This window comes from Balaenoptera musculus, chromosome 6, assembly GCF_009873245.2.
Source record: "Balaenoptera musculus isolate JJ_BM4_2016_0621 chromosome 6, mBalMus1.pri.v3, whole genome shotgun sequence".
NCBI lineage: Eukaryota > Metazoa > Chordata > Mammalia > Artiodactyla > Balaenopteridae > Balaenoptera > Balaenoptera musculus.
Window position 1 is genome coordinate 14,212,163 of NC_045790.1, and position 144,179 is coordinate 14,356,341.

Below are 144,179 nucleotides of genomic sequence, written 5' to 3' on the forward strand. Positions count from 1 at the left end.
TTGTTGCAATGGTAAATGGGAGTGTTTCCATAATTTCTCTTTCAGATTTTTCATCATTAGTGTATAGGAATGCAAGAGATTTCTGTGCATTAATTTTGTATCCTGCAACTTTACCATATTCATTAATTAGCTCTAGCAGTTTTCTGGTGGCAGTTTTAGGATTCTCTATGTATAGTATCATGTCATCTGCAAACAGTGACAGTTTTACTTCTTCTTTTCCAATTTGTATTCCTTTTATTTCTTTTTCTTCTCTGATTGCCATGGCTAGGACTTCCAGAACTATGTTGAATAATACTGGTGAGAGTGGACATCCTTGTCTTGTTCCTGATCTTAGAGGAAATGCTTTCAATTTTTCACCATTGAGAATGATGTTTGCTGTGGGTTTGTCATATATGGCCTTTATTATGTTGAGGCAGGTTCCCTCTATGCCCACTTTCTGGAGAGTTTTTATCATAAACGGGTGTTGAATTTTGTCAAAAGCTTTTTCTGCATCTATTGAGATGATCATATGTTAATGATCTTCAATTTGTTAATATGGTGTATCACATTGATTGATTTGCATATATTGAAGAATCCTTGCATCCCTGGGATAAATCCCACTTGATCATGGTGTATGATCCTTTTAATGTGTTGTTGGATTCTGTTTGCTAGTATTTTGTTGAGGATTTTTGCATCTATATTCATCAGTGATATTAGTCTGTAATTTTCTTTTTTTGTAGTATCTTTGTCTGGTTTTGATATCAGGGTGATGGTGGTCTCATAGAATGAGTTTGGGAGTTTTCCTTCCTCTGCAATTTTTTTGAAGAGTTTGAGAAGGATGGGTGCTAGCTCTTCTCTAAATGTTTGATAGAATTCAACTGTGAAGCCATCTGGTCCCGGATTTTTGTTTGTTGGAAGATTTTTAATCACAGTTTCAATTTCATTACTTGTGATTGGTCTGTTCTTATTTTCTATTTCCTCCTGGTTCAGTCTTGGAAGGTTATACCTTTCTAAGAATTTGTCCATTTCTTCCAGGTTGTCCATTTTATTGGCATAGAGTTGCGTGTAGTAGTCTCTTAGGATGCTTTGTATTTCTGCGGTGTCTGTTGTAACTTCTCCTTTTTCATTTCTAATTTTATTGATTTGAGTCCTTTCCCTCTTTTTCTTGATGAGTTTGGCTAATGGTTTATCAATTTTGTTTATCTTCTCAAAGAAGCAGCTTTTAGTTTTATTGATCTTTGCATTGTTTTCTTTGTTTCTATTTTATTTAGTTCTGCTCTGATCTTTATGATTTCTTTCCTTCTGCTAACTTTGGGATTTGTTTGTTCTTCTTTCTCTAGTTCCTTTAGGTGTAACGTTAGATTGTTTATTTGAGATTTTTCTTGTTTCTTTAGGTAGGCTTGTATAGCTATAAACTTCCCTCTTAGAACTGCTTTTGCTACATCCCATAGGTTTTGGATCATCGTGTTTTCATTGTCATTTGTCCCTAGGTATTTTTTGATTTCCTCTTTGATTTCTTCAGTGATCTCTTGGTTATTTAGTAACGTAGTGTTTAGCCTCCATGTGTTTGTGTTTTTTACCTTTGTTTCCCTGTAATTCATTTCTAATCTCATAGGGTTGTGATCAGAAAAGATGCTTCATATGATTTCAACTTTCTTAAATTTACTGTGGCTTGATATCTGACCCATGGTGTGATCTATCCTGGAGAATGTTTCATGAGCACTTGAGAAGAAAGTGTAATCTGCTTTTTTTGGATGGAATGTCCTATAAATATCAATTAAATCTCTCTGGTCTATTGTGTCATTTAAAGCTTCTGTTTCCTTATTTATTTTCATTTTGGATGATCTGTCCATTGGTGTAAGTGAGGTGTTAAAGTCCCCCACTATTATTGTATTGCTGTCGACTTCCTCTTTTATAGTTGTTATCAGTTGCCTTATGTATTGTGGTGCTCCCATGTTGGGTGCATATATATTTATAATTGTTATATCTTCTTCTTGGATTGATCCCTTGATCATTATGTAGTGTCCTTCCTTGTCTCTTGTAACATTCTTTATTTTAAAGTCTATTTTATCTGATATGAGTATTGCTACTCCAGCTTTCTTTTGATTTCCCTTTGCATGGAATATCTTTTTCCATCCCCTCACTTTCAGTCTGTATGTGTCCTTAGGTGTGAAGTGTGTCTCTTGTAGACAGCATATATATGGGTCTTGTTTTGGTATCCATTCAGCAAGCCTGTGTCTTTTGGTTGGAGCATTTAATCCATTCACGTTTAAGGTAATTATCGATATGTATGTTCCTATGACCATTTTCTTAATTGTTTTGGGTTTGTTTTTGTAGGTCCTTTTCTTCTCTTGTGTTTCCCACTTAGAGAATTTCCTTTAGCATTTGTTGTAGAGCTGGTTTGGTGGTGCTGAATTCTCTTAGCTGTTGCTTGTCTGTAAAGCTTTTGATTTCTCCATCAAATCTGAATGAGATCCTTGCCGGGTAGTGTAATCTTGGTTGTAAGTTCTTCCCTTTCATCACTTTAAGTATACCATGTCACTCCCTTCTGGCTTGTAGAGTTTCTGCTGAGGAATCAGCTGTTAACCTTATGGGAGTTCCCTTGAATGTTATTTGTCGTTTTTCCCTTGTTGCTTTCAATAAATTTTCTTTGTCTTTAATTTTTGCCTGTTTGATTACTATGTGTCTTGGTGTGTTTATCTTTGGGTTTATCCTGTATGGGACTCTCTGCCCTTCCTGGACTTGGGTGACTCTTTCCTTTCCCATGTTAGGGAAGTTTTCGACTATAATCTCTTCAAATATTTTCTCAGGTCCTTTCTCTCTCTCTTCTCCTTCTGGGTCCCCTATAATACGAATGTTGTTGCGTTTTATGTTGTCCCAGAGGTCTCTTAGGCTGTCTTCATTTCCTTTCATTCTTTTTTCTTTATTCTGTTCCACACAGGGAATTCCACCATTCTGTCTTGCAGGTGACTTATCCGTTCTTCTGCCTCAGTTATTCTGCCATTGATTCCTTCTAGTGTGTTTTTCATTTCAGTTATTGTATTGTTCATCTCTGTTTGTTTGTTCTTTAATTCTTCTAGATCTTTGTTAAACATTTCTTGCATCTTCTCAATCTTTGCCTCCATTCTTTTTTCGAGGCCCTGGATCATCTTCACTATCATTATTCGGAAGTCTTTTTCTAGAACGTTTTCTATCTCCACTTCATTTAGTTGTTTTTCTGGGGTTTTATCTTGTTCTTTCATCTGGTACATAGCCCTCTGCCTTTTCATTTTGTCTATCTTTCTGTGAATGTGGTTTTTGTTCCACAGGCTGCAGGATTATAGTTCTTCTTGCTTCTGCTGTCTGCCCTCTGTTGGATGAGGCTCTCTAAGAGTCATAGAGTTGTTTATAATATTCCTTTATTATCCTTTTAATGTCCATGTGATATGTAGTGATGTCCCCTCTTTCATTTCTACTTTATAATTTGTATCCTCTCCTTTTTTTTCTTAATCTGGCTAAAGTTACATCAATTTTATTGATCTTTTCAAATAACCAGCTTTTGGCTTCATTGATTTTTCTCTATTGACTTCCTGTTCTTAATTTCATTGATTTACACTCTAATAGCATATTTCTTTTGTCCTGCTTACTTTGAATTTAATTTGTTCTTTTTTTCTAATTTCCAAAGATGGAAGCTTAAATTATTGATTTTAATCTTTCTTCTTTAATAATATATGCATTCAGTGCTACAAAATGTCTTCTAAGCACTGCCTCACTGTATCCCACAATTTTTGATAAGTTGTATTTCCATTTAAAAAAAATATTTATTTATTTATTTGGCTGCACCAGGTCTTAGTTGCGGCACACAGGATCTTCGTTGCTGTGTGTGGGATCTTTAATTGCAGCATGTGGGCTCTTAGTTGTGGCAAGCAGGATCTAGTTTTCTGGCCAGGGATCAAACCTCGGCCCCCTGCATTGGGAGTGCAGAGTCTTAACCACTGGACCACCAGAGAAGTCCCTGTATTTCCATTTTATTTTAGTTCAAAGCCTCTTTTAATTTCTAGACTCTCTCAAAATTTCATGGGCTATACTTAAAGCAATTGGATGAGTGGTCCCACTCTCAAAAGCCTGATGTGAAGAATTAAACATTGGACCAATATATAGAGGTAATTTTTGGCTCATTTGTATTACAATATATCCCTTGACCCATGTTGCTATACGATCTAAGGGTAAGTTATTTCATAAAGCCTGAGTTTGGAGTCAGTGATAAAGCATTCTAAAGACCCAAAATCCTATATTGCCACAAACTAGGATTTCATAGTCCATTTGCAGCCAGTCTGTCCAGTTTGTTGGGGAAATTCAGGAGGATAGATGAAAAGAAGACTTTGATTTGTTTAATTATTTATAATAGAGTAACATTATGGCCCTTTGGTACATGTCTCTGATTATCAGTAAAACTTGATGAGTGTTATCTACAGGAAGATGTCTCAGCAAGGGCACAGACCACCCCCCTCCCCTCATCAGCCAATAAGTAATGAATCATGTGGTCATTTAACACCATGGGCCCTAAAGTATGATGAGATTCAGCCATGAGTTCCAGTTCTTAGGCCATTTGTTTAATGTGTGTGGATAACTCCTGGGACATGATTATCAGAACTTCTTATAAATCCAGGATATCTCTGGTCTCTTAAATTATGTATTGGCCATCGTTGCCAGTAAAGAGAACTTATATTTTTTAGAAGCCACTCTGAGAAACATCTAGATGGATTCAATACTCATCAGCGTCCTCTGGACCTGCCAAGTCATCATGCTACAACACCATCTGTTGCCTGATAAACTTACTACAAAATCCCTAACTGGTGGAAGATATCTTTGGCCTCAGCTAACATTTTCCATTGACAGTCTGCCCAGGCCATTATGAGACCTAATGTAGGCTGAATTGCTTTCCAGGACTTGAAAATCCACATCAGCAAAGTATATGTGTACCAGGGTCCAAAGCTTCCTCTGTGGATTTTTCCCACCTTCTGAGCTAATTGTGCAAGATCCTTTAGTAGGATCCAAATCCAATTTTTGCATCCAAAACTATAGTAGCCAATTGTTTAAATTCAGCCCCTGTTAGCTGGAGCTCACTCCCCACCAGATACATTCTACATAACAAAGTAGCCCCTTTTTAATTTGTTTCCTGGGTTAGCTCCTTGAGGAGAGATTTGTCCCCACAGTAAGAAAGAAGCTGTGTTTCCCCTCCAATTGAGGCCCTTCTCCTCCTTCTTGGCCCATTACTTTTTTAAAAAATTTTTATTTTATATTAGAACATAGTTGATTAACAATGCTCTGTTAGTTTCAAGTGTACAGCAAAGTGATTCAGTTATACATACATTTATCTGACATGTTTAACTACTGTATCTGACACACTACTATATTTAAAATAGATAATCAGGAGAGGGTGTGGAGAAAAGGGAACCCTCTTGCACCGTTGTTGGGAATGTAAATTGATACAGCCCCTATGAAGAACAGTATGGAGTTTCCTTAAAAAACTAAAAATAGGGCTTCCCTGGTGGCGCAGTGGTTGGGAATCTGCCTGCTAATGCAGGGGACACGGGTTCGAGCCCTGGTCTGGGAGGATCCCACATGCCGTGGAGCAACTGGGCCTGTGAACCACAACTACTGAGCCTGCATGTCTGGAGCCTGTGCTCCGCAACAAGAGAGGCCATGATAGTGAGAGGCCCGCGCACCGCGATGAAGAGTGGCCCCCACTTGCCGCAACTAGAGAAAGCCCTCGTACAGAAACAAAGACCCAATATAGCCAAAAATAAGATAAATAAAAATAAATTAAAAACTAATTTCTTTAAAAAAAAAAATAAACTAAAAATAGAATTACCATATGACCCAGTATTTCCACTACTGGGCTGTACCCTGAGAAAGTCATAATTCAAAAAGACACATGCACAACAATGTTCATTGTAGCACTATTTACAATAGCCAGGTCATGAAAGCAACCTAAATGTGCATTGACAGAAAAATGGATAAAGATGTGATACATATATACAACGGAATATTACTCAGCCATAAAAAGGAATGAGATTGGGTCATTTGTAGAGACATGGATGGACCTAGAGAATGTCATACAGAGTGAAGTAAGTCAGAAAGAGAAAAACAAATACTGTATACTACCGCATATATGTGGAATCTAGAAAAATGGTACAGATGAACTGGTTTGCAAGGCAGAAATAGAGACACAGAGGTAGAGAACAAATGTATGGACACCACAGGGGGGAAGTGATGGGGGTGTGGTAGTGGTGGTGGGATGAATTGGGAGGTTGGGATTGACATACATACACTAATATGTATAAAATAGATAACTAATAAGAACCTGCTGTATAAAAAAATAAATAAAATACACTTCAAAAAATAAATAAATTAAATAAAATAGACAATCAACAAGGACCTACTGTAGAACATAGAACTCTGCTCAATATCCTGTAATAACCTAAATGGGAAAAGAATTTGTCCCTTTACTTTTGTATTTCTTATTACTTTGTGGATGGTTACTGTCAAAGCAGAGGGCAAATTATCCCAGTCACAGTAATGGAGACACTGTGCTGCCTTTTCATCTAGAGAGCACCAATCCACCTTCCTAGGGTCTTTCCAATCTGTATCATCTCCCTCAAGACCTTGGACTTCTCCTCCTCTCTGTGTGACCTCCTGGTGAGAAGCTGCCACGAGCAAGGCCCAGCACGTAACTTATGGTTTGGAACATCTGTTCAGCAGCACAGTTATCTCTTTGGAGTCCTGGGATGGACAAGGATTTAAATCCCCTTGCCTTTATTCACTTAAAATTACAATCTACCTAGCTCAGGCCAAGGGATGGGGTCTGAATATTCCTCTGAGGGGAAACTGCAATGATGACATCACAGCAGCATAACTAAGTACCACAGAGGCATGCTAGCTGCTTGCAAAGGCTATTCTTCCAACTGTACTTTGGAGACTGGCCGCAGCCTCATGTTTGTGCCTTATTGGCTTGTTTACCAACTACACAAATCCCCAGAGGTGAGGAAATCCTCTAGTCTCAGAGTACCCCAAATCACTGGCCCAGCTATGGGGAATTCCTGCCACTTTAGCCAGTTATGGGGTTATCAGTGGCCCATCCTTAGTCTAGAGGCATGCAATTCTCCCCTTTTTCTACTTATGTCCCCAGGTATTACAAAATTCAACACCTGCCTAGTGGGGAACCCAGGCAGGTGGGCTGACCACTTTCCCTGGGCAGCTCGGTGTTTCTGACCCCCAAAGTCAGTTCTAATGGTATGGGTTTGCTCAAATACTGGTGGTACTGCCAGGCTAATGAAGCACATGAGGAGACCATGAAAAATATAGAGCCTAATACAGCACCAAGCAATGCCATGCCAAACTAACACATAGGCATTCCAAATTTTGGCGTCTCAACCACTCAAGGATGTCCAGGATGGATTTGCCAATAGATTGTTTTACGGACTGGTTAGGCACCATAGAATTCCTTGATCATCACCAAAAATCACCTGGTCCTCATAGCCACTTGTGGTGATTTCATGTACTTGGAGCTGATTAAGGAAAAATATATGACCACAAGGTGACTAACAAACAATAAGCTTTATTTGGGTGGCGTTTTGATAGATTTGCATGTGGGATGGTGGAGGGAGTACCTCATAGCATGAGAGCTTCCAGAGACAATGGTACAGGCTTACCCTCTAGGAGGGGAAAAGGACTAGGGAACTCCTGAGAGAGGGAGAAATTTGTGAGGGAGCCTTTGTGTCTGGATAATGTCACTGAGCAGTTCAATGAGGAGTCTCTGGGGAAAAGAATTCCAAAAGGCACCAGCGGTTTTGGGTCTTTTCTAATCCCAGTGTTGGTCTTATCTATGGCTAACAGATTTTGGGTGCAATGTTGCGGAAGATGCAAAGCAGGCATGCTCTAAGTCACTAAAAATATGCTGATTTGGACTATATTTTTGAGCAAATGCATATGTAAAAATTTTAGTTTGGCCCCAGCAGGCTTTTGAGCTAAAGGTGCCAGCCTGCTGTAAAGAAATAAATAACATAGAACCAATATACAGAGGGCGTCTTTGGATAGTTTGTATAACGCTCTTGTCAGAAGAACACCCATGGACTTCTGTAAGAGAATAGCAAACCTCCTGACTTGGCACAAATAAAGACTGATTGCTTCTAGGGAATTGAAGAGAAGCACAGTCTGTCTACCTCTTGGGGAGAAATCGGAGACCTTTCCAACTGTAGGACACATTGGTCTCCTTGGAGAGGGATGCTTAGAAAAAGCACTGAGGCTTGAAAAAAGATGAGATAAATTATCTCTCTCTGGAGGAAGGGCAAGAAATCATCAGCAGACTAAGCAGAGGTCCACTACCACTGGGGGAGTAAAAAAATCTCTCCCTCTCAAAATCAACTGTGAAGACAGGGATTTCCTTCCAAGGAGAGGACAGGCAAGAACACTGAGAAATCTTAAACTTGAGATTCAAGCACAGCAAGACTGAGGTTGTTAAGACTGAGATTGGACGAAGACCCACCTGCCCTAGCCATGAACCTGGCCCTGAGTAACAAACAAGATATGTCAGCTGCTGGGAGAAGGGAAGGAACGTGGGAAGAGCCCCATATGTGGTTCAGGCATGAAGGGATGGTTGAAAATTGAGGCCAGAGAAGAAATACTGACAAAAACCCTCTGATATTTCAGTCCCCACCCTAACCACAAGACAACAGAAGACCACTGTTAGAGAACTTTGAATTCAGTGGAGCATTAGAGGTAATGATAGCAGCAACAAAACCCAAAGATAGTTCAACCCCTGGCTAAAATAAGTGAAACCTCCACACAAACAGCAAGGCAGATAAAGATGCATGTCCATTTCCAGCCATGGATATAATTTACCTCAATATCCACTATATCATGTTCAGGATTCAACACAAAGTTATAAGACATGAACAGAGCATGGAGAAAACAACCCTCTGTCAAGAACTAAAGCAATGACTATAACTAGACTCAGAGATGAATCAGATCTGGGATTATCAATCAGAGAATTTAAAAATTACTATGGGGCTTCCCTGGTGGCGCAGTGGTTGAGAATCTGCCTGCTAATGCAGGGGACACGGGTTCGAGCCCTGGTCTGGGAAGATCCCACATGCCGCGGAGCAACTAGGCCCGTGAGCCACAACTACTGAGCCTGCGCGTCTGGAGCCTGTGCTCCGCAACAAGAGAGGCCGCGACAGTGAGAGGCCCGCGCACCGCGATGAAGAGTGGCCCCTGCTTGCCGCAACTAGAGAAAGCCCTCGCACAGAAATGAAGACCCAACACAGCCATAAAAAAAAAAAAAAAAAAAAAAATTACTGTGATTAATATGCCAGAGGCTTAGTGGAAAAGATGGAAAACATGGATAAACATATGGGAAATTTAAGCTGATAACTGATAAAGAGTTAAATGGAAATGTTATAAATAAATACACACACAATAGCAGAGATAAAGAATTCTTTAGGTGAGCTCATCAGTAGATTTACTGCAGGTGATAAAAGAATCAGTGACCTAGAAAATAAGCTGATACACATTATTTTTTAAATATTCAAATTGAAACACAAAGGGAAAAGGAGTGAAAACAAAACAGAACATTCAAGAGCTGTTGGATAGTATTTAACAATCTAATTACAGATAATTGAAACCCTAAGAGGAAAAGGTCGAATGGATAGAGAAATACTTAAAGAGAAAATGACCAAGAATTTTCCCCAAATAATGAGATACATGAAACCCTAAATCCAAGAAGCTCAAAGAAACCCAAGCAGGATAAATATCAAACAGACAGACAAATAGTAAAATGCTAATACTCAAAGATAAATACAAGATCCACAAAGCAGTCAGAGGTGGAAAAAAAAAACCAAATTATATTCAAAGCAACAAGAGATAGAACAATAGCAGAAATTAGGCAATTCAAAAGACAATGGAGTGATATTTTTACAGTACTGAAAAAATGGCAATCGAGAATTCTGTAACATATCAATACCCTTCAAAAGTGAAGATAAAATATAAAACCTCTTCAGAACATCTGAGATATACAAGATGTTAAAGGAAAATTTTCAGGCTGAAGGAGTATGATACCAGAGAGAAATGTGGAAGAGGGTTGGAAAACAACAGAAATGAAGTAAATATAAAACACATTTTTTCTTATTTTTAATCACTAAAATTGGTAATTGTCCTAAGTTTCATTTTGATTATGCAATTTTGAATTCTGCTAGATATCCAAATGGAGGAATCAAAAAGTTAGTTGGAAAAAAACAAAAGTCTGGATTTCACTGGATAAACCAAGACTGGAAACATTTGAATATTGTGAGATAATAGAAAATATTGATATTGGTCTCTGTCCCTGATTCCCAGCACAGGGCCCCCCAAACTCTTATAATTTCCTAAGTATAATGTCCTTGAAGCACTAGGAGCCTCTTTTGTTCTAATATTTGTTCCTTACCCCAGTTCCTGACACAGTTCTTAAATCCCTTGGAATTTGTTGATAGCAGTGTCTTTTGTACTAATGAGGTGAATCTCGGTGGGCTCCTGAATGGGGACCAATCACCAGAGAGACCAAGCCATGATTAGAAGCTTGGAATTGGCAGCCTCATCCTTGACTCTCCAGAGAGGGATGAGGGCTGAAAATAGAATTAATATGGGGTTTGGAGAGCTTCTGAGTTGGTGAGCAGGTGGAGGTGGGGAGAGTGGAGAAGGCATGGGATTTCCATGTCCATTCTTACATATTTTTCCCTATGCATCTCTTCCTTCTGGATCTTCATCTGTATCCTTTTACAATAAACTGATAAACAGTAATTAAGTAAACTTTTTTCCTGAGTTCTGTCAGTTGCTCTAACAAATTAATCAAAACTGAAGAGGGAGGGCCATCGGAACCTCCAATTCATAGCCAATTGGTCAGCACAGGTAAAAAACTGGATATGCAACTGGCATTTGAATTGGAGGAGGGGAAGCAGTCTTGTAAACTGAGCCCTTAATGGCATTTGATGTTGGGAAGGGGGCCCTGTAACGTGTAGGTCCTGACACTATCTCTAGGTAGATAGTTTCAGAATTGAGTTAAATTGTAGGACACACAGCTGGTGTTGCAGAATTACTTGGTGTGGAAAAAACCCCATACATCTGGTGTCAGAAATGTGAGTGTGGTAGTAGTATGAGAATAAAGGAGAAACAGGAAGAGAACTGGGTTTTTCCTACACAAATATCATTAGCATATAGATGACATTTAAAGCCACAAGACTGACTAAGATCATCTAGAGAGAGAGAGTGTAATTTGAGAAAATAAGAGTCCAAGCACTAAGTCTTAGAAAAATTTAACATTTGGAGCTGGGGAAGAGGAAAATGACCGAGAAAAGGCAATTGAAAGAGGAAAACTGAAGGAGAAAGAAAATCTGGCAGTGATTCGTTTCAGAAGCTAAGTGACGAAAGAATTTCAAGATAGTGGGATGGGTTTGCTGTCTCAAAGTTTGCTGAAGATAGTGAATAAGGACAGAGAATTGACCATTAAATTTGACAGATAGCATGGAAGTGACAAATTCAGTTGAATTTGAATAATGTGGTAGAAATGTGAGATTGGAGTGTGGCCAGAGAAATGAAAATAGAGAAATTGAGATCATAAGTATGATATACTTTAATTCTTGTTTCTAAATTGAACAAAACAAAAACAAGTGCAGAGAAGCATGTATGTATATAATTTAATATATCATAAATAAGTGTTACCTACTTGAATCCAACACTACACGATAAGTAACTGGCGTGGCCAATTGTAGAAATTGAAAGAAAAAATTTAAAGAAAAATTAGTTACTTTAATTCATTATAATAAGTCAAAGAAGACAAAGAATATAATTGTGTTTATAAAACCCTAAAAAAAAGAGCATAGGATATTATTTAAGATCACGAATTTGAAACTCAGGAACCACTTTCAAATATAATACTTGAAAAGTTTTTTTAACATTCCAAAATATGATTTCCTAATCTGTATAACTGAGATTATAATACCTGATTTATAGAGTTGTGGGGATTCAATGCAATCGGACATGTGATATACTTAATACTGTGCTCATAGGAAGTATTGACTAATAATTTTTCAATTATAATTTGATGAGTGAACTCCTATTCCTGATTTTTAGAAAATACTTTTTTCTTTAACAAAACAAAGAAATTTTTAGGTTTACTGAGGTATAATTGACAAATGAAATTGTGTACATTTAAAGTGTACAAATAGATGATTTGTCATACTATGTGAAATGACTACCACAATCAGGTTAATTAACACATCCATTGCTTCGCCTCGTGACCTTTCTCTGTGTGTGTATGGTGAGAACACTTATGGTCTACTCTCAGAAAATTTCAAGTACATATACAAATATCCTTTTAAAAAAAGGATATTTCTAAAAATGCTACTTGCTTGCTACATTTGAGAAAGGTGTTATATCAGTGAATGAATGTAACTGTTAATACACATAGAGAAGTGTTAAAGAATACTTATAAAAAATATGTTTTTAAGAATATACTATTACCCATAGTCACTAGACAGCACATTAGATCCCCAGAACTTATTCATCTTATAACTGAAGGCTTGGACTCTTTGACTGACCAGGATCTCCCCATCTCCTCCATCCCCCAGCCCTTGGTATCCACCATTCTACTCTCTGTTTATATGAGTTCAACTTTAATTTTTCATTTTTAGATTTTACATATAAGTGAGATCATACAGTATTTGTCTTGCTCTCTCTGACTAATTTCTCTTGTCTTCTTGCCTAACATGTGATCTATCCTAGAGAATGTTATGCGTGCACTCAAGAAGAACGTGTATTCTGTTGGATGGAATGTTCTGCATATGTGTTAGGTTTATATGGTATTAAGTGTAGTTCAAGCCCAATGGTTTCTTATCAATTTTCTGTTTGAAAGATCTATCCTCGTTGAAAGTGAGGTATTGAAATCCCCCATTATTACTGTATTGCTATTTCTTTGTTTCAGATTTGTTAATATTTACTCAACATATTTAGGTGCCCCAATGTTAGGTACATATAATTTACAATTTTTATATCCTCTTGATGAATTGGTTCCTTTATCGTTAAATAAGGATCTTCTTTGTCTCTTGTTACAGCTTTTGAGTTAAAGTCTATTTTGTCTAATATAAGTATAGCTACCCCTGCTCTCTTTTGGTTTCCATTTGCATGAAATACCTTTTTCTAGCCCATCGTTTTGCACCTATATGTGTCCTTAAAGCTGTTAAACTTGTTTTGTTCATGTATTGTTTTCCAGAGGCTCACTGGGCGTCCTTAAAATAACCATTTTGAATTCTTTATTGGGCAAATCACAGATCTCTTTTCCTTTGGGGTCAGCTACTGGAAAATTTTAGTTTTCCTGTGGTGGTGTCATGTTTCCTTGATCTTTCATGTTCCTTGAAGTCTTGCATTGCTATCTTCAAATCTGAAGAAGCAATCACCACCTCCAGATTCCTCCAACTGACTGCTGAGAGAATCTTCAGTCAAAGCACCCCCAGTGACTCATGGGAAGACTTCCTGATGGACCCTACAGTAGTTAGCAAAACCCGAGTCCCTTTGGTCCTTTCTGAAAACCCTGCGTGATGTTCCCCCAGCTTCTCCCTGCCCTCTAGTTATGCAGAACTCCTCTATTCTTGATGGGGCAAGACCAAACTGAGCCCTTTGGCAGTGGCGTGCACTTCTGGGAACACCAGCTTTTCACTCACATACCCTCACTTTTCCCTGTGGGAGAAATTCTGGCTGAGAACATCTCTCTTGGAACTTCCTGTTCTGCCACGAGTGAGGGGTGATGTAGGTAAAGTGAAACTTTTTTTTACCCTCGTCGATGCATCAATTTTATACTTTTTCACTCAAGTGATATGCAGGAACTTCTCTGCTGGATTCCTGGACTTCCACAAAGGCACTCTTGCCTGTGGGTGATTGTCAAAACTGGTGTTCTTTGGAGACTAGATAGTAGAAAACGTCTATTCGACCATTTCTTTGAGAAATGTTTGAAAGTAAAGAGAACAGCAAAACTTAAGGTGAAATAATTTTTACTACAGTTATTTACACTATCCTATAAGTGCCTGATAAGTGAGTGAAACTGGAAAAAAAAGTAATTTCTACTGGGAAATAAAAGAATAGCATCTCATATCTGTAGATGACATGATTACCTATCTAGAAATCTAAAGAGAATGATGCACTACTTAAACAAAAATAATTTACTAAGATATCCAGATGAAAATAAATGTCTGACAACTAGTAGTATTGCTGTTTATCAGCAATTCTCTGAAAGAATATATGAGTAAAATCTTGCATTGGCAATTCAAATTTTAAAATATTAAATATGCAAGAGTACATAACCATTTTATACTTATAAATTGTCTAAATATGCACAAAGTGTGTATATATATATGTATATCTAGATAGATAGATAGATACATACATACATACATACATAGATACATAGGTAGAGTATACAGTATGACTACTTTTAGGGACATAGAATAAAATATTAATTACACATATATAACGTCCCCAGATGGGAAGATGCTATAAACATAGCAATACTCACCAAATGTATACATAAATTTTCAAAAATTGGGAAAAAATCCTTCTGGAATAGTTTTAATTATTTTTCTCTTAAGAAATCCTATACTTTTTTGGGAAAAATAAAGAGGAGAGTTCAGCCAGAAAATGTTAAAGAACAAGAGTCAGAAAGGATTTAATATCCTCTCAGAGAGTAAAACATACTATAAACCCATGATAATAAAAACAGTATTAGTCAAACAAAATTAGTCATAACATGTATACAAATTAAAAGGCAAACAACTGACAGGAAATAATTGTAGTATTTAAGGTATAAGAGTTAATATCAATGCATTTAAAAAATCTTATTAATAAATAAGAAACAAGCATCTCAATACAAATTTTGGAAAATGTTTAAGCAAGTAATTCAGAAATATATATATACATATATCAGCTACAAATATATGAATTAAAAAGTTTAGTCTTGCTAGAAAGCTAAATAGATGCAAATTAAAATATAAAACTAATTATAAGATAAGATTTTTAAATAAAATAACAACCTGTAGGAGTGGGAATTTTTAATGTAATGGTAAAATTGTAAATAGTCACAATATTTACAAGAACAATTTGGCTGTACACAACCATAAAAAGCATTTATTGATTGCTTACTATGTACCAAACACTCTTGCTAGTATATATATTCGCTCACATAATCTCATACCAATTCTGAGGTAGATACTACTACAGATGATATACAAATGAGAAAAATGACACAGAGAATTTGTGACATGGTTAGTGAGGGGCAAAACCAGCATTCTAACTGAAGCAGCCTGACCTCATAGTCCCACTTCAAAATTAGTAGTCTGTTGCCCTGATGCGAGACTTTAAAGTAGACATACCCATGACATACTAACTTGTGTTAGAAACAGATCTTAAGGAAATAATCATGAATGTCCACAAGGATTTAATTACCATGGTATCCCAGCAACATTTTTTTTTACAATAGCAGAAGATTGAAAATGTTCAAGAAAAAAAGATTTTCTTAATAAAGAAATACAAATCATAGAGTTATAAAAATAATTTTATAGAATATGAAATGATAAAAAATGTACTACATATTATTTAGTGAAAACAGCAAGTTAAAAAACAATGTATATTTTAATGTTAAAAAGAATCTGGAATCATAAATACCAAAATAATGACAGCTATTGCCTTTGATTAATCATGATGTATTTACTTTTTATCTGTATGTACAACATGTCCATAATATCATAAAAAACCAAATAAACCATTTATGATAGAAGAATGTATGTGTAAGTATACTTAATCTCCTTTATGTGATAGTTACTGTTTCTAAGAAAAAATTGAAACGAGTTCAAAATGATATACTTATATATGACTCTGAAAATTTAAAATATCTGAATACTAAAATCACTGTTAAGAAAATTAAAGTGAATGATAAAAAGTGAAAAAAAAATCATTCTCATCACACATCACCCAAATGTTTAATATCCTTAATATATTAAAAGTTTTTATGAATCACTAAGAAAAGGAAAAAAACTAAAGTAGAGCATATGATCTGGCAAGAGATTAATTAAAAACAAGAGACACAGAAATGACCAAACAACATTTAAGAATTGTCAGACTCAGTAGTAATCGATGTAATTCATGCCAGTTAGATTTGGGGTATTTGTTACTTGTGGCTGAAAGAACTTTAATTGATAAATCTATACTGGTGTGACTATATGTGGTGTGACTATGTGTGTTTATGAGGTGGCAGGAAGAGAGTGGGATAACAAGAGTTTCCATCACCCTTTTCTCCAAAATATATTCTCCATATCTACACTTCTCTCCATTTCCAAGGTTAGCATCTAGTCCAAGTCACCTTGCTCCTTAACTAATGCAACAGTTTCTTATCTGGTCCCTATGATTCTGCCATTATTCTTTCATCCCCCAATTCTCCTATCCCCCAAAAAGCCAGAGTGATTTTTAAGCGACAAAATCAGAATATGTCAATCTCCTTCTCAGAACTATCATATTGTACATCAAATAAAATTCAAGCTACCGTATTGCCCTGATTTGTTTCCTTTGTAGCACTTACCCATAATTGAAAAAAATACTTTAGGGGGAGGTGAATTATTTGTTTATTGTTTGTATTTAATGTAAGTAGTGTGTAATTTAGGACATTTTTTGTGTTATTCATAGCTATGGGCCCATCACTTAGAAAAGTGCCTGAAACAGTAGAGATTCTATAAAGATTCATGGACTGTATAACTAAATTAGGGAATGGATAGTGCATGGGGGGAAAAGTGTTGTTAAATCATTAAGATGAAATTTAAAAGGAGAAAGCAGAACACATCCCCATTTTGTTTTACTTCACTGGAAATTGATATATGATCTATTTAAAGATCATTCCAATGTACCATGATTCTGAAAAGTAGAATCAAGCATAGGTTTTGATTTAATTTTAAGAATCAGAGATCTAAGGTGATTTCATTTAATTTAATTCATAACTTTTCTTGTTCATTAATTAAATGCTAGTGAAAGGTCAACGTCAGGCCAATATACATTATGCGAGTCACACAGGAATTCTTAACAAAGTATTAGAGGATTTAACATTGATAATTCAAGGAATAGCTCCTCTATGAATTATAGTTAGAATTTTTTAATAAAGAATTAAGCATACATTTTAGATTGACTGCTTCAGAAGCTGTTTCTTCTCTAATTTGTAAGGTATAAAATTTTGGTTTAAAAAATGAAATACTATGAAAGATGTATTTGTGCAAGCAAGTTCATAGCAACATTATTCACAATAGTGAAAAGGTGGAAGCAACTCAAGTGTCAATCGACAGATAAATAGGTGACCAATTGTGGTATATACATATAATAGCATATTATTCAGGCCTAAAAAGGAAGGAACTTCTGACTCATGCTACAACGTGGGTGAACCTTGGGGTCATGATGCTAAGTGAAATGAAACAGACATAAAAAGACAATACTTTTGATTCCACTTGTATGAGGTACTTAGAATAGTCAAATTCATAGACAGAAAGTAGAATGATGGTTGCCAGGGGCTGGAGGGAGAGGGAAATGGGGAGTTATTGTTTGATGGGTATACAGTTTCAGTTTTGTGAAAAGTATTCTGGAGATTGGTTGCACAACAATGTAAATGCACTTAATGCTATTGATGTACTTAATGTACTTAATGCTACTGATGTACTTAATGTACTTAATGCTACTGATGTACTTAATGCTACTAAATGTACTTAATGCTAACTATACACTTAAAAATGGTTAAGACAGTAAATGTTATGTTATGGGTATCTTAACACAATTAAAAATTTAAAAAAATGAGTGGACTATAATTTAACTAAGTAAGTTTCTTTCTAAATAGATGATAAAATAAATTGTTGAGGATCAAGGCTCACTCTTTAGAGAGTTGAACAATTCTCACGATATGAACCTTTTGAAGATGTTTTATACCTTGGAACTACAATGATGGATTGCTCCTAGGTTCCAAGCAGAAAGTAACCAGGAAACTTCAAAATTCAGAGGTGAATGTCAGTTCACAAAGCTTAAGAATAAAAGCCTTCCAGGAGCACCTGTTGTCTGAACTTCCACAAAGTCACTCACCAATTTTACATCTTATATATATCAAAGACTACCCTGAAGACATGTTCTTGTGACCAAACTTAGATCCTCCAAATGAATTTATTATATGTGAGTTTTATTTGAATCAATAGGAAGTTTATAATAGAATTAAACTGTTAAAATATGCCAAGTAGCTTCTTTTGGCTTTTGGATACACATATTCATTGGGTTTTGCTATTGTCTTTGGTTTTGTATTTTTGTGTCATGGCAGTCTTTGTCAAACCAGGGAGTGGTAGGGCAAATTAAACATTTCAGTATTTTACATTTAATTAATCAATTAAACTGTGGATGGAGCCAGTTTTAAAATATCAGCAAGGTAGTAGTAGGAATTAACATCGTACTGCTAGAGTGATTTATGTACCCAAATAAAATTACAACTCACTACTAACTCAAATTTATAAAAATGGCATTACTTACTATGGGCTCTTTCTCAAAATATTTTTAAACGTATTTTAATTCACATCAAATGTGGATTTGATCATTTGAGTTGTCAATAAAGTCTGGAACATTTTCCAATTATGGCCAAATTTGGGAAAGGAAAAACCCACATCACAGGTCCACCTCATGGCTACCACCCTTTCAGATTGTTCACTGGTGTGTCTGTTTAGTCAATGAGTTGTCTGGACATATATATTAACCCAGGGCTTTACCTTAATACAAAAGCTATTTGTCCTTTCCTTTTGTAAAGACTTTTTCATTCCTTCTAGCAAAACACTGAGGTTACATTAAAAATAAATCCTGTCCACCAGTTTTAGATTAAGACCATCACAAGCAACATTGTAGAGAATTACTGTAAATGTGTGTATAATTAATGCTCCAAGTTGTACCAGTAAATTACCATGGACATAATTTGAAGTATTATAGTTAAATGAAAAAAAAAAAAAGTTGCTTTTGGATGCAAAATCAACAGTATCTACTTCCAAAAAAAGGACACAGGAAATTAAGGGAATCATCTGGGTGATTTATGACTAAATTTCCAAATCTTCAAGGCTTGAATAGTCAGATTACTCTATCTCCCTTCCCCAGTTCCCAAAGTATGTATGGATCCAGCCAGAAGAGTTTTTAAAGTTCATGTATTTCCTGAGTCGTGACATTTCACAAGTGAGAATACACAATGAGAATGGCTTCCAGTCCCAGTGGCATAGGATGTTTAACAGGGATTAATCACATCCATAAAAGTCTCGCTTTTGCTTATGAATGACGTCTGTTGCCATGTGATGTTTCTTTCAGGTGGTGACTTCACAGATGAAAAATGACTAATGCACAATACCCAAAATAACTTATATCTCCTCCATCCCCACTTCCCACACACTTCTTCCCGCACACACTTGTTTTAAGAGAATGGAAATAAAGGCAAAACAATCTAGGCTGCCAAATTCCATTGTGTACAGAGTAGTCATTTTCGTCCTAGGGTAATATCCCAACCTCTTTTCCCTTGTCTCTCACTCATGTCCCTGTCTTTTTAATTACAGAAAGCATTCTTCTTGGACTCCTGCCCCAAAAAACTCAGAGGCACTTTTAAGCAGTCTTTTTATTATCAACATTTCCTAGCTAGAGGTTGTTGAATAGAGATGATTGAAAGACAATACTACACGAAAGGATACTTCCATGTACTTGAGTCTTCTCTGAGCAAGAAGATTAAAGAACTCGTATAATGTAGAGCTGAGGAGGACCTAGGAGACTGTCTAAATAACCCTCCTTGTGTTATTAGAGACCAGGACAGAGGCACAGACAAGCCAGTAACTTCTCACACCACGTGCTAGTTCTAGCTAACTCTTAATAGATTGACTTTTCCACTCTGCCAATCTACCCAGTTGTTAACACAGCACAGAATAAGGATTAGAGAAGGTTCACAAAGTCACATGGTTGTTTAGACCTCCAGGTAAATATTTTAAACAGGAAGAACCAAATAGTGACTAAACTTGAGATTTTCTAAAGGAATCAACTAAGCAAACAGAGTGAAAAACTTGACAAACTTGAATTTTATTTCCTCTCATCTAATTCTTATTTCTTTTCCAGGAGATATTAATAAGAATAGAGAATTAGAAGAGTTTGAAGGAGGAAGGGATAAGCAAAGATCTTGATGACTCAAAAAACAGGTAGTTCATAGATTATCAATTCCAGTATTGTCTATTAAAGTTAGTAAACCTTGGGTCTCTTGGCCACTCTACAGCACCAAACAAATTTTTTGGTGAATTGAATTAAGCAAATATGGAGAATAAAATAAAATCAGACTAAGATATCTAGTGTATTTATTTCAAGAGGCCCTTTGTCAGGTGGAGAAAGATTCATTTCTGTGAGTCTTATAATGTATATTTTCCTCCTTGCTTTATTGGTTAGGAAGCCCAGAGTTAAATTTTTAACCTCTCTGTAGCAATGATAGCGTTCCTATGGCATATATTTTGTATACTAATCCTAATTCTACCACCAATTTATTTTTATCTATTTGTAAGTTACTTCACATCCTTTTTGGAATGAGCTATAGTATAAATCAATCATATAATCCATAAATTACACATTTTTTCTCATTTCTCAAAAAAAAGATAAAGTGTTTATAGGCATAAGCTGGAAAGAAACATCCAGGGTAAAGTGTATTCTATATAGTAGTAAAAATACCATTTATGAAGCTTAACCAAGAAACAACACTCTCCTTTATTTCCTATATGTAAATAACCCTATTAGAACTTGATGTAAGTTGCATGATAATATGCAGAAATAAACAGGACCATCCTCAAGGAAGCAGAACTTGGAAAATCAATTATGCTCCCTTCTCCAAGCACAAGATTGATTTCCAGGTGATAGTTACTTAAAATGAACACCAAGCACAGCCTTTGGGCCAGGGGAATATGTTGGAAAATGTCATAGAACTTTTAGTCTGAGGTGGGGCTGGGGCAGATCTCTGTGTGTGTATGTGTGTGTGTGTGTGTGTGTGTGTGTGTGTGTGTGGTCAAGTCACCTTCTCATGGGTATAACTAAATCCTTCTAGTCTAGAAATTGGACTCCATCAATGCAAAGAACAAAATCCTTTGGATTGAAGATGTCATATATACTTGAGACCACTCTGGTTGACAGTATTCAAATAAAGGTCCCTTAGTTTGTTGTTTTTTTTAATGGTAGTAAAATATACATAACATAAAATTGACCATCTTTACCATTTTTAAGTGTACATTTCAATGATGTTAAGTACATTCACATTGTTGTGCAACCATCACAACCATCCACTTCCAGAACACTTGACATCTTACAAAACTGAAACTTTATACCCATTAAAGTACAACTTCCCATCCCCCTCTCCCTGCAGCCACTGGAAACCACTATTCTACTTTCTATCTTTAGGAATTTGACTACTTGAGATACCTCATGTAAAGGCTATTGTGAATAATGCTATTATGAACATAAGTATATAAAAATTTCTTAGAGGCCTTGCTTTCAATTATTTGGGGAATATCCAGAAATGGAATGGCTGAATCATGTGGTAAATTTATTTTAAATTTTTGGAGGAGCTGCCATACCATTTTTCATAGCAGCTGCACCATTTTGTATTCCTGCAAACAGTGCACAAGTATTCCAATTTCTCTACATCCTCATCAACCCTGGTTATTTTCTGTTTTTGTGAAGTAGCCATCTTAACGTGTGTGAAATGGTATCTCATGGTTGTTCCATTAGTTTTTGAAACAAGATTTTCAGAAAATTGCTCTTCATTTCAGCCATTACACTTAAGAGGACAAAAGAGTATTCAATAAAAGATGAGTAGATTTACAAGTTATTCATAAGAGACAACAATCCTCACCAACCTTAACTCTGTTAATAATATGAAAACAAGACCTATTCTTTCCTAAGCCTCAAATGCCTTGCTTAAGGTCTCAAGCCACTAAGACTGAAAACTATGTAATGGTGTAAATCACCAGGCGTGACTGGTAGTGATTAGTCATGACTGCTGAATTTCTTCTGGAACAAAAATAGGTGGCAGTAAATAAGATCGTTAATGGGCCCGTCTATTTAAAGACAAGGAAGAAGTTCCAATACATCCTTTTTGCTCTTTTTGCCCCCTAAGCATTTTGCATTTGATAAAACCCAAAACACATTTAGCCCTGAGCAATAACCGCCCCCCTCTTTTTTTAAACACATGTGTGTCTCAAGAGAATGAATCCATATGTTTCTGATTCATTTACAATTAATTCATCAAAATGTTGTTTTGATGTCCAAGAAGCTTTATTGAGGCTCTCTCATGAGTCTTTTTTCTTAGAAACAGGAAATCATGCCTTGCCAAGAGCCAAACTCAAAACACACCAAAGGATTTTGAGCTGAGTTTGAAACATTGAGACTTCAACATCTAAGCGACTGCCAAACTTGGACAAAAAGTCCATCTCTTCATCTAGACATGCAAGCCAAACCCAGATTTAATATCAGATTAACCTCTGGCTCTTGAGATGCCCAGCATGATTTGAGCCTTTTTGTACAAGCACTATAAGATTCCAGGTGAGCCGCAAAGCAGTATGAACATGAAAAGGAAGACCAACAGAATTTTTTAAAGTGTACGCTAGCAAGACACAGTGACTTTATAAAAATGCTTACAGACAGCACATCCATTGATAAACCTCTGAACAATCTCCTTTCTTTCCTTTTTGTAAGCTATCTCAAACAGAATGGCTCAATACCAGGGGATATTAAATAGCATAGAGTCTAGGCCGTTCTTTAATTCACATGCTCCCTCCATGTACCAAACTTTCCTCTTCAGAGGTCAAGGCCACTTCCTCTTCAAGGCTCCAGGCATTAACATTTCAATCATCTCTAGGATTCTGTTCCTCTTCTACCTAAACTCATACAGATTTAAATCTCACATCAATCTTCTTCTAATTCTTCAATCTAGCCAAAGAGATCAGCTTTCTCCAAATCTCATCTTATGCTTTCAGATCAAGTCTTTGCTCCCATCATCCCAAGTTTTTCTGCCTCTCTGAATCTCACCATACTTCCTGCTTGAATCTTGCCTCCTCATTAAGGCCATACTTGTCAACCTCAGGCTGATGTCATCTTGTCTCCTTCAGAATGCCTATAACACTTATTTTTAGGATATATGGTTATTACCATGTACACCTCTGTAACACCCCTTTTACTGTCATCAAATATGCAATAAAAAGATGAAATTTTCAAATATTGTGTTGCTTCCACATCTAGCAGCTCCCTAGCTGCACTAGGGAGCAACATGAGATAAAATTGATTGCACTTAGAGAATCCTATATGTGATAAGAAATATAGAAAGGTATTTTAATGTATGTGTGACTCTAGTTTTGTAATTATGAAAGCGATAAGATGATGATGATATAACAATTTCTAGGGGAACAAAATTTAAGAAGGGATCAACTCGAGGTCTAATTCTGCTAGAATCAGATATATCAGGTTTATTCCTGAGTTGCCTTAAAGTCAATTGTAATTATCAGAGAGAAAAGAAAACAAAAAGTAAAATACTCTTTTCACTTTAATTCAGATCAATGAAGAATGACTGGTTAATGATATGAGTGTGTTATCAGGGTTCTCCAGAGAAACACAGAACCAATAGAGATTTATTAGAGGAATTAACTCATGTGATTATGGAGGCTGAGAAGTCCCACAATCTGTCATCTGCAAGCTGGAGAACCAGGAAAACCAGTGAGGTAATTGTAATCACAAGTCCATCCCTTGTCAACTTGGCATTCATATGCATCTCCTTAAACCAAACTTAATCTCCAAATAAATATATTAACAAGCTACTAATCCAACTTAACATGATACAACTATCCTGCATACAACCAAAAATTCACTAATTCCTTCCCCAGAAGAGGAGGCAAAGTCCTTAAATAACGTTTATTCTTCCGATATCCTGTAAGTTAAATACTAGATGTGAAATTAGCAATCCCTAAACACTGATGTAAAGTGTTTAACATCTGATACTATGTTATGTGATAAGGGAATAAGAGAGGAAAGAAAACAAAGCAATTTGCTTAATATATGTATATATACCTACAACATATTCATAACAAAATAAAGAGGAAACACTCATGACAATTACACTACTCATTTGTGTAGGTGGTCATATGGTTATGACCGGCATTTATAACTACCATTTTTTACTACCATTCTGTATTCCCTTTGTCTTCAGAAGCACCTTAGCTGTTCACGGTTCTTTAGCTGCTGGAGTGAACAAAACCTTCACTCTTGAAGGGTCTGGGACACTACTCTTTCTGCCTGGATTGAGTTGTAGTTTTTCCACTGGCCTTAATCATGGGCACGGTAACACTAACAAACACTCTAAAGGATCTCCTATGACCCATACATAATCCCAGCCAGCACCATAACTCCCTGCTTTGTTTGTTGATTCGGAGGAATGAAAAACCCAAAGTGACCTGGTGGCTGACTTGACTTCCAGTTCAAGGAAATCATTGTTGTATCTCCTGGTGAAAGCAACCCTCCCTTGGGAAATAAGACCTGTGGGCCAGTAGAGCATAAAGTCATGGAAACAGGGAGTAAACTTTTTGCTAGTGGGTAACTAGAGGTACTACTGAGTGATGCCACTCTTATTTCTACCCCTTGATCCTCGGACCCATGAATCCTTGTCATGGGAGAAACATATTGGATACTGACTCAGAATATATACAGCCTTCTGGAGGTCCCAGCCCTGTAAATTACTGTCACCTAGCTGCCAATGTAACTGAGTCTTCAAAGGGCTGTTTCATCGTTCTATCAAGCCAGCTGCTTCAGGATAGTGGGAAACATAGTAAGATCAGCGAATTCCACCATCATGGGCCCATTGCCACACTTATTTTGCTGTGAAATAAGTTTCGTAATCAGAAGCAATACTGTGTGGAATACTATGACAATGGATAAGACATCCTTAGGTCCACAGATGGTAGTTTTCGCAGAAGCATTGTGTACAGGGAAGGCAAATCCATATCCAGAGTGTCTATTACAACTAAAACTCTGTCCCTTCTATGTTGGAAGTGGTCCAACGTAGTCAACTTGCCACCAGATAGCTAGCTGGCTGATCACCAGGGAACGGTGCTGTATCAGGGGGGCTCAGTGCTGGTCTCTGCTGCTGGAAGGTTGGGCACATAGCCGTGGCCATCACCAGGTCAGCACTGGTCAGTGGAAGTCAATGATTCTGAGTCCATGCATAATCTGCGTCCCTGCCACCCTGGGCAATATGTTCATGAGCCCATTGGGCAATGACAGGAATCTACCAAAGGGTAGACTCTTGATTATTAAAATCATCCTCTGTTAAGGTCACCCTTTGGTGGAACACAAATATCTTCATGTATTTTGCCAATTCAGAGAGGTCTATCCATATACTGCTTACCAAATTTCTTTGTCACCAATTTTCCAATCTTGTTCCATGACCTATTATTTTTTACCAAGGTACACCATACATTGGGGAAAGGGAAATAATCAGACATAGAAGACTTATTGGTAAGGCGTTTGTTTGACAGAGGGTGGGAAATAAATTGGATTAAAATTCAGGGGCCTTTTACTTCAGTGGAATTTCTAAGGGTACAGTGGTGTAGGGCATGTTGGGATATCCCCCTTCTAAGGTGAAGGATGAGGTGTTGCATTTGGTCCATCCTATAGTCAAGAAAGAAGCACAACATCCGGTGGCTCTCTTTGGATTTTAGAGGCAATATCTTCCTAATTTGGCTGTCTTATCCCAGCCTGTTAATCGAGTGACCAGAAAAGCTGCTAGGTTTGAGTGGAGCCCAGAATAAGGGAAAGCTTTACAATAGGTCCAAGCTGCTGTGTGAGCTGCTTCACCAGTTGGATCATATGATCCAGCAGATTCAATGACGTTGAAGTGTCACTGATACATAGGGATGCTATTTGGAACTGCAGCACAGGCCTTTCAGAGTTTGGAGAAAGGCCTTGACATCATCTGCAGATAATTACCCTTCTTTTGAGAAACAGCTTTTGGCCTGCTACTGGTCCTTACTATAGACTGAATGCTTGAGCATGGTCCACCAAATTACCATGGACCTGAGCTGTCCTTCATGAACTTGGTGCTATCAGACCCACCAAACCATAAAGTTGAGTGTGCAACTAAGTGTCCATCAATAGATGAATGGATGAAGAAGCTGTGGTATATGTATACAATGGAATATTACTCTACTCAGCCATAAAAAAAAATGAAATCTTGCCATTTGCAACAATATGGATGGACCCAAAAGGGTATTATACTAAGTGAAATAAAAGTCAGAGAGAGAAAGACAAATATTGTATGATTTTACTTACATGTGCAATCTAAAAAAGAAAACAAATGAACAAACACAACAAAACAGAAACAGAGTCATAGATACAGAGAACAAACAGGTGGTTGCCAGAGGGATGAGGGTTGGGGGGAGGAGAGAAATTGGTGAGGGAGATCGAGAGGCACAAACTTCCAGTTGTAAAATAAATGAGTCACATGTATGAAATGTACAGTGTGGGGAATATAGTCAATAACTATGTATTATCTTTGTATGGTGACAGATGGTAACTAGACTTACCGTGGTGATCATTTTGAAACGTACAGAAATACTGAATCATTTTGTTGTGCAACAGGAACTAACATAGAGTTGGAGTTCAATTATACTTCAAAAACAGACAAACTCATAGAAAAAGAGATCAGATTTGTGGTTACCAGAGGTGGGGGTTGGTGGAAGGGGAACTGGATGAAGACAGTCAAAAGGTACAAACTTCTAGCTATTAGATAAATAAGTAGTAGGAATGTAATGCACGACATGGTAAATATAATTGCTCTGCTGTATGTTTTATATGAAAATTGTTAAGAAAGTAAATCCTAAGAGTCCTCATCACAAGGAAATTTTTCTACTCCCTTGATTTTTTATCTATGTGATACAGTGGATGTTCACTATTGTGGTAATCATTTCACGATGTATGTAAGTCAAATCATTACTCTGTACACCTTAAACTTATACGGTGCTGCATTTCAATTATATCTCAATAAAACTGGAAGAAAATTAAAATTTAAAAAATAAATTAAATGCAAAAAAACCTCCTTGCAGTAATATAATAAAGAGCATCCATGTGGAACAAGCAAATAAATAAATAAATGAAAACAGTGAAGCAATGTGGAGACATTAATGGTAAACTGAGACTTTCAAAAGGATACAGGAGGAAGATGAAAAGTATGCTGGAGATATTTTTCTGTCTACCTTAATCTGGAGAAGTAGTACAGATCCACCTGCCACTGGAAAGGCAAAAGGGGAGTGAGGCTATTTTTAAGGTTTTGTTTATGCTAGAAAGATCCAAGAAGATGATAAACACTGCCCTTGAAAATCTCAAAACCACCAAAACTATCCCCCTGACATCAGATGAAACAGATCAAGTCAGGGAGAGCTCTTGATATCAATATGCTGCCAGTCAAAAGAATAAAATTTCCCCTAAGGCCAAGTCATGCTAGGTTATGCTCAGCTCCATAAAACAATAGGTTCAGTTTGGGTGGAGGGAGGACAAGATACCTGAGAAAGTTTCTGATAACAATGGCTTGAGAGAACTGGACATAATCCACTTCCAATTCTTAATTGTCAGTAGAATTATTGATTTATGTTCTAAAAGATAGGTATTTGGCATTTAGGTGCAATATAAAGAGAATTTGACTGATCAGTCTTAGGATTCCAAATTTACAATGTATAATTGAATAATTGATATTCAAAAGTTTCAAAATCTTATAAACTTAATATACAATTACAAATTAAGAGATTTTTAGAGAAAATTAATTTATTAGATTATAAAATCTACTTAAGAATTTGGGAAGGTTTATCAGACAATCAAAGTACTTAAGATATATTAAAATGATAAATGATAAATGCATTTTGAAATATTTTAAAAACTTTAACTAAGTTTATATATGTTACCAAATATTAATCAAATGCTTCTTAAAAAATGATTACTAAAATTTGCTACACTTATAAATAGCAAAATAATAGATGATGTCAGTTAGGAAGTGGAATAGGAAACCTCAGATCCTCCTTTCCCCATGGAGACACCAATTGAACAACAATATATAGACCAATTCCCTTTGTGAGGAATTAAACAAAACAAAACAAAACAAAACAAAACAAAACAGTTAAGAGGCATTTCTACCTCAAGTGAGCATGAAACCAGTTTCATCAAAGCTGGTAGGAAAATTCATGGCATTCACTCATCATAGTCCCTCCCACCAGCATAGTGCACTGGAGTTAGGAGGAAACTCTCAGCTCCAGGTTAGTTCCTGAGGAGGGAAAAAGAACACTGGACTGTACATCCAATATTCAGACATTTTGAGGGGCTGCCTGTGGGACTGGCTTCTGTCTTGCTTGAATCTCAGTGCTGGAAGGAAAGGGTTGCAGGTTGGGAACCACTGAGGACAAAGGTGACATTCTGGGCTAGCATGCACTTACTGACCGTAATCCCTCCTCCTGGCTCAACTTGGAATAAGCAGGAGAAAACCCCTAACCTCCAGCTTCTCCTTGAGGTGGGAAAGAGTTGGAACATGTGTACAACATTCTAGATTTTCCGGGAGCTACCTGAGAGACCAAGTTCTGTTTCACAAATTTGGAGCATGGATGATACCTGGCATACTCTAGAAGCCTGGGGGCTTGCTGAGGGTAAAAAAGAGAGCTGGGAGGCTTGCAACAGCTCTGGAGCACCTGTAGTACCACAGATAGACATGAGAGGGAGCAAGAGATTACAGATTCCTGAAAGAAGACACCAGCAAATTTCTCAAATTGAGAATTTACCCACAAATCCAGAGAATATACCTCCACAGGAAAAGTTTGAGAGGTCCACATAATCTCTAGCCAAACTGATTGGTGAAGTTCTTGTGAGGCCAGTTCATACAGATTGTGAAAAGTGTTTTTTTTCAAATATGCAGATCCTAACATAAAGTTACAAGACACGTGAAGAAATAGGAAAACATGAGCCCTTCAAAGGAGAAAAATAAAAGTCCAAAACCTAACTCTAAACAAATGGAGGTATATGAATTATCTGACAAATAATTCAAAATAACCTTTATAAAGATGCTCGAAAAGCTCAGGAAAACAATGCATGAACAAAATGAGAATATAAACTAAGAGATTAAAAAAATATTAAAAAGAACCGAAGAGAAATTTGGAGCTAAAGAATATATAATGAATTTGAAAGACTTACTGGGGGTGGAGGAGAGGTTTTCAACATCAGACTTGATCAAACAGAAGAAAGAATCAGTGGACTTGAAGCCAGATCATTGGAAATTATCCAGTCAGAGAAGTAAAAAGAAAAAAGGATGAAAAACGATATTGGAAGCCTAGGAGACTTATGGGGTACCATCAAAAAGAACAATACATGCATTATGGGAGTCCCAGGAGAAGAAGAGAGAAAAACGCAGAAAGCTTATTTAAAGAAACAGTGGCCAAAAATGTCTCAAAGCTGGCAAAGAAAAAGTACATTTGGTTTCAAGAATCCCAGTGGATCCCAATAAGGATGAACCAAGAGTGAACATCCAGACACACTATAATCAATTTGTCACAAGTCAAAGACAAAAAGAGAATTTTGAAAGCAGCAAGAGAAAAGCAACTCATCACATACAGGGGTGTCTCCATAAAATTATCAGCAGATTTCTCAACAGAAACCTTGTAGGTAGAAAGGGAATAGGATGATACATTCAAAGTACTAAAAGAAAAAAACTGCCATCCAAAAATGCAAATTCTGGCAAAACTGTTTTTTAAAATGAAAGAGAAATAAGGATTTCTATAGATAAGCCAAAGCTGAGAAAGTATCTCACTTCTAACCTGCCTTAAAAAATATGTTAAAGTGAGTCCTTCCTGGTGAAATGAAAGGATACTAGATAGTAACAAAAGCGTATGGAAGTATAAAGCTTGCTGATAAAGGTAAATATATAAACAAATACAGAATATAGTATTACAACAATGGTGGTGGATAAATCACTTTTAATTCTGGTGTAGAAGTTAAAAGGAAAAAGTATAAAAAATAACTGTAATAAAAACATGTTAATAGATACACAGTATAAAAGATATAAATTGTGACATAAATAATATAAAGTGTGGTGAGAGAGGGAAGAAGTAAAATAGTAGTTTTTATAAGTAATTGAAGCTATTATCAGTTGAAAATAAACTGTCATGAATAAGATGTTTCATGTAAGCACAATGGTAACCACAAAGAACATATCCATAGAAGACAAAAAGAAAAAGAAAAAGATATTAAAGAATATCACTTAAAAATCAACAAAACACAAAGAAAACAGCAAGAGAGGGAAAGAGGGATAAAAATGTTACAAACCAAACATAAAACAATTAACAAAATGGCAATTATATGAAAAATTATATGCCAAAAATTGGATAATATACAAGAAATGGATAAATTCCTAGAAACATACAACCTACAAAAATTGAGTCATGGAGAAATAGAAAATCTGAACAGACTTATAACTAATAAGTGTATTGAACCAGAATGTGAAAACCTCTCAACAAAGAAAAGTCCAGGACCAGATGTCTTCACTAGATAATTCTACTAAATACTTAATAAAGAATTAGTACTAATCTTGAAAATTATCCAAAAGCCTGAAGAGGAGGGAATATTGATACTTCTTAACTCATTTTATGAGGCCAGCATTACGTTGATACCATAGCCAGGCAAAGACAATACAAGAAAAGAAAACTATGGCCCAACATCCCCGATGAGTACAAATACAAAAATTCTCAACAAAAACTCACAAATAGAACTCAACAGCATACTAAAATGATCTTACACCATGACCAAGTGGATATATCTAGGATGAAAGTATGATTCAACATATGAAAAACATTAACAGATCAAAGGATTAAAATCACATGATCATCTCAATAGATACCAAAAAAACACTTGACAAAATTTAACACACTTTCATGATAAAAATTCCAACAAACTAGGGATAGAAGGAAATTACCTCAATATAATAAAAGCCATATCTGAAAAGCTCACAGCTGACATCATATTCAAAAGGGGAAAACTAAAAACATTTCCTCCAAGATCAGTAACAAGGCAAGGATGCCTACTCTCACCACTTCTGTTCAACATAGTACTGGAAGTCCTAGCCAGAGCAATTAGGCAAGAAAAAAAAAAGCATCTAAATTGGAAAGAGAGAAGTAAAATTATCTCTGTTTGCAGATTACATGATATTATATAACCCCAAAGATTCCAAAAGAACTGTTAGAACTAACAAAAAAATTCCATAAAGTTGCAGGATAAAAAATCAGCATGCCAAAATCAGTTGCATTTCTATACACTAACAATATACTAGCTGAAAATAAAATTAAGAATAAGAAAACCATTTACAATAGCCCCCCCAAAATAAAACACAGGATAAAACTTAACTAAGGAGGTGAAAGACTTATACACTGAAAACTGCAAAACACTGATGAAAGAAATTAAAGAACACACAAACAAATGGAAAGACATACATGTTCATGGGTTGGAAGAATTACTATTGTTAAAATGCCTATACTAACCAAAGCATTTTAAAGATTCAATGCAATTCCTATTGAAATCCCAATGGCATTTTTGAAGAAGAGAAGAAAACAATTCTAAAATTCTTATGAATCCACAAAGAACTTTGAATAGTCAAAGCTATCTTGAGAAATAAGAACAAACCTAGAAGCATCATACTTCCTCTAACATCAAACTATATTATGAAGCTATAATAATCAAAACTATAATACCGGCATAAAGACAGTCACATAGATCAATGGAATAGAATAGAGAGCTCAGAAATAAACCCGCACATATAGAGTCAACTCACGTTCTATAAGGGTACCAAGACTACATGAAGGGAAATGAATACTCTCTTCAACAAATAGTGCTTGGGAAACTGGATATCCACATGCAAAAGAATGAAATTGTACCCTTAATTTATACCACACACAAAAAACAACTCAATACACAAAAAACAACTCAAAATTGATTAAAGACTTACAAACAAGAACTAAAACCATAAAACTCCAATAGGAAGACATATGAGAAAATTTTTATAACACTGGTCTTGGCAAAGATTTCTTGGATATGACCCTCAAAACACAGGCACCAAGAGCAGAAATAGACAAGTGGGACTATATCAAACTAACTCCTGCACAGCAAAGGAAACCATCAAATCAGAGTGAAAAGGTAACTTACAGAATGAAATAAAATATTTGCAAACCATATCCCTGACTAGGAGTTAATAACCAAAAAATATAAGAAACTCATACAGCTCAAAAGCAAAAAAACAAATAACCTTATTTAAAAATGTGCAAAGGACTTGCACAGACATTTCTTCAAAAGAGATATACAAATGTTCAACAGGTATATGAAAACATGTTCAACATCACTAATCACCAGGAAAATGCAAGTCAAAGCCATAATGAGATATCACCTCTCACCTATTGAGATGGCCGAAAGAAGGAAAAGAAAGAAAGAAAGAAAAAAAAAAAAAAAGAAAGAAAGAAAGAAAGAGAGAAAGAAAGAAAGAAAGAAAGAAAGAAAGAAAGGAAGGAAGGAAGGAAGGAAGGAAGGAAGAAAGGAAGAAAGGAAGAAAGAGGAAAGGAGGGAGGAAGAAAAGAAGAAAAGGGGAAGGGAGGGAGGGAAGAAAGGGAGGAAGGGAGAGAGAGAAAGGGAGGGAGGGAGTATAGGAGTGAAAGAGAAAAAGAAAGAGAATAAAAGAAAATAACAGGTGTTGATGAGGACGTGGAGTAATTGGAATTCCTGTGTCTTGTTGGTGAGCATGTAAAATGGTGCAGTAACTGAAAAACATGGAGTTTTCTAAAAACATTAGAAATACAACTACCATATGATCCAGCAATCCCACTTCTGGGGATTTATCCAAAAGTATTAAAAATTGGATATTGAAGAGGTATTTGTACTCTCATGTTCATTGCAGCATTATTCACAATCGCCAAAGGTGGAAACAACCTAAATGTCCATTGATGAATGAATGGATAAAGGTAATGTGGTTATATACATACTTGGAATATTAATCAGCCTTGAAAAAGAAGGAAACCTTGTCATATGCTACAACATGTATGAACTTTGTGGGCATTATGTTAAGTGAAATAAGGCAGTCACAGGAGGACAAATACTCCATGATTCCACTTGTAGGAGGTAAATAAAGTAGCCATACTCATGGAAGCAGAAAGTAGAATGCTGGTTGCCAGGGGCTGGGGGAGGGGGAAATGGGGCACTGCTCAGTGAGTATAGAGTTTCAGTCATGCAAGATGAAAAAGTTTTAGAGATCTGCTGTATAACCATGCACATATAGCTAACAGTACTGTCTGTAATATACACTTAAGAACATTTTGAGAGTAGATTACATGTTATGTGTTATTTAACCACAATAAAAAATAGTAATAGAAGCAGATAAATAGCAAAATAAGATTTATGTTAAATCTAAATGTTTAAATCTCTATTAGTTGTGGGGATTTGTAACATTAATAATTCAAATTCTAGTTGAAAAAGAAGTACTCTGATCTGGCAATCATGGTCCTTGGTATTTACCCAAAGAAGTTAAAAATTTAGGGCTACACAGAAAATTGCACACATATGTTTATAGCAGCTTTACTCATCTCTGCCAAAACTTTGAAGCAACCAAAATGCCCTTCAGTAGGTGAATGGATAAATAGATGGTGGTACATCCAGACAATGGAATATTGTTCAGCACCTAAAAAAAAAAAAGATCTAAAGAGTCATGAAAAGACATGGAAGAAACTTAAATGCATATTACTAGCCCTCAAATGCCAATCTAAAAATGCTACATACAGTATGATTTCAACTATTTGACATTCTGGGAAAGGCAAAATTCTGGAGACAATAAAAAATCAGTGGTTTCCAAGTTGGAGCAAGGGATGAATAGGCAGGGCACAGAGAATCTTTAGGGCAGAATTGCATAATCTGTTGATGTGCCTTAGAGCCTGTTGCCTTTCAAAAATTCTTGCCTAAAAAAGAAAAAAATAATATGTGTCTGTCATGTTTCAGTCTATTTATACACATATCTTGAATCCTCACAATGTTGTAAATTAGATATTATCTTCTCTTAATGAATGAGGAGGCGGTGGCTTGAAGAAGTCAACTTTAGCTACTGGCTAAAGTTACACAACAGGAAAGTGCAGGGCTGGGTTCAAGCCCTTCTGAGTCTGGTCTTCACTCCGCTGCATGCCTGCTGTCTCTAACCCTTCCTATTTAGTTGTTTGGCCTGGTCAACACCATTATCTGTTGTCTTAGTTAACTGGGGCTTCTATAACAAAATACCATACACTGGGGGCTTAAATGACAGACATTTATTTCTCACAATTCTGGAGCCTGAGAAGTCCAAGACCAAGGTGCTGATGGATTCAGTTCTTGGTAAGGCCCTGCTTCCTGCTTGTAGACAGCTGCCTTCTCTCTGTGTCTTCACATGGCCTTTCCTCAGTGCTTGTGAATGGAGAGAGGGACTTCTGGTCTTTCTTCCTCTTCTTGTAAGGACACTAATCCCATCATGAAAATCCCACTCTCATGACCTCATCTAAACCTAATCACTTCTCAAAGGCTTAACCTCCAAATGCCATCACATTTGAGGTTAGGGCTTCAATATATGAATGGCGGGGGTGGAGGAGGGTGGGGCGGGGCAACAAACATTCAGTCCATAGCACCTGCTCTCTCTATATCAACTTGTCAGCTCTCGGTCACTGTTCCAACCATCTCTGAGTCCCCAGCTTCTCCTTAAAGCTAGAAGGCGAAAGTGGTGCTGACCATCAATCCCCATCAAAACTTGTCAGTGACCTTCTGCCCCTTTGACTGCACCAAGTGTAATAATGATGATTTTATACATCTTTTGTAAAACTTATATGAGCTAGTGTATTTCATTAATACGTACATATTCAATAGATCCTTAGACTGTTAAAGCCAGAGGTGAGCTTCAAGAACAGGTAAATCAACACCTCATTTTTACAGATCAGGAGACTGAGTTTCAGGGAGAAAAAAGAACTTACTTCACAGCCCAGTTTATTTAGTCCACAATATGTGTTACTAAATTAAATCATTTCATTTCTGGTTTTTTTTTTTTTTTTTACTTACTAAGCTCATAAGATAGACTCAGCAAAGGCAAAATTTTTTCTTATCTTTTCTGTTGAGAAGATTAACTCCATGAGAACAGGGACTTTTGTCACTGTTATACCCTCAGAGTTTAGATAAAATATATATTTTAAATATTTTTAATATACTCTCAATTTAAATAACAGGATTTTTGGAGATAAGAAACACTATATTAAGTATAGACATATATTTAAGTCCAGCAAAAACAAACATTCATTTATACAAATGAACATAACTACTGTTTTTCCACATCCAAAAGCTTATTTCTAAACCTTCTTCATATTCAGAGATTAAAGTCTTTTAAAACTTTGCCTTTCAGTGGCATGTGAAAAATCAGACCTATAACTATGATCTCAATTACTCTTTTATTTATTTATTTTTTTGGTGAGTCTTCAGTCAGAGGATACATATAAAGAAATGTATCCCAAAGTAACTTGGAACCAAGTTACATGATCTTAATTACTCTTGATCAACAATGTAATTTCATGACATAAAAAGAATCCCGGAATTTTTCTTCTTGTATTTCCTATTTGGTTAAACTCATCTTTTATATCTCCCAAAATTCACTCATAAACACCTGACAGAAAGATTGTTGATATTTTGAATCCCATATCATTATCTTGAAGTTTTGTTCGTCTGCATTTTTTGCATATCCCATGGGTCTAATTTAAGAGACTTGACAGTTTCTACATAACTTTTCTGTATATCCAGTAACTTGTTGTATGGTACTGCCACATAGAGCTATCTTTTCATTAAATAGTTCTTGAATGGGCAGAAAGAATTGGGCGGTACTTCCTAATTCAAACTTTATCCCCACCAGATCATGTTGAAGAGTATCTGTGAGCATAAGCTCATATAGCAATAATGGGTCTTGTAAAATTGCTTTGTGCACTGTGCTTTACATACCGTAATGCCTCAGATAGAATTTTATTAAATATTTTATTAATACTAACCAAGAAACCTAAGGTATAAGCTTGTTGCTAATGCCCTAATGAATCTTAATGCCAATCAATGACAAGATGGAGAAAAATCATATACCTCCAACAAATATACTTATCCTAATCGTTTTACTCTGGAAAACTATACTGAAATAATGGCATATCTCAGATTCTTGAGAGCATCCAGAACCTCCCCTCTCCCCAAATAAGATGTAGAACCAATAAAGGTTTAAAAAGGGAGAGAAGAGGAAAAGGAAGGAAGTTGGGGAGTCAAGTTTCAGCAATAAAATGTGTTTCTTATACTTCCGTGTTTATTTTATTGAAATTTACCATTTCCCATAATTGATTACTTTTAAGGTTTCTAGTGTTCGTACCATGTCCAAGTCATAAGGCCGACTGAAAGGCAATACATTTCAGTATGATCTGAATAAAGGATATAAGAAGAGTGGGAAACAGAGTGAGACATGTGGGAGGGCAAAACAACAGGAAAATGTGATGGTGAACTCATGTGGCACAGGACCCATGCTGTCTCTCAAAAAGTTTGGCTTAAGTTGTTGTTTTGAGAAAGCATTCCTTGGACATATTTGTTTTCAGTTATTAATTGCTCCACATTGGCACTGTCAGGCCATCAGTAATGCCCAAAGCTTTAATTTCAGATGAGTAAGCAAGAGGAAAGTATTTCAACGTCACCCAGTTTCGAAATGGAAGGTGGTTTCCTGAAGCTTGACTACAAGCACGAGTGTGCCTTTCATGAATTGGTATCAGGCAAGGGATAGCAAAAGATTCAAGATGCTGCAAAACACAGATTTTATAAGCAGAGGTTTTGACTCCTTTTTTTTTTTTTATTTTCTTTCATTGAAGTATAGTTGATTTACAATGTTTGTGTTCATTTCTGCTGTACAACAAAGTGATTCAGTTATACGTATATACATTCTTTTTTTCATATTCTTTTCCATTATGGTTTATCATAGTATATTGAATATAGTTGCCTGTGCTACACAGTAGGACTTTGTTGTTTATCCAGTCTATATATAGTAGCTTACATCCGCTAACCCCAACCTCCCACTCCATTCCTCCCTCAACCCCCTCCCCCTTGGCAACCACAAATCTGTCCTCTATGTCCATGAGTCTGTTTCTGTTTTATAGATAGGTTCATTTGTGTCATATTTTAGATTCCACATATGAGTGATATCATATGGTATTTGTCTTTCTCTTTCTGACTTACTTCACTTAGTATGATAATCTCTAGTTACATCCATGTTGCTGCAAATTGCATTATTTTGTTCTTTTTTATGGCTAAGTAGTACTCCAATGTATATATATACCACATTTTCTTTATCCATTCATCTGTTGATGGATATTTTGGTTGTTTCCATGTCTTGGCTATTGTAAATAGTGCTTCTATGAACATAGGGATGCAGGTATCTTTTTGAATTCTAGTTTTGTCTGGTTGACTCCTTTTAAGTGCGTATTACTAAAGCTCTGTTTCACTTTCTGAGAAACCCCAGGATTTAAAATGAAATGGTATACTTCCTCCTTTTACATCACTTTGGAGAAAAAAATTGTCTCTGTCCAAGTAACTAGCTAGTCTGCCAAAGGATGAAAGTAAACAATACCTAACAACCAAAACAAAAATACATTGAATATTGTAAATTAAGTGGAGGGAAGCTACTAGAAACTCAGAAGGTTGTAGCAGCCAGTCTGTGACAGTAAGAAGGCAAATATACCAGCCTCTGTCATTTTGACATCAATTGACTAATTTGCTCCAGGTTTTCTTGAGGTTTCTTTTAGTGTATTTAAAACCGCAAAAGCATTTATTTTGGTCCCAAGATAAAAAGCCTTTTATGCAATGGTGCATATTTCTAAGGTAACAACGTTTCCATTGTCAAAACTGCCATCAAAGAGAGGTGGGGGGAATGCTACCTATCCCATTTATTTTGTTAGACATCAGCTTTACCAAAGCACTGGTTTGGAACTTAACCTAATTTCTACCTTACAGTTGCTAGTTGAAAGACGGAAAAATGCTTTTCAAATGATTTCATCTTTTCTGATATCATGAAGAAGGAAAATATCTCGGACACCAATGTCCTAGGACATTCTATTCTCTAACCTGGTACCCAGAACTCGTGCATGGTAGATTAAACGCAAGGGAAGAGGCAGATGTCCAAAAGATAAGTGAATCCAGATGTTTTTCCTGCTTTTTATTAATGCTGTGCTCCAGCTGTTGCATCTTTATACTGGTAAAGTCTCAATTAGCATAAAGGATGAAATAGTAGAAGGTAGAGGTGTTCTGGGACACTAAAGTGTCAAAATAATATTTTCTACAAAATTGAAGATAACACCCAAAAACTGGGGCCAGACATTTCTGCATATTGACAGTTTTCAGAAGGAAACAGTTGCTGGCCTTTATCCTCCTATTGGAAAACAAGACAACAGTCTGCACGACTCTACTGGCCAATGGGCAAATCCCCAATTGTCCTCAATTAAGACTGTCCCCAAGAAAATACCAAAAGAAACAGAGAACAAATATGTGTGGTTTTTTTTAAGCCTTTCTTTCTCACACACAAATAAAGTAGACCACAAGAATGAACAAAGTTTAAGAATAGCAAAACAAATTAAAAATATACCAGCCTTCACTTTGCTGGAAGCTACGTGCAGCTCGACAATGACATGTAAGATGTTCATTCTTAGTCTAAAAAATGTTTTCCTGGGACAGCTGGAGGGCATGGCTCAGTGGTCTGAACATCTGGTTTGATGTACCTAGACTCCTTGGAGCCATGGGCTGAAGCGCTGGTATGATTTACTTAACTCTTTATCTTTTGCAGAACTAAAGAGAATTCCCAACTCTTTAGTGTGTGGTTCTTGGGAAGTTTAGGGAAAGATGTATCCACCCTGGCTCTGCTTGGAGATAAAAGATTTCAAAGGATTAAACTTGACACTTTAGTCCCAAGTTACTTTCTTTCTCTTGTTTACTGCCACTGGAATGCCGTATTTGTTGTTTATGTAGGGTCTTTCATTTAAGGTTTTCAAAGTGCTCACTGACATGGTCTGATGGCAGAAATGAACAATGCTCATATTTTAAGGATGAGAAAGATGAGACATCAGAATCCCACAGTAAGTTAAAGGAAAGGCAATAATTAAATTTGGTCCCTACATTGAAATGCACAGTCATTTTATATGACAGAGTTTTCTGGGGGGAGGAGGAAGGTCAGATCAATGTGCATCTTGGACTATAAATTAAAAATTCAGTACAAGTGAAATTGTAACCGAACCCAGGTTCAGCCACTCGCCACTCATAACCCAATAACTCGAGAGGCAAGTGTCAGTAGAAAGGAAAGTTGCTTTAATCAGAAAAGCCAACAATCTGGGGAGATGGTGGACTCATGTCCAGAGACCAACTCCAAAGATTCTGCTCAGCCATGATAGTTTTCAAAGGGAAAAATGGGGAGAAAGAATCTCAGTGAATCATCAAGGCAAGAGGTTGGGTTCTGCATCATTCTCCATTGAATGCAGACTGGCTGACTCTTTCTTGAGATGTTTTCTTGCCTGCGTGATCTGCCTGCAGGATTGCTAAGGGGGGCTGTTGGGGGTACTTCTTTTTATCTAGGTAAAGAATCAACAGATTAGACAAGGCATGGTGTGAATTCAGATCACAATTCCTATAATTAGGTTCTTCTAAGGTTAGAGGGGAACAGAAATGGGCAAACAGGAAAGGAGCAAAAGACCTGCTTTCAAAATGCCCTGTAAAGATAATGATCAATCTGAAACAAAAGGAATATAACAGCTTCTTTAAACCTTAGTTGTTTAATCGTCAAGCTGATGGCAATAATGCCCACCTATAAGGGTCCATGCAAGGATAAAATGAAATAACATCTAAGAATGTGCTTAACACATAATGGGTGACACGGAAATGCCACTCTCTCTTTCATTCTGACCCTCAAGGATGGCATTATAAAATAAGACTTAAGAAATTTCTACCCCCAGAGCAAGAGGTATGGGAGAGGATACTTTTTAAGAGTCTTGATGTCTGATCCCAAACTCTCAATCCTTTCCTTGGGATTGGGATTAGCAGAGGCAAATTATTATATGTAGGATGGATAAATAACAAGGTCCTAACGTATAGCACAGGGAACTATATCCAATATCCTGTGACATACCATAATGGAAAAGAAAATGAAAAAGAATATATATATATATATATATATATATATATATATATATATATATAAAACTGAGTCACTTTGCTGTACAGAAGAAATTAACACAACATTGTAAATCAACTATACTTCAATAAAATTAAAAAGAAAACAAAGGCAAATTCCAAAAATTTTCAGTTGTGACTATAATTTTCAGTCAAAATAATATTTGTTCTATATAACTGCATTTATAAGACATCATATAAGAATTCCATAGTAGATATGAAAGAAAAAGAAACTAAAAGGGACCAAGAAAATAAAAAAATAAATTTAAAAAAAAGTCTTGATGTTTGAATCAAATAATCTGGAAATGGCAAGCCAGCAGAACTTGTGTTGTTCTCTTTAACAACCCGCTATTTGCTTACCCATTCTGTTACACATTCAACTTTTTTTTTTTTTTTTTTTTGGCCACGCTACTCACGGCTTGTGGGATCTTAGTTCCCCAACCAGACCTTCCGCAGTGAAAGCGCAGATTCCTAACCACTGGACCGCCAGGGAATTCTGTCTGTTACACAGTCAATACACATTGAAGTACTTGTTATGAGGTGAGCACTGAGGATACCAAAAGCAGTAAGTGAGACCCTCACAAATAGTTAAAGAGTCTAGTGGAGAGAGACAGACGTGTATACAAATAGTTGCGAGGCAGAAGGATGGATGACACAATAAACCATTTAACAACTATTTAAAGACAGCTAGTGTGGGATATAATTCCTTTTATTCCCCAGAGTACTCTGCCCATATCAACTATTCAGGAAGATTTTTTTTTTCTGAAATCAGGTTTTAATAATGATGACTATTAGCATAAAATCTGCTCTACCTGCTACACAATTGTTATCGTCATCCATTACACAGGGCTGCTGAAATGTTTAAGTGAGTTATTTTACATAAGGCAGTTAACACAGTGCCTGCACATACAAAGCACTCACTAGCATTTTTATTATAATTATCATGATAATACCATAACCAGTTCATCACTATAATAACATAATCATATCATCACTATAATGTTATCATTAAGTATAGAAAAATTATATCCCAACAATCTTGAAAACTGGGGCAAGGTCAGTGGGGATGAAGATGGGGCAAGGTCTAACCCGATATATACAATCGAAAAGAGTCCTCGGATAACCCATAGATGCTTGATTTACTCAACCTCTACCCAGGTGCAAGGTCATAAGAATCTGAACTAGGACTGTTCTAAAAGGCAAATGAAATAAGCAGTCCCGTTAAAAACATTTCAAAAGACCTCCCAACAAATACCTCCCTATTATACCAATTGTAGGTTCTTGAAAGTCCTCTAGCAAGAAACTCAGCTTGAATATACTTGGAGAAATCATATATTTCTCTAAAGCAGTGGTCTTCAACCAGCAGGATATTTTGCTCCCACTCCCCCAGGAGATATTTGCAATGTCTGAAGACATTTTCAATGGTCACAACAGGGTAAGAGGGAGTGGGGAGAATAGGGGTGTTATTGGCATCTAATAGATAAAGTTCAGAGATGCTGCGACCCATCTTACTCTACACAGGACAGACCCTACAACAGAATCATCTGGTCCAAAAATGCCATAGTGCAAAGTTGAGAAATCTTGTCCTAAAAGGAACACATAGTTATTTATCCCTACTTAGTTAGGCATTCCCATTCATTATCTTTTTCACCTAATTTCAAACTATGGTGTAAATAATTGAGCTATATCTTCCTTAAACAAGGATAAATGAGGTGCTGTGGGCTGGAGAAAAGGTAATGAGCAACAGGGCATTTACTCTATATGGGAGCAGAAGAAAGGAATCTAAGCAATATGAAAATTTTCCTATTCCATATTTTACCCAAAGGCAATCTCAATGCCTTTCCTTGCAACAAACATATTTTAAAAAATGGTTTGGAATGCACACATAAGAGGTGTTCCATAAATTCCCACTGGATGATTGATTTCAATTGTAAGTCCAGATTGCATCTTGTCATGTCCCTGAGGAAGATGAAACCAGACTTCTGAAGAACCAAGAGTTTAGCAAATGATTTAACAAAATATTTTGAGCAACTATTATATGTCAGACAAGGTTCTAGAGGCTTGAGATACATCAGTAAAGAAAGCAAAGATACCTATCCTTGGGGGACTCACATTCAATCAAGTTTTGAGGAAAGGTCAAGAAATTCTTGAACTGGAGTGCCTCTACATATGGCATTATATTTTTCTAACCTATTTCTTTTTCTTGACTGAAAAATAGAAATGAGTTTTAAGAGAGTTTTTATCTACATTAGAAATTAATCTATTTCCAAGGCAACGAAGCAAAATAGATTGCAGTAGTAAGCAGTCTTTTTGCAGATTGTTGTTTAAGAAATTAAAATTTATGGTGTGTAAGAAACGAATATGAGGAAGACATCCAAGCCTGGGTGTATTTCTCTAGTCCAGGTAAAAATGGAGATGGAAGATTGAGAAAGAGAAATATCATATGATATCCCTTATATGCGGAATCTAAAAAGAAATGGTACAAATAAACTTATTTACAAAACAGAAACAGACTCACAGACTTAGAGAACAAACTTATGGTTACCAAGGGGAAGCATGTGGGGAAGGGATAGTTAGGGAGTTTGGGGTCGACATGCACACACTGCTAGATTTAAAATGGATAACCTACAAGAACCTACTGTATAGCACAGGGAACTCTGCTCAATGTTATGTGGAAGCCTGGATGGGAGGGGGAGTTTGAGGGAGAATGGATACATGTATATGCATGGCTGAGTCCCTTTGCTATGCACATGAAACTGTCACAAATTGTTAATCGGCTATACTCCAACATAAAATTAAAAGTTAAAAAAAAGAAATATTAAATAAATAAATAAATATCTATACTATGACCTGCCCTGTTTTAGGAGGAAATCTTCCACAACAAGACAACTGACAGCTTTTGAAATAGCCTGCCCTGATGGTGTTAATAACAAAAGTCATTTAGACATTTAGTTTGGGTCTGCACTACATTTGAAAGCACAGGGTTATTTACCCTGAACTCTCCCTGATTAGCTTCAGTGAGAGCATTTAATCACTTCTCCAATAGCCTCAGTCTTGAAAGACTAATGACAACCTGGATTTGTCCCCTTCTTGTACTCTGAAAGCCTAGAAAATATGCAGGCAGATAAATGTTACTTGCTTGAAAGCTCTGCTGAAGTTCTGTCCCCCCAAAGATACCAACAGCTCTGGGAGGCTTTGCTGGGTCCTCCTTTCCCCATGTTTTTCCTACAAAATACATATTTGTTTGTTGAGCTCATAAGATGCATGGAATTCCATGAGGAGAACTGAAAACGATTTGTCTGGAGCCTGATGATATGCCTCACCACTGAAGCATATGACACCTCTGCTTCTGTTTGCTGACTTCCCACAGAGATGATGCTACAAATCAGTAGCCCCAGAAACCCCTGGAGCCACCAGCAATAACAAGCCTTTAAATCCCTTTTGGTTCTGGAACTTGGACTGGGACACAAGTTGAGCAAAGAATGTCACATATTTATATTAACATTTATGCAGGATGATTTCTGCCTTTACAGTTCACCTCTATAGTTAATTACTATATTCAACTTTGCAAACTAAAGAAATAGAACGGTAAGGTCAGTGTCAGACTGCTCATAAATCATTTTTTAAAAAAGGAGATGAGGTGACATATTGAGTCTTCTGACTCACGATAAATCTCATGGTATAACTGATGAATTCTAAGTTTTGTACCCAGGAGTTCTGGATACCCCTGTGGCTATAATGAAATAGCTCCAAGAGGCCATCACTCAAGCCATGCAAGTTACTAGTTTCTGTTCCACTTTCTGGCCTTCCCACCAATGCGGAACATTCATCAGGCATCTTCAAGTTTAAATATTGATACCATGACATCTTAAAGCAAGGGATCACAGTATGCTATGTGGTTTAAGACCATTCCTGACATGAAGAATTCACAAAATTAAAACAAACACCATGCCTCTACCTTTTATTAAAATTTAATATATGGTTCTGAGTGGTCAAGTCCAAATCTTAAACTTCCTTTGAAGGTCAAGTCCAGATTTTAACTTCTACCAAATACACCCATGATAGTCAAAGGTCTTCAATAAACACAGTAGTTTGAAGGAAAAAGAGGATCTAGCAGTTAGATCTTGAAATGAGGAGTGTTAGTAGAAGGTCAGAGAAAGTTGGAGAAATATTTTAAAAGATTGGGTGAGGCTAGGGATTGAACTTTCTTTTTTCTTTCATTTCTGTGGTTTAGGCCACTATATAAGTGATCATGAAATCAATTTCGTGGTGCACCAATGAGCATTTTTCTAATGAAATAGACATCTGTGAAAAACAGTATGCATGTTTGGTTATGGGTCACAATATAAAATGTGTTTCTAGAAAATGTTTCACGCCCACTGACCTAGAAGCATGTTTACTGTGTGCACTAGAAGGTGCAAGAGGCTTTTTAAACTTTTCCTGAATCTTTTTGGGAGCAAATGACCTTGATCATCACGTGGTCTGAATTAGTTCAGCACTTCTTCCCTCCAAAGGAGCCAAAGAATTTGATGATCAGGTTCACTATTCGGCAGGACTGGACAGTTGCTATTGGCCAAAGAGTGTTGCCACATGGCCTTAGCAAGTACCTTAAACTTCCTGAGTCTCAGTTTCTTCATCTATAAAAATGGGAACACTATTATCTACTTCATAGAGTGTCAAAGTAATAACTACTAGCAAACAAAAGCATTTAATACAGTTCTCAATACACAGTAAGAAATATATAATAAGTGTTTCCTTTCTTTCCAGCTTTCATTCAGGGAAAAAGATACCTTCTTCCATTCCCTGTTCCCCTATAAAGAGACAGGTCACCTTTCCACACTGCCAGGAGTTGGGATGCTGTGACATTGTCAAGTGCTTTTCTGCTGTCAAGTTAATGAAGGATTACACACGCCCCCTCTCCCTGGTCAGCACAGCTTGCTTATGGAAAAATCAGAAAATATCTAAGAGCACTAAGCAAGAACCAGCTCCGTATAAAAGCAATTTCCTCCAGCTTTGTGAGTGAGAGCAGCTGTAAATCACTCAACCCATTTACATTTATACTGCTCTTTAAAGGGGGGTGGTGATGGGAAGAAGGGAGGGATATTTACCCAATGAGAAATGTTACCCTAGGACAGAAGAGAAAATGTTTCCAAAATCACCTCCCTGTTGGGCCAGTGGCAGGCTATTTGTGCCAGGAGACTAGGAGGAAGGGGTATGAAGAGGTTACAACAAACTCTATCTCTTAGAGTAAACCTCAAAATTGGAATACCTGTGCACAAAATTAATATCCAATCATTCTCTTTACTTGGCTTTTCTTTGCAAATGCAGGAAAAAAAAAGTTTACTTAAGATAGCTTAATTGTTTTGTAATGCCTGATACATAAAACCAAATAGAACATGCCCAGTGTGGACCTCTTGGCTTTTACCATCTCAATGATATTTACTACATCTCTGAGCAATTTTAGATAAGCTAAGCCAGCAGCTGGGCAGACCCCAGCTGTAACTAAGACTGATGTCCTTGCTTCATCTAAGAGAAAGCCCATGGGGCTGAATCCAAGCATCCAAAGAGAGAGAAAACATTTTCCACTACCAAGGACAGATAATCTTAGCTATGTTAAACCCAGTCTCTGCGGAATTCTTACCTGAACATTTCTCATTTGAAGGTAAACTGAGGTCGCTCAAAGAATGTCATAGGAAATTTATTGAGAAGAGTCTTCCATTTGCAGTAATAATTTTACCTAGAAATAAATGCATGCAGTCAGAGATAGCAAAGGAGGTCTGTCAGAGGAGGCTTTCCCTGTGCCAGTAGTCAGTGCTATGATATAACCATAATTGGTGCCCCTGTCAGGAATATTTCCCAAATAGTAGAATTTATACCTCTTCCTGGGAAACATGGGAAATCATCAGCTAGATAAAAAATAAAATCATATTTTAAGTTAAAGTCAAGAGAGGGAACAATTGTTTGGAAAAGCAGATAGAGTTCAATGTCAGACCTCCTTATATTTCCAGATGCATGTTCTACACATTGAGGGAAACAGGACAATTACAGCCATTTCACCATTTCTGTATGAAGGCTAATTTTCAACTACTAGACTAGACCTCTCTTTTCCTTAAACCAAGTTTCTCAAATAAACCATTCTATAGTTTTCATGTCCACTGTCTTCTTTGAGGCACCAATTTATTCTTGCCTGCCAAACCCAATTCTTTCTATCATCTATCTATCTATCATCTATCTATCTATCTATCTATCTATCATCTATCATCTCTCTATGTCCATCTATCTATCTTTTTAAGTCTGAATCTTTCTCCTTTTTTAACTCTTGAACCTCTCTTTATGCTTCTCTTTGATCTTGGTTTCTCATTTATATTGTATGGTCTTACCACTTCTACCAGTTTTTGCAGCTGGAAAATGATGTCATAAAGCATTATGTTTATGTTTTTTCTTCTACTTCCCAAGCCACTCTATTTGTTTTCTTCCTTAACTATCTCCTTATTTTCAATATATTCCTTTTCATCATTCCTTATATCCAAAGATAAATCTAATGAAAATCAGTGCCTTAAAATTTCTCCAAATACCTTTCCTTCTGTCTGGAATGTTCCCGTCTCTCTCAGTTAACTTAGAGATTAGAATTCAAACTCATTCCTCCACACTCAGTTCAAAGATTGTGACATTTAAAAGCTATAAACAGGAAAATTTGATTATTTTTCCATGTGAGGGAAAAATAAAGACATTTTTAAATACATAAATACAAAAAAATACTATTTTTTTTCTCCTAAATAAATTTTGGAGAAAAATCCCTGATGAAGTGTACCAAATAAGCAAAATTGAATCTGAGCAATACTTCAGGAAGGAAGAAGACATGCTATAGCAGAAATAGTGATAAGCTCCAAACAGGAAAACTTAGAGTAAATCTAAGCCACTGCTCATAATGTCTGTGAAATTGACTGCTCTTATTAGGAAAAAAAAATTATTTAAATACAAGTGGGAAATATAAAATAAAGTTGGTAATAATAATAGCAACCTAAAGCTAAAATTCCAGATTATTTTAGCAAAACAAATATTTTTGAGAATAGACTGGGAGGAAAGGAGGAAAGTTAAAACAGGCTGAGATCTTGTTTAAAAAAGGAAGACTATTAATAATATAATTCGATGAGGCAAGATGGCGGAAGAGTAAGATGCGGAGATCACCTTCCTTCCCACAGATACAGTAGAAATACATCTACATGTGGAACTGCTCCTATAGAACACCCACTGAACGCTGGCAGAAGACGTCAGACCTCCCAAAAGGCAAGAAAATCCCCACGTACTTGGGTAGGGCAAAAGAAAAAAGAAATAACAGACAAAAGAATAGGGACGGGACCTGCACCAGTGGGAGGGAGCTGTGAAGGAGGAAAGGTTTCCACACACTAGGAAGCCCCTTCGCGGGCAGAGACTGCGGGTGGCGGAGGGGGGAAGCTTCGGAGCCACGGAGGAGAGCGCAGCCACAGGGGTGCGGAGGGCAAAGCGGAGAGATTCCCGCATGGAGGCTCGGCGCCGACCAGCACTCACCAGCCCGAGAGGCTTGTCTGCTCAGCCGCCGGGGCGGGCGGGGCTGGGAGCTGAGGCTCCGGCTTCGGTGCTAGCCGGGAGGGAGTCCGGGAAAAAGTCTGCAGCTGCCGAAGAGGCAAGAGACTTTTTCTTGCCTCTTTGTTTCGTGGGGCGCATGGAGAGGGGATTCAGAGCGCCGCCTAAACGAACTCCAGAGGCGGGCGCGAGCCGCGGCTAACAGCGCGGACCCCAGAGGCGAGCATGAGACGCTAAGGCTGCTGCTGCCGCCACCAGGAAGCCTGTATGCGAGCACAGGTCACTCTCCACACCGCCCCTCCCAGGAGCCAGTGCAGCCCGCCACTGCCAGGCTCCCGTGATCTGGGGACAAATTCCCTGGGAGAACGCACGGTGCGCCTCAGGCTGCTGCAACGTCACGCCGGCCTCTGCCGCCGCAGGCTCGCCCCGCCTCCTCCGTACCGCTCCCTCCCACCATCCTGAGTGAGCCAGAGCCCCCGAAGCAGCTGCTCCTTTAACCCTGTCCTGTCTGGGTGGGCAACAGACGCCCTCAGGCGACCTACATGCAGAGGCGGGTCCAAATCCACAGCTGAACCCCGGGGGCTGTGCGAACAAAGAAGAGAAAGGGAAATCTCTCCCAGCAGCCTCAGAGGCAGCGGATTAAAGCTCCACAAACAACTTGATGTGCCTGCATCTGTTGAATACCTGAATAGACAACGAATCATCCCAAATTCAGGAGGTGGACTTTGGGAGCAGGATATATTAATTTTTCCCCTTTTCCTTTTTTTGTGAGTGTATATGTGTATGCTTCTGGGTGAGATTTTGTCTGTATAGCTTTGCTTTCACCATTAGTCCTAGGGTTAGGTCCGTCCATTTTTTTTGTTTTTTTTCTTTTTTTACTTAAAATTTTTTTTTCCTAATAAATGTTTTCTTAATAATTTTTTCCTTATTTCCTATTTTTAGAAATTAAAAAAATTTTTTAATAAGTTTTTTCATATTTTTTATTTTTAAAAATTAAAATTTTTTTCTTAATAAATTTTTTCTTAATTTTTTTCTTATTTTTTTATTATAATAGTTTTATTTTATTTTATTTTATCCTCTTTCTTTCTTTCTTTCTATTTTTTTCTCCCTTTTATTCTGAGCCATGTGGATGAAAGGCTCTTGGTGCTCCAGCCAGGCATCAGGGCTGTGCCTCTGAGGTGGGAGAGCCAACTTCAGAACACTGGTCCACAAGAGACCTTCCAGCTCCATGTAATACCAAACGGTGAAAATCTCTCAGAGATCTCCATCTCAACATCAAGACCCAGCTTCATTCAACAACCAGCAAGCTACAGTGCTGGACACCCTATGCCAAACAACTAGCAAGACAGGAACACAGCCCCATCCATTAGCAGAGAGGCTGCCTAAAATCATAATAAGGCCACAGACACCCCAAAACACACCACCAGACGTGGACCTGCCCACCAGAAACACAAGATCCAACCTCATCCACCAGAACACAGGCAATAGTCCCCTCCACCAGGAAGCCTACACAACCCACTGAATGAACCTTAGCCACTGGGGACAGATACCAAAAACAACGGGAACTACGAACCTGCAGCCTGTGAAAAGGAGACCTCAAACACAGTAAGATAAGCAAAATGAGAAGACAAAAAAACACACAGCAGGTGAAGGAGCAGGGTCAAAACACACCAGACCTAACAAATGAAGAGGAAATAGGCAGTCTACCTGAAAAAGAATTCAGAATAATGATAGTAAAGATGATCCAAAATCTTGGAAATAGAATAGACAAAATTCAAGAAACATTTAACAAGGACGTAGAAGAACTAAAGAGGAACCAAGCAACGATGAAAAACACAATAAATGAAATTAAAAATACTCTAGACGGGATCAATAGCAGAATAACTGAGGCAGAAGAACGGATAAGTGACCTGGAAGATAAAATAGTGGAAATAACTACTGCAGAGCAGAAGAAAGAAAAAAGAATGAAAAGAACTGAGGACAGTCTCAGAGACCTCTGGGACAACATTAAACGCACCAACATTCGAATTATAGGGGTCCCAGAAGAAGAAGAGAAAAAGAAAGGGATTGAGAAAATATTTGAAGAGATTATAGTTGAAAACTTCCCTAATATGGGAAAGGAAATAGTTAATCAAGTCCTGGAAACACAGAGAGTCCCATACAGGATAAATCCAAGGAGAAACACGCCAAGACACATATTAATCAAACTATCAAAAATTAAATATAAAGAAAACATATTAAAAGCAGCAAGGGAAATAAAACAAATAACACACAAGGGAAACCCCATAAGGTTAACAGCTGATCTTTCAGCAGAAACTCTGCAAGCCAGAAGGGAGTGGCAGGATATACTTAAAGTGACGAAGGAGAAAAACCTACAACCAAGGTTACTCTACCCAGCAAGGATCACATTCAGATTTGATGGAGAAATTAAAACCTTTACAGACAAGCAAAAGCTGAGAGAGTTCAGCACCACCAAACCAGCTTTACAACAAATGCTAAAGGAACTTCTCTAGGCAAGAAACACAAGAGAAGGAAAACACCTACAATAACAAACCCAAATATTTAAGAAAATGGGAATAGGAACATACATATCGATAATTACCTTAAATGTAAATGGATTAAATGCTCCCACCAAAAGACACAGACTGGCTGAATGGATACAAAAAAAAGACCCATATATATGCTGTCTACAAGAGACCCACTTCAGACCTAGGGACACATACAGACTGAAAGTGAGGGGATGGAAAAAGATATTCCATGCAAATGGAAATCAAAAGAAAGCTGGAGTAGCAATTCTCATATCAGACAAAATAGACTTTAAAATAAAGACTATTACAAGAGACAAAGAAGGACACTATATAATGATCAAGGGATCGATCCAAGAGGAAGGTATAACAATTGTAAATATTTATGCACCCAACATAGGAGCACCTCAATACATAAGGCAAATACTAACAGCCATAAAAGGGGAAATCGACAGTAACACAATCATAGTAGGGGACTTTAACACCCCACTTTCACCAATGGACAGATCATCCAAAATGAAAATAAATAAGGAAACACAAGCTTTAAATGATACATTAAACAAGATGGACTTAATTGATATTTATAGGACATTCCACCCCAAAACAACAGAATACACATTTTTCTCAAGTGCTCATGGAACATTCTCCAGGATAGATCATATCTTGGGTCACAAATCAAGCCTTGGTAAATTTAAGAAAATTGAAATCATATCAAGTATCTTTTCCGACCACAACGCTATGAGACTAGATATCAATTACAGGAAAAGATCTGTAAAAAATACAAACACATGGAGGCTACACAATACACTACTTAATAACGAAGTGATCACTGAAGAAATCAAAGGGGAAATCAAAAAATACCTAGAAACAAATGACAATGGAGACACGACGACCCAAAACCTATGGGATGCAGCAAAAGCAGTTCTAAGAGGGAAGTTTATAGCAATATAAGCCTACATCAAGAAACAGGAAACATCTCGAATGAACAACCTAACCTTGCACCTAAAGCAATTAGAGAAAGAAGAGCAAAAAAAACCCCAAAGCTAGCAGAAGGAAAGAAATCATAAAGATCAGATCAGAAATAAATGAAAAAGAAATGAAGGAAACAATAGCAAAAATCAATGAAACTAAAAGCTGGTTCTTCGAGAAGATAAACAAAATTGATAAACCATTAGCCAGACTCATCAAGAGAAAAAGGGAGAAGACTCAAATCAATAGAATTAGAAATGAAAAAGGAGAAGTAACCACTGACACTGCAGAAATACAAACGATCATGAGAGATTACTACAAGCAACTCTATGCCAATAAAATGGACAACCTGGAAGAAATGGACAGATTCTTAGAAATGCACAACCTGCCAAGACTGAACCAGGAAGAAATAGAAAATATGAACAGACCAATCACAAGCACTGAAATTGAAACTGTGATTTAAAATCTTCCAACGAACAAAAGCCCAGGACCAGATGGCTTCACAGGTGAATTCTATCAAACATTTAGAGAAGAGCTAACACCTATCCTTCTCAAACTCTTCCAAAATATTGCAGAGGGAGGAACACTCCCCAACTCATTCTACGAGGCCACCATCACCCTGATACCAAAACCAGACAAAGATGTCACAAAGAAAGAAAACTACAGGCCAATATCACTGATGAACATAGATGCAAAAATCCTCAACAAAATACTAGCAAACAGAATCCAACAGCACTTTAAGAGGATTATACACCATGATCAAGTGGGGTTTATTCCAGGAATGCAAGGATTCTTCAATATATGCAAATCAATCAACGTGATACATCATATTAACAAATTGAAGGAGAAAAACCATATGATCATCTCAATAGATGCAGAGAAAGCTTTCGACAAAATTCAACACCCATTTATGATAAAAGCCCTGCAGAAAGTAGGCATAGAGGGAACTTTCCTCAACATAATAAAGGCCATATGTATCAAACCCACAGCCAACATTGTCCTCAATGGTGAAAAACTGAAACCATTTCCACTAAGATCAGGAACAAGACAAGGTTGCCCACTCTCCCCACTACTATTCAACATAGTTTTGGAAGTGTTAGCCACAGCAATCAGAGAAGACAAAGAAATAAAAGGAATCCAAATTGGAAAAGAAGAAGTAAAGCTGTCACTGTTTGCAGATGACATGATACTATACATAGAGAATCCTAAAGATGCTACCAGAAAACTACTACAGCTGATCAATGAAATTGGTAAAGGAGCAGGATACAAAATTAATGCACAGAAATCTCTTGCATTCCAATACAGTAATGACGAAAAATCTGAAAGTGAAATTAAGAAAACACTCCCGTTTACCATTGCAACAAAAAGAATAAAATATCTAACAATAAACCTACCTAAGGAGACAAAAGACCTGTATGCAGAAAATTATAGGACACTGATGAAAGAAATTAAAGATGATACAAATAGATGGAGAGATATACCATGTTCTTGGATTGGAAGAATCAACATTGTGAAAATGACTCTACTACCCAAAGCAATCTACAGATTCAATGCAATCCCTATCAAACTACCACTGGCATTTTTCACAGAACTAGAACAAAAAATTTCACAATTTGTATGGAGACACAAAAGACCCAGAAGAGCCAAAGCAATCTTGAGAACGAAAAATGGAGCTGGAGGAATCAGGCTCCCTGACTTCAGACTATATTACAAAGCTACAGTAATCAAGACAGTTTGGTACTGGCACAAAAACAGAAATATAGATCAATGGAACAGGATAGAAAGCCCAGAGATAAACTCACGCACATATGGTCACCTTATCTTTGATAAAGGAGGCAAGCATATACAGTGGAGAAAAGACAGCCTCTTCAATAAGTGGTGCTGGGAAAATTGGACAGGTACATGTAAAAGTATGAAATTAGAACACTCCCTGACACCATACACAAAAATAAACTCAAAATGGATTAAAGACCTAAGTGTAAGGCCAGACACTATCAAACTCTTAGAGGAAAACATAGGCAGAACACTGTATGAAATAAATCAAAGCAAGATCCTTTTTGACCCAGCCCCTAGAGAAATGGAAATAAAAACACAAATAAACAAATGGGACCTAATGAAACTTAAAAGCTTTTGCACAGCAAAGGAAACCATAAACAAGACCAAAAGACAACCCTCAGAATGGGAGAAAATATTTGCAAATGAAGCAACTGACAAAGGATTAATCTCCAAAATATACAAGCAGCTCATGCAGCTCAATATCCAAAAACCAAACAACCCAATCCAAAACTGGGCAGAAGACCTAAATAGACATTTCTCCAAAGAAGATATACAGATGGCCAGCAGACACATGAAAGAATGCTCAACATCATTAATCATTAGAGAAATGCAAATCAAAACTTCAATGAGGTATCATCTCACACCGGTCACAATGGCCATCATCAAAAAATCTAGAAACAATAAATGCTGGAGAGGGTGTGGAGAAAAGGGAACACTCTTGCACTGTTGGTGGGAATGTAAATTGATACAGCCACTATGGAGAACAGTATGGAGGTTCCTTAAAAAACTAAAAATAGAACTACCATGTGACCCAGCAATCCCACTACTGGGCATATACCCTGAGAAAACCATAACTCAAAAAGCGTCATGTACCAAAATGTTCATTGCAGCTCTATTTACAATAGCCAGGACATGGAAGCAACACAAGTGTCCATCATCAGATGAATGGATAAAGAAGATGTGGCACATATATACAATAGAATATTACTCAGCCATAAAAAGAAATGAAATGGAGGTATTTGTAATGAGGTGGATGGAGTTAGAGTCTGTCATACAGAGTGAAGTAAGTCAGAAAGAGAAAAACAAATACAGTATGCTAACACATATATATGGAATCTAAGGAAAAAAAAAAAAAAGGTCATGAAGAACCTAGTGGCAAGACGGGAATAAAGACACAGACCTACTAGAGAATGGACTTGAGGATATGGGGAGGGGGAGGGTTGAGATGTGACAGGGTGAGAGAGTGTCATGGACATATATACACTACCAAATGTAAAATAGATAGCTAGTGGGAAGCAGCCGCATAGCACAGGGAGATCAGCTCGGTGCTTTGTGACCACCTGGAGGGGTGGGATAGGGAGGGTGGGAGGGAGGGAGATGCAAGAGGGAAGAGATATGGGAACATATGTATATGTATAACTGATTCACTTTGTTATAAAGCAGAAACTAACACACCATTGTAAAGCAATTATACTCCAATAAAGATGTTTAAAAAAAAATAATATAATTCTTCATTTAAATTTTTTTGGTTTTTTTCCCAGTTTTATTGATATATAACTGATGTACAGTACTGTATCAGTTTAAACTGTGCAGCACCATGATTTGACTTATATACATCATGAAATGATCATCACAATAAATCTAGTGAACATCCATTATCTCATATAGATACAAAAGAAAAGAAAAAGAAATAAATTTTTCCTTGTGTTGAAAGCTCTTAGGATTTACTCTCTTAATAACTTTCATAAATAACATAGAGCAATGTTAGTTACATTAATCATGTTGCACATTACAGCCCTAGTAATTATTTACCTTATAACTAGACATTTGTACCTTTTGACTACCCTTGTCACCATACAAAGATATATTATTATTGACTATATTCCCCATGCTTTACATTTCATTCTTGTAACTCATTTATCTTGTAACTGAAAGTTTGTACCTCTTAATTTCCCTCATCTATTTCACTCATCCACCCACCCCTCTCCCCTCTGGTAACCACGTTTGTTCCTTGTAACTATGACTCTGCTTCTGTTTGGCTATGTTCCTTCATTTGTTTTGGTTTTTAGATTCCACATACAAGTGGAATTATATGGTATTTGTCTTTCTCTGTCTGACTTATTTCACTTAGCGTAATACCTTCTAGGTCCAACCATGTTGTCACAAGTGGCAAGATTTCATTCTTTTTTACGGCTGAGTAAAATTCCATTGTATATATAGTATATACCACATCTCTTTTTATTCATCCATCTATCGATGGACACTTAGGCTCCTTCCATATCTTGACTATTGCAAATAATGCTGCAGTGAACATTGGGGTTCATACATCTTTTCAAATTAGCGTTTTTATTTTCTTTGGAAAAATACCCAGAAGTGGAATTGCTGGATCATATGGTGGTTCTATTTTTAATTTTTTGAGGAATCTCTATTCTGTTTTCCACAGTGCCTGCGCCAATTTACATTCCCACCAACAATGCATGGGATTCCCTTTTCTCCACACCATCACTAATATTGGTTATTTGCTGTCCTTTTGATAATAGCCATTCTGACAGGTATGAGGTAATATCTCATTGTGGTTTAGATTTGCATTTCCCTGATGATTAACGATGTTGAAAATCTTTTCATCTGTCTGTTGGCCATCTGTATGTTTTCTTTAGAAAAGTGTCTATTCAGTTTCTCCACCCATTTTTTAATTGGGTTGTTTGGTTTTTTTGGTGTTGAGTTGTATGAGTTCTTTGTATATTTTGGATATTAACCCCTTATCAGATATATCGTTTGTAAATATGTTATCCAACTCAGTAGGTAGCCTTTTCATTTCATTGATAGTTTCCTTTGCAGTGTAAAAGCTTTTTAGTTTGATACAGTCCCATATGTTTATTTTTGCTTTTGTTTCACTTGCCCGAGGTGACATTAAAATATATATATATTGCTAAGATTGATGCCAAAGGGTGTACTGCCTGTGTTTTCTTCTAGGAGTTTTATGGTTTCAGGTGTCATGTTTAAGTCTTTAATCCATTTTGAGTTTATTTTGTACATGGTGTGAGAAAGTAGTCCATTTGATTCTTTTGCATGTAGCTTTCCAGTTTTCTCAACACCATTTAGTGAAGAGGCTGTCTTTCCCACATTGTATATTCTTGCTTCCTTTGTCATAGATTAATTGACCATGTAAGTGTCGGTTCATTTCTGGGCTCCCCGTTGTGTTCTGTTGATCTGTGTGTCTGTTTTGTGCCAGTACCATACTGTTTTGATTACTGTAGCTTTGTGGTATCATTTGAAATCAGGAATCATAATACTTCCAGCTTTGTTCTTCTTTCTCAAGATTGTTTTGGTTATTTGGGGTGTTTTGTGCTTCCATACAAATTTTAAAATTATTTGTTCTAGTTCTGTGAAAAATGCCATTGGTATTTTGATAAGAATGTATTGACTCTGTAAATTGCCTTGGATAGTATGGTCATTTTAACAATATTAATTCTTCTAATCCATGAGCACAGTATATCTTTCCATTTGATTGCAGCATCATCAATTTCTTTCATCAGTATCTTCCAGTTTTCCAAGTACAGGTTTTTTATCTCCCTAGTTAGATTTATTCATGGGTATTTTATTCTTTTGATGCAAGTTAAATGGGATTGTTTTCTTAATTTCTCTTTCTGATAGTATGTTGTTAGTGTATAGATTTTTCATTTTGATAGACAATTCAAATAAGTCTGTTAAAAATTTAAGCATAGCTATTATTAGAACATACTTGAGATCTATCATGCCCAAACCACTTAATGAATTAAGATGAAACAGAAAACGTATTTATCTTACTGTTAAGGAAATGGGAAGTGGGAGAGGACATTTAACTTAAAAAACACAGTATACAGAGGTAAAATAAAATAAAATAATATGCCCTAAAGTGAACCAAGCAGATCAGAGTTTATAATGAATATAAATAAGTTCAACTTATCTATTTAAAATCAAGAATATTATATTAGTTTCAAAATAGCTCATTATTATTTCCCAAGGAAATATATAAAACAGAATGACACAGAAAGGTTAAAAACAAAACCTGGAAAAATATATTAGTAAAATGAAAAAATTAAAAATAGTAATATTAATACTTACTAAATATTCAGTTCAAAGAATAATTCAGGTAACCATATATAAAGAACTACAAACCCATATATAAATTGCAACAAATTCAGAAATATTCTCAGCCTCTCATGTTTTAAGAAATTCAAAAGAAAGTGATAAAGGGATGCAATTTTCCATATATCAGATTGGCAAAGATGTGTTTGAGAATATTCAATATTTGCTAATAAGAAAACAGGCCCACTTAAATATTGTTTTGGTGACTATAAACTGAAACATAATTTTCAATTTTGCAGTAGCTTCAAAATATTTTATACATACACTTTGATCCAGCAGTTTTACTTTTAGGAATTCATTCTACAGATAAATTACACAATGTTGCAAAGATATCGTTACAAGGATATTCTTCGTTGCATTTTTATAACAGCAGAAACCTAGAAAGAATTAATAATCATCAACAGGGGGCAAAATAAATACATTTTTGTACATCCCTACAATAAGATCTTAGAAAACACTTTAAAAGAATGGATTATATCTATGTGTACTGACGTAGAAAAAGTCTAAAATATATATGAAGCAAAAACAGTTAAATTTTATAACAATACATTTGTACTGTAATTCCATCTGCAATTTTAAGAAGAAAAGATAGACTTCATCTATTGCACCACTGTGAATATCTTCATCAATTAGGGAAACATATGTAGTCATATCTGATTTATTTTTCTAATTATCAAACCTCAAATATTTTACCAGTAGGAAATCTGGTATCTTTCTGGAAGGCTTCTCACCTTCTTAACTTTAAATTCTGTACAAAATCTGGGGGTGGGGGGAGAGGTGTCCTCTTCAAGCCTGCTTCCATATACCAGACAAACTAATAGCACTGAAAAGGCTCAATTATTCACTATTACCATCACTTTTGTCCCACCATAGGGCCTTGCTCTTAAACATTGACCCCGACACAGTATGATGATCACTTTTCCACTGCTGTGTTTGTGTCCTTGCTGGTTCAGATGTCTCCAAGGTTGCAGTTGCAGTTGTCTTCTCTTCCAAAGTGGCCAATCTGTTAGCACACACACACATGCTCAGCTCTCATCCCCAAATCACAACACTTTGCCAGAGTGGCAAAGCTTGAAGGAGGTTCAAGACTCGCTACAGTTGGTGTGAGAAAGAACCCCCTACTCTTTCTTGCAATCCAAGATCTGCTGTGGAGTGCTGGTTGCCAATCCAGAGGACCCTGCCTCAACCCTACAAGACACCGCCTTTCCAGTGAGCACCCTCTTAGGTTCTTAATGTCTTTTGATTCTAATAGATCTGAGTGGGACAATCTCAAGTCATCAGAGAGTTATAACAACACTGGACTATAAAAAGGAAGGGGTTAGAGGTCTGGCATTTCCTCCCATATATTAATTGAACAATATTCTCACTAGCACCTTTGAGTACCCTTCTACTAGGACAACGGGTCACTTACACTTACATAACTAATGTAGCCCACCTAAATGATGCTTCTTTTAATAAAAAAAAAATCTCCAAAGCATCGTGTTGTCCTTAACTCCAGACATAGAAGAGGCTGGCCTACATATGTATACACACAGACACACTGATTATTAACATGACTGTATCCAGTTCTGTGATTGATTTATTACTGTGACAATTCCACATTGCTTTCATTGTTATAGCTTTGTAATACGCTGACATATGATAGGGTAGATTCATTTATATTTTGATGTTTACAAACATACTTGCCTTTTTTGTCCATTTTGTCTTTTGTGAAACTTTAAAACCTGCTTGTTAAGCTTAATAAAATATCCTACCAGGGGCTTAACTTCATGGTCCATTGAATTTTAAAAATAATTTTGCAATAATTGGCATCTTTACAACATTGAGTCATTCTATCCAAGAACATGGTATGTCTTCCTGTCTTTATTTGACCTTCAGTTGTTTTCCTATTATATACAGATCGTGTACTTTTCCTGTTAAATAATTTATGATTTTATTACTCTTGTGAATGGGGCTGTTTACTCCACCATATTTTCTAATTGGTTGTAAATATTGATTAGGAAAGCTGATGATCATTGAACATAGGTATTGTAACCAGCTACTTTACTGTTCTATTTTATTCTAATATCTTTCAGTTTGACTTTCTTGAATTTTATAGGCAGGCATATTGTCTGTTAATAGTGAAAATTTGTCCTATTGCCTTCCTAAAGTTTTTGTTTAATTGTTTCATCTTACTACATTGGCTTTAAGCTCTAATACACCACTAAATAATATTGGTTATGGTGGGTATTCTTGTCTTATTTCTGGCTGTTTCAGTTAGATGTGTTCAGTCCTGAATAATTCAACTAAAGTTTCCTTCTCCCCTCAGTAGTTAGAAGTTCATAGGTAGTTGGTGTGGTACAACTGTTCAAGAAGAGTGTCAACAGTGAGTCGAGCTCTTTATATCTTTCTCTGCATCTTCCTTAGTATGTTGGGTTTTCCTTAGACTCACAATTTGTGGGTTGAAAAATGGGTCCTTCTCACAATCAAGGCAAAAGAATGAGGGGAAATTCGGGACAGTCTGGTACCTCCTTCTATGAAGAAAGAAAAACAAGCTTTCTCAGAATGCACAGGGGACTTCCATGTACAACTGAGTGGACAGAACTCAATCCTATAACCACCTCTTACAGCAAAAGTAGCTGAGAAAATGAGTGCTTAACTGAGCATCTTCGTCCCCCAAAAGGACAGTGTCGTTTTGTTAGAAAGGAAGAAAGGAAGAATGGATAATGGGGAGACAACCAAGAGTGCCTGCCACCCTGACTTACTGTGACTTACATTAGGCTATGTCTAATGTTTCAGAAATTATTAGGTTCATTTGTGTCATATATAGAATGGATAAACAACAAGGTCCTACTGTATAGCACAGAGAACTATATTCAATATCCTATGATAAACCATAATGGAAAAGAAAATTTAAAAAGAATGTGCATATATATATATGTATAACCGAATCACTTTGCTGTACAGCAGAAATTAACACAACATTGAAATAACTATACTTCAATTTAAAAAAAGAAATTATTAGGCTGGGTACTGTAATTTTCTGATAGAGAGTTTTATCAGCCTGAGGAAGCTCGGTTCTAGTCTTAGCTTGATGAGGTCTTTTAAAATCAGGAAAGAATATTAAATGTTATCAAAACTCCTGTGACATCTATTGAGAAGATAATATGTGTTTGTTTTTTCAATTAATATGTTAATTCAGAGTAATAGATTTCAATTGTTGTATCATTCTTGCAATCCTGGAATAAACAATGCTTGGAATGTGGTTATTCTGTCAATCCATTACTGTACTTAATTTGAAAATAACATTCTCATATTTTTTTGTATTAATGCTCTCAAGTAAAATTGATCTACAGTTTTCTTTATGCTATCGTTGTCCAGTAATTTTCATGAGGACTCTGTAACTACATAGAATAGATTAGTGGACTTCTTGTCTTTTTCTGTTTGAACAGTTCAAATAGAATTACCTATCCCTTCATGATTAGGTAGAATTCCTTTCAGTAATGTAGGCCAGTAGCTTCATTGATGTGACAGATTTGCAACTGTGTTCTGTTTTCCCTAGATTATTCATATCTTCAGGTATTCTGTCATTGAAACAGTGGTTATTTTTTAATTTATTCAGTGATGTGCTTTATCTTCAATTTTTTAATATATAATTTTTATATGTAATTTTCTAATATATAATTTTGTTAAAAAATTTACTCTAAGTATTGCCTGGGCAGTTTTGATTTTGCTCACATTTTCATTCATTCCCACATAGATTGTCATTTCAACATTGATTTCTTCTTTAACTTGAATTATTTAAAAGAATTTTTAAGAAAATATTCATGTGAATAGCAGAGGGTATTTCTTTTCATTTTCTTTTGTTGTTGTTATTTCCAATAGTTGATGTTTGTTGTTTTGTGCTACCTAGCATTCAGCCACCCCTCCAATTTGGAGGTCAGGCTCTACAGGATGAGTCTTAATGGAGACTCCAGAGATGAGGGTAGCAGCAAGATTCCAGTGGCAGCAAGTATCAAATGATCATGCACAAGATGACATCCAAACTGGACCTTCACCATGAGTTCTGTCTGACCTGTCCTTGTTGTATCTTACCTGGTTCTCCCACCTATGTCAGTTCTGTAGGCTTCCTACTATCTTTCCAATAACTTTCTTTGCTGCTGAAAATAGTCATAGTAAGTTCTTTTGCTTGCAACCAAAAGTACTTTTATTGGTAATTTATAATTTCCTATTTTAGACCTAGAAAATGTTCATAAAAATTCTGCTTTATGGAAATTTATGGACATTTTTTCTTTGGGGCTTAATACACAGTCAAATTTTATTAATAGTCTATTTTTTTCTCATCTCTGGTTTATTAGATACATTTTATGTATCAAAGATTTTTCTAACATAATTAAAGACTTTATTTTTTTCTTTTGGCTTATTAGCTTCTGAGATAAGTGGATTTAAATCTCACATTGTTGTTATAATTCTGGCCAGGTCATGAACATTTCATTGGTGGACTCCCAAATGTTAGTATCTGTAGGCGTTTCTCTTGGGTCAGTTTTTCCAGAGAATAATCTTCCGATCCTTTGCCAAGAGAGATAGAAGGCTGGTTGCCAACATGCTAGCTGAAGAGTATCAAAAGACAGCCAAGAATATCCCTACCAGACATGTATTTTCTCTTGAAATACACGCTTCTCAACTGCTTTTTATACAGTGCTTAACCGCTGGCCTAAGACATGGTATTCCATGGTTATTTCTATTAGAAATAACCTCCTGTCCTCTGAAGTGCTGGTGAAGCTGGGCAAGGTGTCCTGTTTGGGACAGGAGGAGAGGTACTAGGGTTTAACTAATCTTTACACAGACTTCCAACTCCCTGATTTTAGTTATGCCCTAGTAACCTAGGTAACCTATTGCCTTTCCAGAGTTCTGTGATTCAAATGCCCTTGTTTCTCATTCACATTTCTTCTCCAAGCCCTTAGGTTTCAGCTTTCTCCTTTATGCTGAATAGATCCCACTCAGCCAGCTGTTTCCTTTGTTCCAAATCTGCTGACATCTCTGGTCCACAGTCTCCCCTCAGTTCTATTTTTCCTTTTGGAGAGTATACATATATTCATATGTATATGTATATGTATATGTATATAATGAGTTTTTATAAGTAGGTTTTCACTAGAGAATAGAGGTGTTTCTTTCTCTTTCTTTTCTTATTGTGTAGTGATAAAGGTAGTATTATTTCTCTCCTTCCATTTTTTTTCTCCTTCCTAATGTATATAGCTTTTCTCCTGAAGGTCAGGCCAGACTGGGAGGGGGATGAGGAAGAGAGGTGCCTGGGGTCCATGTAAGGAGGCACTTGATCCCAAGTAATGACCATGCATTTGCATGATGCTAATAGTGAAAACCTCCTCTAATATTGTATCCTAGATGCCTCTATTGCCTTACCTTTGTCCTAACTCTGCTGAAGTTATTCCCTTGTCTGCACTGCACTCAAAGGATAGAGCTCAAACTCATACCATTATTGGCCTTAGGAGTCATGGGACAGAATTTGGAGCTGCCAGAGTGGCTAGAAATTAATGGAGGAAGTCACAGAAGGGGAGCTACAAAATTAGTGTATAAACTTCTCTCAAATTCTTTGCTGATCCCTGAACAATACATGTGTAAGACTCCGGGGAGCTTAGAACAAGTCTCAGCACCCCTCAGAGGGTGATACCAGAATCCAAATTCTCTACAATGTTCTGCAACGTTGAATCTAATATAATCTATAATCTTTAGATAAAATATTTTTAGATTCACAAAGAAGTTTAAAAATATGACCTATAAGTGAAGAAAAAAATGGTTAATAGAAACAAAACTACAAATGTCCCTGACATCCCAAATTTAATTAACAAAGTAGGACTTTTAAGTTACCATGATACATACGATGTTAAAGAAGCTACAGGAAACAAAAATGGATTAAACGGCAAAAGGGTGGGGAATTTCAAGGGAGATATATATTTTTTCCTGTACTGAAGCCATATTTTATACATTGAAGTTATAAATAAGAACAAAAGGAAATCTTAAAACTAAAAAATATGATAACTGAAAATAAATAATTGTTGGATGGTAATAACAGCAAACTGGACACAACAGAAAACCAGTAAATGTGAAAAAAAAGTCAAGAAAAAATTTAAAAATTAAAGCACAATAAAATTTTTTTTTATAAAAGAATGAAGAGTGTGTCAATGACAAGGGGGACAGAGTTAAGTTGTCTAATGCATGTGTAATTGTAATCTCAGAAGGAGAGAGGAAAGGTAATTGTGAATAAAAATACTTGCAGAAATGTTGGCTGAAATTTTTCCAAAATTGATCAAAAATGGCATCACACAAATACAGGAAATTCTAACAGGATAAATACACACGCAAATCCATATGGAGGTATATCACAATCAAACTGCTAAAAAACAAAAATAAAGAGAAAATCTTAAAAGAAGTCCAGGGAAGGAGGCACGTTAGCTATAGAGAAACAAGGATAGCAATAAGTTGACTTCTCAGAAACTATGGAAGCCATAAAGCAGTGGAACAATATTTTTTAAATGCTGAAAGAAAGGGACTGTCAGCCTAGAATTTTACATCTAGGTGAAAAATATCTTTAAAATGGAGGCAAAATAAAAGTCATTTTCAGATAAAATCTTCTTGAATTTGTCTTCTACAAATCTGTACTACAAAAAATGCTAAAGGGAGTTTTTCAGATAAAGGTGAAATGATGTCAGATGGAAATTTAAATCTATAGGGAGAAATAAAAAGCAGTAAAGATGGTAACTACGCGAAAAAACAAAAAAAGACTAGTTTTTCTTTCTTTTTCAAAATTCTTTAAAAGTCCATTGACTCAGTGAAGCAAAAAAATAATAACAATATATTATAGGGTTTATAACAGCAGTAAAATATATTGCAATTATAGCACAGGAGATGATAGGGATATACATAGAAACACATTGCTATAAAACTCTTACATTGTAAGTGATATGACGTTATATTAATTCAAGGTAGACAGTGATAAATTAGATGTATATTATAATCTCTAGAGAAAATACTAAAAAAAAAAAAAAAAAAAAAGTCTGTAAGTCCTTTTCTGATTAGAGAAATCAGAAAGTCACCCCGGAACCTACCAGCAATGCTCTGAACAGCAATGTTGTCCTCCCAAGCTCCTAAGTCTGGACCCTCCTACCAAAGTAGAAGGACATAGCCTAAGCCTTTCTCCCCATGTTAGAGAGACTACAGAGAAAGGTGTGTATATGTAAAGAGGCAGAGACATAGGAAGCATGTAAGTAACTATCTTATTTCAGTCATTGTGTAAGTGATACCTTGCTTATGTTCTGATGGCTTTATGTGATCCGAGTAACTGTGGTACGCTGTGGTGGGCAGGTAATTTCTGGAGGCAATCGGAGGAATCAAAGTGGTTTGGACACGGCTACAGTGGTATATGTGGACCACTCAGGTCTACCCAGAATCAGTTTGCTTACTGGGACCAGTTCATACCTCTTGGCTAGTAACCAACCTTAGTCAACCACATGCATGGGAACAATATCTAGTCACATTCTGTACATATGCTTTGTGTGCATATGCCTTGTGTGTGTATTATGGTAAATTTCAAATATGCTTTAGCCAACAGGTTCCCAGATAGAAAGGACCAGGGAAGCAAGTAAGCACAGTTTTCAGTTTAGGGATTCTTATGCACACAAAGAGAGGGTACAATGGAAGCTACAGACTAGGAAAATATGTTATTTGTTGCACAATAGAATGGCAATAAAAGTAGTTACAAGTACCATAAGGTAACCTTAGGAAGCACTACAGACACATGATCTATCAGAGATCAATGAGTTACGAGATACTATTAAGGAGCCTTAACAATTGCAGGTTCTATATGTCTATGGTTATGATTAAATGCCTGAATTTTAATATGTATGGATTAAAAACATGAAGATATGGGTCAAGGAGGCGAAATGAATGAATATTTTATCATTTTCAATTTGTATCCATGGTGATTAAAGCCAGAAAAGGAAAGTGAAATTCTCCTCTCCCTCCCACCTACAGAGCATTATCTGGCCCCTACTCCCAGCATAAAGCACTCCTGCTTTCCCATTATGGGTCAGAGTAAATACTGAGATGCTGGTCATTTGCAGCTGTCATTCATAGTCATCACCCCTAAGAAACAAACCAGTTCCAAAACTGCATTCCCTAACTGGGGGGTTTGATTTAGGCCTTCTCAAGAGTAGTTCTTCTGTTAATCAGAACCCTAACTTGAACTTATATGTCATCTTCCTTGAGAAAAATTTTGTAAAACCTCCTTTTATATGTGATATTAGAGTCAGCAGTGTATCTCTGAAGTAGAGCTGAAATGAGAAACAAAGTCTGCAAAAGTGCATTTTAGCTGTGTTCCACCCCTCTGTCTCTACCTGTGTGAGTCTGGGCAATTCCCCCCATTTTCCTGAACATCAGTTTTCTTATTTATAAAATGAGAAATTTCCATTTAAGCAGTGGCTCTTAAATCCTTCCATATCATATATTCCTTTGACAATTTCACAAAACTGATAGGTAAATTTTCTCAACAGAAGGATGTACAAAGCTGGACAAATGTCTCTCCTCTCACATTTTCTATTTTCCACTTTGGTACCTTCCAAGAGCAAGCTAACAACAAGAGGTATTTTTAATAATTTGATCCCCTGGCTGATATGTAAACTTGATATCTGATTGATTTTAGAGATTTTATCCAAAAGCAAGGACTCCTGTTGTCTTTCCTTTCACATTCCTCTACCCACAGGACCTGAAGTTTCCCCTTGCCCTGTCCAGCAAGTGAAATACACAAGGAGGCAAGAACTCTGGAGAAAAAGAAGAGGTTAAAGGACCAAATAACTGTGCAAAAGGGGAGTTAGAACACAAGTAAGGAGATCACCACTGGAAGAGATGCATCCACATGGGATGCCCCAATTGTCTCTGAGAGAGGTCTTTCCTTTCTGAATAGGGAACAAACTCACTAATTTCTCCTCACTCTTTGGACTCTGTATGGGTTGGGCTGCATCATTTGAACATGAATGAAAGACTTAGTCTTTAAGGGACTCTGTGTGTGTGTGTGTGCGTGTGTGTGTGACCTGAACCTGCCCTTCTGCTGTACAAGAGATCCCTAGATTTTTGTATGGATGATGAAGATTCAAAGAGAGCTTCTCAAGAGACAAACCAACCAACCAGTTGCATTTTATGGCTTTTCATCTCCTCCCCCATGTGGTACACATTTACAAAATTTTACATTTCATGGGTTCACAAACCCCTAATGTCCAACCCATGGCTCCCAGAATGAGAACCTATACATTAGATAATAACTAAGTTCCTTCCTAATATCTGGAGCCTATACCTATCTTTGCATAAATGTTTTTGTAGTAGAGAAATTATGTTTTATATTGGAGAGAAGAAACACACAGAACAGCATAACTCTGCTCAATCACACAGATGATCAGGGGAGAACCATTCCTAGTGGTAGATATCTCTTAAGCTTATTAAAGAATTGTGTTCACCTTCACTGCTTGAAATGACTGATCCACTTCTGGACAAGAATGAAGAAATTCAGTGGGGATTCATATTGGATAAATTTTACCTAGCTAGTGAGAATTCAACCAAAGAGTGTAATGAATTGATTATTCAGTAAAAGTTCCAGATGAGAGTCAAGGTTTTTTCCAAGTAGATCAACAACCCCAGTCACTGGAGCCCTCACTAGAGTACTCAGCTTTTCTCCCTACATGACCCTGCACATTTAATCAGTGCCCACAGATTCCAAGGTCAATATTCTCCTCATGAATTGACCAAATTTCATTCTGAAGGATTTCAAGTGCAACAAAAGTTGATCCACTGCAAAGATGAAAGAGCTCCTTAACAGCTGTGATAAAAGAAATTAAAACAATTGGACACTCTTTCCACTGGGAATTATTAAACTATTTTCATTAAGACCCACACATACCAGTGCCCTGGTAGAGTTGACAACAAACAAATTGAAATGAATGATGACAAAGCAAATCCACTCCTACATTTGGAACTTATAAAAAAAAGCAAAACACTTGCAGAAAGAAGCTAATTTTCTAAAATGCTCTAAAATGTCTATAAAACTCCTCAGTAGATTACTTTTGGCATAAAAACACAATAATTTTATAAAGTCAATAATGTCAATTTATATAGATTTACTGGAATTTTTTTATAAAATATAATCAAAAATCAAAAGGACAGTTGTGTCCTGTGACTTTACTAAATTCACTGATTAGCTCTAATAGCTTTCTGGTGGCCTCATTAGGATTTTCTATGTAGAGTATCATGTTATCTGCAAACAGTGACAGTTTTATTTCTTCTTTTCCAATTTGGATTCCTTTTATTTCCTTTTCTTCTCTGATTGCCATGGCTAGGACTTCCAAAACTACGTTGAATAATAGTGGCGAGAGTGGACACTGTTGTCTTGTTCCTGATCTTAGAGGAAATGCTTTCGGTTTTTCACCACTGAGAATAATGTTTGCTGTGGGTTTGTCATATATGGCCTTTATTATGTTGAGGTAGGTTCCTTCTATGTCCACTTTCTGGAGAGTTTTTATCATAAATGGGTGTTGAATTTTGAGTCTCTTGCATTCCTGTACACTAACAATGAAAGATCACAGAGAGGAATTAAGGAAACAATCCCATTTACCACTGCAACAAAAAGAATTAAATACCTGGGAATAAACCTACCTAAGGAGGCAAAAGACCTGTACACAGAAAACTGTAAGACACTGATGAAAGAAATCAAAGATACAAACAGTTGGAGAGATATACCATGTTCCTGGATTGGAAGAATCAATATTGTGAAAATGACTATACTACCCAAAGCAATCTACAGATTCAACGCAATCCCTATCAAATTACCAATGGCATTTTTCACAGAACTAGAACAAAAAATCTTAAAATGTGTACAGAAACACAAAAGACCCTGAAGAGCCAAATCAATCTTGAGAAAGAAAAACAGAGCCGGAAGAACCAGGCTCCCTGACTTCAAACTATACTACAAAGCTACGGTAATCAAGGCAGTATGGTACTGGCACAAAAACAGAAATATAGATGAATGGAACAGGATAGAAAGCCCAGAGATAAACCCACACACCTATGGTCATCTAATCTATAACAAAGGAGGCAAGAATTTACAATGGAGAAAAGACAGCTTCTTCAATAAGTGGTGCTGGGAAAACTGGACAGCTACATGTAAAAGAATGAAATTAGAACACTCCCTAACATGATACACAAAAATAAACTCAAAATGGATTAAAGACCTAAATGTAAGGCCAGGCACCATAAAACTCTTAGAGGAAAACATAGGCAGAACACTCTGTGATATAAATTGCAGCAAGATCTTTTTAGACCCACCTCTTAGAGTAATGAGAATAAAAACAAAAGTAAACAAATGGAACCTGATTAAATTTAAAACCTTTTGCACAGCAAAGGAAACTATAAATAAGATGAAAAGATAACCCTCAGAATGGGATAAAATATCTGCAGATGAAGCAACTGACGAAGGATTAATCTCCAAAATATACAGACAGCTCATGGAGCTCAATAGCAAAAGAACAAACAGCCCAGTCAAAAAATGGGCAGAAGACCTAAATAGACATTTCACCAAAGAAAACATACAGATGGCCAACAAACACAAGATAAGATGCTGAACATCACTAATTATTAGAGAAATGCAAATCAAAACCACAATGAAGTATCACCTAACACCAGTCAGAATGGCCATCATCAAAAAATCTACAAATAATAAATACTGGAGAGGGTGTGGAGAAAAGGGAATCCTCATGCATTGTTGGTGGGAATGTATATTGATAGAGCCACTATGGAGAGCAGTATGGAGGCTCCTTAAAAAACTAAAAACAGGACTACCATATGACCCAGCAATACCACTACTGGGAATATACCCAAAGACAACCATAATTCAAAAAGACACTTGCACCCCAATGTTCATCGCAGCACTATTTACAATAGCCAGGACATGGAATCAACCTAAATGTCCACTGACAGAGGAATGGATAAAGAAGATGTGGTACATATATACAATGGAATATTACTCAGCCATAAAAAGGAACGAAATTGGGTCATTTGTAGAGATGTGGATGGACCTACAGACTATCGTAAAGAGTGAAGTAAGTCAGAAAGAGAAAAACAAATATCATATATTAACGCATATATTTGGAATCTAGAAAAATGGTATAGATGATCTCATTTGCAAAGCAGAAATAGAGACACAGCCGTAGAGAAAAAATGGATGGATACCAAGGGGGAAAGGAGGTGATGGGAGGAATTGGGAGATTGGGGTTGACATATATACACTATTGATACTATGTATAAAATAGATAACTAATGAGAACCTACTGTATAACACAGGGAACTCTACTCAGTGCTCTGTGGTAACCTAAATGGGAAGGAAATCCAAAAAAGAGGGGATATATGTATACATATAGCTGATTCATTTTTCTGTACAGTAGAAACTAACACAACATTGTAAAGCAACTATAGTCCAATAAAAATTAATTTAAAAGTAAAAGACAGTTGTGGAATAACTGATTAGTCATCGTAGTTCATTGAATTAGGTATATGTATCAGGAGGCAGGGTTATGGCTCATCAGAAATGGTTGATTGAGGAGAGTTTGATAAAGTGGTTATTTACAATGTATATTTAGTTAGGGTTATCCTGGGAAACCGAACCAATAGAATGTATATATATATATATATATATATATATAGAGAGAGAGAGAGAGAGAGAGAGAGAGAGAGAGAGAGAGAGAGATAAAGAGATTTATTATAAGGAATTGGCTCATGCAATTATGGAGGCTGAGAAGTCTCAAGAGCTGGAGCCAGCAAGCTGGAGACCCAGAATAGCCAATGGGTAGTTCCAGTCTTAGTGCAAAGTCTTGAGAACCAGGAGTATCAATGATCATATTTCCAGACTGAAATCCAGAAAGAATCCAAGAAAAGCTAACGTTTCAGTGCCAGTCTGAAGGCCAAAAAGGACTGATTTTCCAGCTCAGTAGTCAGGGAGGAGGAGTTCCCACTTACTCAACCATTTTGGTCTATTCAGGTTTCCAATTGATTGGATGAGGCCCACCCACACAGCAAGAGGGCAATCTGCTTTACTCAGTCTGTTGATTCAAATGTTAGCCTCGTCCAGAAATACCCTCAAAGACACACCCAGGATAATGTTTGACCAGATGTCTGGGCACTCCATAGTCTAGTCAAGTTGACACATAAAATTAACCATCACACATGGTATTGACTAAGTTTAAGAAAACCAAGTAGCTGGGGCTAGAAACAGAATCCATATTCTGAGTTAACAAGAGCCAAGAGGTATTACAACACCTAGGCCTGGAGGAGGGCATCCTTAGCACATCCCAGAGAGTTCAGAGGTTGCCCAAGGACTGATTCCTTTGCAAGGGGGGAAGCAATGGAAAGAATACCCTAAAGATTAGCTTATCCGATCATAGATCAGGATAGGAAAGAGTGGGCATTGAACATGGATGAGCAAAAGAAAAATAACTAGTATAGCATTATCTTTAAAATAGGGGAAACAATGAAAATTATAAAACCATGGCAGAAAGCTGTAGCCATGCATGCATGCTTGAATCCACTTGATACCTTGCTTGGTTTGTGAGTTATATTAATACAGCTGCTATAAAACAAAATACAGATACTGAGGCCCCACCCACACCAATCAAATAAGAACCTCTGAGACCTGATGTCAGGCATCAGTATATTTTTAAGTTTCTACAGGTGATTCTTTCCTATACCCCCAATAGGACACTACTTTGAAGGATGCTTATTTTCATCTTTCATCTGGTTATTTTGGGATCATATCTCTATTTCCAAAATAAGCTATAAGAATTCTTTTTTCTAAGATAAAGTGTTTCTATGATGCTAAAAACTCTTCTGACTTATTTTCACTGAGGTGGCTACATTGATTATTGAAGTGTTACACTGTATATACATACAGATCTATATCAGTCTAAAACACATGATGGTAGAAGTAGCACATCTACATACTTTCCCCATGAAAGCAATGCTCCCAGAACAACAGGGAAGAACTCCCCTAAATTAGGAAACCAGGGTCAAAAATTGATGGTAATATTCAGGGAAAATTCCTCAATCTCATCATTTACCCTAGAGCCTATTATCCCGAAATAACATCTCCTGTTAATTCTTTTCTTGATCCTATTTTCTTTATTAAATCCTTTTGAAAGCTGCAGTGTCATCTTAACCTTCTAAGAAGTGAGGCATGCTCTTCACACACATGTGACAGTGGGAGTTATAATGGGAGGATAAATAGAAGAATACATTTAATATACAGACATATAGATGGATGCTTTATGTATATTTCCCATTAAATATTTGCAACTATTCTATATCATATGCATCATTATGGTATTTTTTAAATGATAAGTTTGTGAGTCATAGAGATTAACTAATTTGCCTGAGGTCACATTGTTATTGAATGGCCAGACCAGGGTTTTAATTATTCCAGAGACTGTAGTCTTTTGGCTATCTTATACCTCTGCCCATTTAGGCATGAGGGCTGGAGCCACTGAGACAGCCTTTAGGATCTGGGAACCAATTTTCAACATCTCCACAACAACCAGATTTGTTTTACAATATTTGCAAGGGGTGACAGACAGTAAAGTTCTGTGTTTGGGACACACTGATTTCAAAATGGGTTTCCTGAATTACTCATAGAAGGGAACACAGGGGTCATGGCACAGAAGACTCTATCTACTGAGATTATGCCTCAGTGCATCCCTCCAGCTAAAAAGGTCAAGGAGATCCCAACTGCCAGGAGGAAAGGTAGATCTTTGCAACATGGCAGGGTCAACAGGTGACGTGCAAACCAGTAAAGGGAAAAATTAGTGAAAAGCACATATTTTCAGAGTAAGTATGTAAATATTTATGTAATACCAGTAATATTTTTAAATGCATTGTCAATTATCATTTTTATCATTATTGAGAAGTAAGTGACCATTTTGAAGAACACATTGATCATCGCCTCCCTGAAACCCTGCCGCACATACGGTTATAACACAAATACAGGTTGTAATATTTATCTTAAGGGACAGTAAATGACACGAGAAAGATAAGGAATCTAAAGACAGAAAAATTTGGTCTGAGTCTTGGTGCTCCCATTTATTTTCTTTGTGACTTCAAAAAATTACTTGATCTCTCTGAGTTTGAGTTCATTTGAAAGATTGTTACAGTTCCAAAAGTAGCACTTACGGTCGTTATTTTGTATACTTCACAGTACTGTATAGAGTACAGTAGTACAGTATCTTTATCTCAAGCCCAGGATGTCCGGAAGCAAGCGTAAAAGTAGCAGTGAGGTAGCTGGTACTTCTAAGAAGCACCAGCTGTTGTACTGTACTACTGTACTTTTAAGGTACTGTATTATAAGATTAAAAATATTTTCTTTACAAAAAAATAGCACTTATATCTGAACATAAGTGCCAGGAGTTCTTGTAGGTGCTTTGCATGAATTAATTCATGCAATGTTCATAATAACCTTATAAGGTAGAGCTCATCATTATTCTTATAAGTAACAGAACCAGGGCTAAAATATAAGAAGTCTCCTCCAAACCCCAGCTCTTAACTACTCTTATACTGAGTGTATAAATGCCTATACTATTTGGTTTGTGTAATTATTAAGATAGTGTTTTAAATGCCTGACAAGGATCAATAAAGGTGAGTTTCTTGTGGTAAAAGAATCTCACGGCTGTCTTTCCTGCCTCATCCCCACTTCACCTCATACTAAAAAAGGAGTGATGTTACTGTGGATTCATTAATTTTAAGGATAAACATTGGCTTTAATTTTCTAAAAGTAGAACCATAGTGGGGGGGGGTGAATAATTAAGTCAATTTTAAGGGAAAATGACCCTTTTTTTTACTGCTTGACATATCTAGGGTAGCCCTTTTTATCATTGAAGAAATTGAATGAAGATAATATCTTTGTGTCTGCATGTCATTATGATATACTAAGTCTCATGACACACAAAACAACTGAAAACAAAACCAGAATAATCAGCAGACTTCTAGTTCAAAATGACATCTCTTCAGTAAGCTCTGGTAAGACTTCAGATATTTCACACTAATAGCCAGAAAGATACAAACAGATGAAAAATCACAGCAACAACAACAAAACAGAAGGCTGATAGTCCTTACTGGAGGTAGTAAAAAAAGCATATTTAATGCTGTAAAAAAGAAAACTGAATCAATTGAGTGGAGTCAAGTTAGGAAAATTCACAAAGAAATCTAAGAGATCAAAAGGTTAACAAGCAAGGGAAATGGTAGAAAGAGAGGACAGGCTCAAAATATCAATGCGTCTGAAAAATATACAGTCAATTCTCACTATTTGTGGTAGTTATTTTCTATAAAGTCATTCTGAACACTGAACTAGTGAATCCTGGACAATTGCTCCCAGGGGAAATACAGAGTTAGGTTCCCGTGAGCTTCTGGACACATTCGTCAACTGATTAATACATAACATTTTTATGTGTATTTCTGTTTAAAGATACCTCATTTAATATATATTGTTGATTAATTAACATTGAACTCACAGCCAATAGCACTATAATTCCTGCCTGGAAACTCTCGTTTTCTCTATAAGGCACGTGACAGTCTTCTTGCATGTTGGGACACTAAACAGCACTATGCTTGAGTGCCATTGTAAACAGAGAAATCACCAACAAAAAAAGCAAAATGTAAAAAAATGTGGCATTAAATACACCATGAAAAGAACACTGTTTTCCAGTATGAGAGCTGAAACAAAAAGGCAGAGTGTTGCTTTGTCTATCTCAGCTGAGAACCTCCACATCATGAGGAACTGAAATTTTTTGTTGCTCTGTGCATGTGAATGTGCGCAAATGACTATAAAAGTGCCACAAGCGTTGATTTCAAGGTTACAAATAAACTTCACTGAGTAGGCAAATTCACAAATACAGCATCCATGAATCATTAGGATTGACCATATGAGAATGTATGGAACCCAAATGACAATCAAAGATATAATAGAGTGAAACTTTTTCAAGCAAAATCTGACTCTATGAAATTGAGAAAGCTCATCACATCCCAGGTGAAATCAAAGAAGAGATTGACTGTGTAACACATTCTGGCAAAATATCTGAGCTAAGTCACAGAAGGATCATCCAAAATGGAAATTAAAATAGATTAGCATAAATAAACAAAACACTAAGGAAAGATACCTCCAGTAGAACAATGGGCAATGTACGTAAATGGAATGCTCACAAGAAAAGTAGGTACCCAATAAGCATAAAGTGATTCAAACTCAATATGCACAAGTCTGGGTGGGGCAAGGGGGCAGGAAGGTGTACCCTTGGGGATAAGTGGGGAGGAGTTAGCATTATAGAAAGGAGGGCACTCAACATCCTTTGTAGGAAGACTAGATTCACGCTCATCAGATTTAAATACACACACACACCCTGATGTATGTGACTGATCAAAAAAATGGAGGCTTTGAGTAATAGGTGATTATCCCTTCAAAGAGAGTTGCTTTAAAAAAAATGAAAAAATTGGGTCGAATCCTGATCTGCAGCCATAGGCAGCAAGGACCTAGGGCGTGTATGTGCGTGCATGCATGCGAGTGTGTGTATTAAATTTGAATTTTCCTATGGTGGAGATACATAGTCTATGAGATTGTGGTTGGGCACTTGTCCTTAGGAAGTCACAAAGAGGTGAAAAGCAGCTCTGTTTCTGCTGGAAGAGCGAAGAAGGAAGGGGCTAATAGCCAGGGAAACAGGCCAGACTGTGGATATTCAACCCAAAAAAAGCACAAACACATGTCACCCTGAAAATAGTACTGGCTGGACATATGATGGACTTGAAGAGCCTGTTGAGAAAGAAATCACTGAGAACATTTTAATTCTCTTCAACCATTTGACTTCTGCCACGACTGTAAAAACCACAACAAAGGGAGAAAGGTTTACACACTGTGGGAGGGAGGATGTGTGAAGAAGGTCACCCCCAATGAAAGATGCACTACCAAACGTGCAATGGCCTTCAACTCTTATTTTCCCATAAGCCAAATGAGGTACCCTGCCACCTCATTCTACAGCTCAAGATTTTCTTAAGAGAAAGAGCCCCTGGATTGTTCACTTGTGAACGTAAACTGATGCCCCTATCTCCTATCCTGGGGGCAATAAAGCTCTGCTCACTACTCCAGTGACATAGAAACTTAAATCATCCCTAGATTCTGGTGTAGGAGGTCCTTGCTGCCTATAAAGACATAAAGGGTTTATTTCAAGGTGGGTGAAAACTCATCTCAACAACAATTGAGAATGAGAGATTAATAAAATGCAAAATTCCTGGATCACTCTAAGTTGTACACCTGTTCTTTTTTTCATGCAGACATTCCTTTTTTTTTAATATCTTTATTGGAGTATAATTGTTTTACAATGGTGTGTTAGTTTCTGCTGTATAACAAAGTGAATCAGCTATACATATACATATATCCCCACATCCCCTATCTCTTGTGTCTCCCTCCCACCCTCCCTATCCCACCCCTCTATGTGGTCACAAAGCACCGAGCTGATCTCCCTGTGCTATGCGGCTGCTTCCCACTAGCTATCTATTTTACATTTGGTAGTGTATATATGTCCATGCAGACATTCTTAAAGCAACTTTCCCACCAAATCAAATTTTCGCTTGGGGAGAGAGTAGAGCACATAGGGAAGTATTCCTAATTAGGGAGAAAAATTCATTTTAAGTAGTCACTTAGCATTACAAAATAAGTAATGCATTCATCAGCAAGAGCTAAGCATATCACAGGGAACAAAGTAGAGCTCGCTATTTACTTGTGATCCTTCAGAGCATTGGTTATACCTGTGTGACCCAGAGTGTGGGCTGCCATCTGAATGTGTGTCATATCCATTATGGAAGCAGGCCAAGGAGGTTACATTTCTTCTTCAATTCACTCTTCTAGTAGTTATGCTAATAAGTTGCAATTTAGCCTCCCATGACTTTTCATTACATTTACAGGCATTATGTTCTCACAAGGGATGTTACACTAAACAGTTCATGTTTAAATCCATTAAAGGCACCTTGCATTTTTCACAGACGCACAGAAGGGGGTTGACATTCTCAACCCTACTTCCAATTGCTAAGTTAATTCATGCCTGCTACACTGCCTTGAAGTTTCAGAAATCATCACATATTAAGCAGTTTTCAGAATACTGATTTTTTTTTTCCAACCAAACTTCAGGGAAAATATATGTCTTCAAATTCTTACCTTACCCTTACCTTCATCTGGGTAGTTATTTCTCTCGTGATTAACTCACAGCAATAAATCTCTCTCTGATCTAGTCTTTCTTTTTCCCAGCAAGCATTATCATGACTACCCTGAAGAGGGGCACCATGACAAAAGCATGGGTGTGTGGCTGTGTGTTGAAGAGAGGCAGTGGTAAATCTCTTCATGAGTTTACATGGCTGATTCGAGGATAATCGTGATTCACTGGATAATATACTTCCCCAAATTGCAATTTTGAAATATGTAAAGAAGTAGGAATTGGGAAGGGAGTATTAGAAAGTGGGGAGAGACTGTATCCTTATTCTCTCTCTTAAACTATAATTATGCTCACTTGGTAACTTCTTCTAAAATTTTCTATTTGTGTGGATCTCTAAACAAGAGCCTGTAGCATTTCCAGTGTAAAATCCAAAACTCTTAAAAGTTGGTTTCAATACCTATTAAGTCCCACCACTTTTTAATTTGTTTTGAAAATATAATGTAACTGTATAATAGCAGGGGAAAATCAGTTTTTATCCATCATTCACAATCTGATCTTCCCAACTAAATTATTTTACCTTTTCATATTTCCTACCATGTTTGCACCAATTTATGCCATATGCGTGCACACACACACACACACACACAGGATATTTTCACAGTGAATGAAATGATACATACACTGTTATACACCTATATAATTTATATGCACATGTAATATACATATTATGGACATACATGTGTATAATTTATATTTCTTGATTATTGGAAACATGAACATTACCCATATGTTCATTTGGAATTTGATATATGGCTATTTAGCTATCAATTATTTCTCTCATTCCTGTGACCACCATTGCCACTCATTTTGGTTTAATGGGCCATGCTTTCTAAACTTCAATTACTTCCTTGAGGAAAAAAAAAGTCTGAATAATAATACCCACCCAACCTTGTTCACTGAAATATCAGGAACCCTTTAGAGAGTCAGTGTGAAAAACACTGTGGAGAGATAAACCGTTTGGAATGCAAGGTGCTATGGTCATCTCCAAGGTGTCTGTATCTTACACTCCTCTCCAGGGAGATGTTTCTTCTCCACGTGAGCTGTTTCTGCCATGCCCTCACATCCCACCAAGACATGTCTCTCACTTCAAGACCCAGCTGACAATTCAAACACCACCAGAGAGGCTTTTAAAATGCTCTCTACTATACACTGTCTATAACTTGAGGGGACACGTTCTCAGTGCCTTTGTGTTTGAGGGGAGAAGCTTGATGAAAAAGGGCTAAATTCTCATCTTTTATAGAGAAAAGCCAAAATACAATGCCTTAAAGTACAAAACAATAATAAAAATCAAGAATTAACATTATAAACATGTTGTTCAAGACTTGTTGATACCAAGTGTAAAAGCTAAAAGAATGGAAAGCTTTTGCCTATGAGTAATGGGCAATGGGACACGGTAGGGCAGAGGAAACTTACTTTTATAATAATCTGTGTAGAATGATTTGACTCCTTAACCTATATGCATATATAAATTTTATAAAAATACAAACTTTTAAAAACTTTTAAATTGGAAAAAATGTTTATAAAGTGTCTTGCACAGTGCCTGTTACACGGTTTTTGTTTAATCAAAAATCTATCATGTTTCAAATGAGAGACAGTGCTGCTTAAAAAACAAAACAAAACAAAACAGAAGCTTGACTCCTAATTGCTCTCATTTTATAATGATCAATTTGACCTTCTCAATCATGGCCTGTGTCCCAATAACCTGACTCCATCAACTAATCTTAACACATTAGCTCCAAAGGAAGAGCTTGCCCCAAATTCTCTTAGTGACAATGCTCTGGAATCCCATCATTTCATGGTTTTTAAGACTGTTCATCTGCTGATGAATTGCCTAATTTGTAACTCCAACCTTGAACTCTGCTAAAAGCACCACATGCATGTAACATGCACTCTATGACTTCACTTGGGAGTCTTGGAAGCTCAGACTCAATATGACGGAAGCTGAGCTGGGTCTCTTCCCTCAAACCTGCCTCCTTCAGTGTAACTGAGTCAGTAAATGGCGTCACCATAAACCTAGCTCGTGTTCAAGCAGGACACTTCAGACTCCACCTTGATCACTCCCTCTCCATCACTTCTCACATCCAATTCAGAACCAAGTCATGTGGATCCTGAATTCCAACACATCTGAGAGTGGTATACTTCTCTTCATCACCTTTGTCACCAAGTTAGTCCACCTCAATTATAAGAGCTTTCTAACTAGTCTCCTTGCTTGTATGGTTTGCTCTTCTTCACTGGGTTTCCACATGCAGGCAAAGTGATTTCATAAACATAATCTGATCAAGTTATTCCCTTGATTAAACTCTTCAGTGGGTTCCCACTCTCCTTGTAGGTCATTGGGAGCTTCTATCTTGAAACCGATGCTTTCTCTTCATATTGTACCATTCTCCATCATGTTCACTATGTCCTGTCTGCCATACCGACCTCATTCAAGCTTCTCAAATGCACCAAGCTGTTGCCCCACTTTGGGGACTTTGCACACAAGACCACCATTGACTAAAACATTCATCTAAGTGTTTGACAGCTAGCCAACTCCCATTTACCCTTTAGATTCCAGTTCAAATGTCCTTTCTTGAAAGCATCTTTCTCTGATGCACTGATATAAACTAACACCTATCAAAGTTTTCACCTTTATATTTATTTATGTCAATATTTGTTGGTTGAATCCTCTTCTAAATTGTGTTCTAGGAAGTCAAGGACTACTCCTATTTTGCTATTCAAGGATGGCACCTTGTAGGTGCTCAAGCGCTATTTTAAAGCATCTTCTATAAAAGGTTAATTCATTAAAGAACTATAAAGTTAGACTGCAGAGAACTTGCCCATGGGCAATCCGTGGGGCTCTGGCTGGAAAAAAGCCCTTGGAAAACCACTCTTCTCACCCAACCTTCCAAACTCCACAGGTCGAAGGCACAGCAGGATTCTTGATGACTTACACAAACTCAGCTCAGGAGCGCCAGACCTCCTTCTTCCTTTGGCTCCACTCTCAAATAATATGAACATTTCTTATTAAAAAGGAAAAGAGCATCTAAGGTATTTTATTCGGAGTATTTGTTCAGTGAAGTTTACACAGCTTGTGGAGAATTATTCAGCAGGAAATTAAACCTCCGTAATTCTGAATTTTCACTTTGCTTTCAATTGGCAAAACTTCCTGGCAAACCACTCTCCCCTCCAGAACATTTGTAATACCACATCCGCCACCAGAATGTGCTTTCTGAGCCAAATCACAAAACAGGTTAGACAGGACGACTCTCTGGAGGTCTGAGATACTGGGTCGTAGATAGGCTATGAACACACCAGGAGGGCATTCAGATATAGCCAGCAATTAACACCTAGGTTTTGCATGGTAATTTGAAGCTTACGAAGTACTCACACAAGATAATGGATTAACAGGGAAATTTCTTTTGTGTCATCCGTGCGAATATGTTATCTGATTTGAGCCTCCCAATAACTTTTTTAAAATTTATTTATTTTATTTATGTATTTTTGGCTGCATTGGGTCTTTGTTGCTGCATGCAGGCTTTCTCTAGTTGTGGCGAGCAGGGGCTACGCTTCGCTGCTGTGCGGGGGCTTCTCATTGCAGTGGCTTCTCTTGTTGCGGAGCACGGGCCCTAGAGCGCAGGCTCAGTAATTGTGGCGCACGGGCTCAGTTGCTCCGCGGCATATGGGATCTTCCCGGACCAGGGCTCAAACCCGTGTCCCCTGAATTGGCAGACAGATTCTTAAACACTGCGCCACCAGGGAAGTCCCCCAATAATTTTATGAGACTGATCTTATAACTATTTTACCGGTGAGACGACTGAGCAACTTGGAAAGACTTAAAAGACTTGTCTAAGGTCACACAACTGGTGCCCCAAACACAGAACTCAAAATTAGAGCTTCTGACAATTTTTTTTTTTTTTAAATTATCCCTTGGTGCTTCTCTTCAGCAGGAATCATTACTTGGCTATTTCATTTAGAGAAGAAAATTGACTTCATCTTACATACAAACAGTTTTAACAGAGAATGGGTTTATATGTTAAACAAACAATTCGATCCTGTATGTACTAAGGAGAGCCAAGTTGATTTTTAGTTTTTTATTTTGCTCCACTTAACAAAAGAAAGGCAACTTTTTTTTTTTTTAATCTCAACTGGACTAGAGGATTTTAGAGGGCTTTTGTACAGGGAATAATTGGACGACTATTGATCTTATTTCATTATCTATAAGACACCATAGATTGCTTCACTCACCATTATTTTTGTTCATTTAGAAAGAAGACAGAATACTGTGCCACTTAAATCAGGATAAACCAATGATAAGATGAATCCCATTTTCAAAAATGTTTTTTAAAACTCTGTGCATTTAGAATCTATGAAATATACAAGAGAATTTAAATCATTATGACAAGAAAATGTTTGTTCCCCAGATATCTCTTTAGAAATTCGTATCTTTTTTATGTTCCTTTTGCTAAAATCTTAATTTCAGCCTTCATTGTTTTTTGCCTAGACAACTAATATGCAAAACCTATTGTTTTACCATCTTAGTTCTCCTCTCTCCAATCCATTCTCAGTATTGCTGTTAGACAAATCTTCCTAAAGCACAGCTCTGACAATAACTTGCACGGATTAAAGATTTTCATCGATTTCCTACATACAGGATTAAATCCAAACTCCTTAAATGATAATCCAAGGCACTTTACAATTCACCCCAACCTACCTCTGCAGCTTCATATTTCTTCACATCTCAGTGTGTGTTTTACCCAAAGTCTTAGTTTCTCACCATTCTCCAAGACACCATACATGTAGAGGTGAACATTCTGTTTTCTCTCTCAGTATTCTTCTTTCTCAGTATTATTATTATCTCTCTCAGCCATAATTCTCCTTTGTGGGTGAACTCTTGTGCATTCTTCCAGACTCAGATCAAGTGAAATATCCTTTATAAAACATGCTCCACCCACTTCCAGGCAGCTGGGAGAGCTGTATGAGAGAATTGGTAATCATTTAGCCCAATTTACCCATTTTACAGATGAGGAAAAAGAGGCCCAAACAAGTAAAATATTTTGCCAATTATACAGCAAGTTGATGCAACGTTGGCATAGGAATTCATGGTTTCTCACTCCAAGTCCACTTTTTCCTCCACTTACATGGACATAAATGAAAGAATAGAGTGAAGGTAAAACCACACCTGGTCAGCAAACCTCCACAGTTAACCTCCAGCAGGCTTTTTTGGTTTTGATTTTGCAAAAAGTAATTTAAATATTTTTATCATTGCTTCATATGACATGGAGGTAGGACAGGGAAAAATCACTCAGCTATTCTTATTATGGAGAAAATTTTCAAATAAGCAAGTATAGGATGTTAAGACTGTCAATTAATTGGTGAGGTTAGGCTTGCCATTTTATTTTTATAAATATATATTTTTTTCTGAATGTGTCTAAGGTGGGCAAAAAATAATTTTCTACTTTGGACTAATATATAAAGGTCTTTGAAAGTCTGTATTACTGACTTGTTGAATTCATGACATCCTACCCAGACCACCAGGAGGCAAAATGATGTTCTGAGAAGTCAATTACAAGTAGATTCCAATCTCTGTACCCTTTTTTGGCTTATTTTATGTCTCAGAGTAATAATGCCTATGTCACAAAACATGGTGAGGATTAAATAAAATTTGTGTATTTCAAATGCCTATCACAGTGACTAACATAATTAAGGTTCAAGGAATGTTAGCTCCTTTATCTGCGTCCTACTGGGTGAGGTCTACATATGGTCGCTTTTAGGTTAAATCCATTGTTAAACCACCAATGTAGTTAAGGAAAATTTTATTTAATACATCTGAAAAAACACAGAGCTTTGGTATAAATTCCCCAGTGAGAGTAACGCCATCCTGTTTATATAATACACAGATGTGTTCACTTTAAGAATGGGGTGGGTGGCAGTGCCACCAAATGTCATAGCTTTCGGTTATTGACCCCCAGCTGAAAAATGGATCAGTTGGGCATATAGAAGGAAGCAAACAAATGTACAACTATAAATATCCGCACACACACCCTCAGAAATAGAGAGATCAAAGGCAGATTATAGCTACCCAGGAGAGACACCAAGAAGATTCGCACTGGGGTAGCAAGATCAAGGCACCCAGAGACCTATTCAGGACTTCCAACCATATCTGGAGAGAAATCAAAGGCTGAATCCTTGGCTATTGCATTTCAAAATAAATAAAGACTCCTCTACTTCCTTCACAAAAGATCAGCCAAGCTAAATTTATGCTCCAGAATATTACCCTGGGAGCTGTCCCTGGAAGAAACCATTTTAACCCTAATACTGTTCTTTGTTTTGAATCCAAGTCTTCTGCCATTGCCCACACAGCCATTAGCAGACAAATTAGAAAAGCATTCAATCAAAAAATATTTATTGAGCAAAATTGTGCAAAGTGCTGTACTAGGGGAAGTGCCAGTCCCCAGAAATTATTGAAACATCTCTCTTAAAGTATTGTGAACTCCCCCTTCATTATTAGTTTCTTCTTTAGGGTTAAGCATTGTCTTCTTTCTTTTGAAGATCTTCCTTTAAGTGTCAAGATCCCTGGTATGAGGATAAGACATTCGATTGACAACATCTTTCCAGAAGAGAACGGCTGACCTCTGAGAGCATAGACTGGGAAGAACTCATGAAACGTATTAAAAGAGAAGAGGAAAGAAAGAAAGGTAGGAAGAGAACCAAGAAACAAGACTTCCTACTTTAGTGAAGTTATATATTGTGTGATATCGAGCTAAATTAAACATAGATTTTATCTATATGCTGACTTCTATCAATGAATAGAGCTTTGTGCTAAAGATTGTGAGTCCATTTCTGGACAAGGGAAGAGAGTTGGAGTGATGGTACCCATAACGTGTATTTTGTAACCTTGCTATTAGAGTTTGGAGCCAGAGTGTCTAGATTCCAATCTGGGCTTCGCCACTTACAAGCTCTGATCCTATGCACATCACTGCACCTCTCTGACTTCAGTTTATTTATCTATGAAACAAAATACGGGAAGATTATTATAATTGGTTAGGGTACAGTTGCAAAATATTTAGCCTCTGACTAAATTAAGCAGAGATAATTTATTATCAGGTACTATTAAGTGGCTTACAAAATCATAGGAAAGCTGGAAGAGCCAGCTCTAGGCTGACTTCCTGAAACACTTCCCAGTCCCCAACGTCACACTGCCTCTGCCATGATGGCAGGAGAGCTGTCACCACCAATGAAAGAAGGTGCCATATAATGAAGCTGCCAACCAAAAACCACCATGCCTGTGACACAGCCCTACTCAGCAAGATGAATGTCTACCATCTGCTTTTCCCCCTCCTTAACTCAGTTCTGAATCAAAACCTCCCAGCAATACTCTCATTGCTAGAATCCAAATCATATGCAGCCCTCTAGCTGGAAGGCAGTGTAAGACCCTGAGATGCTGGACTTACAGCACATCTAGTGTAGGAGGACACTTTTGGCAAGGCAATTTGGGGCATCCCCATAATTACTGGTCCCCATGAGGGTATAAAGAGCCAGACCCTTTGCCTCAAGGCAGGATACCTCTGAAGGTCATCCCAGCTCCAGAGGTCCTCATGTAATTGACTGAGTCCTTTGTTGTGACAGCCTCACAGTTCAATTCCTGTCTCTGCCCAATCCTATGCCCTTTATTCTCCACAACTATTGATCTCATGGTCACTCCAATACCGACTTCCTGAATATGAATATTCACCTTAGAATCTGTTTCCTGCGGAACTCATCTAAGACAGACATGTTAGAAGTAGATGGAATAAAGGTTGAGTAAGTCAACTCTCAATATTCACCACAGCTTTTATTATGAGTATGAAATGGTGTAATACATATGAAAAAAATCCCTGGGCTCTCACACACTGCCTGGACCAGGGTGAGACAATATATATTTGCTTAGTAATACTGGCTACAGCTAACATTTATTGAGAACTTACTACATTTCCAGATACTCTTCTAAGTTCTTTGCATAAACTAACTCATCTAATCCTCATAATAAGCTTAGGAAGTCCTATTATCCATTTTATAAATGAGGTAAATAAGGCACAAACAGGTCAATTTCACAGAGACTATAAGTGGCAGAGTTAAAATTTGAACCAAATAGTCTAGCTTTAACCTACATAGTTTAAGCCTACAGAGTCTGTAGTCTTAACCGCTTTTCTGTAGTCTCTGCTTTGACATCTCAAAAATGTAATGGGAAGAGGAAAAGGGGATAAGGGATTTTTGCTGGGGCCTGTGGGAGGCTAAATAATGGCCCCCTTAAATGTCCATGTCTGAATCCCTGGAATCTGTGATTGTGTTACATTATATGGCAAAAGGGACTTTGCAGATGTGATTAAGTTAAAAATGTTGAGATGGGGAAATTATGTTTACATTTAAAGCCCACCTAGATTATCTAGGTGGGCTTTAAATGTAAACACACGTGTCCTCAAAAGAGAGTGGCAGAGGGGGATGCTACCACAGAATAGGAGAAGATGAGGTGATGACAGAAGCCGAGATTGGAAGGTTGCAGCCACGAGGCAAAGAATGATGGCAGCCGCCAGAAGCTGGAAGAAGCAAAGAAAAGATTCTCTCCTGAAGCCTTGGGAAGGAACCAGCCTTGCTGACACCTTGATTTTAGCCCTATAAGACTCATTTCAGACTCCGGGTCTCCAAAACTGTAAGAATAAATATATTTGTTTTAAGCCAGTAAATTTGTGCTAATTGGTTTCAATAGAAATAAGAAACTAACACAGGGTCATAGAAAATTATGGTATTTGCAGTATTACATGGAAGCATCTATTGGAAAATCAGGAGTTAGACCCGCCTAGTGATTACAGGTTAATAGGTAGAATCTAATGGACTCTGAAAGTGCTGACCTTGGGCTTGGGGACTCCCTACCACCATCTACTTCATTACATGGGACAGTTGCCAGGTGGGGAATGAGACTCAGAAATGTAATAAAGGTGTACTTTGTCATCAGTGTTAACAGGTAAAGTTTCTCTTCTCCCCAAATTTAATTTCGGGGAGTTGTAAGTTATGCATAGGCCTGGTTAACTAGTAAATAATACAGGACATGATTCATACTTAATTTTCAGAGTAGCTTTTTCTGTGTTCCACTTGATAAGTAGCCTTACACATAGTCAAAACATGAACCAGAGCTGAGACCCACATAAATCCAAATATGAGACAGACAAAGCCAGCTCCCATCTGCTAATCATCTGTCAGAGGGTGGGAGAAAAACAAGGAGGTCCCCCATCCAAAGGCCATTAAAACCTTCCTTTGAAAACAGAAAATGTCTTCCAAATTTAGAGAGCCTCACTCTATCTCTGCATTCTTAGCCCCCGAGCCAGACTCCTTAAGTCCTTTCTGGAACAAAGTGGATATACTATAATAAATATAATTAATAGTTCCCTTTATCTTCACTGTCTAGTTATAAACAGGGTTGGGAACAACAATGGTGTGAGTCAGGAAGTAGAAGAAATGGTCAATTTCTGAGTAATTTTAAATAACCATCTCAAGGATAACTACAAATAAGGTGATCTAGAACCAGTGCTTCTCAAACTATTGGTGGTGAGAGAACAATTTTATTTAACATCTCCAATACATCATGGTCCAATAACCTTGTAAATTCAATCAAAATGAATTACTGGAAAAGTGTAAGTAAGAAAAGATGTACAAAATGCAAGCCTAATTTATTTTACCTACTAAATACAACAAACATAAAATTACTCTTTCAAAAGACTATTAAAGTTTCTGAAAAATTAATCTTAATTTCTGTACTTATTCTGTCACCAATTGGTAACAAACAGTTCAAGGATGGACATCAGTCCACAGAACACACGTTGAGAAGCTCTGGTCTGTACTACCAGTCTCTAGGTTAAAATTTTAAGTAAACTTACTGCTAGATCCAATATACAAGATGCAATTTTCTAATCTCAGTTACATCTCTAGGTAACTTTAGTCAAGTGTGTTTCTCATTAACTCATTGTGCTAGCTCTGAGCAGTCTCCATAGTTTTCTTTGAATAATGGAGACATTTCTGTATACCCTAAATAAGGATGTTTGCTATTTCTACAATTTTTAAACTACCTTGGCTTCATTCTTAAGTTCAGAGCATCTTGAACTCCTTGGAATACTGGAATTGTGGAAGGCTGAAATAATGATGATTTAAACAATTCAGAATTGTAGGCCGATAGGGCAATTTTGTGAGAAGAAGTAGAGCTGAATTACTCGAAGACCTGCACACCACAAAGTTCCATTCTCCAGTTGTTTCACAAAATATAGTATAAAGGAAAGCTACATGAGATCCACCGGATGCCTTCTTAAAAGGAATATTACAGGGGTACCACCTCAGCCCACTGATTCAGGATCTTTGTTAGTGAAACCTAAGAATTCACATTTCAAATTAAACAATCCATCTAGTTTTTAGATGTATGGAGGATTAAGAACTGGTGCATTAGTTTTTAAAGAGTGCATTTATAGCACAAAATTATTCTCTTCTAATAAAATACAATTAAATTCTCTCTTTTTTCATTCTTACATTCTTTTAGAGCTTCATAACTACATCATATTAGTGTTAGACCTGATGTTTTTACATTTCATCTTCTTTCAATTAGAGTAGCTAGGAATATTTTGAAAATAAACACTTTTTTTCATTTTTTTGTAATCTTTATTACAGAAATTGCTTGGCAGGAAAAATGTGAGATACACTTCAGGGGAAGAGGTGTAATGACTGGCTTTAAGGAAAATGACACTCGTCCTAGAATAGCTTGAAGTCATTTGGGATTCATTTATTTCTGGCTTAGTGGGAAAACTGATCAAATGAATCTAGAAACTGAGTTATCAGCACAAAGCCTCTACAGAGTAACTAGTTCTGGAAATTCAGACTGATGGGAGCTTTAAATCACAGAATAATTTCACCCCACCTTTCTGAGACCCCATGATCCAAAAGGGCATATCTTTATGTTCACATCCCAAACTATCAAGTCACTTGACTTTACTGGGAAATACTGAGGTGTTGTTATTTTCATTTTACCCTTTCCTTGCTTCAAAACAATATGATTACATAAGAATTATGTTTTTGGGATCAAGATGGCATGATTTTCAGGGAAGAAGCAGGACCAAAAAGAGAATAATTAATTGAATGACTATTATGTATCAAATATTTTATAGACATTATTTCATTTAATCCTCATAATTCTGCAAAGGATATAGGATCTCCTCTTAATAAATAAGGAAGTGAAAGATCAGTGAGGGTAAGGAACAAACCTGAAATCCCACAGCACGTAAGTGACAGAGACAGAATTACACCCAGCTCTACCTTACGCTGAAGTCTGTGTGGGTCCATCACACAGCAAGGCTTCCTAAGCAAGATTGGTTTTACAAGTGTGCCTTTGCCTCAGCAATGCTTATTGTTGCATAGGCTTGGGAGTCTATCGTTCACTACCTATGCTCTATCCAGAATTAGACTGCCTAGGTATAAAACAGCTTAGAAACAATTGCAAAGGATGGGGTACCAGGGAAATCAACATAGCGGATTTATACCAGATGTCAGCCAACAACCTGTTTTAGGCATCAAAGAGCCTAATAAACATATCTGACATTCAGCTATATAGCTTCATTCCACAATGGCAATTCCCTATCATCCCACTAAATGAAAGAACACTGGTAGAAAGAAGGCTTTCTAAGTCAATGAGGTTGAGTTTTTGGATTTTTCCAGTCGAATCCTCTCTATTTCATGAGGCCAGATAAATCCTGAGATACTGGTCCTATCTCAGAGCAAGGAGCACTGCAGCTGGGAAAAAAAGAGATCACCTAATACTTCTTATTTTTTCACTGAATAAATTCAGGCTTCAGGACATGAAATGAGTGAGTTCCTTGGGTGTCATATGCATTGATAAGATAGTTCTCAGATATGCAAAACCTGAACGGCCCTTAAAACTTCACTCTGTCTTAAAGTCTTGTGTTGGCTGCCTTACAAAGATAAGCTTCTTGTCTCTAATGGAGCCAAGCAAGAGAAATGGAATCAACCAACACAATTTGATTCCTTTTAAATAAGAGTTGACAATAAGTACTTCTTTAAGCCACAGGTATTCCTAAACATCAAATATCTCTTCTTGTTTTCCCCCCACAGAACACAAAAGTGTACCAAATTGCATTTAATAAACCAGTTTTCAATTCCTTATGAATAAGGTATGACAGATAAAGGCAGTTTCTGAGCAGGATTAAAGAAGTATACGTGGTCAATATAGTTTTAACCAGGCTAATGATCTGTTGCTATAGATAGCTGTCATGCAGAGAAATATATGTTTTTCTATCAGGTTCCTTGAAAAACTATGTAAATATCTCCCCCCAATTTCCATATTGCCATCAATTACCTGCCTCAAGGATGTAGGGGAAATAGTGTCAGCCAATGAATTGTTACGTTTCCTATCATCCTTGCCTCTTTTTCTTGACCAATAGAGCCCAGAAAAAGCCCATTTTACGCTTGAATGTTACAGTTTTCCTCAATTAGGAGGTTTTATATTGTTGTTGTTATTATTTTTCAGTGAGTTTTGGAAGCTTTATCTTTTTTAGAAAAGTAATACACTAAGTGCAATGTGGTATCCTAGCTTAGATCCTGGAATAGAATAAGAACATTAGTTGATCAACTGGTGAAATACAAAAAGAATCTGTAGTTTAGTTAATAGTAATGTACAAACGTTAACATTTTAGTTTTAACAAATGTATCACAGTTTTATAATATATTAACATTAAGGGCTTCCCTGGTGGCGCACTGGTTGAGAATCTGCCTGCCAATGCAGAAGACACGGGTTCGATCCCTGGTCTGGGAAGATCCCACATGCCGCGGAGCAACTGGGCCCGTGAGCCACAATTACTGAGCCTGCGCGTCTGGAGCCTGTGCTCCGCAACAAGAGAGGCCGCGATAGTGAGAGGCCTGCGCACCGCGGTAAAGAGTGGCCCCCACTTGCCACAACTAGAGAGAAAGCCCTCGCAAAGAAACGAAGACCCAACACAGCCATAAATAAATAAATAAATAAATAAATAAATAAATAAATAAATAAATAAAATTAAAATATATATATATATATATATATATATATATTAACATTAAGAGAAACTGGGTGAAGGTTACATAGGAACTCCACTTTCTTTGCAACTTTTCTGTAAATCTAAAATTATTCCAAGCTAGAAAATTTATTTTTTCAAAAAAATATATATTTATTACCGAAAATTTAGAAAATACAGATAAGCAGAAATATAAAGAAATCATAACTCAAAGATGACTTCCCAAAATTTTGGCACTTCCAGATTTTTTTCTACGAAAAAATATCTTTAATTCAAACTGCATGTATTATCTTCAAATACAGTTTTTACTTAATAGTATGTGTAAGTATATCTATTTGTCAAATATTAATTTAGAACATGCATTCTTTCAACATTCAGTCATATTGACTATTTCCTACAATATGTCTATATGGTGTTACATTGTTCAGATCTATCTTAAATTACTGAAATACTGAACAATTATAAAATTTTTATGTTACTAACTTTTTATTCTTTAAAAATATACTCTGAAAATATATTGGGGCTAAATTTTTATTTACAGTAATAATTATTGTCTTAATAAAAATTCCCATAAAATTATTATTTGGATTAACAGATATGCCAATTTTGAAAAGAGGTATATGAGAATGCTTATTTTGCTATATTCTTTACCAGATTAAGTATCATTATTTTAATATGAAATAATTTTAAAATACTTTTCAATTCAACAGGCAAAAAATGTTACATTATGCTTTTAACTTAAATTTCTTGAAAATACACTGAGGTTGGACATATGTTAGTATGTTTACTCTCCATTAGTACTTTTTCTTCTGTATTTTCTGGGTAACCTTTTCACATTGTATACTGGAGTATTTATCAATTTGATTACTGATTTGTAAGATTTATATATATATATATATATATATATATATATATATATATATGACCCTTTGACTAACACATATGTGACAAATATTTCCCACAGGGTCTTGTTTGTATTTTATTTATTTATGGTTATTTTGACATGTATAAATTGTTTTTGTCTAAGCAAACTCATTTTCTCCTTTATGCTTTCTGCCTTTATCATGCTTTGAAAAATTCTCATCCACTCCAAAAATATATTTACACATATATATATATGCATAGGCACAATATTTTTCTAGTTGTGTTTTGTGGGAATTCTTTAACATATATGTCTTTAATACTTCCATCTGGAGCTTATCTAAATGTATGAGATAGGAACATCCCAAATGAGTAATCTAGCATCAATTTGAAATATCACCTTTTGAAAATATTAAATTCTTACATATATTTATTTCTATTCCTTGACTTTTAATTGTATCTCCACTGATACATCTATTGAAATAGTTACTGTAGGTTGTTAGGTTTTAACACTTTCTGGCACTACTTTCTATAATTCATTCTTCTTTATCAAAATGTAGGTCCCTCTTTTCATACTTTCAATGCATCTAGATGAGGATTAGAAGTATTTTATAAAGTTTCAACAAAATCTTATGGAATTCTGATGAGAATTGAATTAAATAAATATATCAGTAAAAACAGGGTGGACACCTTTACCATTTGGATCTTCCTAAGATGACAGTATGAATTTCCACTTTATTTTTTTCTAAATCCTTATTAATGTATACTCAATAAAGTTACATATTTTTCTTCATATAATTCCAAACCAATTTTAAAATCTTTTCTCGTTGGCATGGATTGGATTTTTGCCCATTTTATTCATAACTATTTCTACTCCTGTCCCCATGCCATCTTACCTCTGCTAGCAACAAGACTAATCCTTTGTAAAGGAAAATCAAATCATGTTATTTGGAGCAGCCAAATAACTTACTGTCCATTAGAATCAGCAAGAGCATTTAAAATACTAATGCTCAGACTTTACCCTGAACCCACTAAGCCAGAGCATCTGGGCGTGGCAGTAGGGTATCATTATTTTTTAAAGTCCCCACATTCTACCAATGGGCAGCCAACGATTGTCCCCAAGTAAAAGCCAAAGTCTTACATCCACGGTGTTTCTTAAATTTTAATATGTCTGAGAAATGCCTGAGGACCTTGTTAAAATGCAGACTGTGATTCAATGGGTCAAGGTGAGATTTTGCATTTCTAACATGCATTCAGTGAGGGCTGAAGCTGCAGGTCCTGACATCAGACTTGTGTGGCCTAAGGCCTCCTGTGTTCTGGTTCCCTGCTCTTTGTGTCATGTCCTCTACTGCTCTCCCCTTACTCACCCCACATCAATAGCTTCTCACCATTACACACACACACACACCCTTCTGCAACTTCAGTGTTTACACTGGTTGTTCCCCCTACCAAAAAATCCCCTTTCTCTAGCTGCTGCTGATTACCAAGCACTACTGAGGAGGTGAATGGACCCCAGGCCCTTTCCACCTCTTACTCTCAGTAATTTGTGCATCAGTTAATTTTGTTGTTTGCTATGCAAAATTAACTGTACATTCATTAGTGGATTTCATCTGTCTTTCTCATCATCTGTCTTCCCTCTGCCGAAATGTAGTCTGTATATTGTAATGATTTGGTAAAATAAACAGATTAAGTAGCATGGACATTGGGTTTTCCTTAATGTTTTGAAACAAAAATTATAAAATCTTCAGGATCCAACACCCTTCTGAAATATTTTCAATCTCTTCTATAAATTAAAGTTATTTTCCTTGTCTGCTTGTGTAATGGCCGGGTCTCTTTCTCAGATCAACAGTCGGAGGATAGGTTGATTGACAAAACCGCCAAGCCAGTTCTCAGGGTCTAGGCAGCTTATACACTGTGCACTTCTGCTTCTTGATACATTTATACACCACTGAGATTTTTTAAAATGGAGCTGGAATTCCTCACCACCCCGTCCTTTGACAGATCCCACTCTCTCTGACCTCTTTTCTTCCTTAACATTTTTTTTAATCGAATATTTCATATCTACAATACGTGGGGTGAAAAAAGAAAATGTTGAGATTTACTGAGGGTTTCACACCTTGGTAAGTCATTGTCCTATTTAGTAGCATCTGTTTAATATATAATACACAGTGCTAAAATGCATATCCTGAATGTCCATTAAGTTTTCAACAATGGTGTTAGGAAAACAAAGAATCAACAGGGGTCAGTAAATTTGCTTTCCAGTTAAATAGTGCATTTTCGGTAAAACGATCAATGATCTAGTCTGTGAAGTTTAATCATAACATAAATACCTGTGGTTGCTATCTAACCTTGAACATAGAAAAGGCAGCTAACTGTCAGTTGAGTTGAAGATGGAAAGCTAAAATCACCAGTAGGTTAACCTAAGCTCAGTGCTGCTTGTTTCTCTAACTTGACTGAGAGATCTGGTCCTTTTAAGCCATGAATCTACATTGTGAGCAGCAAAGGTTCAGAGACAGGTTTTGTGTAAGTTTCACCACAGTGATTCTCCCCAGAAGCCCATAAATGAAATAATTTAGAAAATCTTTTTTTCTTTCTCAATGTCCACACTGACCCCAACTCTCTCCATCAGGCCAGGCGTTTTCTTTCTCCATCAGAAGATCTGTAAACATTGAGTCATTTGTATGGATAATTTTCCTTATATATTGTTTCATTTTTTTAACCAGGAAAAAGTAAAACCACAATTTAGACCAGTAGCAGCAGCCCAGAATTAATGAAAAACTAAAGGGGAAAAAAATCGAGGATATGAGAAAATCTGCAGAGACAAATAGCCCCGCACAGGGTAGCTGTGAAGGGAAAAGGATGTTATGAAGAATTACAAACAGAGGTAAGAACTATTTTTAAAAGAGTCTTATGAAACACCTTAAAATTCATTTCAATTGCCTCTAATTTTAGATAAGAAGTCAATATGAGATTCATGGCATTTTGGTCAGAAAATTGTGTGAGAGTTAAGGCCAATGAATCTGGACACATTCCATCCTTAACCTAGGAAATAATTAAAGATATGGACACCCACACACACATTTGATCATATGACTGTCATTGTAATAGAAGATCATAGCTAAATTAATAAAAACATTTATTCTGGTCCACTGGGTTTTTGGAGAATAGGTGTACATGATAGATGTTGCAGGGACTTGTGGCTCAAGATAAAAATAGAAAGTAGTAAAGAAAGTGTTTCCAGCTACTGGCAGTAAGAAAGACCAGTGTCTGATTTGCAACCCATTCCCCTAACAACATGCTGAGATAGAGAATTACTCAGCCCCTTCCTATTCTAAAAGACCTTTTCAGAATGAATATATTAGGTTGCATCTCATGAAATTGTTTTTGAACTTCAAATGTTTTTGATTTTTAAATGACAATTCCATAAGATTTAACCTGGTAGACTGGGGAAGAGGAAGTAAAAGGTGGAACACAGTATGATTTTTGGGGTCATCACTTCCCGTAGCCATCCCCCAGGGAACCATATAGTACATCAAAACTGTTTGGGCTGGGTCAACACCCAACTACAGCCTGCAAAAAAACAAAACAAAACAAAAGAACTCAACCAACTGATCTGATAGGGAGTTCATTATTGTAAGCAGGAATGTGATAATATAAGAGTTAGGCTAATATTATAATAATGTAATTGGAGCCAATCCTAAGCAAAATTGTGTAAAAAGAAAAGAAAATTAAGTGTGATCATGGCTATGGGGGAATTGATAGCCCTGGGTTGAATCCTAAGTCTGCAGTAAATGTCTGTGTCTTGTATTTCTCAGCCTATGATCAGCACCCCAGTCAGAGCCTATCTACCCCATCTTTTCATAATGGCCTAGAGAAAACTATGCCCTCTCAAATCTTTCAACTATTAGTCCTAGCTATTCATTAGATGCATTTAAGGACTGTATTCCTATTAGCCTTACTAATTCTAAATGAATAATAGGAATACAATTGACCCTTGAACAGCATGTGTTTGAACTGCACAGGTCCACTTGTATGTATATTTTGTTCAGTAGTAAATACTACAGTACTACATGATCTGTGGTTAGTTGAATCAGCAGATGCGGAACCACAAACACCAAAGAATCACAGATATGGAGGGACAACTATAAATTATAGGCAGAGTTTTTACTACATCTCAGAGGGTTGGCACCCTACCCACTGCATTGTTCAAGAGCCAACTGTATTTGCCTTGCAGAAAAACCTGTATTTTAATAAACAATTATCCCTCCATTCAAAATAGGAAGGTCTAATGGTTGAATTCCAAGCACTGGTGAAGATTTTGAGGATGAAGATTAGTCCTCTAAAAAGGGAACCCTCTTGCACTGTTGGTGGGAATGGAAATTGATACAGCCACTATGGAGAACAGTATGGAGGTTCCTTAAAAAACTAAAAATAGAACTACCATACGACCCAGCAATCCCACTACTGGGCATATACCCTGAGAAAACCATAATTCAAATAGAGTCATGTACCAAAATGTTCATTGCAGCTCTATTTACAATAGCCAGGACATGGAAGCAACCTAAGTGTCCATCAACAGATGAATGGATAAAGAAGATGTGGCACATATATACAATGGAATATTACTCAGCCATAAAAAGAAACAAAATTGAGTTATTTGTAGTGAGGTGGATGGACCTAGAGTCTGTCATACAGAGTGAAGTAAGGCAGAAAGAGAAAAACAAATACCATATGCTAACACATATATATGCAATCTAAAAAAAAGAAAAATGGTCATGAAGAACTGAGGGGCAAGACGGGAATAAAGACACAGACCTCCTAGAGAATGGACTTGAGGATACGGGGAGGGGGAAGGGTAAGCTGGGGCAAAGTGAGAGAGTGGCATGGACATATATACACTACCAAACGTAAAATAGATAGCTAGTGGGAAGCAGCCGCATAGCACAGGGAGATCAGCTCGGTGCTTTGTGACCACCTAGAGGGGTGGGATAGGGAGGGTGGGAGGGAGGGAGACGCAAGAGGGAAGAGATATGGGGACATATGTATATGTATAACTGATTCACTTTGTTATAAAGCAGAAACTAACACACCATTGTAAAGCAATTATACTCCAATAAAGATGTTTAAAATATATATATATATATATATATATATCCACATCACCAAAAATAGGTTGTACAATTAGTAGGATTTCAATACATTTTTATTAACATAAAAAATAAATATTTATATATATATAAAAAAAAGATTAGTCCTCTAAAAAAGCGCACTTTTCTATAATGGGCTAGATAGTAAATAATTAGGTTTTCTGGGCCATGTGGTCTCTATTGCAATTACTCTGCTCTGCACTGTAATGGGACAGAAACCAGAAACACTGTGTAAATAAGTGAGCATGGCTGTGTTCCAATAAACTTTATTTATGGACACTGAATTTAAATTTCACATAATATTTATGTGTCATGAATGATTCTTTTTAAACCATTTTATAATGTAAAAATCCTTCTTAACTCATGTGGTCATATAAAAACAGATGGCAAGAAAGATATGGCCCATGGACCATAATATGGTGACTAGAACTCAAAATTTACCACATTAACAACTGCCAGCCCACTTAGCCAAATGCAATTTCTCCTTGTATTTTTTTTTTCAGTATAAGTAGGGAAAAAAAGGAGAAGAAGAAGAAGATATATATATATATATATATACACACACACATATATGTATATATGTATAGAGAGAGAGAGGAGGAGAAGAAGAAGAAAAAGGGAGAAGGAAGGAAGGAAGGAAGGAAAAGTGGAGAGAAAAGAAGAAGAGAAGGGAAGGGAGGGAAAGTAAGGGAAAGAGAGGGAAGGAGGGAAAATACTCCAGAGAGCAAGAAAGTTACTCACATTTCTTCTCTTGGTCATGGGAACTTGTCCTGGTTTTGATCATTAGTTGCACAACTCGTTGCACTAGTTGATACTCTGGTAGATGAATTTAATCTACTGCTCTTTTCCAGTCTTTGTATCAAAAAATTACACTTATATTTGCTATTCCAACTGAAACACTCACTGCCCATTGAAAGCCACTGACCTCCTGCAAAGTGAAGTAATCTGAGATAACTTGGCATGGTGTGACAGGTTGGTTCAGATGTTAGTTCAGCTGGCCACTAGCTGAACTATCTTGAGTAAGGTCATTAATCTCTAGATAGTTCTCATTTTAGAAATGGGATAGCGATGCTCAAAACAATCCGTGTAACCATACTAGGGTGGACCAGCTGAATCTCAGCCCTGTTAATTCTCTAATTAAAAAAAAAAATTACAGTGATAATTAAATGAAAGAATTGTCTAGTAAAATTTCTAGAAAAGTAGAGTTGTTTAATAAATTAGTGTCATCGTACTGTCCTGTTAAAAGAACACATAAAAGTCTGATATTCTACAAGCAAGGATATAATAGAAGTGAAATTCCTGTAACCAGAGAGAGTATTGAATAGTGTTTAGGTCGACTGCTAAGCTAGCCAATGAGCAGATTAAACTCCTATTTCTCAAAACAGTGTTAATGTTAATCATGGTGTTTTCAGAAATGGAGAAGTAAATTACACAGAGCCATATTGGAGGGTCATTTTCATAAGACATGAAGAGGAGAGAGGAAATATCAATGCCTGCCAATTGCTTTGGATTTTTATTAAAATTGGCAAGGAATTCTTATTTGAAAAGAAAAAAAACATAGCATCAAGTAAATTTGTGGTTTTAAAGAGAGAGAATAAGAGTGAAGACAATCTTGTTCATTTTCCTGGAAGCATTATAACTAATTTGGCTCTTGGTTTGTATTAGAAAAAAAGTACTAAACACAAGGTAGTTCATATCTGTGAGTCATAGGAAGTTCTGTAGTTCAGGGAAATTATATCAAGTAATTTTATGATCTGCTGGGCAATAATTCCATTTAATAAAGACACAGATGTATACTTTGCCACATAGAAAAAAGTTTTCAAGTTTTCTCATCATAACTTTGGTTGGTTTTTAGATTTTAGTTCTTCTGGCCTATTTTTCATTTATTCCTACAGCAAATTAAACTTTTATAGGATAAAAAAAATAACCTTTATGGAAAAGCCACTTTACTTAGTTACCCAAATTTGTAACCACTTCCCAGAGCTATAATCCAAGCCAGAGAATCATATCCATTGACGGGTAAAGATTTTTAACAACTTGGAAAACATCTTGCATATAAGTACTTCAGTTCAAAGAAAAGCAATGCTTAAGTATACCATTTGGGAAAGAAAGCAGTGTCTTCTTTACTAAAATTCATAAAACATCTAGTAAAAAAATTATATTACACAGTGACTCTAATTCCTTAGGATAAATAATACTTACCTCAGGGAATAAAAACACACTACTCATCATTACAATGTTATACCAAAAACAATAAAAGATGAGCAATTAAACCTGTATGACCTCAACTACCCGTTTTACCTATAGCATATAAAGAGCTTGGAAGTTGTCACTCCCATCCTTACAAGAATTAAATGGTGAACAGACTGAAAACCAATGTCTTTTCTTGGATGCATAAGACAAGTTTCATGGCAAACTGCCACCACAAAAGCTGGAGAAACAGATGACTGCAGATAATTACAGCTGACATCTGCTTGCCCTGAGCAGAAGCCTCTGGAAGCTAAATGTAGACTAGCATGAAAGAGCAAAACTCCTGGAAGGCAGTCTTAGGGGATGCCACACTTTCCTGGGCTTTATTTTCAAGACACACATAAGGTTCTCAATGTGAAAATCCAAGAAAGATGGTTATATCAGAGGTCAAGAAAGAATAAACATTGTGAAATGAACCCAGGACATTCTCCATAACAAGGCCTATTCTCCAGAAGGAAAAACTTTACCAGAGCCTTATCCCCTGTAGAGTAAGGTCATTTCTCTGATTCAAGCCTCCTCTAGACTTGCTCTCTAAACTAAAGAGGGAGAAGCTAAGGAACATGTGTGAAGGTCACAGCCCAAAGAGACAGGCCAACGAAAAGACTGAGATTTAATCATAAGATTATAGAGTGCTTCCCTTCCCCCATACCTTACACAATACCAATAAGTCTCTAGTATAATGGCAGTGACATAGTAGTATAATACAACTCAAAGGGCACTAAGACATAGACTTTATCTAAGATAGAGTTCTTAGGGAAACCCAGAGAAAACAAGGGAGACACAAACAAGGACTTTGAATCCTCTGACACCAACAGTTAAAGAAAATATTAAACACAACCCAATGCATACCCAGATTAACATAAAAGCTCACACTAGAGGCCTAGTTACCTCAGTTTTGATTACTAGACAAATTTCTGGCTTTCAACAAAAAATTAGAAAGCATGCTAAAATGTAAGAAGAGACAGAGTCAGAAGAGAAAATGCATGCATCAGAATCAGATTCAGACATGACTCAGATTTTGGAATTATTACATAGGGAATTTAAAATAACTATGATAAAAGTAGACAACATGTAGGAACTGATAGGTAACAGAGAGATGGAAACTCTAAAAAAGAATCAAAGGGAATACTAGACATCACAAAAACTCTACCTAAATGAAGAATATCTTTCATGGGCTGATTGGTAGACTAGACACAGCAGAGGATAGAATCACTGAGCTTAAAGATAGGTCAATAGAAACTTCCCAAACTGAAATGTAAAGAAAAAAAAGAAAGAAAGAAAAAACAGAATATCGAAGAAGATCTAAATAAATGGAGAGATATTTCATGTTCATGGACTGATAGACTCAATAGTATTAAAATATCAGTTCTTCTCAACATCATCAATAGATTCAACACAATCCCAATCCTAGAAAATTATGTTTTAGCTATCAACAAACTGATTTTAAAGTTTATAAGGAAAGGCAAAAGGCATAAAATAACCAACACAATTCTTTAAAAAAAAAAAGTTGAAAGACACACATTACCCTATTTCAAAAGTTACTATAAAGCTACAATAATAAAGACAATGTGGTATCGGCTGAAAAAAGACAGATAGATCACTGAAACAGAATAAAGAGCAGAGATAAGCCACACAAATATAACTAATCTTTGATGAAGGTACAAAGGCAGTTCAATGGAGAAAAGATGCTCTTTCAACAAAGGTTGCTGGAACAACTGGACATCCATAGGCAAAAATTAAAAAAAAAAAAAGAAACATAGACAAAAAACCTTACACCTTCTCACAAAAATTAACTCAGATGGATCATAGATCTAAATGTAAAATTCAAAACTACAAAATGTCTAGAAGAAAACATAGAAGAAAGTATAAGTGGTCCTGAGTTTAGTGATTTTTAGGTACAAAATAAGAAAGTGTGGTCCATGAAAGAAAAAATTGATAAGTTGGACTTTATTAAAATTAGAATCATCTGCTCTGTGTAATACAATGTTAAGAGAATGAAAATACAAACCACCAACTGGAAGAAAAAATATTTTCAAAACACATATCTGATAAAGTACTCGTAGCCAAAATATGCATAGAACTGTTAAAATCAACAATAAGAAAATAAACAACCCAATTAAAAAATGGACAAAAGATCTGAACAGGCATCTCACCAAAAAAAATATACAGATGGCAAAAAAGTATATTAAAGATGCTGAATGTCATTTTTCATTAGGAAATGCAAAATAAAACAACACACCTATTAGAATGGCTGAATTTTAAAATAATGAAAATACCAATTTCTGGCAAAACGTGGAGCAATAGAGACTCTCATTCATTGTTTTGGGGAATGCAAAATGGTACAGCCAATTTGGAAGTCAGTTTGGTAGTTTCTTATAAAGCAAAACATAGTCTTACCATATAATCCAGCAATTGCACTCAAAGGTATTTATTTACCCAACTGATTTTCAAACATGTGCCCACGCAAAAACCTCCGCATGAATGTTTATAGCAGTTTTATTTGTAATTGCCCCAAACTAGAAGCAACTAATATGCTCTTCAGTAGGTGAAAGGATAAACAAACTGTAGTGAATCTCTACAATGGAATTATAGTCAGTAATGAAAAGGAATGACCTACGTGTTTTAAAATGTAGGCTTTATTATTATTCAGGTATGGCAAGGCCAACAGAGCTGGAAATGTTTGCCATTTAAAAGATAGTCTGTTATACAGATATCATGTCATGGCACATCGTGGGGGGCCACATAGATCAGTTAGGAGGCCAAGGAGCAAGGGGGCAAATGCGGACAAGAGCCTTTATTGTGATTTTCACAGGAAGGAATCAGTAGGCTGGGTAAGTAGGCTAAGCAAGTTTAGGATTAGTTTAAATAATGTCAGCAGCCTCTGGGCTGGAAGGCTGTCCCTAATTTTCTGGTACCTGGCCCTGTGTGATTAGGGCAAGGAGATAGTGGCCTAAAATGTGACAGCCCAACAAAGAAGACAGTTGCGGGTGTGGGCTTTGGATTGGTTAGTTTACATATGAAAGGTATGTCCAAAGGTGATTTGTTTGCTCTCTCTAGGAACTAGCTAATCCTGGGAGGGGCAATCCCTCCAGGATCAGCAAGGCCCCAAGGTGTCTAAGCATCAAGTAGAGAAACTAGGAAACCTGGTCATCACACTATGAAGTCCTGCAAAGTCATGGATGACTCTTAAATGCATGTTACTAAGTGAAACAAATCAGTCAGAAAAGGCCGTACAATTCAATTTATATGACATTCTGGAAAAGGCAAACTATAGAGACAGTTAACAGATCAGTGGTTGGCATGAAGTTTCTGAATAGGTGAGGCACAGGGGATTTTTGCCATGGCAGTGAAACTATTTGTTTTGTCTGATGGTCTGATACCATAATTTTGAATACACAACACTATGCATTTGTCAAAATCCATTGAACTTTAAAACACAAAGAGTAAATCTTGATGTGTGTAAACATTTAAAAATCATTTAGGATGTTGGGGAACTTTAGGATGGAATGCAGACTGTGACAAAAGAATCTAAATATATTACAAATGTATGAAATAATTCCTTCCTTCATTGAAGGGAGTTGCAGGGGTGGGGAGGTGCTGACCTAAGTAACTGTAAGACTAAAGCAAAAGAAAGTGTATATAAGCATTGTACTTTAGTTGATAAATTTATCTCCCATGTAAATATGGGTTAGGTTAGCAATTCTGAAACCACTACATGTTTTAGTCTGCTCAGGCTTTTATAACAAAATATCTGAGTGGCTTAAACAACAGAAAGATATTTTTTCTAGAATATTATTAATTTATTAATATTTTACTAATAGGTTATTAGTTTTTGATTATTATTAGTTTATTAGTTCTAGAAGCTAGAAGTCTAAGATCAAGGTGCCAGCAGGGTTGATCTCTGTTGAGGCCTCTCTGGCCAGCAGCTCATTGTATGCTCACATGATTTCTTCTCTGTGTGTGTGCATGGGGTGGGGATGGGGGTTGAGGGGAGATGGGGGTCTGAGACCTCTGGCATCTCTTCATCTTCTTATAAGGACACCCCCACTATTAAATTAGGGCCTCATCCTTATGACTTCGTTTAACATTAATTATCACCTTAAAGTCTCAATCTCCAAATACAGTCACACTGGGGATTAGAGTTTCAACATATGAAATTTTTTGATGAGGGGGCAAAAACATTCAGTCTATAACACTTACATGCTAAGAAAGAATAATTGGGTAAATATAGGACAAATGGTAGAAGTAAGTTTTCTCATATTTGGAGTGGGAGTTTACAGAAAAGCAAGGGAAGAAAGCTAAAATGATCCATGTGATAATAGCTTGCAATTCATTAGTATGAACTCAGCTTAATATAGAAGCAGATGGTTACATATAGAAATATTTATGAATATGTGTATATACACAGTTTAGTACACACACACATATATTTTGCTCTGTCATCTGAGAGCCTAGAAACAATGACACTATAGAAGCTTTGACTGAGTGCACCTAGTACCCAGATCTTGGTTTCTAATACCATTCTCCAATAAAAGAAACCAAGGCCTTGGGGAAATGTCTGATTCTAGGCCTGAGGCAAGAAATATACAAGATGAGCCTGGAGCCTCTTGTAGTGGCAGAGAGAAAGTATTCAAAAAATTCACAATGATTATGGTATGTCAAAGAAACACAGAGACAAACTCAAGGAGCTTCTAAGGACCAAAGAGGAAACAATTTGAACAACAAAATATAGTATTGGATTATAACCCAAAGTACAAAATAAATAATCATGACCCCATACGTAGTTCCATAAAAACTGAATAAATAAATAAATGGGGGAGGAGAGATAAATCTCCCATGCAGAAGAATTCCAAATAATTTATCATTTCACCCACAAGTGAGGAGCATAGCTCTGTACATCTTAAATGTGGGCTCTGCATGGGGACTTCCTTCCCAAGAGTACGGTGTGGAAAGGTGGTAAAGGACTAACTTTATAGGGGGGAAAACTGACAGACATTCCTTCAGTCAGATGATGAAGGTTAATGTCGACAGTGATAAATCATGTTGATGTATGTGTATCTTCTTGAGAAAATGTGATGAGAATGACCTTTTACCTCTATGGTCCTACTCCCGAGAACACATAACTCCAATATATCTATAAGAAAAATATCAGACAAATTCCTGTTGAAGGGCATTCTACCAAATACCTGAGCAATATGCCTCGAAACGTTCAAGGTCATCAAAAACAGACTGAGAAACTGTCATGGCCAGGAGGAGACTAAGGAGAAATGACAACTAAATGTAATATTGGATCCTGTATGGGATCCTAGAACAGAAAAGTGACATTAGGTAAAAAACTAAGGAAATATTTAAAATTATGGACATTAGCTAATAATAATGTATCAGCATTGGTTCACTAATTATGACAAACGTACCATACTAATGGGAGATACTAATAATAGAAGAAACTGTATGTGGGGTATCTCTAAACTATATTCACATCTTTTCTGTAAATCTAAAACTATTCTAAAGTTTATTTGATCACATCCATTCCCTATAATAAATAAAACTTTCAATTTAAAGAAAAACTGAGTAATTTATCTGGGTACATAAGGGTATCAGGGTTTATATAAACTATCATATATATTTAATCCATATCTTCTACCTATTCATACATTTGTCCCATTTATAATTATTGGTTCATTCTTTGTTCAAGTATTAATTCAACCAGTTTATCGTGTGACTGCATGCTCAGGGTTTAGAAGGACTGTACAGACCCAGTGGTTCTCTTTGTTATTCATCTGCATCTTTAAAAATGCTCTAAGGTTTTTAGTTGATAAGAAACTAAAAAAAAAAAAAAAAAAAAGAAAATAATAAAAGAACAACTTTCAAAAGTGATCAGAAAAAGCAATGTGTGTGTCACTGACAAAGAAAAAGCTGACTAGCTGTTTTTCCAAAGCCTTCATAGGTATCCATAACCTGTTGAATTTTTAAAATTCAGTCTTGTCCTTCAATCTAAACTTAGAAGATTTTCTATTTGTCAGCACACTGAGTGGGGCACAGAATAAGAAAAGGCTCAAGCAAACTGCTGTCAGGCTGTATGATCCAGCAGATATGATGGTGCTTGAAATATCTGAAGCAGGTAGGTAGGCATGAAGCAAAGAGCCTTGGGCAGGATCTCTAGGTGAATTACAGTGCAGATTTCTAGGATTATGGAGCAAAGCTATGCCATCCTCTATCAATAACTCCTATTTTGAGGAACAGCTTCTGCCTTACTGCTGGACCCTGGTATAGACTGAATGCTTAATCATGGGCCATTAAGTTACCATGTGACTTGAGCTGCCCATCATTTGTTGGGGTTGTCTGACCTACAAAGCCAAAAAGTCTGCACAGTAGCATTCTATAACCAAATGAAAGTGATATAAAGGAGGAAATTTAAGCAGATCCTGAAGGCATAGATAAAAAAGGTGGCCAGATATATCTGGTTCATGGAGAGTGATGAATGGTTTAACTGGATCCTTAGGGGCTTGGAAGGAAAAAAATTGAAAAATTGTCCATAAGGAGATCTTGGGAAGAGGTATATGGAGAGAAGATCCTAAATGGGTATAGTATAGAGATATTTGTGTCCCATATGAATGCTCATCAATGGATGCCCTCAGCAGAGGAGGACCTTGATAATCAGGTGGATAAAACTACCCTTTTTTCTGGACATCAAGCAACCTCTTTTCCCAACTACCACTTTCATTGCCCAGTGGACTGATAAAGTGGTTATGGCAGCATGATGTACATCATGCATGTGCTTAACGATGTGGACTTCCACTCACTGGAAAAGTTATTTTATGTGTCCATTTGACTGGGTCATTCAGTGCCCAGATATTTGGCCAGACATTTCTGGGTGTGTCTGTGAGGGTGTGTCTGTGAGGGTACTTCTGGATGAAATTAGCATTTGAAGTGGTGAACTGAGTAGAGCACATGGCTGTCCCCAGTGTGGGTGGGCATCATTCTATTACTTAAGGGCATGAATAGAACCAAAAGATGAAGGAAGGAAGACTCTGGCCCCTCCTGCCTGATTGCAGGAGCTGAGACATCAATCTCCTCCTGTCCTCTTTGCTCCCAGTTTTCAGGCCTTCAGAATCAGACTGAATTATACCACCAGCTTTCCTGGATCTCCAGCTTGCAGATGGCAGATTCTGGAACTTCTCTGTCTCCACAATTGCATGACCATTTCCTAATAATAAATCTCTTTCCACATAGGTATACTATTGGTTCTGTTTCTCAGGAGAACTCTGACTAATACATTCACCAAGGTTGATCTGATAACAGTGCCCAACCTGCCAACACCATAGACCAATAATACCCTTGATCCTGCCAGATCTTCCCTTTCTGTTGCTCTGAGTCTTGCATCAAGAACATGCACAGCCCATGGTAACAGGTTTCAGTTTCTTTTCCAGGTCATCCATGGGAACAGCTCCAGGTGATGAGAGACAGACATAGGTTTCAGTTTGTTCTTATGGGTTCATCCTTTCTGGTTCCAGTTTTCCTTGTTTCTCTACATGTCCAGCTCTTCTTCCTACCTATCAGTCTGGTTGACTCATAAAGGTTTCAACATCAACCCAGACTCAGAGACAGCAACATTGTACAGACACCTCCACCAGCTCCCACCACTGAATAAGGTCTAAACCTTATAATAAATCTCTTACCCTTTATCACTCGTAGTTCTACTTCTCTGAATGAACCCTAACTGAAACATTATGTCTTATTCTTCAGTCTGAAAGGAGGAAGGTAATAATCAAATACCAAAAAAAAGAAAAAAAAATCATATATAGAACGAACATGAATTTAACTACTATTGTAAAATGACGTGTTTATTTTTTTTTCATGGCCTAGAAATAAAATTTTAATCATTTTTTTCTTAATACAGCTCTTGCTAAAACCACATGGTATGCTGGAAGTTTCCAGCCAAAAGGAGAGAGCAAGCTGGGACTAGTTTTAGGTGAAACCAGGACATATTTACTAGGAAGAAAGGATTGTCCCCATCCGGGAAAAGAACATCAGTCCAAATCAACCAAACATGAACCTTATCTGGAATAAGCATCTATTGGGCTCATTGAAGGACTGGTCCAGGATTAGGCAACAAAGGCTGCTGGTCATCTGGCAACATTGGTAACATCAGCAGATGCTTTATTTATAGATTTAGGAGGTCAGTCTTGTCTAGACATGGAGAAGAGTCAAACCCTTTTGTGTCTATTAGTTGCAAGACTTCAATAGTGGCCATATCTTATTCATCTTTGCATTCTTTGCACCAGCAATGTAGTAGGTACTTAGTCATATTGTTGAATGAAAAAACAAATGAATGATTTTCACCAGACAGGCTAGGGACAGGCAGCAATTGACAGTATTAAAGACTGTTGTCATAAATACCTGCTATTGAGTAGGGTGACTTAAAATGTGTTTCTTAAATAATGTGATATCATTCTCTCTCTACATATATTTTTTCCATACACATATCTTTACATATAAAGGTATATTTATAACTCTTATGTGTATGAAATTTTTAAGTTTATAAAACTAATAGGTATCAGTAAGATTTCTTCTAGCTCTAGATTTCTAGACATCTAGCTCTAGATTTCTCTCTCTCTCTCTCTCTCTCTCTATATATATATATATATATATACACACATATATCTACATATCTACATATATATGTACACACATATGCATTTATCTCTATATATAGATATATAGATAGATATAGATAGATAGATGGTATAATTCTCTCTATATATCTATATAGACATATATAGAAAGAGATCCCAAATCATAAATGTTTAGAGCTAGAAGAGACCCTACTTATATTTATTAATTTAACCCCTCTGTAAGATAGATAAAAGGAAGTTTTATTTTTCACAGGAAATTATTACCAGCAAAATGAAATCTAAGCAAAAAATAGAAAGTAGAAAGGGAGCATAGATAATAGACATGAGGAAAATTAGATATTCAGGTAGGACCCTTTGTTTGCTCTTGTGGCACGAGCACTAAGAGTCACCTTCTGACTGCCTCACCTCCTCATTGGCAGGCCCAACCCTGATTAGTTTCTAAGCTTATCTAAAAAAATAGAAGGACACTATATCAGCAGTAGACACTGAAAGTAATCTCACTCACATAAAATAGTATCTAATATGTCTGGGGAGTTTTAATCATATTTGTGAATTCTTCCCTTCCTCCAGTCCCATTGTATATACAGAGCCTTCCCCTAACCTTAGCCCCCACTGTGCTGGTCCAACCTTGGATATTTTCCTTTTGATTCCCTGACTCCAGCTTACCTAGTCTTGACACCCTTGAAAGCCTCCATGTAGGCCTCGCCTTGCTCCCCAGATCTTCAGTTGCTCACCATCTCACTTCAGATGTCCCTGTCTGTCCCCTGGACTTTAATGCTAGTCCCAACCTGCTGGATTAAGCACTCTCAGATACAGATGTCTGCTGATACTATGCAGTTTGCCCACTTAGTTTGAATTTCCTGATTGCCCACATGGTGCCAGCTGCATGGTTTGGTCTGTTTCTTCTCTCATTGGTCTGATTATACACTCCCCAGCATGCATCCCACCTGAACATGAAGTGAAAAATGACACCAACCAGATGAATTTCAGGAGGTTATTAAAGAATAAATGCCAGGGTGAATGAATGATAAATCAGATTCACCACAGCAATTCACGTGTTCTTCTGGTGAAACAGGCTCCATCCCTTCAGGTGATTTTCAATTCAGATGTTACTGCTCTACACCCTCACCTCTACAACTAACATTCTGGAAGAGACCTGGGTTTATCCTTTTACCACCAAATTTATACTGTACCAGGGTTCCAAAGACATCTGCAAACATAATCATCTTGATCTATCCTCCATGAGAAACTATTTTCAAATATCCTAATACCCACACATGAGTTCTATTACAAGACTATTGCAATTGGCTTCTCATTACTGTGTCTCAGGAAGAGACAGACTAGGTTAATTTAACATGCCCAAAAGAAGAAAAAGAAGTAGGGGAGGGAGGAAGGAAAAAGCAGCAACTAGTTCATAATCTGACAATAGGCAAAATCACCTGAAACCAGTCCTAAAATTATATGGTGATCCTTTCCTTCTTAGTCAACATCTATCTGTTTTAGATGATGAGTAATTAAATAAATCTCATGAATAAATCTCACGCCACAAATGTACTAAAAATGACAATCAGTCCTCTAGGGTTAAGAAGGATTGGAAATTTTTTTTTCCAACTACCCAAAAGTAGATTATTACAATTTATATTTAAAAAGTGCTACTTCCAAAACATATTTAGATCAAATTCAAGGAAAAGTAAAATAATGATTTACTCCATCATATCAAAAAAGAAAGAAGAAAATTGGTAGCTCAAGAGAGAAAATAGCACCATGTTTTTTTCTGTTAGTAAATTGCAAATAATGAGTAAATGGTCAAGACAGGAGTATCTTGTTACACTGAGTAATAAAGACTTAGAATATTATAACGAATGTATTTACTAGGAAGTCATTACAGGGCTTGCTAATTGCTCTATTAGGGTCCTGAGCATTTCACATATACCCCTAATACTACAGATAAAAAGTACAGTTAATTATTTGCATGTCTATATTCCCAGCCAGAAACTAACATTCACAAAAGTAGAAAACATATGCTAATAATCATCCTTATAGTCTCATTATTTAGCACAGTGTATACCAAATAACAAGTACTCAGTACATCTTGATGGACTAAATGAAGTGTTTAGTTGATATAACATCTGAAATGTCTCATAATATGTAACCCCAGAAGGTTTTGAACTTGCTCAGAATTGTTCTATTTCCCACTTGGGGTGCAGACCCTTCCCATCCTTTTCCTTCTAAGTCATATCTAGGCTAAAATAACCTAGGAGGTGCAGAAATGAGGGCCAAGAGCATCAGAACTATGAACAACAGAAGAGTGTAGTCCACATTTACAATTACCAGAGAAGTCTTACCAGATATAGTACACATGGGATCAGACTAAAACCAAGAGCTCAGTGACAACTTTGTTCTGTCATCTAGCTAAGGACATCTTGATATTTACCCACCCAGACTTTCTAATTGCTTCCATCCCTGGGTGCAACCCCACATTAAAATGTCAACCTGGCTTGTTTTCTTGTCTCTCTCTTAGTGTTCTACCCACTGCCACTCTTTTATTTTAATCTTGAAATATAATAAGGTCTAAGCTGTGCCAAAACCCTCTCAGCCGCCCTCCTTCTCAGCCTTAAGCTAGGATTTGACAGGAAAATACTCCTTTAGAAAATCAGGGAGAATAGAGCAGGAAATGTCTCTTAATCAAAATCCATTAATATGAATAGGAAATGGTAAGTATCAAGAGCAGTTTTAGCAGAATAAGTTTAAATATGTGTTTGTGGAAAAAAATGAAAAGTAAAAACAAGGCAGGAAATTTTCCTCTTACATTTATAAGTTTTTATAAGTTCAGAGGAAATAATGTTGAAAGATTCAGAAACTTTATTTTAACCAATGACATAATGAACGATGATTTCCAAAGTCTCAACTCACAAGTAAAATGTACATAAAGAACTAAAATGAGTAAAACATACTTTTTAAAGTTAGAATTTAACCCCTTGGAATCCTGGTACAAAGACAATATGAATAACATTGAGACTTTGTAAGTATAATAAAAAGTACTTAAGGAAGTGACTTCTGCTCCCAGTTATGACAGAGTAATAGAGACCAGATTTATATACCTGTCTAAAAAAAGTCAAAATATATAAATATAAACTGCTATAAATAACAGCTTTCAGACATTGGACAACAGGTAAAATCATGACAATGATTTTCTAAGACTCAAACTACTAAACCAAACTAAGAGTCCTATGATTACCTCAGATTATTGCCTGGAGCGAGTTTTACTATCTGACCCTTGAGAGGAAAATGTTTGCCAACTCTAGAGTAGAGACTGCAAAAACCTATTGCTTCACTAGTTGGGACAAATTAACCCTACACAAAAAGCTGCTCTTAATCCACATAACAAAGCTAAAAACAAACTTCTAAGTAGTGTACCTACGTCCCAGAATATAGACCAAATAAATATATTTAAGAAAGTAAAAGCAAATCTAAAACCCAAGAACATAAAAATAATAATTGAAATAGAGTTATACTTTATCAGTCATGAAAAGAAGCTGAAAAATATAACTAATAATAAGGAGAAAAGTCAATCAACAGGGACAGACTCAGAAAGAACACAAATGATAAATTAGTGAATAAAGATGTTAAAATAGTTACTGTAAATATAACTCAATATGTTCAAGAAGATGGAGGAAAGCATAAGCATGATAAAAAGATTGATGGAAGATTTTAAGACATGAATTTAACTTCTGGAAATAAAAATATAAAGTTTAACATAAAAGTACCCTGACATGATATTATGAAGAAGAAAAAAAAACTTAGAACTTAGAAACATAGCAAGAGAAGTTATCCAAAATAAAACACAGAGAAAAAAGACTGAAAAATAAACAGAGTAACAGTGAGCTATGGGCAATATCAAGCAGTGTAACAAATACATGATTGGAATCCTAGAAGAAGGAGCAAGAAGTGAGACAGAAAAAAATTTTTGAAGAAATAATTGCTAAAATTCTCAAAAATTTGAAGGAAACTATAATCCCACAGAAATATGAAGCTCAGAAAACCCCAGCAGAATAAACATGAAGAAAATCACAAGAAGACACATCATAACCCAATTATTGCCAAACAAAGATAAAGTAAAATTGTTAAAAACAGCCATGGAAAAAAGACACAGTACACACAAAACCACAAAGGTAAAAATCATGATAAACTCCTAAACATAAACAGCACAAGCCAGAATGCAGTGAAGCAACAGTGTTGAAGTACTAGGAAAAAAAGTCAACCTATAATTCTATACCCAGCAATATATCTGACTATCTTATGATATGCATGGAGCAGTATACTATTATTAAAATGAAGATTGTTATAAATTAAAAATTATATGTATATGTAAATGTTAGACAAAAAAGGCAACAAAGGAAATAAAAATCAAGTTATGAAAAATAGTTAATTGATCCAAAAGAAAGTAGAAAAGGAGAAAAACAAAGGACTTACATATGGGACAAATAAATAACAAGATGGTAGATTTAAAGCCATGCATATAAACAATTACATTGGATTAAAGTTTTACTGAGCTCTGCCCACCAGAACAACAGCCAGCTCTACCCACCATCAGTCCCTCCCATCAGGAAACTTCCACAAGTTTCTTAGATAGCATCATCAACCAGAGAGCAGACAGCAGAAGCAAGAAGAACTACAGTCCTGCAGCCTGTGGAACAAAAACCACATTCACAGAAAGATAGACAAGATGAAAAGGCAGAGGGCTATGTACCAGATGAAGTAATAAGATAAAACCCCAAAAAAACAACTAAAAGAAATGGAGATAAGCAATCTTCCAGAAAAAGAATTCAGAATAATGATAGTGAAGATGATCCAGGACCTCGGAAAAAGAATGGAGGCAAAGATCGAGAAGATGCAGGAAATGTTTAACAAAGATCTAGAAGAATTAAAGAACAAACAAACAGATGAACAATACAATAACTGAAATTAAAAATCCACTAGAAGGAATCAAGAGCAGAATAACTGAGGCAGAAGAACGGATAAGTGACCAGGAAGACAGAATGGTAGAATTCACTGCTGCGGAACAGAATAAAGAAAAAAGAATGAAAAGAAATAAAGACAGCCTAAGAGACATCTGGGACAACATTAAACGCAACAACATTCTCATTATAGGGGTTCCAGAAGGAGAAGAGAGAGAGAAAGGGCTCGAGAAAATATTTGAAGAGATTATAGTGGAAAACTTCCCTAACATGGGAAAGGAAAGAGCCACCCAAGTCCAGGAAGCACAGAGAGTCCCATACAGGATAAACCCAAGGAGAAACACACCGAGACACATAGTAATCAAACTGACAAAAATTAAAGACAAAGAAAAATTATTGAAAGCAGCAAGGGAAAAAGGACAAATAACATACAAGGGAACTCCCATAAGGTTAACAGCTGATTTCTCAGCAGAAACTCTACAAGCCAGAAGGGAGTGGCATGATATACTTAAAGTGAGGAAAGGGAAGAAACTACAACCAAGATTACTCTACCCAGCAAGGATCTCATTCACATTCGATGGAGAAATCAAAAGCTTTACAGACAAGCCAAAGCTAAGAGAATTCAGCACCACCAAACCAGCTCTACAACAAATGCTAAAGGAACTTCTCTAACTGGGAAACACAAGAGAAGAAAAGGACCTACAGAAACAAACCCCCCAAAATTAAGAAAATTGTAATATGAACATACATATCGATAATTACCTTAAATGTGAATGGATTAAATGCTCCAACCAAAAGACACAAGCTTGCTGAATGGATACAAAAACGAGACCCATATATATGCTGTCTACAAGAGACCCACTTCAGACCTAGGAACACATATAGACTGAAAGTGGGGGGATGGAAAAAGATATTCCATGCAAATGGAAATCAAAAGAAAGCTGGAGTAGCAATACTCATATCAGATAAAATAGACTTTAAAATAAAGAATGTTACAAGAGACAAGGAAGGACACTACGTAATGATCAAGGGATCAATCCAAGAAGAAGATATAACAATTATAAATATATATGCACCAAACATAGGAACACCACAATACATAAGGCAACTGCTAACAGCTCTATAAGAGGAAATCGACAGTAACACAATAATAGTGGGGGACATTAACACCTCACTTACACCAATGGACAGATCACCCAAACAGAAAATTAATACGGAATCACAAACTTTAAATGACACAATAGACCAGATAGATTTAATTGATATTTATAGGACATTCCATCCAAAAACAGCAGATTACACTTTCTTCTCAAGTGCGCACAAAACATTCTCCAGGATAGATCACATCTTGGGTCACAAATCAAGCCACAGTAAATTTAGGAAAATTGAAATCATGTGAAGCATCTTTTCTGACCACAACGCTATGAGATTAGAAATGAATTACAGGGAAAAAACCGTAAAATACACAGACACATGAAGGCTAAACAATATGTTACGAAATAACCATGAGATCACTGAAGAAATCAAAGAGGAAATCAAAAAATACCTAGAGACAAATGACAATGAAAACACGACGATCCAAAACCTATGGGATGCAGCAAAAGCAGTTCTAAGAGGGGAGTTTATAGCTACAGAAGCTTACCTCAAGAAACAAGAAAAATCGCAAATAAACAATCTAACCTTACGCCTAAAGGAACTAGAGAAAGAAGAACAAACAAAATCCAAAGTTACCAGAAGGAAAGGAATCATAAAGATCAGAGCAGAAATAAATGAAATAGAAACAAAGAAAACAATAGCAAAGATCAATAAAACTAAAAGCTGCTTCTTTGAGAAGATAAACAAAATTGATAAACCATTAGCCAGACTCATCAAGAAAAAGAGGGAGAGGACTCAAATCAGTAAAATTAGAAATGAAAAAGGAGAAGTTACAATAGACACTGCAGAAATGCAAAGCATCCTGAGACTACTACAAGCAACTCTCTGCCAATAAAATGGACAACCTGGAAGAAATGGACAAATTCTTAGAAAGTTATAACCTTCCAAGACTGAACTGGAAAGAAATAGAAAATATGAACAGGCCAATCACAAGTAATGAAATTGAAACTGTGATTAAAAATCTTCCAACAAACAAGAGTCCAGGACCAGATGGCTTCACAGTTGAATTCTATCAAATAATTAGAGAAAAGTTAACACCAATCCTTCTCAAACTCTTCGAAAAAATTGCAGAAGAAGGAAAACTCCCAAACTCATTCTATGAGGCCACCATCACCCTGATACCAAAACCAGACAAAGATACTACAAAAAAAGAAAATTACAGACCAATATCACTGATGAATATAGATGCAAAAATCCTCAACAAAATACTAGCAAACAGAATCCAACAACACATTAAAAGGATCATACACCATGATCAAGTGGGATTTATCTCAGGGATGCAAGGATTCTTAAATATATGCAAATCAATCAATATGATAAACCATATTAACAAATTGAAGAATAAAAACCATATGACCATCTCAATAGATGCAGAAAAAGCTTTTGACAAAATTCAACACCCATTTATGTAAAAACTCTCTAGAAAGTGGGCATAGAGGGAACCTACCTCAACATAATAAAGGCCATATATGACAAACCCACAGAAACATCATTCTCAATGGTGAAAAACTGAAAGCATTTCCTCTAAGATCAGGAACAAGACAAGGATGTCCACTCTCACCAGTATTATTCAACATAGTTCTGGAAGTCCTAGCCACGGCAATCAGAGAAGAAAAAGAAATAAAAAGAATCCAAACTGGAAAAGAAGAAGTAAAACTCACTGTTTGCAGATGATATGATATTATATATAGAGAATCCTAAAGATGCCATCAGAAAATTACTTGAGCTAATCAATGAATTTGGTAAAGTTGCAGGATCCAAAATTAATGCACAGAACTCTCTTGCATTCCTATACACTAATGATGAAAAATCTGATAGAGAAATTAAGGAAACACTCCCATTTACCATTGCAACAAAAAGAATAAAATACCTAGGAATAAACCTATCTAAGGAGAGAAAAGACCTGTATGCAGAAAAGTATAAGACACTGATGAAAGAAATTAAAGATGATACCAACAGATGGAGAGATATACCATGTTCTTGGATTGGAAGGATCAATATTGTGAAAATGACTATATTACCCAAAGGAATCTACAGATTCAATGCAATCCCTATCAAATTACCAATGGCATTTTTCACAGAACTAGAACAAAAAATCTTAAAATTTGTATGGAGACACAAAACACCCCAAATAGCCAGAGCAGTCTTGAGGGAAAAAAACAGAGCTGGAGGAATCAGAATTCCTGACTTCAAACTATACTACAAAGCTACAGTAATCAAGAAATTATGGTACTGGCACAAAAACAGAAATATAGATCAATGGAACAGGATAGAAAGCCCAGAGATAAACCCATGCACCTATGGTCAACTAATCTATGACAAAGGAGGCAAGGATATACAATGAAGAAAAGACAGTCTCTTCAATAAGTGGTGCTGGGAAAATTGGACAGCTACATATAAAAGAATGAAATTAGAACACTCCCTAACACCATACACAAAAATGAACTCAAAATGGATTAGAGACCTAAATGTAAGACTGGACACTATAAAACTCTTAGAGGAAAACATAGGAAGAACACTCTTTGGCATAAATCACAGCAAGATCTTTTTTGATCCACCTCCAAGAGTAATGGAAATAAAAACAAAAATAAACAAATGGGACCTAATGAAATTTAAAAGCTTTTGTGCAGCAAAGGAAACCATAAACAAGATGAAAAGACAACCCTCAGAATGGGGGAAAATATTTGCAAATGAATCATCAGACAAAGGATTAATCTCCAAAATATATAAATAGCTCATGCAGCTCAATATTAAAAAAACAAAGAACCCAATCCAAAAATGGGCAGAAGACCTAAATAGACATTTCTCCATAGAAGACAAACAGATGGCCAAGAAGCACATGAAAGGCTGCTCAACATCACTAATTATTAGAGAAATGCAAATCAAAACTACAATGAGGTATCACCTCACACCAGTTAGAATGGACATCAATAGAAAATCTACAAACAACAAATGCTGGAGAGGGTGTGGAGAAAAGGGAACCCTCTTGCACTGTTTGTTGGTGGTAATGTAAATTGATACAGCCACTATGGAGAACAGCATGGAGGTTCCTTAAAAAACTAAAAATAGAACTACCATATAACCCAGCAATCCCACTACTGGGCATATACCCTGAAAAACCATAATTCAAAAAGACACATGCACTGCAATGTTCATTGCAGCACTATTTACAATAGTCAGATCATGGAAGCAACCTAAATGCCCATCGACAGACAAATGGATAAAGAAGATGTGGTACATATATACAATGGAATATTATTCAGCCACAGAAAGGAACGAAATTGGGTCACTTGTAGAGACGTGGATGCATCTAGAGACTGTCATACAGAGTGAAGTAAGTCAGAAAGAGAAAAACAAATATCGTATATTAACGCATATATGTGGAACCTAGAAAATGGTACAGATGATCTGGTTTGCAGAGCAGAAATTGAGACACAGATGTAGAGAACAAATGTATGGACACCAAGGGAGGAAAGCAGTGGGGGGTGGGGGAGGTGGGGGGATGAATTGGGAGATTGGGATTGACATGTATACACTGATGTGTATAAAATGGATGACTAATAAGAAAATAAATAAATAAATAAGCATTAAAAAAATTCCATTAGATGCGAATTATAAAAATATACCAATTAAAAGGCAGAGTTATACAGATTAGATGAAAAAGGACAGTCAAACTATATTCTATCTATGAGAAGTTAACATTAAATATAAAGGCATATATAGGTTAAAAATATAAAAATTATACCATGCATGTACACTCACACTCACACATACATACACACAAACAGGAGTAGCTACATTAATATCACACTAAGTACGTACAGAACAACCAAAAAATATTACCAGTGACAGAGACGGTCATTGCATAATGATAAAGGAACCATTTAGTTAATAAAGAAGAAATAAGCACCCTAAAAATGTATTCACTTATTAACATGGCTTTAAATACATCAAATAAAAACAGTAAGTACTAAAAGGAAAAAAATTAATCCACAATTATTGTTGGAGATTTCAAATTCCTCTGTCAATAATTGATAGAAATGAAGTGGGTGAAAAGTCAGGAAAGTTATAGAAAAGTTTAATAATACTATCAAGCAACTTGACTTGATGTTTAGAGACCATTCCACACCGCCACAACCAGAAGAATGCATATTCTTTTATGGACTATGTAATTTTTCCAAGATAAACCATATTCTTGGCTACAGAACAAGTCTCCATAAAGTAAATAAGTCTCAATAAATGCAAAATTTTATCATTAAAATTTTACAAATATAATTGAACACAATAGAATTAAATTAGAATTCACAACAAAAAGAAATCTAAAAAATATTCATGTATTTGGAAATTTAACACCCAATTTCTAAAGGAAATTGGGTTAAGGAATTACCACAAGGGAAATTAGAAAATATTGTGAACTAATGAAAAGGAACACAATACATCAAAATCTGTCAGATCAAGGTAAAGCAATGTTTAGAGAGAATAGGTGACGTTAAATGCTTATGTTAGAAAAACTGAATAGATTAAAATCAATGACCTAGGCAATTAATCTTTGATAAAGGAGGCAAGAATATACAATGGAGAAAAGACACTCTCTTCAATAAGTGGTGCTGGGAGAACTGGACAGCTACACGTAAAAGAATGAAATTAGAACATTTGCTAACACTATATACAAAAATAAACTCAAAATGGATTAAAGACCTAAATATAAGACCAGATACTATAAAATTCCTAGAGGAAAATGTAGGCAGAACACTCTTTGATATTAATCACAACAATATTTTTTTTGATCTGTCTCCTAAAGTAAAGGAAATAAAAGCAAAAATAAACAAATGGGACATAATTAAACTTAAAAGCTTTTGCACAGCAAAGGAAACCACTGACAAAATGAAAAGGCAACCTACTGAATGGGAGAAAATATTTGTAAATGATATGACCGATAAGGGATTAATATCCAACATATATGAACAGCTTAAACAACTCAACATCAAAATAAACCAAACTACCTGATTAAAAAAGAGGCAGCAGAACTGAATAGACATTTTTCCAACGAGAACATGCAAATGGCCAACAGGCACATGAAAAGATGCTCAATATCACTAATTATCAGGGAAATGTAAATCAAAACCACAATGAGATATCACTTCACACTTGTCAGAATGGCTATTATCAAAAAGAACACAAATAACAAACATTGGCGAGGATATGGAGAAAAGGGAACCCTTGTACACTGTTGGTGGGAATATAAATTGGTGCTTCCTCTGTCGAAAACAGTATAGAGGTTTCTCAAAACTAAAAATAGAACTACCATATAATCTAGCTATCTCACTTCTGGGTATATAGCTGAAGGAAATGAAATCCCTCTCTCAAAGAGATATCTGCACCCTTACGTCTGATGTAGCATTATTCGAAATATCCAAGACATGAAGGCAATCTAAGTGTCCACGGATGGATGAATGGATGAAGATAATGTGACATGCACAATGGAATATGACTCAGCCATGAGAAAGAAGGAAACCTGCCACTTGCAACAACATGCATGAATCTTGAGGACATTACGTTAAATGGAATAAGTCAAATAGAGAAATACAAATACTGAATGAGTTCACTTATATGTAGAATCTAAAAAAGCCAAACTCATGGAAACAGTGAGTAGACTGGTGGTTGCCAAAGGCTGGGGCATCAGAAAAATAAAGGTATGCTAGTCAAAGGGTACAAAATTTGAGTTTTAAGATGAATAAATTCTGGGGATCTAAGGTACTGCATATGAATATAGTTAAAAACATTGTTTTGTATACTTGTAAGTTGCTAAGAGGGTAGATCTTAAGTCCTCTCACCACACACACATAGACACACACACGTACACAAAGGTAATTATGTGTGGTGATGGATATGTTAACTAATCTAATTGTCATAATTATTTCATAATATACATGTGTATCAAATAATCACATTGTATACCTTAAACTTTCATAATGTTATGTGTCAATTGCATCTCAATAAAGCTGGGGAAATAAAGAATGACCAAAACTAAGAATCATAAAATAAAATTGAAGTTTTAACAGAGTTTACTGAAAACTCTAAACCCATATTCTGTCAGTGAGTCTGGATGACACAAAAAATCCCCACTGGGCATGTGCACATGAAGATATTTGGAACTCCTGCCTAAAGAGTTCCACTCCATGGTTATCATTCAATTCTTCATTCCTTTGGAAAGTGGGCAGAGAAGGTGGGTGGGAGAGAGTGGTACAAGATCTTTTAAAAGAAAGTTTGAAAAACACTAATTTTAAGTCCCCAAACCTTTCACAAACAAGCCTCCTTTCAGGTCCAGGAGTATTTTAAAAACTTCAGCCTCAGCAGCAAGAGAAATTTAAGACTTTGTTGTGTTCCTAATATACTGGATAGTTTCCATAATCAGTGGAAGATTTTTCTTCTCCATGCATGTTGGTTCATTGCATCTAATTAGATTTCTGCTTTCTAATTCTTACCTGGCACTGAAGGTTCCTGCTGGGCCTGGAAATCTATCTGCATCTCCAGCTGGGTTGAATATTGCTTGGACTCCCTACCATGCTGTCTTATCAGTGCCTTTCTCTAGAAGGCTGGTACTTGCTTCCTAACATTTTAGCTTTTCCCTGATGCTGCGGCAAGCATTCTAAGTACCTGGAAACCAATGGTGCCATATACCCAACTAAAAGTATTACTAATAACATAAATGTTTTTTTGTCTTATATCCCATGTTAGATGATGCCACCTTAGATGTCCACTCAAGCCAGAATAAAACCACACATTTGTCATGATTCTTTGTTGACTATATTGGACAAAGATAGATAACCTTTGGAGACAAGTCCTATATCCTTATAAATGTTTCCACCCCTTCTCTACCTAATCTCTCTTTTCTTTTCCTCCCACTAGTCAATATCAGGCATCCAGAATAGTTTGAGGTTGAGATTATTTATACATGGAAAGCTCTATTAAACTCTTCTTTCCCTGATCCCAGATATTCATCAACTGCCTTCTAACCTGATTGTAGTTTCACACGTATGATTGTGATGGGAAAAATGTTTTCTGGCTCTAAAGTAGTCCTTTAGATTCCTGGTTTAAAAAAAAAAAATTCTTTCACAGAGGGGTCTGAATACTGTAATAGGTTGAATATAATGGTTTCACAGTTTAGAAATTATAAAGCCAAGTTTTGCAACTTGGAGTCCCTCTCTAAAGATCTCACCTACACTGTGTGTGACCCTTTACTTCACCACACAAGTCTGGCTCATTATCCCAATCTTGAGGGAACCATTTTCCTAAGCAGGGGGAAAATACAGTCCAAGGATAAAGACATATTAGTGTACTCATTAAGTTCCTTTGCCACTCACTATAAGACACCCCAAATTATTGCCTGAAGGCAAAAAACTTCTGCTAGACCTTAAGAACAGAGCCACTAGTGTTCCAAATTTTCCATTGAGTTCTTTTCTCATTATATGTGTAACTTTACATATTGCAGTATAGTTTTTTTGCACAGAGGTGCATATTATAATCTAGGAACTTTCATTCATCAACACAATGCTAGGCATCCTGCCAAAATGATTCTCTGCTCAAAGAAATCCTGTCTGATTGATCACCAACAGGGAGAAAAAAAAAATCTACCTAGGGAAAAAAAATATTTTGACATTTGTGACACTCGGTCCCCTGATAGCATGATGAAGAAGTAGGTAAATGGGTGGAAAAACTTCAAGATTGCAATAGTCTCTCTGTCCTCCAAATGTTGTGATTCTGCTTTGTAAGTTTTGACAATTCTATAAGGGAACAGGCCGCATAGATATTGGCCATAGACTAACCAAAACCTTTGCTTGCTGCATAGATTTATTCTAAGGACAACCCAGATTCATCTTCTCCATACACAATTTTTTTGGGGATGGGCACAGAATATAAGGGAGAGCTCCAAATTCTTGAACTCATCCCCAGTCTATGTTAATATTAACTATAGTCAATCAGATGACCTCATCATTGAGTTCAAACACTAGCTTTTACTAAACCAAACATTTAGGGAGATGGGCACTCTCCCAGGGCCAACACATGTAAAGTGTTTGATCCCAGGGCTAAGGCTAGCATAGCAACAGCTCACAGAGCAAAAATGTTCTCTGGCATGGTGTTAAGGAAAAACTACTTCCAGCCATCAGATAGTGGCTGAGCAGGATTTCTTTCTTTTTTCCTTTCTTTTCATTTTTTTTTTTTTTCCAGTTCTAGGAATTCTGGCTACTTAAGAAAGATAGTGACGTGACAGTGCTCATATCTAAAATGATCGCAGTAAAAAGGAAATTGCTGTTTCACCATAGTTTCTCGTGCTTTTAACATCACACTTTCTGTATGAAACCAAGAATCATGTTGCAAATTGTGCTTTTCAACATGAAAAAATGGGACAACAGCATCACCTATAGTTGTTCTGAGGATCAAATGAAGTAAAATATACATAAATATTTCTGCCACTGCATCTAATGTAAACCCCCTTTTGTTTCAAATTAGGAGTTAGATATGATTCCTTTCAGTGAATGTAGTATTCTTGCCTGATTTCACTCGCTGCTGTTGCCCCAGCTTCTCAGTGCTCTGTTTGCTGACCTTCCACCATAAATCTTAGCCTCTCCTTGGTCCTTAGAGTATCTTCAAGCTCCTCCTGGTTCACCATCACTGCAGGCTCAGTTCATCTAATTAGGCTTTATTCTTAGCTTCCATTGCAAGTCTCTATTCCAACTCCTTTCTATTCATCCCTTTCCTATTTGAGTATTATGCTCATTTCATGTCCCTACAAGGATCTGCTCCTATCACCTTGTGAACTTGAGTACTACCTCACTCTCAATGCCAACCTCGTGTCTAAGACCTAGCTATCTATGGACTTACACCTTCTCCTTTGGTCCATTTTACATTGTTTTTATAAAAATCAAAGAGGAGAAAGAGCCACCTTAAAGAGTTCTGATGCTTGATGCTGGTCCCAGACCAAGGAGGAGCACTTCTCTTCATACCCTTCATACCCTTCTTCAGCCTCATTGATCCGAGGTCTGCCCCTAGTGACTGAGGCCTGAGGCCAAGGAGAAAAGAGGGTAGATTTGGGACTGGGTAGGAGTGGTGATGGAGGGGAACAGATGGCTTAAGACACTCTGGAGTCCATTGAGGAAGGGAATTCCACAGATGAGAGGCTTCATTTCTGGAGAAAAAGGTGACCTGTTGATAAGGTATAGATGGGAGGTGCTAATGGGATAAAGGAACACTATCAGCTCCCCATTAAATAAAACAGAGACTGTCTTACATTGTTGCTTAAATTAAGTGAAATAAGATGAATAAAACTCTTAGCACAAAGATTAGCACATTGTAGGCGATCAGAAAATGAGAGCTGCTGTGATGGTGATAATGATGATAATGATGATGGTGACATGATGATCATGTTGATAGGAGGCACAACCATGTAAATTCATGCACAAGAGAAAAGAAGCACATTTCCCACTCTCCAAATCCCAGAGAAATAACAGTTCTCAAAGGCAAAATATTAATATTTAGCACCGTGGACAGAAATATATATGATTTGACTTCACTCAACCAAAAAGATTGGTCATTCTAATCTATATAAGGAAGGACATAGGACATACAAGGTAACTTGTTAAAGTGTTTATTTGCTATTATAATCTTCATTCTTAGCTATAAGATAGTATGTATATCTTTGCTGCTACTCTAGGATTTCTTTCATATGTGGATTTCTTCCATATGTACGCACATTTATATTCCACAGATATTTGTAAAGAAACCTCCATGAACTAGGCACTGTGCTAGGGATACATAATTCTACAAGATAGACACAGTTTATGCTCCCAGAGAGCTTATAATATAACTGGAAAGACAAAATTAAACAACTAATTATAATAAAATACAATAAGCATCAGTACAGAAGTTCATGGTACTATGGAGATACATAGCTAGGGGTATTTTATTATTTTATAGAGAGACTACAAGATCTCCTGGAAGTAATAACGTTTACACATATTCTTGAAGTTAGTCCAGTAAGAAGACGGAGGAAGCATTTTCCTGGCAGAGAAAATAGCATATGTAAAGGTATCTTGAATGAGCAAGCACAGCATGTTGGGATAAGTGAAGGCATATGGAGAAGCAAAAAAGAGAAAGAACATGGGGTCTTCTCAGAAATGTTAAATTTTCATTGTTTCCTAAAGACAAAAAAATCATTGAAGCATATTTAAGAGGAAGGATGACATAATCAGATCTACAATTATGGTCACTCAGATTGATGCCTCTTCTACTTTTTTTAAATATCAAAAGGTTTATAGATTATAGCTCCCAATTTGTGACACTTTCCTAATCAAAATCCTTTGGTAGCTCCCCATGGTGCACTGAATAAAATCCACCTCCTTGTTTGATATTCAAGGCTTTTCACTACCTGGCCTCAAATACCTTTTGAGATCTATCTTCCTGTACTCCTTTTCATACATTCTATGACCTGGCAAATCATTTCCAAAACTCAGCCTGAGCTTTCGTATTTTGCATTTGATTTTATTATTCACTGAGACTAGAAGATTCTTCCATGTTGTTTTCACTTGATTATATCATTCAAGGTCCCATTCAAATGCCTTCTTTCCCCTAAAGTGTTTCTTGATTCCCTGAGGTGGTATTACTCTCTTTCCACAGAACGTCAATACTTCTTTAGTCTTTTATCCTTTCCTACTAAATATTTGAATCGTATAAGTTGATGTCATATATTTCAATCTCAAATATATGAAGGTACTTGATATAAGGCACTTGATAGCAAAGGATAAACTTTATTAATTTTAGTGTCTTCTGCGGCTCTAAAGCCTGTTCCTTAATGATGATAGAAGCACAATTAATTAGTGAGTAAATGGGTGAACAATCGCTTTACCACTAAAAGAAGAGAATATGTCTCTGTTTCAAATCTATACATGGCATTATAATTTATGGTTTCACTTTCCCAGAACCTTGTAATCGAGTTTCTGTATTATGAAATGTCACAAAATGCTTGAATTTATACCTATTTTTAGAATATTTATGAGTTATTAAGATAATAAAGGAGGAAAAGTCTCAGAGTTGGATTATTGTAGGAAGCAGTAGAGAAATTGAAGCATTTTTTAAAGTATTAAGTGTATAAAAATATGAAAATTTAGTATACATTTAAACAATATTATAATGTCATTTCTTGTATTGAATATTGGCTGCCTGATAACACTACCTATAAATAGATTATGCATTAGATCTGTTCCAGATAAATCATATGTACATCTTTTTGTTGTTATTAATTGTATAGCTTACAAAATGAGCCTTGGTATAATGAAAAGAATATGGAACCTTGAGTCAGGAGAATTGATTTGAATAATGAACCTATGTATTACTTCTTACTTATGTGCTGTTGGGCAAATTATTAAACTCTCTGGGCTTCGATTTTCCTATAATGAGGATGATAAACCCACCACCTCATAATGTGTTAAGAAATAAGTGAGATAATAACTATAATAGTGTTTGTGTAAACAGGAGCATTCTTTGCAAATGTTAAGTTTATTATTTCCACTGATCCGTTGAAGGTCTTAATACAAATAACCTATGCTACAAAACTTGTATCAAAATTAGAAAATATCTCCCCCAATATATCTATTGTATAAAACGAGGCCTTTATATTTTGGCTCTGCTTCTTGAAAAGTACTGTTGGCATACCTGGAATGGTTTTTAAGGTTGAGGTGGGTGAAACACGAGATGTATAGTGGGCTTAAATGTTTCTTGATAAGAACAATAGAAAGGATGGCTATACCTGGGACACGAAATAAATATTTCTCAGAGTATTATATATTTCTAACCATAAAATTTCCACCAATATTACATTTTAGTCAAAGCTCTATTGCATATTCCAACTTGTGTTTAACATTCTGATTTTAGAGAGCCAACATAAGCAAATTAGCTGTGATATATTTATTCTATAGATTTTTATTGAAAGCCAACTTGGGCCCCCTCAAGTATACTGGTTACCTGAGAAATAATGATAAGGTGTAGTTCTTTCTCTTAGGAATATTGTGAATACAAAAATGTAAAATACAATTTTCCAAGTGTCCAAATAAAGGTCTACATAGAGTGTTATAAGAGTATGAAGAAAGACCAACTCTGGAGATAGAATGGGAAAAGCTTCAAAATACAATAAAACATTTCCTATGTCTTAAAGAATAAATAGGAATTTTCTAAGCAAATGGGCCAAAGGGTAGATGAGAGGAGATTCCAAGCCAAAGAAATAGCATGTGGAATCAAATCCCAATATATGTGAGGAAATGGAAATCCTTTCCTCCTACCTCTTTCTCTAACAGGAGTGGAAAGCTACTAGGTGGTGATTATGGCATAGACAGACATAGTTCTCTTTCATCCTTCATTTTATTTAACATTCAGCACTTAAATCTTCCTACCATCCTTAAAAGGGAGAGTGACTCAATATGACAGAATTGATGCTGATGCATCTGCTTTGCTTTAATAACAAGCTAATTACTACACCACTTACTAATTACCTATATTACATGTAAACTTGACATATGCAACAGGATATCAAACGAGATGTTTTCTCATCATGTTAATATTGGTTGGTTCCCCAAACCTGAAACCAAAACGTCATAAGTAGCCAAATTTCTAAAGAGAGATACCAGATCATCTAACAGGTAGTCCGGCAAACAGGCTTAGCAAACATTGGGACACCTAGAGGACACACACAACAGGAATGCTTGACAACTGGGGAAGAGGTGTTGGAGAGTAAGCATTTCCTTAGCAAGAGCATTTCAAGATGCTATTTTTCCTTTCTCCTACCCCATCCCCATCCAAATAAAATGAGTTTCATCTTGACACAGGTTCTCTAAAGTTTGGGGGAGGGGGCTGCTACCTGACTTATAACCACCTCCACAACGGCAACAACAACAAAAACTTGTAAAGGAAAGAAGCTGTTTAGAGAAGCTTGGCATGACAGAGAATAGATGGGGTCCCGTTAAGAACATCTTTCACCTTGAGAATTTCTAGAGTTTCAAGGACAAGAAGAGACGTAGGCACTGGGGAGGGGAACCAGACATGAGTCAACTCGAAAGGAACCCTGTCCAAAAGGTAGGCTTGGAGGGATAAATCACCTTCAAGAAAGTCATTTGGAGTAGATAGAAATGGGCTGAAGGAGCTCTTAAGCAACCAGCCATGAAGACGTAGGGAAGAGCAAAAGGAAGATTCCCAGGAAGAAGATCCTCTGAGAAACAAAAAAAGAGCACAAGAGAGAAAAGGCCAGCATTTTCCTCTGCCACGCTAGAAAGGCACCAATACCAGGTAAAACTATGCTAGCAAGAAAGAGCTTCTCTGTCTTTTGTGGTCTTCCCTTCTCCAGGCTTCACCCTGCAAGAGCAGAGGCAGTGTGGTGAATGAGGGGAGGAAGAGGAAAAGAACAATGTGGGGCAATGTTGAACAAGTTCCCCCAGAACCTTCTCCCAACCACGTTTTTCTAATCTGAGGCAACCTCAAGCTGGACACAGGAAAAAAGATCAGAATTAAATGAGAAATGAAAGTTTTGAAATTAAAATGGGTTGGACTTTTTAACACCTGAAAAATGAGACTATATGCTAACACTAAAGAATGATCAGGAAACACATTTATCTGTTTGAGATTTCAATCAGGGGAAATGAAGAAGTCAGCAGAACAATTTTAAAGAAATGATGGAAACAAAGAAGGAATTAAGTGGTCTTCTGCTCATATTCTATTGAGTCCCTAATGCTCAATAAATCAAATACATATAAGATATCTCATGTAATTGTCATGAAATCCTATGAGTAATGAATGCATCATTATTCTGATTCTGTAGATGATAAAACTAAGTCTTGCATAGATAAGGTAAACTGCTGAGAATCAGCACCTGTAAGGGTGGATTTAAACACAGGCTTGCCTAACTCCAAATCTGGCATTTAACATCTAAGCTATGTTGCCTTCTCATCATATACATTATAAACTTAAGTTCTCAATACCATTAAACATACCTGTCTGTGAAGGTTCTTAATATTCTACTTAAAACCCAAGTTCCAGAAAAGGATGATAGAGATATGGGAAAAAAGGACTAGAAATAGCTAAGGGGTAAATAAAACATATGTACCTTCACAAAATCCTCCTGTTTAGTATTTAAGATACAGATCGAGTATATTGATTTAACAAATATTCATTGAGTTCTTCTTACGTGTTGGGTACTGTCTTTGACACAAAAATGAACATGGTTTCCACCCACATGGGAATACAGGAACAGTGAGTATTATAGACAAACAGCCAGTATGTTATTTTACTATAATGTAAATGTACAAGCACCTAGGAGGGGAGCTGACCCTGACTTGGTTATCAGAGAAAGCTTCATGGAGGAAGTGACATGTAAGCTGAGACCTGAAGACCTGAAGGCAAAGCAAAGAGGGTGTAGAAGGATTTTCGCAGCAGAGGAAAGAGCACATGTGAAGGTCTAGATGTAAGGGAAGATATGACAGGTTCAAAGGACTGAACAAAGCTGAGAAGTGCTGAGTCACATAGGGTGAGGGGAAGATGGTGAGAGATGTGGCTAGAAAAGGAGAGACTTTATGGGCCATGTTAAAAGGATTCGGACTTTATTCTAAAAGAAGTGCGAAGAAAAGGAGGCTACAGCAAACAACTCGTGGGTTTACACAAATTCCTGAAATCATATAAACAGTTCAACTTCTGAAAAACCTCTCCCTCTGAACTCAATCCAAACCACAGCTCTGATCCAAAAAATGGGGAAAATGGGCGGAATGCAATGAACTGAATTTAATCACTCATTTCATAAAAGCTCTTCTTTTTTTCCAGTCTGCACCTCATGCTGGCACATGCTCAGGGAAAGGTTCAGTTCCATTGGAAGGACCATACTGCAACTGATCCATGCATTTAGGCATCCAGATAGATACAGATCAACCACAACAAAAACAAGACCAAAAAAATCTGGTCATTAAAATTTCTAAAATTGTTGGAATTAAAATTGAGAAGCACTTTCCACTGTGAATCACAGACATAATTTTGTCATGTTGATTACAGTACACACTTATTGATTATTATTATTAAGTATTCTGCCATGGTACAAAGCCTTTTGTGTGTGCTTCTATTTGTTTGTTTGTTGTTGGTATTTGCTTTGTTTTGTGTAGAAACAGAAAATTGCTGAACAGAAACACAGATCCAGGACTCTAATTATCAGTTAAAAGTCAAAACAGCTAGTCTCTTGTTATTCCTAAACTGCTTCCCTTTACTTCATTCTTTTACTTACTTTTTCAGGCACCAAAGGAAAAGAAATCGGCTACGGGAACTTGCATTTATTAATAAATAATAATTTTAAAAAACTGTCATTTATTGAGCTACTACTCAGTAAGAGGCACAATACTGGATGTTTTATATATATTATCTCATTTAATCCTCTCAAAAATCTTATGACATAGGTAATATTATCTTTATTTAACAGATGAGGAACTAAGGCTCAGGAAGATTTACTTAGAGGTCGCTCTGACTTTACGGGCATCATATGTTCTTAGTTACTCTAGAATAGTCAGAAATACACTTCAGTTCCTTCACAATTTTATTCAAGGCTAGTCTTGGGTAGATTGGAGAGGGATAAAATAAGGGTATTCTTCTTCAAGACGTGGAATGTGTTAACTTTAGAGAATATCTGCAATATTCAAGAAAAATATGCAAAACTACAACCTTATTCTTAATCCGTATCGTTAATTTTGATAAAGGAGAAAATAAAAATGTTCTTTCACTCTACAAATCTATTTTTCATTAAAAGCAGACATTCCCTGAAGTAATACTAAATATTGGGCAGGCAACCAAAATATATTGCCAAATTCCGTTCTTAATTTGGTTGTGTGAAGCTATTTCTAATTTTCTCTGACAGCAAGTTTTCCAGGCTGACAATTGCTCAGCAAAATTGCGTTATGATAAATCCTCCAACCTTAAGACCTTTTGCAATAGCAAAATTAGAAATTTCAGAGCTAAATCTCATGAAAGATTTCATTTTAAGGTGAGACGCATGCAAAGAACTACTATAAAAACTAACACACAGTGAAGGGTCCATAACATTTGCCTTTGCAGTGATAATTATCAAATATTCAGGTTTTGCTTTAGATATGTCTCAGTGTATATAAATGGTCTCAAAACAGAGAACTTTTTGTAAGATACATGTCACTTTGAGTGTAAGGAGACAGCTAGTTGTAGATAAACTGAAATTCATTATTTTGTGGGTTGTAATCTCTAACATAGATGGGGCTACTTTGTTAATCTCTAAAATTTTTAAATACACTGACAGTATGATATTCATCAAATAATCTGAAAAGCTTCAAACCTGGGATTTAACCTAGAGACTGGGGAAAAAGTAAACAGATTTAAGGATCTAGATGGAAATCTGAGCACACAGGATTAAAAACCATCCTCCTCTCTGTTCGCTTCCAATTTTTTCTACAGTAGACAAAGGAAATAAAGGGAAATCTATATGATTACAGAAAATGAGAGGACTATACACCAAATAAAAGCAGAGATGGAGAGTTGGCCAATTTCAGATTAATCGTAGAGGAGGGCTAACCGTCCACTGGGAAATAGATGGAATAAACCACCAGTCTTTGCTACCCTAAATTTAGAGTGATATGTTTATGGGATAGCTGTTTAGGGCAAGTGTTGGGATTTCTAAGGTCTTAAAGACATATCAGAGAAACTAGAGTTTTGACAAAGCAAACTTCCTATTCCAAGGATTACTTCTAGCTTACCCTAGGCGTGGATGGGTTGCTTGCTAAATATGACAGGGGGGTGTCATGGCTATGTCATAACAAGAGAGTTCTGGCATTTAAAGAAGGTTGCCATCACAAACCCGTTAAAGAAATAATTTGTCCCAAAGACAAAGATTTATACTTAGATATTGCTAGTTATAGCTTCCTCCTTACTCTATAACAGTAGCTATATTTCATAGCTGTATACAATATACTTATATGTACCTATATTCCAGCAAAGTAAAGACAAATTTTACCTGACAGATTCCAATAATGAATCACCTAATTGCTGACAGAACTCTCTTGATAAGCAATTAGACCAGCTTAGACCCCCTTTGTCAGGATGAGTCAAGCATAAGAAAAGAGTGTTACATTTTTAACTAAAGGACCAATCTAAAAAATTAGAACTAGTATTTCTTTCATTAAATAGTTGCTTTAAAAAGAGAACTTGTTAGAACATCTTTAATTTTTTATTTTTAATGAAATTCAAGGAAGTATTAAAATAAGCAGATGGAAACACTGACTTAAATGAAAAATCATTAGACCAAGAAATATGTTTTTTGGAAATTTAACAAAAATTAAGAATACTTAATTTTCAAAGTATAATTGGGACAATTAAAAGCTGATTAATTATTACAGAAATAGTATTTATGAAGAAAGAGAAAAACTTGAGTTTCTCTTAGAAATAATAGGAAAGGATAAAGATGAAAATGATATGAGTAACTCAAGAAAGAGGAGCTCCTCTTCCCCTTCCTCAGCTATGCTAAGTAGCAGAAGCTTTACTCGCAATAAGTGTCAATGGTTTAACTTGCAAATAAAGACCTTAAAAGTCATCACTCCTGTCCTTACAATAAGAGCATGTTGGACAAAATAAAAATCCTAATAACTTTTCTTGAACCCATCAGGGATTTAAAGTTGCAGGGAAAACCATCACCTCAAAATCTTGAAAGAGAAGTATATCCAGAGAGCCATATCTGAAATCTGTTTACCTGCTGCAGAAGATGCTGGAACCATAACCTGGTAGGAAACTTAAATGGTAATTTGGATGAATTGTTGGAGCCTGAATGTGGGCTAGTGTGAGAGTAAGAAAACTACTAGGGAATGCAGTATTAGGAGACCCCTCACACACACACACACACACACACACACACACACACACACACACACACATACAATTTCATGGGTTTTACTACAAGGAACACTTCCTCCTTGTGGTTCTGATGGGAGAACGGAAGAATAATCACTGTAAAATGTGCCCAGTTCCCTCTCCATAATACAACCCTACTCTCAGTTAAGAAACTTTTCCAGAGCCTTATCCCAAATGGACTACTGGGTATTCCTCCTGCTCTAGCCCCCTTTAGCCTTCCTATCTCACATAAGTGGCAAAAACAGAGTTAACATGCCTCAGGGCTTCCAGGAATTAGATTGGGAGCTCTGCAGCCATGGAAAGGAAGAATAATGTCTTGGAATTTCCCAAAATTAATGACAGACATCAAACCACAGATCCAGGAAGCTCAGAGAACATTAAGCAGAATAAACACCAAAAATATCTATATTTAGGCAAATTGTATTCAAACTACAGGAAGACAAAGACAAAATATTTAAAGAAGGCAAGGGTGGAGGGGAAATTTACTTCTAGAGGAAACGGGACAGGAACTACAGTGGACTTCTCATCAAAAACCATGCAAGCAAGAAGTGAATGGGATGAACTATTTTAAATATTTTTAAAAGAAAACCAACCTAAACTTCTATATCCAGCAAAATTACCTATCAAAAACAAAGGAAATATAAAGACTTTTTCAGAAAAACAAAATATGAGGTAATTCATTGCTGTCACATCTGCTCTACAAAAAAATGTTAAAACAAGTTTGAGGCCAGAAGGCAAATGATATAGGTCAAATATTGGGTCCATGTAAAGAAAAGAAAAGCATTGGAGAAAGAATAAATGAGAGTAAAATAAAATTTTTATTTCTCTTATTGTTAATTGATCTAAAAGATAATTATCTAATTAATGATTATGTTCTCCGTGATGTCAGCATCACAGTGGCATAAGATTTTTAGGTGACGGTTTTCTCTGCAACTTTAAATCCCTAATGGGTTCAAGAAGAGTCATTAGAACTTTTATTTCATCCAACATGCTCTTTGTCCCCATTTTAAACAACTAACTAGGCATCCTTTCATGAACAGAAGTGCTTCTGTGGGAGCTGTGGGACCCAGCACCATAAGCCGACGGACCAGGGAGGAATCTTGTCCAGCTGTGCATCCAGTAGTAAACAGACAGACCTCCATTCAGGTTATGGAACGAGGAGGAACTGGCAAACCCACCCCAACCCTTCTCACCCACAGTCAGGGAAATTTTGAAGAGTGTTGACTTAAGAAGATACTTACTGATGAGAGAGATTTTGTAGAAGTCCATCCTTCTAGAGGGAATATTCCAGCATGCCATTGGAACCATATATATATATATATGTATATATATATATACATACATGAGTTTGGATACATTTGGAGAGGTTAAGAGGAACTTTGCCAGCACAGCCTCCCTGCAGGGTGACAAAGCACATGGCTGAATTAGCCAGCAGCAACCTCTCCTGAGAGGGAAAGGAAAGTGGTGAGTGAGTGCCCAGCTACCCAACCTGTGCAGGATGCTGCTGGAGAAACATGTTTCTCTCCAGCAGCACCCAGAACACTGAGGTGGGAACTCCATGGCTGGGGGAAGGGGGATATTGGAAAAGAGGCAGATAAGAAGATCAAAAGGCGTTAAAGAGATGCAGTTCTTGCTGATTGACCTCAGGATTTCAGCAGGAAGTCCACCCACAAGCCTCTGGGAGAACCTCCCCCGAGAACCCCTCCCCATCAGGTCTGCAGGCACACCCAACACACAAAGTGCTAAACCTACACCTCCTCCCACTCTGCAGCCGGCTACTTGGGCACACTCCAGAGTGCAGCAGTGAGAGAGAGCACCTGTAACAAAGTGCTTTCAGGAAAACGGAGCAGGTCTGTGGGCAAGAGAGGAACCACAGATTTAAGCTATAGCTTCACTTTCTGGGAAACAAAAGAAAGGTTTCCAACAGCTAGCCTGGTGAGGTGAAAGAAGCAAAGACATAAAAACTTAAGAATTCCTCCACAAGAGCGAGCAATAAGTGTGGAGCAGGTGTATCCATACAAGGTTGGAGAAAATTCCAGATATAATAGGACAAATAACAGTTAATTATTAAAGGCAACTAGTAAAGATTTGACAATCCACCACAGAGTCTTTCCTAAATTTAGCATCTGTATATACTGAGTTATCCATCTTTCATTTCTAGCTTATTTCCTGTCTTCTTCTATTATACAGACTATAAAAACTAAAACTCCATTTCCAGCCTTTCTGTGTACATGAGACACAATTCTGGCTAATGAGATGTACACAGACATCTGCTGGTGCTACCTCTTCTGCTTCCTTTTTTTCCTGCCTGAAGTATGAACCCAGGATAGGAAACTACAGCAGTCATCTGGCAACTATAAATTAGCATAAAAACAACAGCTCTTGTGTTAAAAATGATAGAAGAGAAAAAGTGGAAAGGACCCTGGAGTTCCACCACCAGCCCCAGACTATCTATCCCCAAACATCCTGTGATATAGCAGAGCAAGGGTCTACTTGTTTAAGTTAGTCTTTGTCAGATTTTCTCGGATCACAGAAAAACTTTCTAAGTGATGCACTGAGCCTGGTAAAAACCAAAAGGTAAAAAGTCAGAGTGATTGATTGTACCTCGAAAGAATTTAAACTTTCTGAATATCAGAAGACACCATAAAGTCAAAAGATGAGTGAAAAGTCTGAGAAAAAAAAATAATCAACAAACAACACAAGCTTAAGAACCTAAAAATATATAAAAAGCACTCATACAAATAAAAAAAAAATTGCAAACAGCCAAGCAAAAAAAAAAGAAAAATAATATGACCAAGAACACTCACAGGAGAAATATAAGTGGGCAAGATATGTTTGTCTGTTTTGCTTACTGCTGTATTTCTGGTGTTAGCACAGGATGGGCAACTAATAATGGTTGAAAAAAATGAGAAGTAAATGGAAGCAGTTGAAAGAATTGTCAACATTATTTGTAAGCTAGGGGAAAAAACAAGTTTTAAAAATGAGGTATTTTCTCCCATCCAATTACCTTTCCTTCACAATATATAGAAAATAACTATGAGATGTATCATAGACACAAAGTTTAAGTGTAAAACAACATAGCTTCTAGAAGAAAACATTGTAGAATATCTTCATGAACTTGAGAGAAGCAAAGGTAAGGTACTAACCATATAAGAAAAATTGATAAATTGAGATTCATTAAACTTAAGAATGTTCATTCATCAAAAACATGATTAAGTGAGAAAAACAGGTAAGCCACAGGCTGGGAGAAGATATTTGCAATACATACTCTAACACAGTATTTATAGCCATGACATAAAAGAACTCCCATGAATTAACAAGGAAAAGACAAAGAACTCAATATAAAAATGTTTAAACATAAGCACAAAAGAGAATTTCTAACTGGCCAATGGATGTATGAAAAGGTACTCAATATTGGTACTGATAAGGAAAGTGCAAATTTAAACCACAATGAGATACCTCTACAAACAGAGGCCCCCAAATTTAAAAAGACTGACAATGGCATAAGATGATGAGAAAGTAGAACAATTAGAACAATTGTTTGACAGCACCCACTAAAGCCAGAAGCACGTATACCCTATGACCTGGCAATTCTGCTCAGTGGTATATACACAAGAGAAATTAGTGGGTATGTCCACCAAAAGACATGTTCATAGAAGTTTTGTTTATAATAGCCAAAAACTTGAAAAAACTGAAATATTCATCAATAGTAGCAAGCATTTTAAAATTATAATATATTCATACCATAGAGTATAATGAAATACTGTGGAACAATAAAAAAGGAAAAAAACTATGAATTCAAGCAACCACATGGACAAATCTCACAGATATAACGCTGAGTAAGAAATCCAGGCACAAATGTCAATATATAGTAAGACTCTATACAAAGTTCAAGAACATCCAAAACTAACCTCTGGTGATAAAAGTCAGAATAATGGTTATTTTTGTGAGGGTCAGTGTGGGAGAAGGAAAGGGGATATCAACTCAAAAGCTATATGATGGAGCTTTCTGGGCTGTGGAAGTATTCTGTACTTCAATTTGGATGATGGTTACAGGATATATAAAAATTTTTTCCTTGATCTGTACACTTAAGATTTGTGTATTTTATACACTATGTTGTGTATATTTTAGACCAATAGAAAGAATAATCAATAATGAAATAATACTATTATTTTCATTTTAAAATGCATACAATATAATACTCTTAAAATCAGAATAAATATTCTTTAGAAAATTAAACTGCACACATAGCTCCAGGATTATAAAAAGAAGAGTATTTGTGTTCCAAAGATATGGACTGCAGAATTAGTTCTTAGTAGCCAAGTGACTTTGAGAAAGCCACTCACTTCTCTTTGTCCTAACTTCTATATCTATGCAGTGAGGTAATAAATCTAGCACTGACATTGTGCAAATCAGGCAGGATAATGGGTGTGGCAGTGTTTTGTATGTTCTAAAACTTTATTAACATATATTTTTGTTGTTGCTTATGCATTTCAGAAGTTCATCACTGACCAAACAAGCAGAGCAGTAAAACAGATTCTGGTTTTCAACATGAAATGTTATCTAAGTCTTTCTTTAAAGGAATTATAACAGTTGATTTCTAATACTTCCCCATATTTAAATGTTATAAAGCAGGAAATAAGCCCCATATAAAATCATATATTATTACTGGCATAAATTCTGTCTTTAGTCCACATATTAAAGTGTGAGCTATCTGAGGAAAGAAACTGTATTTCATTAATATTATATTTCCACACAATACCTAACACAGTGCCTGGAATTCAGTCAGACCTCAGTTAATTGTTGGATGATGAATAAAAGAATTTTTAAAAATGAATGAACCACTTCTATTTGCCTTTGACTTTCTTAATTAATCTACATGTTCTCAGATATCTTTCTAACTCCACCTTTATTTTTCAAATTACTTTTTACTCTGTCTTCCTTTTTCTTTAAGGCACTCTTGCCCTTCTCATTTTCACAATTAACTTAAATCAGCTAGGACCATTTAGGATGCTTGTCTGTTTGATTTTTCTTAAGACTGCTTAGTAATATCACTAAGAACTCAAGAGCTTCTTTCAAAATATCTCCATAAAAATATTGAGTTAGAAATTCAGCACCAATTTAAAAGAAAACAAACTTAGCTTTTTGCCATAAAATTATCCTTCGTTTATGTTATGAAGTCAAACACTGACCTTATGAACAATGAAGTCTGGTAAGGCCAGTTTGGGTAAGGGTTTAGGGTCTGGTATTATAATAGGGGAGAACGAATCTGACTCCATATTGGATCTGTTCCTTTTACTTCAACCTTTGTACTTTGTTGCCTGTGCTTAGTCATGGCTGGTCTGCACCTTTTGTAAAAGAATTCTGCCTGTAGCCTGAAATATAGAGGATAGCCTATTCTCAGGGCTCTGACGTTTAAGAGTCCATTCATATAGAGATAAGTTGCAGAACAGAGAATAATATTTGTCTTGTTGGAGGTTTACAGGAACATCATGACCTTACCTACGTAAACAGCTGTAAGAACATAGGATTCTGACACCAAGAAGTTTGCAACAACTAACTACATCTCTTCCTCACCTTGCCTTTAAAAATGCCTTGCTGAAACCCTTCTAGGAGGTTGGGAGTTTTGGGGCACTAGCCACCCATCTCCTTGTATGGCCCTGCAATAACCCTATCTCTGCTCCAAACTCCAACGTTTTGGTTTGTTTGGCCTTACTATGCATCAGGCACATGAACTTGCATTTGGTAATAGTACGTTGAGTTCATCAAGGTACACACTTGATGTTCACTTTAATATCTCTTGAAGTAAACACCTATTGAACCAAAACACTTACTAGTGATGAGCTGGCTTCCTTCAAGTAACCTGGTTGGATTCTAGGTTCCAACAGACTAGGCTTATATCTTTGATTTCTCTTTCATTCTCCTCCCCACACCCACACACACCTGCAGATACACATACTCTACTTTGTGTATCTATACATATGATGCTGGGCACAAGGTGGGTGAATGCTTCTTGGCTTTTCTGCTGCCTTCTCATTTTTTTAAAATAAATTTACTTATTTTATTTATTTATTTTTGGCTGCGATGGGTCTTCGTTGCTGCGTGTGGGCTTTCTCTAGTTGTGGCGAGTGGGGGCTACTCCTCATTGCCGTGTGAGGGCTTCTATTTGCAGTGGCTTCTCTTGTTGCGAAGCACAGGTTCTAGGTGTACAGGCTTCAGTAGTTGTGGTACACAGGCTCAGCAGTTGTGGCTCGTGGGCTCTAGAGCACAGGTTCAGTAGTTGTGGCACACGGGCTTAGTTGTTCTGTGGCATGTGGGATCTTCCCAGACCAGGGCCCAAATCTGTGTCCCCTGCACTGGCAGGCGGATTCTTAACCACTGGGACACGAGGGAAGTCCCTGCCTTCTCATTTAATGCTGTGCAGCTCAACTTAGCTTTCTGTTACCTACAAAGAATTATCCTTATTTTAAAATTTCTATGGCTCTATTGCACATGCTTATTTTGGTAAAATACCCCTTGAGATAAAAAAAATCTTTGTGGATACTGCTGATGTTAACAAGGAGGTGGATATTTTCAAAGCCAAAATTTTAGGTGTGTTGGTGGTATCCACATGAATTTAATCTTAGAGTTTTACGGATACCTATTCATAAATGGGTTTGGAAATGACCCCAGAAAGAAGAAGCAAAAGTTGCATGTAGATATCATCACATGTTAAATGAAAAGCTTGGATTACATGCTCTCTAAGCAACAATCCAACTTCAATAATGTACCAATCTAGATAGCATAGCTGCAAACTGATGACTTATTTTATTCTGGAAGAGAGTATGGAAGGGAAGGAAATGTTTATTGATGCAAGCAGATCTTTTTACAAGCCAGGGCAATGGAAAGACCAAAGATTGTCCATGTTAGATGCTGTGCCAACTCATTCTATATAAAAAATTTAACTTTTCATTGGTGTAAAAAGGAGACATTTTATAACAATAGAAGATGTCTTTGAAGTTATAGTTCTTAATTTTTAAGTAGAAAGTTAAAAATTATATTTCCAATATTCTTAATTTAGCTGATTTCTTCACTTAAGCAACTCAAGACTCATTTGGTTACAAATGAGTAACAGAAAATAGTGTCAAACATATTCTCTAACTAAGAACATAATTTTTATTTTAAGAAAGGTGGAGAGTTATGCAATTCTTTAAAAAGCACACCACATAATTTCCAAAATGACTGCATCTATAGTTATTTAACCCCATTAATAGTAAGCATCAAGCACAAAATAAATCAAAAGATGCTTTTGAGCATTGTACATCTGTTCTAATGATCTGGCATATTACAAATGAAGGTGATTAAACTTGAAAAACTGCTATAAACTTCCTGAAGGTTAATGGAAAGTTAACAGCCACTTTGTCTTCCTGCTTGTGCGCTGGGCAAAATTAAATTCACAGAAGAGTCTAGGATCCCTTTAAATTCCAGCTAGTTATATTCTAGGAAGGCATACGGATGCTTGAACCCCTCCTACCCTGTCAACCTCCCTTCCCCCCAGCCTTTGATGTGCTCCCAGCAATAAAGGTTTAGAAGTTCTCAGGCTGCTTCGTGCTACCCCTCCCCCAAGCATCTGACTTGTTTGTGCCTTTCTTTCCCTGCGATTTCACTGAGTGTTTAGCCCTCCCAGAGCAGCAGTTTCCTTAGCAACAGGCTTGCCCTTTTAGAGGCTCAAATGATGACAGCGGTTTATGGGCCTGCGTTCTCCCAGGCTTCCTCGCTCTTGCCTCGCTCCTCTGTCTCCTTCATGAATGCTCAAAGGTCAAAAAGTAAAGTCCGTGTTGTTTCACTCTTTTCAAACAAAGGGCAGGAAGCTACAACAGGTTGGGAAAACATTTTCACTAGGATATCTCATGTACAAGTCATATTCTAAGGTTTAGATGAAAAAGAACTATTTTCTCCGCACATGAAGACAGAGAGTTGGCAACAGAGATTACAAAGGATTGAACTGGAGGGCTGGCTACGTGAGGAGATACAGATTGGGAACACAGGATGAGTTTGTGGGAAAACAACGTAATCTGTTTCCCCCTTTCTCTTGATCTTAGAGTCACAGAAATAGAAGGAATATTGGGGACCAGTGCAAGACCTGGTACAGAATCGGCTCTGCAATTTGGGGCTTTGTGCCTTAGGCTCTGAACCTTTTTATTTAAAATTCACCTTTTAGGTATGAATTTTGGATATTTAAAAACTATAATAAAAGACACACTCAATGAGCCATTTACTGAATTTTAATAAAAAGCCTGGAGACCATCATGGGCTGTTAGATCAATACTATATTTCTTTGTATAGAATTTGTAATTCATTCACGTAGTCATCAAATATTCGTTAAGGGCCTACTACATGCCAGGGAATCTTCTAAGCTTTGGGGAACATCACTGACCAACACAGACTTTTAATTTTTTTTTCTTTCCTTAATAATATATTTCAATTTATATTTTTGCAAAGGTGTCAAGATTGCAGCTTTGTACTTGTCTTAAAAAAATCACAGATGGAATTGTTCAGGTGGGAATACCACTAGCTTACCTGTGCTTATGAACCAGGCAAATGGCAGGGAGGCTTCTTTCCATTTGCTTGGTAGTCATTCCTGCCCACGGTAGTGGACAGAATCAGGTGAGCAATAACAAATCTCCTCAATTATTTTCATGATGCCATTCTCCATTCACAGACTGGTGATTTCTAAATCTCCACCTGGATCCTTGAGTTCTACATCCATGTACCCTAACCTTTACTAGACACCTCCACCTGGGTGTTCCACTGGAACCTTGAATTTAACCTGCCCCAAACTGAACTCAGCCCCTTCTTTTCTGATCTGTCCTTTCTCCTGGGGTCACCATGCCAATAAACTGTACCACTATTCACTCACTGTCCCAACACTGAAACCTAAAGCCATCCTGAATTCTTCTCTCTGCCCCATCTCCAATGTATCACCACTTCCTGTAGATTCTACTTCTTCAAGCTTTCTTGAATTTGTCCACTTCCCCTCATTTGGCCATGCTGCAACCCCTAATTGGTCATCCTGCCTCCCTTCTGGCCTTCTCTCCCCAGTCCATTCTTCAGCTGAAGCTAAATGAGGCTTATAAAAAGCAAATAAAAAGCAGATCTGATTATGCCCTCCCCTGTGGTTATAGGCCTTAGGTGACTCCTACTCCCCTCAGGACAAATATCTTCATTTGACTTATAGGACTTCATGGTCATCATCCTCTCTCATTAAATCATACTCACTACTTAAAGTTCTCTTAACACCCCATGGACTTCTTATGGGGCCCTTATATATGCTGTTTCTTTGTCTTAAAGTCATACATATCTCATCCACCACTGCTGTGTTCTTTAGATTTCCAGGTGAACTTCCTCAGAGATGTATTCCCTGACCTACAAAAACTAGATAGAACATGGTCCCCATGTGTGCTAAAGAACAACTACTAACTACCTACATCACATCGATGATGTAACATTTCTCCCACCAGACTGGAAATTACTTGGGGGCAAGGAACATGTATCTTGTTCACTCATGAATCCCTAGCGCCTAACTGATATTTTTAGCATAAAATTTGTTGATTGATTTGTTGATTGAATGAATTAATGCATTCTAGATGTTTAGAGTTGTTAATTTGACTTGAATGATATTGAGCTCATGGATTATTCCCATATGAGCTTCTCAGCATTGAATTCTTTAAATAAAGGACAAATCTAAAAAAAAAACAAACCTTCATTTTCATACCTAGTCTTATAGAGAAACTGGCATCTTAAAGAACTTACTGTTGTTTTTTGTGTCTTCCAAATTCACTTCATTTGAGGTAAGTTTGCAGATCAATCATAACAACTAAGAGTAACCTGAATGAAGTGTTTCTTAAGGAAACAGAAGGAAGGATGTTTTTTAGACTCCAAAAGGGAAAGGCTTAAATAGTTATATGTTAGGTAATACAGAGCTAAATATGTTCACTTTTTGGTTAAATGGTATATTGCACTACACAGTTTTTATATCCTGAGAAAAGAATTCTTTCCAATCTGCAGAAAATATAATGAGATAATAAACATTTTTAATTAAATTCAAGAAAATACTTACCCCCTGAGTGTCTTGGTACCTATGTCATGTACAATAGCTTCAGCTAGTTTTTCAAAATATATCCAAACATTCAATAAAATAATCTTCTATTGTCCTTCAATAAATGTCAATGACACAAAAATACATTACAATGCAAACCTTATGGTACCTGGATAAAGAAACATGATTCAAATGTGTGACAGCAGAATGAGAATAGAGTGACAATAAATAATTCTAACTCATCATTTAGGGGAAAGCAAGGTAGGCTGGCTCTTTACTTTACCCAATATAACATAAACATTCTAGATGTATAAAAGATTAAACTTGGAGAGAGAGAGAGAAGAATTGAAAAAATATAAGTGAATATATACTCAGTGTTTTTGATTTGATTACATAAAATAACATGTTTGTTTAGATTTTTTGAGTTTTTTAAAATTCAGGACATCAAAAAATGTGAATGAGGAGTGAAAACTCAACATCATCTTGAAAAAATATTTGCAACATAAATAACGGTCACAAGATTAAGTAAAGAACTCTAGCACGTCAACTTTGAAAAATCAGAAATGAAAACTAGGCAAACCAGAAACAGAATTCTGAAAATCAAACACTGAAACAAGCTAACCATTCATGGCTTTAAGTTCTACCATAGTCCAAAAGGGAAAATAAAAGCCAATCTAGGTATCTCAAACTGAGAGCATTTAATACAGGAAATTGGTTGCATAATGATGGAAGAGTTGAAAGCCAAAGGAGGGATGGTGACATAACCGAGACATTGTAACCCAGTCAACAGTTGTGACCACCCTTAGGATCGGAGGGACTCAGGGCAGAGATAGTATTACCATAACCGATAAGCCGGGGCTGCCTGGGGAAAGTGATATCACAAGAAAACTGCCTGGTAAGAGCTCAGACCACAGAGATGGAGAGGACTACTCCTTCCCTGAAGCTGCACTTATTTCAAGTCCTCAGACGTGTTATGATCTCTATCCTCTGGAACAGTTTCTCTGCCTAGAACTCTTCCACCTGCTGACAGTTCTGGCTAACTCCTAATCAATCTTCAGGAGTCTGCTTAACTCAACGTTCACTCTTTCTAGGACACCTTCCTTCATTCTCTAGCCTAAATAAACTCTCTCTGTAAATACTTCATGTTAATCCTCTATTGCAACACTTACTTAATATTATTGTAATTATAATGGAATTGTCCACCTGCCTGGACAGACTGTAAGCTCCATATGAACACAAACTTAAAAACTTTGATTTGTCTTGTTCCCTGCTGTATGCTTAGTGCATAAAGCAATTTGGCACACAGCATGGGGCTCAAAAAATAATGATTAGTCAAATGAATTTCCAGTAATAGAGATGTGATGCATTCTCATTTTTGCTTTGAAAACTCACTCTTACACTCAATCCATATGGATTGGGTATATCTGACTCTATTGCTCACCATTGAAGGAGCACATACATTTTCAGGGGTGGCCAATCAATTCCATCACCCTGACCAATGTGGGAATGGTCAAATAACCACATTGGCTCAAATGGACTCAATCTCGGGACTTCCTCTGAGTTACTACTTAAGAGATGTTCTTCTGCTGAGATTGCTGAGCTGGAAGATGTAAGCCTGGAGCTGATGGCAACTATTTTGCCACCAAGAGGGTAGAATCTGCACCAAATAAGAAATAGAGCTTTGATCTCAGTGAGAAAAGTGAATGACTGAGTTCTAATGGTGACATCATTTGAGCCTATGAATCCATTCATATCTAAAGCCAGGCATACACCTGAATTTTTAGCTACATGATTCAACAAATTCTTCTCCAGGTTTAGCCTGTAAGTTTCTGTCATTTAGAAGTGAAGAACTCTCTCTGATTCCTTTATCAAGCACCAGTAATAACTCTGACCCTCTTCTCATGTATTCTGATCTTATTCCTCCACCACTATTTAGACTTAGGCTCTGTCTTATATTCTCTGTGATTTAGATACCATGACGAAGGAACTTATTTCTTCAATACTTATTGGCATCTACAGGCAATATAATAGACTCCAGGGATCCATAGGGACCAAGATATTTACAGACCCTAGATGTTACTGAGTAAGGCAGAGGTTCTTGAACATGCAGGGCAAAAGCAGCACCTGTGGAGCTAGCAAAGAAATAAAAATAAAAATAAAAATAAAATGCTATTTCATCTTCAGATCCCAATACAGTACTTTTGAAGGTGGAGTTTGAGGATCTAAATTTTTTTTAGTAAAAAATCACAAATGATCTTGATCAGGGCTGTCTTCAGAAGAGTTTACTTAATAAACACCAGAAGGAAAAGGAGATACTAAATTACTGATGACCAAGGAAATGCTAGTGTTTTGGGAGCCTATGACAAGCGTGAGGGTGCTGGTGCTGGTCTGGAGAATCACAAGCCTCTCCCTGAGGCCTGAATTGTGCTTAGGAAGAAAGCTTGGCAGAAAGAGAGGAGAGAGTGGATGGGACAGAAGGCCTGCATGTGTAAAGTCCCACTGAGCAAGAATGATGAGGGCGCATCTGGCTTGCTGATAGATGACCAGAATAGCTGGAGGATGGAGCCTAGAGGAGAGTTGTTGGCCATCAGTCAGGAGAAGTGGGCAGGGACCACCTCCTGGAGAGCCTTGTAGGCTGTATGAAGGTGTTTGGAATTCAGAGTAAGAAAAGCCAGTAGGGGAATTCCCTGGTGGCACAGTGGTTAAGAATCCACCTGCCAATGCAGGGGACACAGGTTCGAGCCCTGGTCCGGGAAGATCCCACATGCCACGGAGCAACAAAGCCCATCCGCCACAGCTACTGAGCCTGCACTCTAGAGCCCGCGAGCCACAACTACTGAGTCCGTGTGCCACAACTACTGAGTCTGTGTGCCACAACTACTGAAGCCCCCGTGCCTACAGCCCGTGCTCCGCAACAAGAGAAGCCACCACAATGAATGAAGCCCGCACACTGCAACAAAGAGTAGTCCCCGCTCGCTGCAACTAGAGAAAGCCTGCACGCAGCAATGAAGACCCAACGCGGCCAAAAATAAATAAATAAATTTATAAAAAAAAAAAGAAAAGCCAGTGAAGGGCATTAGGCAGAGAATGATTTGTGTTGTTTAAATTGCTTTGAAATAATATTGGGTATTTTCATTTTGGTTTGTTCATTCTTTTCCAGTGCCCTTATGCTGCTTGGAGCTATTTCCTGCCTGACCTTTTCACTTTTCATTACACTTTCAGTTCATTCATTCACTTAACCAATATGCTTTGAGTACATTCTCCCTACTAGCTATTGTTCTACATATTTGAGGAAGAATGGTAAAAAAGCAAAAACAATCACTCACAGAGCTTATGTTCCACTGGCAGGTGTGGGGCTGAATACAAGCAAACAAACAAAACACACTAATCACGTGAAGTGGTTTCAAATTGGGATAAGTGCCCTAAAGAC